This window comes from Pyrus communis, chromosome 8 (genome assembly GCF_963583255.1).
Source record: "Pyrus communis chromosome 8, drPyrComm1.1, whole genome shotgun sequence".
Lineage (NCBI taxonomy): Eukaryota > Viridiplantae > Streptophyta > Magnoliopsida > Rosales > Rosaceae > Pyrus > Pyrus communis.
In genome coordinates this window covers 9,176,475-9,320,653 of record NC_084810.1, presented here as the reverse complement: position 1 = coordinate 9,320,653, position 144,179 = coordinate 9,176,475, and the positions used below count along the sequence as shown (strand labels likewise).

General features: G+C 35.9%; 8 protein-coding genes across 9 annotated transcripts; 7 read left to right on the top strand and 1 right to left on the bottom strand.

Annotated features, from left to right (window-relative positions):
- Positions 1-8,632: 8,632 nt before the first annotated feature.
- Positions 8,633-9,112, top strand: LOC137742911 (secreted RxLR effector protein 161-like). The gene has a single exon (XM_068482850.1). It carries the CDS (start codon positions 8,633-8,635, stop codon positions 9,110-9,112), a length of 480 nt encoding a protein of 159 aa, XP_068338951.1.
- Positions 9,113-40,615: 31,503 nt separating this feature from the next.
- On the top strand, positions 40,616-50,965 carry LOC137742910 (TMV resistance protein N-like). Its single transcript, XM_068482849.1, has 8 exons — positions 40,616-41,112; positions 44,646-45,792; positions 45,949-46,221; positions 46,342-47,406; positions 47,516-48,190; positions 48,324-48,907; positions 49,599-50,588; positions 50,697-50,965. Exons 1-7 carry the CDS (start codon positions 40,616-40,618, stop codon positions 50,545-50,547), a joined length of 5,190 nt encoding a protein of 1,729 aa, XP_068338950.1. The 3' UTR covers positions 50,548-50,588; positions 50,697-50,965.
- Positions 50,966-65,153: 14,188 nt separating this feature from the next.
- On the top strand, positions 65,154-65,549 carry LOC137742909 (toll/interleukin-1 receptor-like protein). The gene has a single exon (XM_068482848.1). The coding sequence runs from the start codon at positions 65,154-65,156 to the stop codon at positions 65,547-65,549; it is 396 nt and encodes a 131-aa protein (XP_068338949.1).
- Positions 65,550-89,735: 24,186 nt separating this feature from the next.
- LOC137742908 (uncharacterized) lies at positions 89,736-92,031 on the bottom strand. Its single transcript, XM_068482847.1, has 3 exons — positions 91,928-92,031; positions 90,153-90,516; positions 89,736-90,053 (listed from the first exon to the last, which is right to left on the bottom strand). Exons 1-3 carry the CDS (start codon positions 92,029-92,031, stop codon positions 89,736-89,738), a joined length of 786 nt encoding a protein of 261 aa, XP_068338948.1.
- Positions 92,032-92,681: 650 nt separating this feature from the next.
- On the top strand, positions 92,682-94,428 carry LOC137743499 (long-chain-alcohol O-fatty-acyltransferase-like). Its single transcript, XM_068483402.1, has one exon. The coding sequence runs from the start codon at positions 92,919-92,921 to the stop codon at positions 94,020-94,022; it is 1,104 nt and encodes a 367-aa protein (XP_068339503.1). The 5' UTR covers positions 92,682-92,918; the 3' UTR covers positions 94,023-94,428.
- Positions 94,429-107,159: 12,731 nt separating this feature from the next.
- LOC137741390 (TMV resistance protein N-like) lies at positions 107,160-120,573 on the top strand. 2 transcript variants are annotated; one of them, XM_068481110.1, is made up of 9 exons: positions 107,160-107,505; positions 107,598-108,163; positions 111,379-112,525; positions 112,681-112,953; positions 113,076-114,146; positions 114,257-114,943; positions 115,034-115,620; positions 116,164-117,152; positions 117,261-117,580. In XM_068481110.1, exons 2-8 carry the CDS (start codon positions 107,637-107,639, stop codon positions 117,110-117,112), a joined length of 5,241 nt encoding a protein of 1,746 aa, XP_068337211.1. In that variant the 5' UTR covers positions 107,160-107,505; positions 107,598-107,636; the 3' UTR covers positions 117,113-117,152; positions 117,261-117,580. The 2 variants fall into 2 exon arrangements, with proteins under 2 accessions (XP_068337211.1, XP_068337213.1); XM_068481112.1 differs by lacking the exon at positions 117,261-117,580 and adding an exon at positions 120,458-120,573 and having other exon boundaries at positions 107,160-108,163.
- A 5,014-nt stretch (positions 120,574-125,587) lies between these two features.
- On the top strand, positions 125,588-127,767 carry LOC137742135 (V-type proton ATPase subunit e1-like). Its single transcript, XM_068481896.1, has 4 exons — positions 125,588-125,647; positions 125,776-125,922; positions 126,645-126,692; positions 127,443-127,767. Exons 2-4 carry the CDS (start codon positions 125,825-125,827, stop codon positions 127,507-127,509), a joined length of 213 nt encoding a protein of 70 aa, XP_068337997.1. The 5' UTR covers positions 125,588-125,647; positions 125,776-125,824; the 3' UTR covers positions 127,510-127,767.
- Positions 127,768-128,657: 890 nt separating this feature from the next.
- On the top strand, positions 128,658-131,837 carry LOC137742134 (cell division protein FtsZ homolog 1, chloroplastic-like). The gene is made up of 6 exons (XM_068481895.1): positions 128,658-129,001; positions 129,371-129,470; positions 129,688-129,917; positions 130,457-130,624; positions 130,892-131,125; positions 131,470-131,837. Exons 1-6 carry the CDS (start codon positions 128,738-128,740, stop codon positions 131,737-131,739), a joined length of 1,266 nt encoding a protein of 421 aa, XP_068337996.1. The 5' UTR covers positions 128,658-128,737; the 3' UTR covers positions 131,740-131,837.
- The last annotated feature ends 12,342 nt before the right edge of the window (positions 131,838-144,179 follow it).

The window sequence follows — 144,179 nt, the reverse complement described above, 5'->3', positions numbered from 1 at the left end:
TTAAGATCCCCTAGTCCTTCAAAAGTTCAATAACTTCAGAAAGGGGTCGTATGGACTTTTGTTGTTATGAGCCACGAGGCGGGCGATTTGCAGGGCAGTTGAATACAGAAAGTAGGCTCAACGAATAGACCTGATCTGAAAGTAAACGGGTGCGGAGTACAACTAATATACCAAAAAGATGCCGCAACGTTTGTGCACAATTTATCAGAATCTGCTAATGGACATCTGGATTTGAGTTTTAGTAGACATTGTAAGGGAATATTGGATTGGGCAATGAAGCTGAAAGCTCTGGTATGGTGACAGTACTACGATCTACGGGATCTAGGACCAACTTCAACTCTGAATCAAGGAAGCAGTAGGCAAAGTACTACTTACTCTAACATCGAGCAATCAAATGGGAAGTTAAGCCTAGTTTGGTAATGAGGTGGTTCTGAAAAAAATTAGTCTAAAAAAAAGTTGGAAGTTGTTTTTGTGTTTGGTAAACATTCAGCTTCATTTTTTTTTCATAGTTTTGGATGAAAAAAAGCCAAAAACAAGAAGCTGCAAAACCCAGCTTTGAAAAACCGGTTTTTTTTCACATTTGTTTTACATAAAAGTTTACCAAACACTATAATACTGTTTTTTTTTTTTTTTCTCAAAAACACATTTACAAAAAAGTTTACCCAACACTCTGCTGCTTTATTTCACAGCTGTTTATTCTTACAGCACATCAGAAGCAGTTTTTTTTCAAAGTACAACAATACCAGCACTGTATGAGGTCTCTCTCCCTCTCTCTCTCTCTAAATAATTTATTTGTATATGTACTGTGTAGGGATGCAATGGACTCGAGAAGAATTTTCATTTTATAATTTCAGGCTGGTTCTTCCATCACTATGCTGGAGACGTAGCACTTTGTCGCCTTCCTCGAGACTTATATCATGACAAGAGAAAGGTAGGATCCGAACTATTACCACAATCCTCTCCATTCTGCACTGCTCCATGTTGATTTTGGTGGAAGTCAAAAGAAAAATCAATGCCAATAGGAATAAATGCCAATAGTTGAAATTGTTGGCTGCACAACTTTATTTTATTGCTAGTATGTTTTTAATATTCCACAAGCTGTCTTGTTTGTTTTCAACAGCGGCAGCCATATAAGACTTTTGCATGGATAGCATTCAATGCTATGTTTAGAAAGTATTGTAAAATATCTACAAGAGAGATGTCTATGTACGTTTGAAGCCCATTCCACCAATAGAGTAGAAAACTCTTTAAGGGTATGTTTACTAATCCATAATTAAATTAAGAGTAATTGAATTGAGGAGGAAATGAAATGAGGCGAAATCAGAATCAAATTCATGTTGAATTGTTTACTAAAACTGTTTGAAATCGGAATAGAATTCCATAAAACTGTTTACTAATTCAGTAGAATCAGAATATAAATCACTATGATTACTAAAATGCTCTTATCATAAATCAAATATTTTATATACTTTTTTAATAAAAATTGATATAGTATATAATAGTAAGAAAAAATTAAATTGCTTTTTTTATCTCATAGACACACTAAAATGATTTTGTTTTTTTTTTTAATTTATAAATTTAAGTATTTACTTTAATATCTAAATTTTCTTGCTCAAGTTGTAGTTTCTTCTCTTCAGCATATGTATGGAGTTGTGCATAATGTGAGTCTAGGGTTAAGGATAATCTTGGAAATAATGAATATAAGTGAGGGCATAAAGGGAAAAAAATTATCCTTCCAATTGCTCGTGCAATCCGGAATCCAAATACCTTCTCTATGTTGGGAATCCAAATCAGCCAAATCTTGGATTTTTTGTATGGGCCCCACGCACTTTTGATTCCTCCCAATTTTAGTAAACACATGTATAATCCGTAATCGGAATCGGATTCCTTATTCTCATTCCGATTACGGGTTAGTAAACACACTATAAATATATCAAGTGCATGTTTTCCAAAAAGCTTGCTGCTTCTTTCTTTTCTTTTGTCCAGCTTCGTAAAGAGATAAACAGTTGAATATCAGAGTGCGCGACGAACAAGACTAAGAAGAATATTATTAAACAAACGAGAATGCCGAAACAGCTACAGAATCCCAAGAGACTACATCGTGACTAATTTGTTTCTCAAACTAAATTACAAGCAATATTTATAGAGAACTAAACCCAAGAAACACTAACTTGGATGGGCTAGGCCCAAATCCTAAACTAACAAGCAAAATCGAATTACTAAAATAAACCTAAATACTAATATTTTCCACCTCCCGTCAAACTCATGGCGGTAAACAACATGAGTTTGCCAACAAGCAGATGCGGATGTAAGCTCTATTATGCTAATTTCCGATACCAATTCCAATATGAAATTCCATCAATGCAAGTGCAAATTTCCAATGCAAGTGCTAGTGCAAGATTCCATGCCAGTGCAAGATTCCAATGCCAGTACCAGTGCAAGATTCCCATACCAGTGCCAGTGCAAGATTCCATGCCAGTGCCAGTGCATACAAATACCATTACGATACTTTGACTTAATTCTTGGGTTTGGGGTTGGTCAGACAGCAGGTTCGTGGGTTATGTTGCAGCAGTGGTGAGGCGGGCCAAGCTGCAGCTCAAGAGCAGATGCAAATGAAGGTAGTCCAAGAAGGAGATGAACTCTATCCTAGTTTGTGGTTCTCGGGTATGGGCTTTGTCAAAACCAGTGGTGAGTATGAGATTGTTAGGGATGCAGGTCAGAAGCCGGAGTACAGGATAATAACGAACGACAAACAATGAACAACGACAATTTGTTTTTTTGTTTTTTTTTTTACTTCAATGAATTTATCTAAACTGGAACAATCAAATAGCAAAAGACGACAAAAAACTGACATGGGACATACAAGAGCAGATTAAATCCCAAATGATCAAAAACTACTCTGATACCAAGTTGATTATCAGAGTGCACGACGAACAAGACTAAGAAGAATATTATTAAACAAACTAGAATGGCACGCCCCGATCCCGATGTCTGGGGGACATCGGGATAGCCACGTGCTAGCCAACACTCGAGGGTGACGCAAGCCATTTAATGAATGCATATGCTAAGAACACGTAAAACATGTGTATAAATTTCGCTGCAACTAACCAACAATGATAAAGATAGTGATAGTGCATGGCATGTTCAGAGCATACATCTAATTCATAATACAACGGAATGTGCTATTACAATGATGTCAAAGCAAAGATGATGGCACGATATCACTAGTAGGGGAATGCCTCGTAGCTCGAGTCATATGCCTAGTTCCTATGTCTTGAGGGGGCACAAAACAAACATGAGTGGACCAAGTTGATATATATATATATATATAATACTGAAACAGTTATCAACATACTAACCCCGAAAGTTTTATGAAAACTTGATAGCATAATATGTAATAGGTTTTTTTGAAAATCCTAGCATGCCATAAAACCTTCATAAAACATATATCGTATAGTGTGCTATGTAGTGGTATCATAGTGACTAACTTGTTTTTCAAACTAAATTACAAGCAATATTTATAGAGAACTAAACCTAAGAAACCCTAACTCGGATGGGCTAGGTTCAAATCCTAAACTAACAAGCAAAACCCAAATACTAAAATAAACCTAAATACTAATATTTTCCAACAGAAACAAGTGAATGGTGTGATAGAGTTAGAAAACCTATAACCCACGAGTTGGTATTGAGTTAGCAAACTTTGAATACCAACATATTTGTGTTCCCCTGGAAGTCGTATAATGCATAGGTGTATCAAAACACACAGTTGCCTTGGACAAAAGCAACTAGTTGTATTGCACATCCTATGTGCGTGTTTTTCACAACATGAGTTGAATCAATGTCAAGGTGTTAGCGTCTTGTTTAGAACCAGTACCCCAGACGTAGAAGTTGAAGTGTAGGAGCCGTCTGGTATACAAGCAAGACTAGGAAGAATTAATCAAAGCATTAGCAACTGAATGCAAACTCAAGCAACCACTATAAGTTTGTGAGTGTCAAGGAGAATGACTTCTTGTTCTTGACAAACTTGTAACTCAGTTTATGAGTTATCACGTTGAGAAAATCATGTTATTATTTGGCTAAGAATAAGAGTCCTAATAACATGCAATTATATTCAAGTAACCTTATTATGTTTTGACAAGAGTTCAATACCAAGTAGGACTATATAGAAACCCTAATTAATATGGAATATCCTAGGTATCAGTTGATAGGCCTGATATCAAGGATGATTGGCTATATATTAGGAGGTCATTGTACTCACAACACTTATCCCTTTTGAGCGTCACCCTATTCTAAGCTGGAACTTCTGGCTGTTGAGTGTAGAAGATCTCCTGTTCATTTTCTGCAGCAATGGCGAGTTCTTCTTCAGGTAAGCATATGCAAGTTGTAATATATATGTGGTTCTATGCATGCAGTGTCTTTAATGGCTTACATGTGGTATCAGAGCACACACTGTTGTGTTTAGAATCTTTATAAGCACAAGAATATAATTAACAAAGTTCATAATCCTAATAAAAGACTTCCGCATATTGAAATAGATATAATTGTTGCCTATTACCAATATACACCATGTTATTAAACTAACATCTTAATTCACTTATACATGCACATATATATTTATATATATATGTGTGTGTGTGTGTGTGTGTGTGTACATATATATACTTGTTCTGCAAAATTTTATTTGTAGGAAAGCGAAGGAGTATCTCCAGACCTTGGAGAACCAAAACCAAATGATTTGTTGTCACTAAATGACTTGACAGACAAATCTCTTTTGTGAATCAAGATCAATTCCAACTCAAAAGTGTTTGTATCATGTTTTCAATTTATCTGTTCAAAGTTGAACATAATGATTAAACTGATGGTGAATATATTTTGAGATAATCTAAAGAATTCTTATATTCAGTCATGTTTATTTTGGTGTATAAGTGAGATGCAAAAATTAATATTGATGCAATGTTATCTGCTCAAAAGTGTTAAAATTGTGTCACAAATATGAATTTTTGTATTTCAATTGTGCAAACCCTTATATAATCAATTTTTGATCTAAGGATGTGACTGGAATTATATGACTTTTGATACCATTAATTGTTCATATTTTGAACTTTCAATGACGAGCTTATGAGAATAAATAACGAACATTTATGGTTGATGCAGCTATGACTTCTCTTAACTTCTCCAACATTGAAACCCTAACTTGTTCCAACTATAAGAAGTGGAAAGAAGAAATGGAGATAGCCCTTGGCATGATGGACTTTGACTTGGCCTTGAGAGAAGACAAACCTGCTGCACTAACTGATACAAGCACAGTAGAACAAAGATTGAAGTTTGCTCAATCGGATGCTCAATCGGAGAAGGCAAATAGAATGGCTCTTATGATTATGAGGAGGACAAGCAGTGTGAAAGGTGGCATTCCAAAGAGTGATAGTCAAAAGAGTTTTTCGATGCAATGGGAAACAAGTTCAAGGAATTTGAGAAAGCTGAGACTGGGAATTTTCTCACAAAACTGACATCCATAAAGTTCGATGGTGTTAGTAGTGTGAAAGATCATATTATGAAAATCTCAGACATAGCACAGAAGCTGAAAGACCTCGAACATCCATTGACAGATCAGTTTTTAGTGTATATGGCATTAAACACCTTACCTGCACAGTATGGCAAGTTGAAAGTGTCATACAACACTCAGAAAGCAACCTGGCACATTGATGATTTAATTTCCATGTTTGCACAGGAAGAGTTGAGGCTATCAACTAATAAAGTGGAGGTTGTGAATCTTGTTCACACTGCAAAGGGCAAACATGTTGCAATTGATTAGTCATCTGTGGTTGCTGGTAAGCAAAAGAAAAACTCAAAAAAAATTTCTTTTAAAAAATGCTAACCCCCTTGAACGATCACAAAAGTTTAAAGTCACTCCTGAAGCACCAAAGCCTTGTTATTTCTATAAAGAAGTTGGTCATCTAAGGAAAGATTGCACTGGTTTAAAAAATTGGCTTGTTAAAAAAGGTAATGAAATCAATGTTTATGTTTGTTTCAAGTCAAATTTAATTTATGTTCCTCCTTTTAGTTGGTGGTTTGATACTGGTTGCTCAATTCACATTACAAATACCATGCAGGGCTTCTCAAAACTAAAGGAGAGAAATAATGAAGTTGACAATGTTTTTGTTGGAAATGGGAGCAAAGTAGCAGTCGAGTCCATTGGATGTGTTTCTTTAAAGCTTTCTTCTGGTTTCATTTTGTTTTTAAGTCCAATACTCTATGTACCTTCTATGAGAAGGAATTTGATTTCAACTTCTAAGTTAGTTAAATCAAGTTAATACTTTTATTGGAGACAATGAAAGTGTTAGACTTTTTCATTCGAATAAATTGGATACTTTGCTTGGTCATGCCTTCCTTAATGTTGATTTGTGGCAATTACAATGTGATTATTTAAATGAATGCTTTACAGTAGGTCATATCGGTTCCAAAAGACTATTTAAAAATGAAAATTCCCCTTCACTTTGGCATAAAAGACTCGGCCACATATCCAAGGAAAGACTTGTGATTTTAACAAAACAAAATCTCGTAGCAAATCTTGATTTTGAAAGACTCCGAACTTGTATCAATTGTTTCAAAGGAAAAATGACCAATACCGAAAATTAGGATCCATAAGAAGCAACCAACTTTTAGAAATAATAAACACAGATATGTGTGGCCCCTTCCCAAATAAAACAATCTGTGGTAATTCGTATTTTGTCACATTCATTGACGATTTTTTGAGATATTGTTATGTGTTTCTTATATCTGAAAAGTCTTATGTTCTTGATTGTTTTAAATTATAAAAAATTGAAGTTGAAAACCAACTCGAAAACAACATTAAAATAGTGAGACCTGATAGGGATGGTGAGTATTTTGGTAAGTTTACGGAGACTAGACAACATAAGGGAACCTTTGCATCTTACCTTGAAGCATTAGGATTGTTACTCAGTATACTACTCCAGGGACTCCACATCAAAATGGAGTGGCAGAAAGAAAAAATAGGACCTTGAAGGACATGATTCGATCCATGGTTTTGAGATCTAAACTTCCAATTTTTCTATGGGGAGAAGCACTCAAAACAGCCAACTATACACTCATAGGGTTCCAAGCAAGTCTATCAAAGTTATACCTTTTGAAGCTTGGATAGGTAGGAGGAAAGGTTTCAATCATTTCCATGTCTGGGGATGTAGGGCCGAGGCATGTTTTTACAACCCTCAAAAGAGAGAGTTAAATCCGAGAACTGTGAGTTGCAAGTTTATTAGATATGCTGACAAATCTAAGGGTTTTAAATTCTATTGTCCTAATTCTCACACTAGAATTCAGGAGACCAACAATGCAAAATTCATTGAAGATCTGGAAGAAGGAATAGTGTAACACAGCTCCTCATATTTTGAATAAATTGGAAACGATCTTGATTAGCATCCTGCAACAATTGATGCACTATTGCTTGTGAATTAAGAAAATTCATTTTCTCTCCCCATTGTTCTCCAAGATGCTCAGCCAGTGAATACTACATTTATTCCAGAAGCAGTGCAATCACTAGTTCATGATTACAACCCTGAATAACAAGTCCCTGAGCACCAAGTCCCTGAGCCTGTTGTTGCTAAGCCTTTTCAATAGGTGCACCTGCCTATTAGACAGTCAAACAGGCAAAGAAAACCCGTGATCCTACCTGATTTTGTGTATTTGCTAGATAATGAATACAATATTGGAGATGATGTTGATCCTTTCACTTTTAATCAAGCTATCACCAGCCCGATAACAGATTTATGTCATGCTGCAATGATTGAAGAGCTTGCAGCTATGGAAAAGAACAAAGTTTGGGCATTGTTGCCACTTCCATGTAATGCCAAACCCAATGGCTGCAAGTGGGTGTTCAAAACCAAAAGAAATACAGTGGAGAAGGTTGAAAGACATAAAGCTAGACTCATAGCTAAGTGTTTCACACAAAGAGAAGGCATTGACTATAAAGAAACCTTCTCACCAGTTTCATCCAAAGACTCCTTGAGGGTGATTATGGCTTTAATAGCCCATTTCAACTTGGAATTACATCAAATGGATGTCAAGTCAGCTTTCCTTAACGATGATTTGCTCAAAGAAATAGTAATGGTTTAGCCACCAGGTTTTGTGGAGAAAGGGAAGGAGTCTATGGTCTATAAACTTAATAAATGGGTTAAAACAATCATCCAGGCAGTGGTACATCAAATTTGACCAAGTTGTTTCTGTTTTTGGTTTTGAAGAAAACAAGATTGATGACTGTATATATCTCAAGGTCAATGGCACGAAATTCATATTTTTGGTATTATATGTGGATGATATTTTGTTAGCTAGCTTAGACTTAACTCTCTTGCACATAACTAAAAGTTTTTATATGAAAGACCTTGGTGAGGCGCATTTTGTTCTTGGCATTGAAATTGAGCGAGATAGATCCAAGAGAATGCTAAGATTGTCCCAAAAGACCTATATTGACAGAATCATGAAGAGATTCAACATGGAAAAATGTGCAAGTGGCGAGCTTCCCATTGCAAAAGGGTGACAAGCTAAGCACTGATCAATGCCTTAAAAATGATCTTGAGAAGAATGGAAAGATAAGCCTTATGCTTCACTTGTTGGTATAATCATGTATGCTAAAGTGTGCACAAGGCCTGATTTGGGGTTTACAGTTAGTGTTCTAGGGCATTTTCAGTCTAATATTGGGAATTCTCACTGGACTGCAGCAAAGAAAGTACTGAGGTACTTAAAAAGAACAAGAAATGTTGCAGTGGTATATCAACTTGAGAATTTGGAAATGGTGGCTTATTCTGATTCAGACTTAGCTGGCTATGTTGATGATAGAAAATATACAAGTGGATATGTTTTTCTTCTTGTTGATGGTGCAGTCTCATGGAAGAGTTCCAAGCAAAAAGTGATTGCTTCCTCAACTATGACGGTTGAATTTATTGGTTGTTACACTGCAACCAAACAAGCAATCTGGTTAGGAAATTTTATCATGGGATTGAAGGTTGTAGATTCAATTGAAATACCTATAACTATTTATTGTGACAATAAGGCTGCAATTTTCTTCTCCAAAACAACAAGAGGTCCATCACTTGCAAACTAATGAACATAAAGTATTTGCATGTGAGAGATGAAGTCAGAAAAGGGTTAATCAACATAGTTCATATAAGGCCTAATTCTATGACAACTGATCCAATAACTAAGGGCGTACCAATGGGAGTGTTCGAGAAACATGTCTACAATATGGGAATGTGAGGATTTTAATTCTGTTAATGAGTGGGAGTAGTACACCCATTTGTTGTTTTCTGTTATGTTTCATTTTGCTTAATTGAATGTTTTCATAATGTTTTGTTCTCATATTAACTTATTGAAATAATGTGAGCCATGCTTTTGCATGAGGCTTAATTCAATGCTCATGACTTAGATACTTGTGACAATAAAATGCACATGTAAGAGGAATTACATACAGCATCGAAGCTATAAGTGACAGGTTGTTAAAGGTTTAATTGCAACTTCTGGGGACTCAGTGATCACCTTAATCTTAACCAATGTAATGTCATTCTTCTTGGACACTCAAGTGGGAGAATGTAAGTTTGTGAGTGTCATGGAGAATGACTTCTTGTTCTCGACAAACTTGTAACTCAGTTTATGAGTTATCACGTTGAGAAAATCACGTTCTTATTTGGCTATAAGATTAAGAGTCCTAACATGCAATTATATTCAAGTAACCTTATTATGTTTTGATAAGAGTTCAATACCAAGTAGGACTATATAGAAACCCTAATTATATGGGATATCCTGGGTATCAGTTGATAAGCTTGATATTAAGGGTGATTGGCTATATATATTAGGAGGTCCCTGCACTCACAACATCTATCCCTTTTTTAGTGTAACCCTATTCTACGCTGGAACTTTTGGCTGTTGAGTGTAGAAGATCTCCTTTTCATTTTCTGCAGCAATGGCGAGTTCTTCTTCAGGTAAGCATACTTCCTTTACGTATGCATGCTGTAATATATATGTGGTTCTATGCATGCAGTGTCTTTAATGGCTTACAACCACTCTATCTACTTTATGTACAGGCACGAACATATGTTGAAAACATTGTGGAAGGTCCACTTCGTGAAGCTTTAACGGTTTAACGTGATGCACTAATACCTCAATCCAGGTTTATTCTTAAGAATTTTTTTATTTAAACACCACTCTTATCTTAGTTCACCCCACGCTTTAATTTCATATTTTCGTCTTTTCTCCCAAAATTGCTCCTATTTAATACTATCACATCCACACCCACACCACTTTTAACCAGAGAGAGAGAAAGAGAGAAACAAAGAAAAAGACCTTTTCCTCCTCATATTATTCGGCGCATTTGTCCATTTTCCATGGGTAGGAGTTTGGGGCCTAAAAAGCATGAGAGGAAACGGTTGGGACTGATTTGGGTTTGGATTGCATTCAGCAGACATGAGTATGAGTTTGGAGGTTCTTCTAGCTCCATGTCGTGTATAATGTTGTGAGTTTTTTTTTTTTTTTTTTTCGATTTTTTTTAATTTTAGAATTCCTCGGGAGTTTTAGTGAAGTGTTATATGTGAATTGCAATCTGAGATTGTGTTCTCAAGAAAAGCGGGAGATGGAATTTGGGGACTGGGGAGAGGATGAAAGAGAAAAGGGATTGGGTACGAGAGAGAAGTGCGAAGAAAGGGAAATATTTTTTGGCAAGTGATTTTCACACATTATTTTTGGCTTCTCAAACACCCTGTTTTATTTACAAACATTGGAAATAATAAATCAAATGGAATTAATGACAAGGATTAAACGGAGGAGTGTAAGAGGCTAAAAATGATGTGTGTTTATCATTTCTCTTCTTTTTTTTTTCCCCTATATTTACTTTTTGAAGTGTCAATGAGGATCGTAGAATTAAATACCACAATTTTAATTGTTTGCACAAGAACTCTGTGTGACTTCGGGCAAGTGAGCTCAAGAAGTCTTATGCAGTTAAAAAGTTTTAATAAAGAAAAGTGATGGGCGAACGCAGATAAGAGTGATGTTTAAATATAAAAGCCCCATACTTAATTTCATATGCTGACAATTTGTTATCATGCATGACAAAGTTAATTCTTTCAATCTAACAAATTTATATGGAATATTAATGCAGAGAAATCTGGGAAGTTTCAAAATTGTTCTGGCAAGATCTGCTTTTGAACACAGGTCCTAAAGCAGAGTACGCGGACAAGATTTCAATTCAAGATTGGACCACTACATGAGCCATCTCGAACAAAAGCAAGTTCTTATGGAACCACTTGACCATGTAATTGTCCATTCCAAACGCTGTCTTTTGGAAAATAGGGATTCCATCCAAGAGCATGATGCAGAAAGATATTCAGAATCGTTGGATAGACAGTTACACATCATGGCTGAGAATCTACTCGATGGAAGCTATAATTTAGTTGAGTGGAAAAAAAGTATTGTGGTGTTGCTTCAACTTTGGAAGGAGGCCATTATTAGTCTTAAAGGACATACAATATCTGTTTTGAAGCATTTCGATCCTTCCCTAGAATACAACTTTTGTTTCCCACAGAAGCAAATTCTAGAGTGGTTTTAAGACCAGAGTAGTAAGTCATCCAGGGTAGGAATGATACTACCTCAGAAGCTGTATGATGATGATAATTGGAGGGGACTTGTTATTTGTGCTGCTTTTTCAGTCCATGCGCTTCCAACTGCTACCCTTGAAAAATTGGGTTCAGAAATGACTTTCGAACTTATGTGTCACTTAAATACTGAGGAGTATTGCTTGCACCCTATTCTCATTTGTTATACAACTAAAAGAAATTCAAGTGGTTGCATCTCCGCGGATTTATTTGGATGACTTACACACCCCGCGTTTTACCGGCAGAGTTCAAGGACATATGTAGAAGCCAGAGATTATCATAGTTGCCCAGTCTTGCATGTCGAGGATAGCAGTGTCCATCTCCTGTACAAGCATGAAGTGGAGGAACTAGAGCAAGCAATAACCCAGTGCTGGACCTCCTTCTTAGACAATTCAAATCTCATCCGTGAATTCGTAGAAGAATGTTAAATTATACAGCCGAGTGGTTGATATCAAGGTAATGTAACTTTCTCTGTCTTTCTCTATGATATTCCCTTCTTTGTCTCCTCTCTCACGAACTCCAGAATAATTGTTCACCACTGACATGATAATTGTAATATGCAGGACCGTGGATCCATCGGGACTTTCATAAGCATTCCCTCAGGCTCATAGTACTACTGAATTTGTGGAATAAAGAGGTTAGGCTGTTGAAGAGAATTAATTAAATAAGTGCAAATAGTTTGCATGGGCTAGTGAGGTAGTGCTTCACTGTTTAATTTTCTTCTTCCTTTCTACCAGTTAGGACTCGGAAGACTTTGTCTTTATGAGCTCCTTCTAAATAAAGGGATGCGTGTCGTACGTTTTAATTACTATCCATATTCCAGACTGAGTTACTCAATTAATAAGAGTTGATAGTTCTCTCAAGTTTGATCCAACCAACTTCTTTATTTTTATATTTAATTTGGACGAGGGGTGAACCAAGGTGTGCTAAGTTTGTCGACTTATAAGCAAATTGGATGGAACAAATCCAAAGTTGCCATGTTGAAAATAGAAAATTATGAGAAATGTTTAATCCAATCATTTGTTAAAAATGACAAGTTTGTAACCAATTTATTACTACGGTGTATTAATACTCTTCTTTACTTATAAATGAAAAATCTTAGTTTAGAATATTTGAAATGGCAAGTCCATAAGCGTTTTGGTCTCACTACAGACCACTATAACATATAAGCTATTTAGCGAGGAAATAATTCCTCAGAAAAGGTGCTAACTTAGACGCTAAGTGGTTTCAGCAAGGAAATATAATTGTCATTAATTTAGTCATTAAACATTATATTGGTATGCGACGTAAATTATTAATATTTTATTGAGATTCATTCAAATATCCATGAATTAAAAATAAACATTCAACAATCAAGTCACCAAAATTCATTGTAGATTGAGCCCCACAAAGTGTCCCTCAAATAAACTTATTCAATGAATCTTTCAATGGAAGAGGTATAAATAAGGTAATGCTCGAGAAACTAACTATTAGACCAAAATTTGTAAATTATATGATGTGATTGTTAATGATTGGATTATTACTTAAGTGATGATTAACGTACTTATTTGTATTGGTGATACATCACTTGATTTGCAAATTTAGTCTAACAAGTTGGTTTACCTATTGGTTCAAAGGTGCTTGGTGGTTGTGAATAATTGTTAGGGTTTTTATCAGAAATAGTCCATAGAATTGACTTGCCAAATCAAAATGGTCCCTGAAATTGAAAATAAATCAATGTAGTCCCTTGATATGGATGCTACAAATCAATGTCGTCCTCCCGTTAAATTTCTGCCAAAACTTCTTTGCTCCACTCATGTGGCACACATGTGGTCCCGCATAGATTAAAAAATAATTAATTTTCAATTATGAAAATAATAACAAATAAATAAAAAGAGAATTAACATAAAAGAAAAGGTTTCATGGAGTATTTATCATTAATAACCAAAATTAACACCCAAATTCATAAATGTCATTTTTTATAAACTTTCAAATATATCAGAAAACTCACATGAATAGACCTAAATACCCTCAAAATTCAAAACCATTTACATAGAAGTGCTTCACAAGAATTCTTAGGACCTCAGAGAAGAATCACATTCTAATCCAATGGTGCTCTCAAAGCAAAGCTGATCAAATGTCAAGCACTATCCTACTACCGCAGTTTTAGTGCACCTCAACGTTATAACCTTCAATTGCGGAACTTCATAAACCTTAAGGTCATCGGTGACAATCCCCACAACCACAACAATCTTGTCGTCTTTTCCCTGCATATACTTAATCAACCTCGAGAGAGAAGGGGTGCCTTATTGACTCTGCTCATGAACAAACATTTAAGAATGACTGCATTCAACTTGCTTCTAGTCCTCTGGACAAGAAAACGGTACAGCTTGACGAGAAGCTCGAGATAGATATCATCAGACTTGGGCGTAGTGCGCTTTGTCTTCTTGCTTTTACCTTTTGCCACAAGATCGATCTTCATTGTTGTTGCTGGTGTTAAAGTTCGGTTGCTCGGGACGCCACTTCGAAAGCTTTGGGCCTTTATCTGGCCAATTGACTGATCAAATATGCCATCTCGTACTGCCATATGGTTGAGCCAACAATGAAGACAGTAGGAGAAAAAAAATGATACCCCCAGAGTCTTGTACCCAGTGGCGAAGCCACATGAGGGTGAGGAGTGGCGGCCACCACTCTCTTTGTCGAAAAAACACGACTAGAGCGCTAGTTCAGCCCCTCCCCTCACTGGAAAAATTGACTGGTTCTGCTGCTGCTGTTCTCCGGTTCTGGTTATGCTGCTGCGCCTCTTACCGGAAAAGAAGCCCAAGAGCGAGTAGGCGCCCCTCTGGTCGGTCGGAAAGCAAATGCCCCTGGTTGCTCTACTGCTGTGCAGCCTCAGTTGCGTGCATTGCCTTTTGAAAACCCCAGATATTATCAACGAATATTGAAGATTCAGTCGAAATATGAGCCTTTCCGATGCGAGCCGGAGCCGCAACTGTTGCAGAAGCAGAGGTTCAAATGAGTCGTGAGGAAGAAAAAGGTAGCTTCCTATTTAACTTGAAATGCATAGTTTTGATTTGTTGTGGCTACCAATGGAACTACAGCTGGAAGCCATTTTTTATTTTATTTTTCTTCATTTTTTTATTTTTGTCAATACTATCAAAAGATTTCAAAGTATTATTTTTTATTAATTAATCTATGGTTCGAGTTTTATAAAAATTCGAAAGTATCGCACACTTGTTAGAAATGTATAATCTATTCTAGCAATACCCTTCATCTCATACTGTCATATTCATTAAAATTGTGATATCCCGTCCCTAAAATTATTATTTTATTTTATTCTTGACGTATTTCGAAGATTTGATTGGAACTAGTTCTTTATTTCTCCAAATTTGAGAAAAACGAGTGAGGGTTACTTTAGTCATTTCCAATTTTCTCGACCTTTTCGGTCAACTCTTGAATTGGTTAGGTAGAGTTCGATTCCATGAGCGCGTAGGCGTAAACAGATCTTATTTTCGAGTCCGAACGGAGAAGTTAGAGTCGTTTAAAGTTGGTGGCATTTTGGTAATATTACCAAAATGCTATAAATGGGAGGGAAACCTCCAGAAAAGGGAGAGGGTTTTCAGAAAATGGAAAAAGGGGTGCTGCCTAACCCGTTTTAGGGGGAAATTTGACCCATAAACCCACCAAACTTGACCCGCTTGTATCTTTCTCATCTGAGCTCCGTTTTGGATGATCTTGGTGTCCATGGAAAGCTCTTGACGGACCCTACATCTCTGTGATGTTATATTTTTCCATTTCTTTTCCATATTTGCAGTTCGAGGTCGCAAAGTCCACGACTTTTCTGGCGGTTTTATCATTTTTTCGGCGATTCCGGCAACGATTTCCTTCGAGTGAGGTATGAAACTTCATCTACTCTTCATAATCTTCAAGTGGGTATGCTTAGTTTGTGCTTTCGTATTCATTTTAGAGTTGAGTGTTTAGAACCCTAGAAATACGGTTTTCTCCGGTGAAATTGGACGGTTTCCGGTTAGAATTTATCGTCGGCCTAGTTGTGAAAAGTGTTTCTCTTGTTGAGCTCTAGCTACCACGTAAATTTGAGCTCATCTAGTAAATGTTGAAATTCGGGGTTTGTAAACCCTCCATCTTGACTTCACCGCGTGTAGCGGTGTGTGGGATCGTTCACGAGTATTGTCTAGGTTTCAAATACCCTCTAGTGACCATGTGAACCTATGTCTAGCTTGGTTTCCAAAGATTCAATTGTTTGGTGTGGTGATCAATTTGGACCGCCACTTGTTTGTGTGATTGACGACTATTCGACCATTGGATCAAAATGAAACTTTGGTATGTTATCCTCGAAGCATAATGTGGAGTTTGAGAAGTTATGGATCATAAATCGGATTTGCGGATTGTTGTGGACCCCATCGTTGGCCGAGAATTGAATTATGGTCAACATGTTTCGGAATGTTCTAAATAATAAAATTAGTACTATGGGAGACTTAAGTGAAGTCTAATGGGCCTACATTGGTTAAAGAGTTACTTGAACATATGTGATATGGTTATTACCTTGATTTCTTACATTGGTATCATCTGTGAATTTGACTTGGTCTTATAATGTGATTCTATTGAAATATGATTATATATATATATATATATATATATATATATATTTAGCCATAAACCTATGTCTATCAAACATGATTTGGCTTGTGTACTAATGATGATCGTGGTATGTAAATTGACGTGCATATTCGAAAGGTGTTTGATTTACATAGATGGTATGTTATGATGAAATGTGAGTGACTTTAATATATGTGAATATGTAATGGTTTTATAATTATTTTTCCTATAAATTGTTAATTTTCATATTTAGCCAATGATATTGTTATATGAAGTGGGATTTGACGTGCATATTGGAAATATGGTTTGTTTTGTTTGATTGGCTTGATTTGATGAAGGTGAGGGCTAGTGGTGGACCGTTAACCCATTGTCATGGGGTTTGTTGCTTTGAAACATGTGTCAATGCTCGTTTCATTATTTCATTTCTTGTTTCATTGAGCCTTTATAACTTGAGCAACTTGATTCATGTGTTGTTTCATTGATTGGTGGTTATGCAATGTACTCCGCGATTCCGTTGAGTGATGGTCCGGAATCGTATCTTGGTTTGGATTTCGTTGAGTGATCGTCCAGAATCCTTCCTACTTCACTCTACAATTCCGTTGAGTGATGGTCAGGAATCGTATCTTGGTTTAGGTTTCGTTGAGTGATGGTCCGGAATCCCTCTTACTCCGCGATCCCGTTGAGTGATGGTCCGGGATTGTATCCACATTAGTTCATTGAGTTTAGTTTGAGATGGTTGCAAAGGTGTAGGCTTTGGATGAACAGTGTCGCCCTAATTCTACTTTCATTGTGTATGTGTGAATATGGGTGTGAGATGTTATGGTTGTTTGAAATGAACTTTTGGATGTCTGGGTAACTCCCTCGGAGTTTTCAAAAGTAGGGTATTGATTGCTTATGAAAGATTTATATTCAAGGTTTATAAATTATGATGATGGCTAATTTTATTATTGTATCACATGCTTATTTTATTGTCCCTCACCCGAGCCTCTCAGCTTGTCTGGGTACCTGATTTGCGAGTGCACCAATTCCATAATATTGGCATTGACTTTACATATGACAGGTATGGGTAGATTATGAGAAACCACTTGATATTTTGGTTCCGTTGAATGGTCCGGAACCCAATGTTGTTGGATTCCGTTGAGTGGTCCGGAATCCTTGCTCTTGTTCATTCCGTAAGGTGATCTTAGAATCCTAAATTCGAGTAAATGGGAATTACCCACAATAGATATTGTGAAAATAAATTAGAATTACCATGTTATTATTCTTAACCCAAATTGGGAATTATGTAGAGTTCTTTAATTAAATTCGTGAAATAATATGTTATCTCACTGATTGATTAACGTAATTAAATATTAATATTGTACTTCGTGATTCCTTGATATGTTACAAGCTATGTATTGGGATATAACGTTGGAAGTATAGTGATTAGTATGATGAAATGAATTGTGATTTGACTTGTGTATTGGAAATGGTTGTGACATGTGATTGAAACGCATATTGAATTGCTTGAGAGATGTGAGGTCTAGTAAATGACCGATGACCCATGGGGATGTGGATTTTGCTCAATATTGCTTCGTTTCGTTGAGTTTCGTGAATTGGGTAACTTGAATCATGTCTTGTTCCTTCGAGCCGTTGTTATGCTTCTTGGACTTCCGTTCAATTCGGTTGGGTGGTTTGGAACTGAGTTCTGTTTGGATTCCGTTAAGTGATGGTCCGGAATCCCCTTTGGAGCCTTGGTCCGTTGGGTGGTCCAAAATCCCCTTTTTTTCCAAAGATGTAGTTTGCAACTGAATTGTGTTGCTCTAGCCTTGCGTTTCGACTTGTTGTATGTGTTATTGATGATGTGATGGTTGACACTATTGATTGATGTGATTATGGAATGACGTTGGATATGAGTGTGGTTATCATGAGTATTTTAGTTGATTAATATTTCTAGAGAATTATGTGTACTTTGTTAATTCTTAACTATGTTGCACATTATGAAATGCGATTTTATGTGGAAAACGTGATGAATTACGTGATGGATGAAGTGGAAAGGGTAATCGTCATGTGGGATTGTTATGTTGGATACCATGGTTATTGTTATAATTAGACTTGTTGATAAATGTGGCTAGAGAATGGTATTGTGCTTCGTTGGTTCTTTGAAGTGATATATGTTGTGAATTGCGGTATCATGTTGCGACATAATGATTTATATATGGTTGGAGGGGAAATCATGTTTTTCAGATGGGTTTGTTATGTAACCATGAGTCTAGTATTTTCATGCTTGTCAAGTTCTAATGATTGATGAAGAAATGTTATACCTTTCGACTTAATCGGATTGTGTTATATGTCAATTATTGTGCATGACGAACTACGAATGGCTTGATCCCTATTTAGGGTACGTAGGCAGTCTAACGGGGAGGTTAGATGCAGCCATAAAGCATACGAAAAATAACTATGTGATTCGATTATTGAGTTGTGCTTGCCCATATCCCGGAGGTGGGGTATGATAGATATGGATTTTTGGTGACGTCACGTGTCAATTCTAGACGTATGTCGGGTTTGGGGTGTGGCAAAGATAGTAAAGCGAAATTTCTAATATTCTTGTATTTTATATGTTAAATAATAAATAGGAGAAAATAAATTTGAATCACCAATACAAGTATAGTCCTTTTAAGGTGTAAGTCACTTGTTTATATGGTATATAATGAATTTACTTAAATTCATTTAAACCTCTGTCTAAGCGCTAGGCCCCAATTCGTCTCCCGATTAGTGTCTAACGTTTGTTATAACCTTGATTATTAACTACATTAATATTGAGGACAAGGTCTAGTGGCAATGGCACTAGGGCCAAGGAAACTCCTACCTCAACCCAAGTTCAATTCCCCCCAAGGGCAATTCCCCCCTCCCCTAAATTAATGTCTGATGTCAAACAATAAAAAAATAAAATAAAAAAACTACATTAATATTATCTACTATCTACAATGATTTGGTCGTACTACATTTTTCTGTTTTAAATTCCGTCCCTGCCCTCGACTATTCCTAGCTTCGTCACTGCTTGTACCCATGAGAAAGGCTTTTAATGGTACCTTCATTGTTGGCAGCAATGTTTGCTGCTGGTGGTTACAACAAGGGAATTGGGAACGATGATGTGACTGAGGGATCTTATTGCTTATGGTCCTTAGTTCTTGGCTAACCCAGACTTTTTGCCTTTATGTTTATTTGGTTTTAATTCTAAGGGTATTTAAGTGGATTTTCTGTTATTTTTAAAAAAATTTATAAAAAAATAACATTTATGAAATTAAGCGTTAAATTTTGGCTATTAACTCGACTTCATGGCTGAGACCACCCAACCCAACCCAACCACCAAGCCACCATCTTCCCGACTTCCCCACTCCAGGCCACCATTCCCCACATAAATATGCGGCAGTCAAATTTTTTTTTTCAGGGATAATAACAGTTAAATTGCTAACAAATTTTGGAAAAAAGGCGAAAAACTGGAACCCAGCAGACGACCCTCCGTCTGCAACCCAGCAAATCGAACATATTTTGGATCCACTCGACTCTCTCACCACCCCCTTCTGCGTGCTCAAATCAAACATATTTTTTATCGTACTTAAGGCAAAGTGCTCAAATCGCCATAGACGACGTGGAGGCTCTGGTAAACCAGAGTCAGAATTGCCCTCCATGATTCTTTCTGGAACACCAGAAAACAAAAACTTGATCACAAAACTCAATTGGGTTTTCATCACTGTGAAGAAAAAGTACGAAATCAAACAAGATGGTATGAAATCACAAAACTCAAGCGACGAGTACAACAAGACGTGGCGGCGGCGTTGGTTCGTCCTGAAACATGGGAAGCTGTTCTGGGTGTGTAGAGATGGACTGGGAAGATGGTTTGGACGGATTGGGATGCGGCAGTACTGACTCGATCTCAAGCGACCCTAACGACCCCACGATTGGGCTCGTCATGGCAGCAGCTGAGTTGCAGACGAAGGGAGGAATCAGACCTTGCAGTGGTGGATGTGGTCTGCCGAGACCCAACAATGTGGTTCGGCGAGAACCAGCTGGAAGCCGGGGATATCTACAAATGTGTCACAACAGCTGTTAACATAAGTTTTGACGGAAATTTAAATGAAGGACGACATTGGTTTTCAGTATCTATATTCAAAAATTGCATTAATGGATTTTTAATTTCAATAACCATCTTAATTGGATAGGTCAATTTTAAGGATCATTTATGATAAAAACCCTAATTGTTATGCATGTGAATTTCACTGTCAAATCATGCATGCCTTGTTATTTTAACAAAGCTAAAATTACGACAAGACTCATTAGGAATCTTTACTAATATATTATTTGGAGAAATTAGGTTCTTATCCTTCTTTTTGTTATTCAATTGATTAAAATCCTATTCATTTTTAATTTTTGATCAAAGTCTTTGGGTATTAATAACATCATTAATTATTTCAATAATAAAATATTTTTTTATTTCTAAATATATTCATTTAATGTTTAAATGTTACAATTAGTATATTTACATTTATGACTAAATTTTTTATCATCTATTTTTAGTTTTAGTTTGTACCCATTTTTAATTTGTAATTCTTTTTTAATTTGTACCAATTTTCTTTTCAGTTTAATTTGTACCCATATTTTTTAAAGTTTATTTGTATTTGTACCCATATATTTTTTTTATTTGTACTTTTTATTTTTGCTAAATGTACCCATTCATGTAAAACCTTTTTATCTTAAAATGTACTCATTCTTAAATATACCCATTTGTTATATGTAAAATGTACAATTTTTTTATATAAAATCTATTTAATTTTTTTCTAATCCATTTTTAAACTTATATGGGTACATTTTTTTTCCTTGATTTTAAAATGTATCCATGTCAAGTTTAATCGAAAAAATTTACTAATGTTATTAAGCCTAATATCATTTTTTTTTCTTTTTTTCTTTTTTTTTTTTTTTTTTTTTTGTGATTTTGAAGAATGTACCCATGTTTTGATACAATTAATTTTTGTTAATTTTGATGAATGTACCCATGTTTATACACACACACGCACACAATAGTATATTTATATTTTAATATTTTTAATCCCACAAATTATTTTTTTTTTTTTAATTTAAAATCTCATTTATATAAACAACTAAAATTTCTAATTTTTAATTTAAAAAATATAGTAACATACATAGAAATAAATTATCACATTAATTTCAGGGACCTTGATCAAAAATTGAAAACCAACAAGGTTTCAATCAAAGAATATTCATAACTAAGGACCGCATCCAAAGTCTCCCATAATATTCCTAACACAAATGAATGGAATTATGTCATTGTTTTTCTTTTTTTGAGTAATGTTATACTAATATTTTTCATATTATCTTTGTAACATCTTTTTAATAGAGACAAAGTAATAAGAAAAATGTGAAAATAGTAGAATTTTTGGTTTTTAAGGAAAAAGGAATCAAAATTTAAAAAGTAAGAGTTATAATAATACCGTTCACAATTTTATACTTCGCAACTACAAATTTGGCCAACGTCACAAGATATGAGCTTATTAATGATTTCAAAGCAATTTTTTACAAATTTGTACTCATGAAAAGGTAAGCCGATCGATAAGTTGAGGAGCAGGTGAGAGCAACGTACGAGAAGATCTCACAAATTCAAAGACTATCGATCAATAAATCGAGATCATGAGTTCAATGGAGAAAAGAGCTTAATCAAGGTATGCCTGTCCACCTTGGCCTCTATTTGCTACACCTATTTCATTACTTCTAAAATCTTGAAAGGAAAACTCAGGCTTTTCCCTCTCCTCCCAAATTTCTACCTCTTCACCATGCTCTCTCTCTCTCTCTCTCTCTCTCTCTCTCTCTCTCTCTCTCTCTCTCTCCGCCGGAGTTTTTACCATGTTCATTACCTAGCTTGGTATCTTCAAGCTCCTCATCTTCTCCTTTGGTCTGCGCCCACTTTCATCTTCACTGTTTGCCTCCCAATCAAAACACCTCGTTGGCTATGTTGCCCGTAGGATATGACTTCCCGCGGTCTTCCCTTAGCTACAGGGACTTTACCTTCTTTATGTTGTGACGGTGATCGTTGTTGTTGCTGTCCTGGGAGGATGCTGCGACCTGTCTCATAATAAATATTGGGGTTTCTGCCTGTGTAATTGCAGGCAATCCGGGCGCCGGGGGGGTGGCACACAGATCGGGTTGCTCGTGGCGTGGAGCGAGAACTGTGCGGCAGCGACAATAGGTATTAGCCACAAGGACTATAGCTTCTTTACTGTTTGCCGTTTCCTATGTGCTGCGCTCCAAAGCTGTCTTTGTGCCCTTTGTGTTTTATGGTTCATCTTCCTTCTTTGCGTACTTGTATCCTTTGACCAAAAAAAAAGTCTTCTTGTTTGGCATATTTGTTGCCCTAACTGACTGCAAAAAATAATTGCACCCAAAATTTTTATGGGAAATACTCAGAAATAGGACAATTTTTTAATCTTGGATAGAAATAGGACATTTTGAATATGCACACAGTATACACAAAAATCAGATAGAAATAAATTTTTTCTTACACCTTAAAATGACTTAATTGCCCTTGTATATTAAATGGGTTATTTCCTCCTATTTTTTTATTTCCCTCTCTCTCCCTCCCTCTCTATTCTCTCACTTTCTCCCTCACGCACTCTTTCTCCCCTACTCGCTGTGTACACACAATGTACTGTCATCCCGACCAACACCATCCAAATCGAAGCCACCACCAATTTCATTTTGTCCTCACGAGTTCAAAACACCTAACCTTGTCACGAATCTCATCCCTCATCATTCGGATCAAAACTCAAGCAGGCCACGAATTTTCCGGCGATTTTTTGGCAACACGACAAACAACCAAGGCTCGAGACCACCACCACTAGACTCGCATCAGGGTGGGAACAAAGCCCAGTCATTAAATGCTGGTGTTTTGTTGGATAAATTTTTTTAAGGATTTGCTTATTGTATTTACACGATATGCTCATAGATCTGAGCCAACCCAAAAACCAAGAGCTCACAATTCTCTTTCCGAAATAAGAAAAATGACATCATCACCTATGACGTCACCACCATATATACTATATGCACATCATATGTACAGTACATGCACATGATATGCACATAACTGGAGATCAAGCAACAAGTTGCTTTTTTCATTAATAAGAAACTTTAATGGCAACCTATTGGTATAATGGATACAATTAAAACATAATTGTTACGTATATAAGGTTACAATGGCAGTTTGAAAAGTCTTGTTACATATATCAATCACCGCTTAACCATGCATGTGAAAAACATGATACTCGTTGTCATTATTTCATATACACGCATGATCCTTAACGTCCTCTAAGCTTTTTCTTAATTTTGTTTTTCACCAAGGCCAACTAGGTTGTGGTTATACTCACTAAATTCCGGGCGCACAATATACGTGCATCATAACTAGTGAACATTCTCGCTTCTTATATTAAGATGTAGCCATGCATACCACATCCACATTACGGAAAAAATTTCACAAATTTCTGCAATTGGACACTTGAACCAGAAAATTTTCCATCCCAGTTTTGTAGCACGTCTAAACTTGAAATTTAGGGGGGTGTAATCAAACTCGGATTTGAGAGTATTTTAAAATACTTCAAAATCATAGTGTAGTCAATTAAAAGATTTTAAAGGATTTTAGAATCCATTCAAATCTAGGTGTAATCAATTAAAAGATTTTAAAGGATTTTAAAATCCATCCAAATCTAAGTGCATTAAAAAAATTAAGATTTTGGAGGATTTCAATAAGTTGTGGATTTTGTGGGATTTGAGAGCAAGAAGCATAAATAACCAAGACTAAAAAGAATCCAACCTTACCCCTTAGGATTTCAAATCCTTTTCCATTTGGGCAGTCCTCAAATCTCTACCAACCCCAGCCACACACAGGTAACTACCATATACTTTGGTGGAATCTCTTATTATGACCCTTAGACCTTAATTAGGCATGTATGATCATCGAATGACATGATCGATCTAGGATTTTGGTTAATACTACTCTCTCATCATTTCGATTTTTTAATGTTTGTGGTACTACAAGCACTACTGAAGTACCACAGTGTACGTCTATGGCAAAAGGGTAGTTGGTGGTGATGGTTGTTGGTGGTGTAGTGCTCAAAAGCTCACCAAAGTTATGTTGATCCATCAATTGAGAAAGAGATTGAGCTGTGGTTGTGTGAAAGGGCACCCGAAAAAGGAGGGATAAAGTGGCTATTGAATACAGTAAGGCAAGGGGAAAGATTTTTCCTTTTTTTTTTTTAAATAAAAAAATTATATGAAAATCCACCACAATCCACCAAAATCTACAAACTAAATCCATTCAATTTTTTAAAAATCCATATGAATTTTGTAGGAGTCTTAAATCCTCATAAATCCTATCAAATCTATCACTTTTAAAATCCTTCAAAATCCTTTAAAATCTTAGTTTGACTACACATTCCAAAACTCATAGGCCCTAACATGAAACACAATTCTTAATTTAACTTTTACCAGACTGTCTAACAGGGGCGGCCAAATCGTCCAATAGGGGCGGCATATCCTTCGAGGATGTTGACTCGATGTCCGTTAGGTACATCTATTCTTGCAGGCATGTTTGCAACTGGTATATTATCTCGTCACTTTAGCTAGATTAGAGGAATGTGTCTGGAGCAACATTCTAAAAGCTAAAATAGACCTGATAAATAATACACTAGCATTTTCGATTCAGTATCCCATACCGAACCATCCCTAGAACCTATCTTTGGAGGTAGTCCGTGTGAAACGAGCGCTGGATACTTTCGACCCATCCCTCCCGTTTAATATGCTCCACACCTGATAAATAATACAACAAAAAAGATAGGGTAATTTTCTTTTTTCTTTACTACATCGATATTTTTACACTAAAGACAAGGACACACAATGAGCAACCTAATTTAATGTCGAATTCGTCATTTACGAAATTTGAACATAAGATCTCTCACTTCTAAGTGAAGAGGAATACTACAAAGCCGTAGTAGTGAGTGGCTACTAAGGATTAAAAGCGAACACCAAAAAAAGATGAGGTGAGGTCTTTCTAGTGTTTGATAAACATCCTAAAACGTTTTTGTTTCTTTCCACAGCTGAGGGTAAAAAGAATTAAAAACCCGAATCAGCAAAAGATTAGAAAATTGGCTTTTAATCCCAAACTTGTTTTCATTTATTTCCGCAAAAGTGCCCACTTGACCATCGCAGCCCATAGCTATTGCTCTGCCACCACACTGCGATCTGACCTGCCAACCAACAATCCAGCACACCTAACTGTACCCAGGGTCGGCTCTAAGAATTTGGGGCCCTAGGTGAATCTTTGAATTAGGGCCCTAGTATTTTATGATCTATGGTTCTTTATACATTGATATGTATAAAAGGAATTCACTAAATACATAAAAAATTATATTTCCATGTCAAATATCATTAAAATTGATATCAAAACTGAAAAGGAGATAAATATACAAATATTACATGTCTCATGTTTTTAGACGCAAATGTACTAAATGTTTGCAGCCAAGAGTCTAAGATTGAGAGTCAAGAATAATAAAACTTGATTGATGAGTATAATAACTTCAACAACGCCAATTGTTTCTCTTTGTTTTTTTTTTTTCTAAAATCAACATCACACTAACAAATCGAATATTAAAATAATCCATTGAATAAAAAATTATTGAAAAGCAACATATAAATTCATAGTTTTGATTACCTTAAAGTATAATCTTTAAGACCACGTGGTAGTTGATTTAAACATTCGATAGAAATGGAGAGTATGGAAAGTTGAAAGAAAAAAAGATTGCAAGGGGACTTGAGTAAATTGGGAGTTGGACAGATAGATTGAGAGTAAATTTGAAAAACAAGAAAAAACTAGTGAATAAAAAGGTAGTTCCATGTTTCGAACTCAAGGCCCAACAAAATAAAAAAACAGCCGAACATTTCCGCTACACCAACAAATAAATTATGATAGTTTTTACTTTTTCTGTATTTATATTTTAATTGCAGGGTATTAAAAAAAATTAGGGACCCTAAACTGGCGCCTACTTGGGCTACCCTTAAAGTCGGCCCTGACTGTACCTACTGATACAACGACCACGTATCATGACCCATGCATGCATGATCCCACTGAATCTTTTCAGTTTGGCCAAAGCCGCATTGTATTGTCCAGTAGCCCGTACCGCCACCTGCACCTATTGCATACTGGCCGTTTGCAGCCCCAGCCCAAACCCGTGAATCTATCACTACCAAATTTTTTTTCGATATGTTCATAAATCCAAAAACTTTTTGGTAGCATGAAAAAGAAAGAAAAAAAAAATAGAAATGAGAGAAAATGACGTAAAATGAAGAAAAGCTTAGATGTTATGGCCAATTTATCTAACAAGGGAGAGAGGGGGCGGGACAACAGAGAGAGTGGAGAAATATGTGATATTTTGAAGGGGTGTTATTACCCTACAAAGTGCCTTTATTTATAATAATAAGCAAGAGAAGAATCCTTGTCTTCAAGGAAAAACAATCCTAGTAGAGAAAGAATAACTAGTAATCAAATCTATTTAGGATTTATAATCACACTTTAATATAATATCTATAACACTCACCCTTTAGTGTCTAAATACTCAAGTAGATTCATCATCAGGTAGAAGATTGAAACGTAACTACTTAAAGTATCACAAAAACTAGGCTGCTGTTGCAATTGACTAGACATTGAAAATTAAATATTAGACTAACTTACACTTATATAAATTCAAAGAAATTTTATATGCAGACAGTTGACACATAGAGGTACATTCTCACAAATATATGAAATTTCTGGAGTTGATTTGCTATTTTAATTAAATAAAAAAATAGTGATAATCACTTTTTTGGTTCCCAATCGGGATGGAGATTCTGGTTCGGTGTAGGGGACACCTTATTCATGATCTAGGGGCGAATCCGACGAAGAATCCCTTGCTTGATAGGGCAAACAAAAATTAAATAACGAAAATAGATTTTAGTTCACAAATTAAAAAAACGAGTTAGGGGAAGGCTGTCCACCACCAATATCACGCAAATAAGTTATATTTCATTCAAATTCCTTTTATTTCTGGATGAAGATGCTCAAGTTGGGTCACTGCTAGCTAGAACTCAACTTATTACTCTCTCTTACTTAGTATGTTAAGAGAATGGTGTTTTCAACTTAACTTAGTTCCTAGCATGCAATCTAGAATGACATGTTCATAGATTTAACAAGTAGAAATCATTAAGAACAAAAAGAGTTTGAGTCGTCACAAGGCATCGTAAATACTGACATTGTCTTACTTATCCTAAAAATTGGTTCACAGGTTAATTGCAATTAACAAGTACTACTTTATTAGGTAAGGGCAAGCACACACATATTCATAGCATTAGGAATCGTAGATATGCTTGCTAAGTATGCATTCACAAAAAAAAAACACATAATGAATTCATCACTGACATAGGCAGTCAAGAAATTTTCATCCATTCATAAAGAAATCTAAACAAAATGTCATAACAAACTTGCAATCATATTTGGGGCTTCAAAACAACCCCTTACTTCTGGAAATTTTGTTACACATAATTCTTAAATTAAAACAAAAGAAAAACATGAGTTTGAGAAGATAAACCCAAAAGAAAAGAATGAGGTTTGAGAAGATAAAACCAAAAGAAAAGAATGAGGTCCTTGCTACTTCTTTTCTTCTCTCCACACGAAGCTTCTTCTTTTTTTCTTTTCGCAACCATCCAATTGTGTTATGGTTCCCACCATCATGACAATTCAATCCTAATTAAAGTCAATTAGTATTGTGACTTGTGGTTTTCTTGGCTGCATCAATTGTGGGTGATAGGATTTAATGTGTTTACTGCTTTCATTGCTTTCTTATAAGTTACAAACTACTCAGCTTATTGGGAACCTTTCAGTGTTAAAACAAACATAACTTCTTCTAGAAAAATGATATTAACAAGCCCTAAAATGCTCCAGAAAATAAACATCCGTAGATTTTCAAGCATATAAGGCTCATTCTCTGATTTATTATGAGTTGTTCGTAAATCTCTGCCAAAGTTAGCTAATATGCACAAGCAGTTTTGAGGAATTTGCTATTTAAAATCCCACTTGTGCTCTTTTTCTCTTCTCTGCATGAAAAATCTTACAAAACACAAAAACATAGCAAATAGTTTGAAAATAAAAGGAAGTAACTAAGAAAAGACAAGTGAATTTGATGTAAAATATATTTAAATACGAGCTTATCATAGATATGAAAATGTTTCGTTGATTGTGTGGGCACACAAGAAAGAACATGATTAAGAACAAGGATATCCGAGATAAAGTAGGAGAGACCCCAATTGAAGATAAGATGAGAGAAATCAATTAAGGTGAGTTGGACACGTGAACCGAAGACTTACAAATGCTTCGGTTAGAAGATGGGACAATGAGATGAAGGCTCAAAGCAAAAGCGGTAGAGGAAGACCAATAAAGACTTGAAAAGAGTTTTTAAGAAAAAAAATGTAGAACATTTGGAGCTAATGGAAGACATGGTGAAAAACTAATGCAGTGACTTTCTAGGATTCATACAGTTCATCCAATTAGTAGGATAAGGCTTGATTGTTGTTGTAGTATTTATTTATTTTTTTGTCAATAATTAGGTGAAATTTTAAGGAGAGAGCCTCGAATCAGGGTGACAAGATCCACAAGGTGCTTGATTTTAACTATAGAACTAGCTCCTCCATACATCAAACATTTGGAAGTAAAAATATATGAGACATAAATTATACAATTTTACTCGTTTAGAAATCTGAAAAGCAACTGAATACTATATTATAATGATATTCATTTTCATTAATAAATGAGATATCTTAAATTCGGATCTCGAGAATCACGAGTTTGTAAACAATTTATTTATCCACCCCAATATAATATACACTATGTTAAATAAATCTGTAAAAAAAACAAAATTCCAAGTATATTAGTTCTAAAGCTAAAATCCATATGGTGAAAAGGTGTTGTATCTTTGCATGACTGCATGGATTTGAACTTTATCAATTGCTAACCTAACATTTAACTTGCAAATACTATCGCATGATTAAAAAAAAAGACAAAAAGCCATATGCCTAAAAATAATAAAAATAAAATTCGTGTCTGGCACACCAATGTAAACGATAGAAGAGTAAAAGAGTCCCAAAAATGAAAAAAATGACAACTTTCCGGTGGAGCCAAACAAAATCAAACACAACAGTAGTCTTCCGACTGATGCATGGCAGATTCGTGTGTGAATTCCAAAACAAAAAGCCATATAAAACCAAGCAATCTTCCAGTTTGTAATTAGTATTTACATGCCACGTTAGGTGCCCCCACCTCGCACGGTATTCGATAAGTAACCTATGTTTAGTGAAACGAGCGCTGTATACTTTTGACCCGTCCATCCCGTTTAATACGCTCCACACCTGATAAATAATGCAACAAGAAAGCTAGTGTAATTTTTTTACTACATTGATATGTTTTTATATTAAAGGCAAGAACGCGCCATGAGTAACTTTATTCGATGTTGAATTTGTTATTTATGAGTTTGGAATTTAAAATTTTTCATTTTTAAATAAAAAAGATGAATATTACCAAATCGTAATACTGAATGATTATAAAAGATTATTTAGTACCTCCTTGGTAATGTTGACGTTTTTTGAAAAGCGGATACCAAAAGAAGATGAGATCTTTTAGTGTTTGATAAACATGCTAAAACCTTTTTTTTTTTTTTTCTTTCCACAACTAAGGATAATAAGAATTAAAAAACCGAAGCAATAAAAGATTGGAAACAAAAATTAAATAACGAAAATAGATTTTAGTTCACAAATTAAGAAAACAAGCTAGAGGAAGTGCTATCCCCCACCAATATCATGCAAATAAGTTATGTTTCATTCAAATTCCTTTTATTTATGGATGAATATGCTCAAGTTGGGTCACTGCTAGCTTGAACTCAACTTATTACTCTATCTTACGTAGTATGTTAAGAGAATGATGTTTTCAACTTAACTTAATTCCTAAAATGCAATCTTGAATGACGTGTTCATATATTAAACAAGTCGAAATCATTAAGAACAAAAAGAGCATGAGTCATCACAAGGCATCATAAGTACTGGCATTGTCATACTTATTCTAGAAATGGGTTCACATGTCATCGTAAGTACTAACATTGTCTTACTTATTTTAGAAATTGGTTCACATGTTAATCGCAATTAACAAGTACTACTCTATTGGGTAAGGGTAGACACACACATATTCATAGTATTAGAATCCTAGATGTGCTTACTAAGTATGCATCCACTAAAAACACATAAAGAATTCATCACTGACATAGGTAGTTAACCAATTTTCATCCATTCATAAAGAAATATAAACAAAATGTCATAACAAACTTGCAATCACATTTGGTGCTTCAAAACAACCTCTAACTTCTGAAAATTTAGTTACCTATAATTCTTAAATTAAAACAAAAGAAAGACATAAGTTTGAGAAGATAAAACCAAAAGAAAAGAGTGAGGTATCCTTGCTGCTGCTTTTCCTATCCCCCAACCTTCTTGCTGCCTTCCTTTCTCCTTTCCACACTAAGCTTATTATTATTATTATTATTTTTTATAACCTTCCAAATGTGTTGTGGTTCCCACCATCATGACAATTCAATCCTAACAAAAGCCAATTAGTATTGTGACTTGTGATTTTCTTGGTTGCATCAATTGTGGCTGCTCGGATATAATGTGTTATTTGCTTTCTTGTAAGTTACAAATTACTCAGCTTTTTGGGAGTCATTCAGTGTTAAAATGGGCACAATTTCTTCCAAAAAAATGATATTAACAAGGCATAAAATGCTGAAAATGACATCCATAGCTTTGCGAGCATATAATCCTCATTTTCTAATTCATCCTGAGTTGTTCGTAACTTGCTGCCAAAGTAAGTTGATCTGCACCATTAGTTTTGACGAATTTTCTATTTGAAATCCCACTTGTGCTCTTTTTCTCTTCTTTGCATGAAAAATCCTACAAAATACAAAAACAAAGCAAATAGCTCAGAAAATATAAGGAACTAACTAAGTGAATTTGATGTAAAATATATATAAATATGAGCTTATCACGGATATGAGAATGTTTCGTTGAATGTGTGGGCACACTAGAAAGAACATGATTAAGGATAAGGATATTCGAGGTAAAGTAGAAGAGACCTTAATTGAAGATAAAATATGACAAAATCGTTTAAGGTGTTTGGACAAATGAACTGAAGACTTGCAAGTGTTTCGTTAGATGATGGGACAATGAGACGAATGCTCAAGGCAAAAACGGTAAAGGAAGACTTGGAAAGAGTTTTTAAGAAAAAATGTGGAATTTTGGAGTTAACGGAAGACATGGCAAAAACTGAATGCAATGATGTTCTAAAATTCATACAGTTCACCCAATTAGTAGGATAAAGCTTGATTGTTGTTGTAGTAATACTTTTTTGTCAATAGTTAGGTAAAATTTTAAGGATAGAGCCTGGAATCAAAGTGACAAGGTCCACAAGGTGCTTGACTTTTCCTATAGAACTAGCCCTCCTCCATGCATCAAAATTTGGAAGTAAAAAGATGTGAGACAAAAATTATACAATTTTACCCGTTTTGAAATCTGAAAATTAACTTAATACTATATTATAGTGACATTCATTTTCATTAATAAGTTCGAATATCGAGAATCATAAAATTGTAACCAATTTATTTATCCACTCCAATATAATATACATTGTGTTAAATGGATCTGAAAAAAAAATATTCAAAGTATGTTAGTTTTAAAACTAAAATCCATATGCCTAAAAAATAATAAAAATAAAATTCGTTTGTATGGCACATCAATATGAACGACAAAAGAGTAAAAAAGTCCCAAAAAGGCAGAAAATGACAACTTTGTGGTTGAGCCACACAAGAACAACCCCAATAGTAGCCTTCCGACAGATGCATCGGCAGAAAATTCGTGTGTGAATTCCAAAACCTCGTTTGCTGCACCCACCTCGTCCTGTATTCAAGAATACAGAACCTACACCAATCTCAAAACAAAAAACCATATAAAACCAAGCAACTCTTCAAGTTTGTAATTGTAAATTACAGGCCTCGTTTGCTGCACCCGCCTCGTCCTGTATTCAATAATACAGAACCTACTTATAAATTACAGGCCACGTTCGGTGCACCCACCTCGTCCTGTATTCAATAATACAGAACGAATCTCAAAACAAAAAACCATATAAAACCAAGCACTTCAAGTTTGTAATTATAACTTACAGGCCTCGTTTGCTGCACCCACCTCGTCCTGTATTCAATTATAATACAGAACCTATGTTTGGAGGTGGACCGTGTGAAACGACTGCTGGATACTTTTGACCCGTGCTTGTCGTTAAATAACACCTGATAAATAATATAACAAAAAATTAGAATAATTTAGTATTATAATTCAGTAATATTTTTTTATTTTTAAATGAAAGATTTTAAGTTTGATTTTCGTTAAATACGAGTTTAAATCATATTATTGTTAACTCATTATGAATTATTGTTAGCTCATTGTGAGTCTAAGTCCACCCTTATTTCCATTAGTGTTGATAATATTATTTGTTCAAAAAAAAAAACTAAGGATTGTTTTTTCTTTAAGCATATCGATATATTTTTACACTAAGGAGAATGAGAGTTTGATTAAGCCACATAATGGGCAACCTAATTTAGTATTGAATCACCATCTATAAGATTTGAAACTAAGATCACTTAATTCTAAATAAAGAAAAATATCATTAGATTGTACTATTAAATGATTGCTAATTATTGTTCACTACCACTTTGGTACTTTTGACGTTTTTTAAAAAGCGGATACCAAAAAACGTTGAGGTCTTTCTAATGTTTGATAAAGATATTAAAACTTGTGGTTTTTTTTTTTTTTTTCCTTTTTTTTTTTCCCACAACTGAGGGAAAACCGAAGCAGCAAAAGATTGGAAAACTGGCTTTTTATCCCAAACTTGTTTTTTGGGAATTTTAACAAAAAATTCTCAGTACTATTCATTTTAACGAAAAATCATACTTTTATACTAAAAAAGTCAATCTTTGTATTATTCACTTTACCTTTTATTTTATTCTTATTGTTAAAACTCAAAGTTTTCAAATATTTTACCATTAGTTTTCCTTTGTTTTTTTTTTTCCTGCACCAGTGCCTACTTGACCACCTCGACCTGCCTCTATTGCTTAACCAAACCTGCCACCACACTGCGATCTGACTCGCCAACCATCTAGCACACCTGACAGTATCTACTGTTGCAATAACAACCATATCATGGAGAGATTTTTCAGTGTAAACGATACATAAGATGGTAAATCACGTGTCATTATATAAATTTTCACTATTTATATAAAAACACGTGATATACTACTAGTATGAACGATCTCATCGATTCTTTTCAGTATTTCTAAATCCGTCTTGTGTCGTTCGGTAGCCTGCACCTATTGCATACCGTCCATTTGCAACCCTAGCACATACCTATGATTCTATCACTACCGCTCTTTCTTTTTGATACCTAAACTACATTTAATAAAGTTTCTTTTTGTCGAACAAAAAAAGGTAAAAAGATAATTTTTTTTTTTATCATAACTAAAAGGTTAAAGACAATAACGTAATTTTACAGAATAAAATTTTACTTTTTTTTTTTAAACCTCACGACTTTATCATTTCTATTTAAAAAATAAAATAAAAACCTCTCTCTTCTCTCTTTACGCTCACGTTCTATCTCATTCTATTCCTATCTCCTTCAATTTAAAAAAAAAAATAAAAAATTCACACACTTTGTGTGTGAGTATATAATAGTGTTCATAAATCTAGAAATCTTTTGACAGCATGAAAAAGAAAGAAAAAAAAAAAAGAAGAGAAAATGACGAAAGATGACGAAAAGCTTTAGAAACTTTTTGACATAAATAAAAAAAATAAAAAAAAAGAAAAAAAAATGAAAAAAGAAGAAAAGGATAGGATTAAAGAAAAAGAAAATCTAAGATTTGGCAAGCGGTCATCTACAGAGTGGAGTGTTGCCATTGTATCACGACTTGAGTTTGAACTTCGCCTACTTCCTAATCTAATATTCAAAGGAAAACTAATGAAAATAGCATGAAAAGTTTAAGTTCTAACCAAAAAGATAAAAATGTATTATAAGTGAATAATATCATGAATGATTTTTTAGAGTAAAAATATTCTTAAAATTAAAAGTAAGCAATACCAATAATATTTAGTTAAGACTCTCAATATTTAATCCAAAAAATATATCGTTCGACAAAAAAAAAAAAAAAAAAAAGCTTTTGTCTTGTCATAGATTTGCAGCTATTTTACGTAAAATTTATTAAACACGATAAGGCTATTTTTTCTTCTTGTAATACTTTACAGCTTTATTTCAGAGCTATTTTACGATTGCAGTTTATCAAATACTTTATTGTTTCACAGCTAGTTCCGCAGTTTTAGTAATACCAAACTATCAAGCATCACCTCGCCTATTCTTTCCTCATCTCAACTGAAGCCATCAAGTATCAATTTCTCTTTTCTCGTAACTCAAGATCCAGATTTTTTCCAGCCCCTTTGTTTCCTCTTCCCTTCAGATCTCCACCATCAAGCACCATGATTCTTCAACCCTACCAACAAATCACCATGAGAGCTAGCTGCTGAAGAAATATAAGAAGAAGATGAAACATCGATTGCGATGGCATGTCTAGAAGTAGAAGACTCCAAAAGTTTAATCCGAAACCCAGATCTGATAAAGGGATTGCGGTGTTAAGGATTTGTCAGGATAAATAATTGAAGCATTCGGTTTTGCTTTTCAAATATTATTGGACGATATAATTGAATCCCAAACCCAAAAAGAACCATGTAAAACTTAACCCTAACAATATACTGCCGGCGCGTATCGGACCTGTGATATGCGTCCAAATTTTCTGATAAGCTGGCATGTCTGTGGTTGTCAGACATGGCTTTTGTTTTATCTTTCAAATACTCGTGTCCTCGGTGTTGCTTTCCACTAATTACGGTACTTTTATTTTCCCAATAAGATTCCCTCGATTCTTTTGGTAAAGATTTTAAGGATCCATCAATAATGTCGGTTTATCATTATCATCATTTTTTATCAAGTATTATTTATATTTAATTTTAAATAAAAATATTTAAAATAATTTCTAACTGTATAATGTATAATAAACCGACACGATTCATAGATCCCTAGATTCGGTGAGAATCTGAATTCTTTATTTTCAACTGCTACTTTCCGTTAATTATATTTTTTGACAACTGTTAATTATTCTTTTGGTTGCCACTTACAATCTATTATGTATTATTATTCTTTTTTACTTGTAAATAAGAAATATTAAAATTTAATTCTCGTTAAAAATAAATTTGAATTATAACCTATTACGAAGCTTAACACATTTCTCTCTCCTTCATTTGTTAAAAAAAAAATAATAATAATAATAATAATAATATTTTTTTGGTTTGTAATTCCATTGAGCAGTGCTTTCACATCCACTATAAATATATAGCTCCATGTCCATCTCTCAACCCCAAGATTGAGTATCATCTCCCTCGTCTCAATGTGCTCTCTCTCCCACTCTATCTGCTTCTCTCCAACATCCTCCTCTCATACGAACTCCAATATCGACGCTGCCCACCCCTCTCGACCTGGAGGACGTAGATCTGCAAACCCAGTTCATCCCATCACATTATCCAACGCATGTGCAAGCGCCCAGATCGGCAATTCCCAGCTCTACAAACTTACAGATCTACAATCCAGGCATGTTCTTGTGTTATTTTGTTCTGTGCAGTTCTTGTGTTATTGTTCGTTTTCTTTACTGATATCTGAACTGGCAACAGCTCCTATAAAAGAGATGAAAAAACAGGTGAAAACACAAAATTGATCCCAAAACAAAAGAAAGTTGCACCAAGAATGTGAAACCCACATTGGAGAGGGTCTTCATTTGGGATCAAGAGAGTCGATTTTCTATAGAAACAACATACCTATTCTAATTGGACTCTCATGTTAAATTTTACACCCTTAAATCCATAAAAAAAATCCGGGTTTGACTATCCTTTTGCCGACAGATTCCGTAAAGGAGACTGACCCAACATTAGTAACTGCCTGACTGCTGTTGCTATTTGAGTTGAGAGATGGGGGACCCGACAATTTTTACACATAGTATAAGGCTCACTTTGTATGTATTTTTAACAATTTTTTAAAGGGAATTTTAATGAAAAGGATTTGAGCCAATAAATATTTAACCAAAAACTATCTTAAAATGTTATTCAACCAAAAGAGCTCAAAGTTTAATAAAAAATCATCCAAAACTATAATCCACAGGTCAAACTTACAAGCCTGACCCACTACAAATCTATAGTTATGTGAATACCCCTAAATGATTTCATATTATCTTGACTCTTCACCAACCTCAACCCAACACGAAATTCCCATAATAACTCTGTCTTCCTATCAAATCGAATTCTTCCATTCAAAAACAACCAAATCAAAGTTTAATGGCAGAAACCAGCAAAAAAGTGTCTGGAAAAAAAAAAAAAAGAACCAAAGCATAAAACTGTTTTTGGATAACCCAAAACATAACACTGCTTCTGAAAAAAAAAAAAAAAAAAAAACAGATAGAACGTTTGTTTTTTCTGTGCACAAACAAACACTGTATCTGGAAATAAAAGAATCAAAATCTAGAAACAGTGACTTAAATTTCAAAAACAGTGACTTAGATTTCAGAAACAATGATTTAATTTCAGAAACAGTCTATGTTTTAACCTTTGACTATTTCTTTTCTTTCATGTACCAGTTGATTATATTTAAGAAACATGATGCTTATTTTGCTTTGAATCCAAATGAAGTGAATTTCACTATTTATTTTCTAGCTTACATTTAAAAAACAGCGTGTTTATTTCATTTAGATCCAGAAACAGTAACTTATATTCCAGAAATAGTAACTTAGATTCCAGAAACAGTGACTTAGATTCCAGAAACAGTGTTACTTAAAATCCAGAAACAATTTATTTTTACAGTCCAGAAACATTGACCCGTCGTTACTATTGAATAGTATGTAGATCTCAAATTTATTTTCTGAAGAAACAAACGATGAAAATTGAAAACCAGTATCTCGAATACACTATAAATAATAACGACGATCACATTTCAACGAAATAATACAAAATATAAATTAAATAGCATGAGGATCTATATTTTTGTTTCAAAGAGAAATAAGGTCTACAAAACAACGATGAACTCCATTAATAAGGAAAATGATTAATGTGGGCTTTGTACTAATCATTAAATAAAACTTATAATCATTAAATAAAACTTATAACATGATTTTTTTATTAAAATTAAAACTTTTCAAGTCATTTTCATTAATTTTTTTTTAAATGAGATTTATAAAAAAAAGTTATTCGCATTCTAAAATTTTTATTACGCATTACAAACATTTTATATTTAGAAAGAAAAATATATTTATTAAAATAGTATAATAAAACTTTTAGATTGTCAATAGGCTTTTTTTATTAGCATTCCACAATATGTTGATTACACCTTTCATTAAAATTTAATATTAAATAACTTACATACCTAATATCTAATGACAGTTTCGACCTTATAAAGTTAAAAAAAAAAAAATCCAAATTACTTTTCACATGTATATCCTAAGTTTATTTATCTTATTCAACTCTTAAAACCACTCTCATCCTCCATTGTATAATTAATGAAACTACAAACATGTTAATTGAAAAAATTATTCTTGACGAATGAAATGTGAAATCAACGTTTTCGGAAACTTTACATAAGGTAAGACTTCATATTTTCATTGTTTTAGTGATTTCAACGACATCGGCATGCGTATAGCAAATATGATTGATGATGAGAATCACACACCTAATAAACCTTAACCACATTAGATCACAAAGATCCCTTGATTTTAAAAGCAGCATAACAACCTAATCTCTTCCTCTAATTAAATGATTCAATAAATACATCTATTCCCATGATTCGATCAAAGGAAAAGAAGAGGAATAATCATCAACCCTAATATTTATTTAATGCCCATTACCCAGTGTCACTGCTCCTACTCTATACAAAGCTCAACACTTCTATAGCTGCCTTTTTTTTTGGATTTTTATCTTCCTCATCCCTTGTTGCGAAAATCATCTTCTTCATCTATTGGTACGGAATACCCACAACCTTCCACCTCTTTCCATGGAAGGGATAGAGAAACATGATGGGATAAACACATGCAAATAATCAAACAATTGTTGGCACCACTCCAATATAAAAATTAAAAAAATTTCGAAATCACACCAGCTTCAGCTTTACACCGAAGGTACTTTTGGATGACCTTATGTATTTGCACTTAAAATTTGAAAAGTGGGGTATACGTAGAAAATGTAAGTTATATGGTGAGAGTGTGCGGTGTGAGGGTATATAGGAAAGTAAATGGGGTGTATTAAGATAAGTTTAAATTAAAAAAGCAAATGTGGGGTGTATTAAATATGTGAGTTGTATTCAACAATATGTAGGGTTTCAATATAATAAGCCTTGTCAATAACATTTTTATATTTTTATGTTATTTCATTATCTCTGTTTTATTATAAAAATTTGACTTGATATTTTGTTATTAAAAAAAATTTGACTTGATACTTTGTTTTATCATTTTATCTAAATTACCTATAAACAAAATCGCTTTGTCAACTAAAGGAAAGTAAAAATATAAAGTTAACTTTGTCAATGAAGTAAAAAAATTATCAAATTCACTCACAGCCAGGTAATCATATTAGTTGTTATTATTTTTTTCTTTCACGTTTTTCTCTCAAATAAAATAAACTTTTAGTGACAAAATGGTTATCCAAAAACAGTGGCAAAATACATGGAACATCCTTTTCAACGACAAAACAATAGTTTGAAGGTCGTCACCAAAAGATTTTAGCGATCATTTTATATTCTATCTTTGTAAATTTTATTTTTAAAATTATATAAGCACATGCATAACATTGTACAATTGCTAATTCTTATTAATTAGAGCAGGGCAAATTTTTGTATATTTAAGTATTTACAAATTCTGCAGATGGAGCTTTATTGCAAGTGACAAAAAGGAATTATGCATGTGCACTATGGTATGAGTTCAATTGTCACTTATTTTGTTCTCCTAACAGTTAACTATTAACCAATTAACTTTTTCGTTTGTCAAAAACACACACACACACACACACATATATATATATATATATATATATATTTGTTATCAACTGTGTCTTTCTCCCTATAATATAATAGCACCTCTACCTATTGACTCTTGTTTGTTTGTCTTTATCTTATGTTGATTATTTTATTCTTTATTTAAATAAATTAATTTATAAGTTATTTAAAATAATTAAGGAAAAGATGAATTCAGTGGTGTTGATTTTTGTTATTTTATTTTTTACAGCGACATCAACTACTTTGAACGTGGTTTTTTTTTCCCAATTAAACTGACTTATTCAAAGAATTCTGAGTTGGGAGAGGTATTTTATGGTATTTTGAAAGCTTCACCTATTTAGTATTCTCACATGATATACATGAACTAATTTAAGCGTCGTTTCGCAGTAATACTAAGAGAACTGCCGTAGTCCAGCAAACTCTCCTAAAGAAGAAAAGAAAGATAGTTCAGCAAAACCTCTCTTCTCTTAATTATACAAATTAATATTCGTATCACTATCGACCTAGCTAGCCTGTAAGTTACTTTAATTTACTCCAAGTCTTCCAGCGCGTTCATAATTTTATATCTTATTTATCCTCTTTCTTCTTCCTTCTCTTCTTCTTAGCCTTATGGATATTCTTCGTCTCCTTCAACCTAAACACCAATGGAGCTATTGGAAGTTGTCTAATGTACTTTAGGGTTCGGGTTACATGCATGGCTGAGTTTGATTTCTTAGTGACATGTTGTCAACTCCTTAATTCATGGAGTGGACATTTAGCTTTCCAAAGTATTTTGTAAGGATCTCAAGGATCTCAAGTATGGGTTGTCATCCTCACTTTAGCTAAGTTATAGGCTAAAGTGATGGTCTTAACCCTACTCTTTTGTCTTCCATACCTTGTCTTGTCCCTTACCTTCTTTCCTTATTTTATTTTTCTTTTGCATCTCACGGAACTAGGGCAGGTCCTTAGGGATGGTGTTTGCTTCTCACTTGTAACTTCTTTTTGTGTTTCTCTATAAGAGTGTTCTCACTCTCTTGTAATAAGATAATGAATATACAACTCAATCTTTGAAAAGCAACAGGAGCATGGGGAAGTTCTAGCAGATTGCATGGGAACCCAAAAGGCACATTCATCTCCTCCAACCCCTGAATGCGTACATGAGGTCTTCCTGAGTTTTAGGGGCGAGGACACCCGCGATGGGTTTACGAAATATTTGTACACTGCTTTGAAAAGGAAAGGAATCAATACATTTCGGGATGACGATAAACTTGAGAGGGGAAAGACCATTAAACCAGAACTCTTGAAAGCAATTGAGGAATCGAGGTTGGCAGTCGTCATTCTTTCAGATGACTTTGCTTCTTCAACCTGGTGTTTGGATGAGCTTGCGCATATTGTAAAGTGCATTGAAGACAAGGGGCTTCAAATTTTTCCAGTTTTCTATTACGTTGATCCATCTGAGGTAAGAAAGCAAACAACAGGAAATTTTGGCAAGGCCCTTGCTAAGCATCATGAAGATTTCAAGAACGAAATCGGGAAGGTGGAAAGGTGGAGAGAAGCTTTAAAGTATGTATCGAATGTCGCTGGATGGCATATTCAGAAAGAAAGGTACGCACTTCTCTTCTCAATGGAGTAATCGTATATCTGAACTGTTTTGATAACAATATATGCCGTGAATTATGTTAGACATTTAATTTTGAAATAACAAATTAAATGCTTGTATCACATTCCATAAACTTTACTATATAGATTTCCAGATTTGTAAGTGATAAGGAAAAACTTTTTATATGAAGCCATGATGAAATACACCAACTGATCTTCTCCTTCTGTATTCCAAAGTGCCCAGGCAATCGATCGGTCAAGCATTCAGAACAGAAAACAAGTCATGATGAAATAAACCAATTGATCTTATATATAATAATCCTCCTATCAAAGAGTAATTGTGGGCAATATGGAGAGAGTGGGTTATAACCTCTGTGTGTTGGTTATTCCAATATGTCGTTTCCAAATAAAAGTCCTAATATATCTTCCTAATTTAAATGTAACTCTATTTTCCGTCAAAGAAAATATAACTCTGTTTATTTTTTGAAAGGCTTAAATGTTAAAATGGTCCCTGTGTTTTAGTCATTGGGTCAATTTAGTCCATATGTTTTCAATTTGACCAATTTGGTCCTTGTGTTCATCTCTGTTAGCCAATTACAGATATTTTCACCTAATTTCTATAAAGGAATTTATAAATTATTATAAACTTTTTTCATTTAAAATATTTAAAAAATGAAATAAAATTAAAAATTGAAATAAAAATTATTCTCCTCCCAACTCCCTGACTTCCTCCCTAACTTTACCCCCTCTCTTTTCTATGTCGCAACCTTAATCATTTTCAGATTAGAAGTTTTATCTCTTATATGTGTTATTTATCATTGATTTGCATTTTTTTGTACAGAGAAAAGGTAATTATATCTTATATAATTTTTCTTACGAATTTTTTAAAAGTGATTGAATGAAATGTTCTTAATTGGCTAATAGACACAAACACGATGACTAAATTAGCCAAATCGAAAACAAGGGGACTAAATTGGCCATATTGCTATCACACAGGGACCATTTTGACATTTAAGCCTATTTAAAATGGCAAACTCACATAAGTAATAAGTATAAAATACTTTCATTCTTCCACATAAGTGTAGCCAATTTATCAAGCACAATTATAGTCTGACGTGTTATCCAATAGACAAATTAATCTGATACAACACCAAACACCCGACTAATTTAGTTATTATTATCCGAAGACTATTTATTCGATTCAATTGAAATAATTAGTACAGTCCGAGTTGCAAAACGAAGCCTTAGAGAGTAAAGTGACCGCTACCACCTACCACCACAATTGTTGCCACCACCATCGCCATAACCATAACCTTCACCATAGTCACCACTTTCATTACAGCTATTGCCGCCATAGCTACCACCACCACCAAAACCGCAACTGCCATCATTACCACCACAACCACAACTATCACCACTGCCTTTACCACCATTGTTACCTTTGCACCCCAACCACCACATCCCACTATTAGCACCACCACCATACCTCCACCATTACTGCTACCATCACCACCACTGCAATCACCACTACAACCAACATTGTCCTAGCCACTGTTGTCCTCGTTCATACTCCTACTACGTACCATGTCCATTTTGTCATTGTATACAATTACAACATTTCACATTAAAATTTACCAAAATACTTTTACACTACTTTTCATACTCACAACACTTTTAAAATACAATTAACCAAATGCTCGATCTGCTTTACTTTACAACTGATTATTCCAAATTGGCCCTTAGGGTTCAGCCAAATAAATTCTAAAACATCACTGGGCTTGGTTTTGTACCAATTCATTTGTTTGCTTCAAGTACTCTATATCTTTTCTTATAGTCTCTTTCAAAGCCTTCCTATTTCTTCCTCTACCCCTTTTGCCCTATGCCTTCGTCTTATAGTCGCATCTTCTAACCGGAGCATCTGTAGGTCTTTGGCTCATGCGTTCAAATCATCTTAACGGATTTGCTCTCATTTTATCTTCAATTGCGGCCACTCATACTTTTCCTCGGATATCCTCATTCTTAATCTTATCCTTTCTCGTGTGCTCACATCCAAAGAAGCATTCTCATCTCTGCTACACTTATTTTTTGCACATGCTGCTTTTTGACCACCCAACATTCTGTTCCATAAAGTATCGCTGGCCTTATTGCCATCTTATAAAAAATTTCCTTTAGCTATAGTAGCATATGCACAACACACCCCATGCATTATTCCACTTCATCCACTAGCTTGTATTCTTTGATTGAGATCTCCATCTAATTTTTCGTTATTTGCAAGATAGATCCAAGATAACCAAAACGTCCACTGTTTGATACTTCTTGATCTCCAATTCCCACCCCTATCTAATTTGGGCTCCCATTCCCACTATACTGGCACTTCATATACTCTGTCTTGAACTCCCACATAGTGTAGCCAATTTATCAAGCAAAGTTGTTAAAGAAAGTTGAGGTTCCACCATAAAACCAATTGGCTATATGGGAAGTAACCCAACTTATAAGTCCATGCAAGATCTCTCGTCCCATCAATATGGGATACATTATCAACTGTTATATCATACCAAATAATGTATAGTGGTCACTGAGTTATAGATAAATTGCAGATGATATTTAAGCTGATAATTATGATACATATAGTTGAACTTTCGAAAGCTTGACACAAATATTTTGTACCAACACTCAAATCACAAACTAATCAGATCATAACATAATGTTGCAACATGGAATAACAGAAGAGAGTTTGGGTACCATGAAACTCCCACATATCAATGGTCCTATGATGTAGTGAGCATCGTGTTATTCCGTGCGGCTTTTGCCAAGCTAAATAAACCTGCATCAGAATCAAAAAGAAATTTCACTTCATAAGCAAACTATCCTGATTTCACTTATCAGATAGTAAACTATTCTTTTTCATAAGCAAACTATCTTGATATGATTGGTTAGATAGATTCACACTATTTTTTTGTTTCTCACCATTATTTGTTTTTAACATCTTATTTATAGGTATATTATCCGTTTATGTATTTGCTCCTTTAGTTAGGTCGGATGATATGCAAGTGGGTTTATGTTTGTATGTTAGCAATATGTTTGTAATGCTCACATGCTGCGTTTCTAATCACTTCAATCAAACTTTATGTGATTCACTTTTTCATTACTTATGCCTAAATCCCTTGGAATTTGGAAGTTCCTCGCCCCAAACACACCATGAGAAATGCATAACATTACAACAGGCGAGGAATTTGCAAATGACTACTTGGAAGGCATCATTTACAAATCTCTACCACATACCTTTGTAATGCCCATGAGATGCGTTTTCTAATTCCTCATATCTACCTTTGTAGGGGACGTTGTTGGTTTCTTTAAGAGTGAAATTGGATTTCAGAAAATAAAAAGATAAAAAATTGTGGGGTGAACTTGGATAATTGCAGGGTTTAGATAGAAAAAAAACCTATTCTTTCGGACTAATCACACTTTATTCCTTTTCTATTTTTGTATTGATGGCTGATGGGGACTTCTTACTAAAAATGCTTTATTATTTTTTGTAGGTCTTATGAGTCAGAAATTATTCAGGACATTGCTCAAAAGATTTTAGATCTGTTGAAACCGTTACGTGCAAACAGGGATTTGATTGGAATAGATTCTCGGCTAAAGAAAGTGATGCAGTTGTGCTTTGATCCAGCGCCATTATCCAATGATGATGTTCGCACAATAGGGATATGGGGAGTTGGGGGCATAGGAAAGACAATTCTGGCACGACAAGCTTTTGAAAAGATCGTGTTAGAGAGGAGTGAGGAATTTAAACACATATGCTTTCTTGACCGTGTAAGAGAGGAATGCGGAAAACATGGCCGAGGTCTAGTTTACTTGCAAAATTATCTTTTTAAGACTCTGCCAGACAGCAATAAAGATGATCGCATACAAGACATCCCTAAAGGGAAAGAGCTGTTAAGTGCAAGACTCCGTTTCCATAAGGTGCTCATCGTACTGGACGATGTTGATGATTTTGAACAGATCAAAGCTTTAGCAGATTGTTCTTGGTTGAGTCCAGGAAGTCGAGTCATTGTAACAACCAGAGACAAGACGACGTTAAAGAAGTGTCAAGTAAATGATGATAAAATATACGAGGTTGAGAAACTGACTCCTGGAGAAGCTTTTCAGCTCTTCTGTCGGAAAGCCTTTAAGAAAAGTCATGCTCCAGATGATCATTATAAAGACCTGTCTGACAAATTTGTCGAGTATGCCAGTGGCCTCCCATTGGCTCTTCAAGTGCTAGGTTCATATTTGAATGAGGAAAAAGATTGGGCAGAAGTGTTGGATAAACTTAAAGAGTATCCTGAAAAAGGCATTGATGGTGTGCTTGAAATAAGTTGTCGTGGATTAGAGCACACACAAAGGGAAATCTTTTTAGACATTGCGTGCTTCTTCAATGGAGAGGATGAAGTTCGTGTTAAAAAGATACTAGAAAGTTGTGGCTTCTATCCAAACAATGGTATACTTGACCTCGTTGATAAGTCTCTAATTACAATTGAGCACAATAAACTGTGGATGCATGATTTACTACAACAAACGGGTCAACAAATTGCTGTCAAAGAATTTCCTAAAGAGCCGGGAAAACGTAGCAGGTTGTGGGTTAATAACAAGGCTTACAAAGACAAAGAGTCGTGGCATAATGAAGTACTCACAGAAAATACTGTAAGTGTTAATACTAGTTTGTGAGTTAATTATTCAATTAAGGGGTTATATAATTGATCCAACATACCTTTATAGGTGTTTATAAGACTTTGTTAATTTTTTGTCTTACCAGGTTGCTTATATATCTAACTTTTGAACCTTATCTTTTTGGCATAGGGAACAAATCTTGTTGAAGGCATGTTCCTATGCTTGCCTGAGATGAGACAAATAAAGTTGGATGCTGACCCATTCTCAAAAATGTACAACCTAAGATTGTTGAAGATTTGTAATGCGAACTTTTCTAAATGCCCTGAATATTTCTCTAACAAGTTACGGCTTTTGGAATGGCATGAATATCCGTTAGAATGTCTGCCATCGAGTTTTGGACCACATCAGCTCGTTGAACTCAAGATGCCTAACAGCCGCATTAAGCAGCTATGGAATGAAAGGGTAAGACACTCTTTACTATACCTATTTTTTATGGCAGTGAAATTATGCGCAGAATTAGTGGAGGAAGATGTTCAGGCTAAAATATATTTTTTTTTGTCCTTTCCTAATATCTCATAACAGCTTCCGCTGATGGAAAATTTGGTGCAAATCGATCTTTCCAACTCTCAAAGCTTGACAAAGACTCTGGACTTCAGTATGGTCCCAAATCTAGAGGAGCTGATCCTTGAAGGCTGTGTGAAATTATTAGAGCTTCACCCGTCAATTGGGAACCTCCAACACCTTCGTTCATTGAATTTAAAGGGTTGTGAAAGTCTAGAGAGCCTTCCCCCTATCAGCATGGGATCTCTCAAAACTCTTATTCTTTCGGGGTGTTCAAAACTCACTAAGTTCCCAGAGATTGTGGGAAGTATGGAAAAGTTGTCACGACTTTATTTAGATGGAACAGCTATAAGAGAGCTGCCGGTAACATTTGAGAAGTTGAGAGGTCTTATTTTGTTAAATCTGAAAGGCTGCAAGAACCTTCATTTGAGTCGTTCAAGCATCCTTGGTAGTTTGACATCTCTGAAAGATCTCAATTTGTCTGGCTGCTCGCATGTTGAACTGCCTGAAAACATAGGGAACTTGCAACATTTGGAGGAGCTTGATGCCTGTGACAGCGGCATAAGAAAAGTTCCCTCCTCCATTTCACGTCTGAATAAGCTTAAACTATTATGTTTAAATAGATGTAAAGATGAGCAAATGGGTTTGCAGTTGCCTAACTCTTTCTCAGGTTTGACCTCATTGTATAGATTAAATCTAGGTCAATGCGGTCTTGAGGAAAGAGCCATCCCTGATGATATTGACTGCTTATCTTCATTGTTGTATTTGGATTTGAGTGAAAACAATTTTGTGAGCTTACCAGCAGGCATCTCTCAACTTCCTGAGCTTAAACAACTTTCCTTGTTTAGGTGCAGAAATCTAGAGTTGTTACCAAAAACTCTTCCATCCAAGCTAACACATGTATCTGCTCGTGAGTGCCCAATGTTGAAAAATTATTCAAGTAATTTGACAATACGGGCTGATGGCGGTTTCTGTCACATAGATTGTGGAAACCCTTGCGAAAATGAAGAGAACGAAGACTATAACCATTTTCCACTTCCAATTCCAGAAGACCATGCTGAAACACACTTTCCTAACTACATTGAGGTACTCACTCACCACATTGATCTTTCAATCTAGCAAGCTTCCTCATTTTATATCATATAGCCACACTGACGTCATTATTTCGTCTGATTTTTCTTTTTCAAATTTGCAGGAGCGAATAAAAAGTGAAGAGTCGTTTGAATTGCGTTTTCCTCACAGTGCTATAATTCCCGACTGGTGTAGTGAACATTCAAGTCGGGATTCTGTAACCATCCAACTATCTGATAGCACGTGGATAGGGTTTGCCCTGTTTGTTGTTTTTGAACTTCTCGTGAAGGAAGATTTTGATAACAGTTGGGAAATGAAAGACACTTTTTGCCATTTTAGCACCTCGGAAGATCCTCTAGTCCTTCATAAGTTTAATAATTTCAGAAAGGGGTCGTATGGACTTTGTTGCTATCAGCCACGAGGCAGGCAATTTGCACGGCAATTGAGTACAGAAAGTAGGCTACTTAAAGCTTCAGTTTCAACAAATAGACCTGATCTGAAAGTAAAAGGGTGCGCATTACAACTAATATACCAAAAAGATGCTGCAGCGTTTGTTCGCGATTTATCAGAATCTGCTAATGGACATCTGAATTTGAATTTTGGTCGACATTGTAAGGGAATATTGGATCGGGCAAGGGAACTGAGCAACTCTGGTGAGGTGACCGTAATTGGCTCTAATCTACAAGAGCTAGGATCAAATTCAACTTCAAATCAAGGCAGCAGTAGCCAAAGTACTACTTACTCTAACATCGAGCAGTCAAATGGGGAGTTACAGCTGTTGCTTTCAGCACTGTATGAGGTCTCTCTTTCTCTCTCTCTCTCTCTCTCTCTCTCTCTCTCTCTCTCTCTCTTTCTCTCTCTCTATATCTCCCTCCCTCCCTCTCTCCCCCTCCCCCTCTCACTAAAAGTTTAATTATATATGTACTGTGTAGGGATGCAATGGACGCGAGAAGAATTTTCATTTTATTTTTTCTCATCCTATAATTTCACGCTGGTTCATCCATCACTATGCTGGAGGCGTAGCACTTTGTCACCTTCCTCAACACTTATATGATGACAGGAGATGGGTAGGATTCGAACTATATGTTGTCCTTACCTGGTCTTCATCTGATTACAACAATCCTCCCCATTCTGCACGGCTCCATGTTGATTTGTGTTCCCCTGAAGGTCGTATAATGCATAGGTGCATCAAAATACACAACCTTGGACAAAAGCAACTAGTTGTTCTGCACATCCCACGTGTTTGTTTTTCACAACACGAGTTGGATCAATGTCAAGGTGTTTGCGCTTTGTTTGGAACCAGTACCCTAGACGTGGAAGTCGAAGTGTGCGGGAGCCGTCTGGTATATGAGCAAGACTTGAAAGAGTTAATCAAAGCATTAGCAACTGAATGCACATTCAAGGGACCACTGGACCTACTTTATGTGCAGGCACGAACATATGTTGAAAACATGGTGGAAAGTCCACTTCGTGAAGCTTTAACGGTTCAACGTGAAGCACTAGTACCTCAATTCAGGTTAGAATTTTTTTTATTTTTTTATTTAAACACCACCTCAATTCAGATTAGAATTTTTTATATTTAAACACCACTCGTATCTTAGTTCACCCCACACTTTACTTGATATTTTCGTCTTTTCTCCCAAAATTGCTCCTATTCTAATACTATCACATCCACACCCACATATCATTCTGCGCATTTGTCCATGTTCCATGGGTATGAGTTTGGGGCCTAAAAAGCATGAGAGGAAACAATTGGGGCTGATTTGGGTTTGGATTGCACTCAGCAGACATGAGTATGGGTTTGGGGGTTCTGCTAGCTCCATGTGATCATGCATCATGTTTGTGAGTTTTTTTTCTTTCGTTCTTTTGAGATTTGTAAGAGGCTAAAAATGGTGTGTGTTTGTTATTTCTCTTTTTTTTTTCTTTCTTTCCTGTATTTACTTTTTGAAGCCTCAATGAGGATCGTAGGATTAAATACCACAATTTTAGTTGTTTGCACAAGAAGTCTGTGTGTGACTTCGGGCAAGAAAGCACAAGAAGTCTTAATCAGTTAAAAAGTTTTAATAAAGAAAAGTGATGGGTGAACGCCGACAGTGATGTTTAAATATAAAATCCCTATACTTAATTTCATGCGCTGACAATTTGTCATCATGCATCACAAAGTTAATTTTCAATCTAACAAATATTTCTGTGGAATATTAATGCAGAGAAATCTGGGAAGTTTCTAAATTGTTCTGGCAAGATCTGCTTCTGAACTCAGGTCCTAAAGAACAAGTACATGAACAAGATTTCACTTCAAGATTGGACTACTACATGTGCTATCTCGAACAAAAGCAAGTCCTTATGGAACCACTTGGCCATCTACTTGTCCATTCCAAACACTATCTTTTGGAAAATAGGGATTCCATCCAACAACATGATGCGGAAAGATATTCAGAATCATTGGATAGACAGTTATACATCATGGCTGAGAATCAACTCTCTGGAAGCTATAATATAGCTGAGTGGAAAAAAAGTATTGTGGTGTTGCTTCAAATTTGGAAGGAGGCCATTCTCAGTCTCAAAGGACATACAATCTCTGTTTTGAAGCATTTCGATCCTTCCGCACCATACAACTTTTGTTTCCCTCAGAAGCAAATTCTAGAGTGGTTTAAAAATCAGAGTAGTAAGTCATCCAAGATCGGAATGGAACTACCTCAGAATCTGTACGATGATGATAATTGGAGGGGACTTGTGATATGTGCTGCATTTTCAGTCCATGAGCTTCCAACTGCTACCCTTGAAAAACTGGGTTCAGAAATGACTGTCGAACTTATGTGTCACTTAAGTACTGAGGAGTATTGCTTGAACCCTATTCCCATTTGTTCCACAACTAAAGAGAAATTCAAGTGGTTGCATCTCCGCGGATTTATCTGGCTGACTTACATACCCCGAAATTTCCTGGCAGAATTCAAGGACATAACACTTGTACTAGCCAGAATTTATCATGATTGCCCAGGCTTGACTGTCGAGGATACCGGTATTCGTCTCTTATACAAGCACGAAGTGGAGGAGCTAAAGCAAGCAATGACCCAGTGCTGGACCTCCTTCTTTGACAATTCAGACCTCATCCGTCAATTCGTAGAAGAAGATGAAATTATTCAGTCGAGCGGTTGATGAATTTTGAACAAGGAACGATGTTCGGAGGACATATCAAGGTCTGATCGCTTTCTCCATCACTCCATGATATTCCCTTCTTCGTCTTCTCTCTCACATCAAACTCCAGCATAATTATTAATTAGTGACATGATATTTGTAATATGCAGGACCACGGATCCATCGGGACTTTCATAAGCATTCCCCCAGGCTCATAGTACTTCTGAATTTATGGAATAAATTTTCTACGATTGGCTGTTGAAGAGAACCAATTAAATAAGTGCAAATAGTTTGCATGGTTAGTGAAGTAGTGCCTCACTGTTTAATTTTCGTCTTCCTTTTTGCCAGTTAGTACTACGACTTTGTCTTCATGAGCTCCTTATGAATAAAGGGATGCGCGTTGTACGTTTTATTTAATATATCCATATTCCAGACTGAGTTATTCAATTAATAAGAGTTGATAGTTCTCTCAAGTTGTCTAACTTCTTTGCTTTTATCTTTGATTTGGACGAGTGGTGAACAAAGGTGCGATAAGTTTGTCAACTTATAACCAAATTGGATGGAGCAAGTCCAAAGTTGCAATGTTGAAAATAGAAAATCATGAGTAATTTTTAAGGAAAACTAATAAAAAGTACAAAAAAATTTCTCTTTTAATGAAAAACTTTTTTTAAAGGTATAGTGAATAGTACCGAGGAAAAAGTATAAATGTGGTTTTTTTGTTAAAAGTGAACAGTACCGGAGGCGTTTTGTTAAACCTTCCTAGTTTTTAATCCAATTGAAATGACTCGTTTGAATAACTTGTTTGAAAATGCTTTTAAAATACTAAAAATCATTTTTAGTGAAATTGTTTTTGGGTTTTAAAAGCACTTGATCAGTGCTTTCTACAATGCAAAAAGCGCCAGTTATTTGTTTTTTGCAGGAAACACTTCAAGTATTTTTTAGTATTCACTTGCATTTTACTAAGGATTGGTTTTAAGAACACTTTCATTGGAAGTGCTTTCAGTCATTTTAAAAATATTTCCAAACCAGCGGAAAATCATTCGTTGAAAATCACAAGTTTGTAACTGATGCTAACTAATTAAGCACACAAATTAAAACCCTCTTGTGACAATTGTAGTAAAGATGCAAGTAGGGATCGTTCTAAACCGGGGATTAGGAGGGATACTAAATCACTTGGAAACTGACTCAAAAATGTAAAACAAACGTTAAAACACTAAACTAGACTCAAAGAATGTAAAACTAAACAATAAAATACTAAAACAAATCAAAAGACTCAAAGAATACAAAACACTTATAAACACAAACTAAGACACTTTCTAACTAAATTAGACACTAAGGTAAAGGGGGATTGGTTTTGGACGAGATTAAACTAAATACACAGATTGTAATTTAAAGGCAGAATATAAATATGAATGTGATGAAAATATGGATGAATGTTAGCTAGAAGGTTATTCTCCACACATGTCACACTTGCATACAATTTGATTTTCAGTTGGTCTTTCGATGAATTATGAAACTCAACACCCCGGGTTAATTAGGTCCGCTTAAATTAACCGTCAAGTTTTCCTTAAGTTAATGAATTGGATAGGTTAGCGCAACGCAATTCAAAACATTCTCCAAAAGTCCTTTACGTGAAAAGCACAATAAAGATACAATCAAAGATCATTAAACATCATGAAAACTATAAGTGTTGACGAGGCATTCGTTACTATGATGAGCATGAAACTAGTGCCAAGAATTCATTTAACGCGATTGTTTATAAGCAACCTCCACTACTTGTGAATATAAGTTCATAACTATTAGGTGAAACTCACTTATATTCTAGCGTCATATTCATGCATGAAAATTAAGCGTGCACTCTCAATAAACATACATAAATAAGTTATCGATCAAGCAGTTAAACAAATTGAATTCACCATTCATGAAATTCCAACCAAAAGTAATCAATTCATATTGCAAGCATAAACATGGTTTCGAATCACCCCCTAGCTAAATAGGGGTTTAGCCTCTCATGTTCACAACAAGAAAAATAAAATTGAATTTAAACGTAAAGAACAAAGGATGGATTACACCTAGAACGCACAACGAATCCACTTGAATTTCTGCGCGTCGAAGCTCCTCTTTCCTCTTCTCCTTGCTGCGGCAGTGAGGTTTTTGGGAATTTCTGGATGTTGTTTTGGGTTGGGGATGGATTTAGGGCGGTTGGGTGGTGCGGCAAGGTTATGGGGTGGTGTAGGAAGGTGGAGGAAGGCTGCGGCAAGATGGGGGAAAGCTGGAATCACAGGGGGAAGGCACGGCAATCCATGGGAATTTGCTGCAATCACTAGGGAAGGCACGGCCTCTAGAGAAAAAGGTATGGCTGAGAAGAATAATGGGATATGGTTGTCACGGCTGTTAAGAATTATGGTGGAAAAAAAATGGGGGAGTTATTGCGGCTTAGGGAGGAAAAAGGAATGGAATGGTGGGCTGCACAGCTGGAAAGTGGAGGGAGAACAAAGTGCGGCTGTTGGCAGGGAGAACCAAGTGCGGCTGGAATGGAAATCTTAGATTAGGTGCCACGGCTTTGATTTATTTTTGGTTTTTTAGGGTTAATGGTCAATGGGGGGGCCACGGCAGAGAAGAAAACTGGGAGATTGGCTTATGGTGGCTGAATGGATGGGAGAAAGTCACGGCTAGAAAGGCAAAAAAGATAGGTTTTGTGGCTGTTTTGTTTTATTAAATATTGTTGCTGAAAAATATGAAAAGAAAAATAATAAGAGGTCCCTAAGGTGCGGCTAAATGGTGGAAACCCTAGGGTTTTAGAAATTTAAACCCTAGTTTATTTTTATTAACTAAAATTCACCTAAAGGCTGCTAGAATTTAGGAAATAAAATCAGAAATTAAAAAGGGAATAATTAAAGGGTGCGGCTAGGGTTAGGTTAGGAGAGGGAAATAGGGTTTAAGTGAATGACAATGGACTTAAATACCCCCCTTGCACGGCAAGGGAAGGAAAAGAAAGTGCAAGGGCACGGCTTGGGCTTTAAAGTGGGCTAGGGCCATGGTTTTGTGTCCTAAAATGCATACAAGGCCGTCGAAGTGGCTAGAAAATACGGACGTTTAAGTTTAGGAAAGGTTACCAAAATGGGAAACTTAGGGTTAACTTTCCTACTTCAAGTAGGAAACCTTGTTTGAGTAGGATTCCTCGTTTTGGTAAGAATTCATCGTTGGAGTAGGAATTCGTCGTTTCTTCAAGTCTTCAACTCATTCATTCCTCTTTCGCTCCAAAATACTCCAATTTGCATCTTCTTGCACCCTTTGGCCTTATAATCTGAAAATACACAAAAGTGGCCTTAAACACTAAAATAGCTAAGTAAACACAACATAAATGCATGAGAACAAGCTAATTAAGTCGCATGAATATGCTCCTATCAGTAACCAATTTAGCGTTACGGTCTAGTGATATTCCTCTTATTTGCAAGTGAAAAGTCTTATGTTCGAATTTTGAAAATAACAAGTCTATAAGCATGTTGGTTACACTACAGACCATTACTACGTACATGGGAATGGCAAGTTCATAATAATTAAGCATGTTGGCCACACTACAGACCACTACAACATATAAGCTATTTAGCGAGGAAATGATCCCTCAGTAAAGGTGCTAACTTGGACGCTAAGTGGTTTCAACGAGGAAATATAGTTGTCACTAATTTAGTCATTAAACATTATACTGTGCTGCGGCGTAAATTATTAATATTTTACCAAAATTTATTCAAATATCTATGAATTAAAATATGAATATTCAATAATTAGATCATCAAAACTCATTGCAGATTGAGCCCCACAAGGTATCCCTCACAATAAGTTTATTCGATGAATCCTTCAATGGAAGAGATATATATATAGGTAATGCTTAGGAGATTAACTATTAGACCAAATTTTATAAATCATAGAATGTTGTTGATGATTGAATTATTACTTAAATGTTAGTTAATGTACATATTTTCTATTGACCCACCAAATCAAAATGGTCCATGAAATTAAAAATCAATCAATGTATACTAGTACAAAAAACAGTTTGCGCGATGCATGTCCTTCGTCATGCAAAGTAAAAAAATGTTGCTTGAAAATTAGCGCAACGAAACCTTCGTCACGCACCAACCATTACGCCAAGGCAGTGAAAGTAGGGTTTGTGCGACAAAGAAGTAACATGTGTCGCGCAAAACTACTTTACATGACGCACACCCTTTGTTGTGCAAAGTGTCTTTGCGCGACGCAAGACCATCTGTCGCACAAATACTACTTTGCACGACATAGGTTACCTGTACAAGAATACTCATTTGCTCGCCCTAAGCCCTCATCTACTTGCCTTGGGTTGCAAGCTGACCTTTTAGGGTTATCACTTCCTTCTTCTGGGCATTGACCTCTCATGTGGTCGATCTGGAAGAAGAGGCACCCGTCTCACCAACCCCGCGCCTTCCCCATACACCGAACAACCTTGCCATGACGACGACCGAACTTCTGATCTAGGACCTCAGTCAAGATCTGAAAACGTGCATCCTCGGGAACAGTGATGCCCTCGATCGGGGTCTCCAGGGTAGGCCTGGCAATTTCTGACACGACCCAATAACCTGACACGACACGACACGAAATTAACAGGTGTTTGGGTCGACACGATAACGAATCGGATCGTTATCGGGTAACCCGATAAGCACCTGTTAAGATAACGGGTTGATTCGGGTATACACGTGGGTAACACGATACACGATAAGCAGAATATTATTTTTATAATTTTATAACCCTAAAAAAATACTGTAATAATTATATACATTAATTTTACAATTTTATACCCCTAAAAATTATAATAAATATATATATATATTAAATTAACTATAAAGTTTATAATAATTATAATAATTATATATACTATAATAATTATACCCCCAAAATATTAACTATCCATAATAATTATATATATATATATATTAAATTTTATAAAAACTATAATAATTATTAATTAATAATTTAATATGCATGATGCATTGCATGATTTTGCATCCATTGATGTGATTTCTTTCCATTCAATTTCTTGCCATTGCCGCCCTTTTTGAAAAAAAAAATGGAGGGAAAATGAAAATGTTAAGAAAAGTTGAAAATGAAACAAAAAAGTGAGGGAATTAGGGAAAGATGTTGGAGGGAAAAGTGAAAATGATAAGAAAAAGTTGAAAAGGAAACAAAAAAAAAGAGGGAAAAATGAAAAATTAATAGAAGTGGTGAGAAATATTTTTTTTTTTTTTTAAGTTATTAACTTTTTATCACACACATGACATATCTCACTATTTTTATAATGACACAAGTGATGTATGTACTATTCCATGTACCAGTCAATTATAATTTATACATACAAAATAAATAGATTTAAATCTACTTAATAAATATATATATATATATATACACACACACACACATGGAACTTGATTGATGGCATATGAATTCTCCAAAACTAATTTCAACGATCCTAACCGTCAAACTTGTTTGTATATGCTTTGAGATCACATCAACAAAAAATCGTAAAAAATAAACATTCAGAGATCAAGTAACAGGACAAAGCTTTTCGACGGTTATAAACGAAAAATCAAGATTTAACGGTTATTTTAACTCCGATTTTGATGATTTTTTATAGCTACACTCCTTGACCCTATATGAATACAATGAATGAATTCGATCTTCAATTTAAAATATTTACACAAGTGGATACCACAAAATGTTATGTTATACTTGATGAAAGTATAAATAAACTCTAAGAAGTATTAGTTAATCTATTGTTTTTATGGGATACGAATTCTCTTAAACTAATTTCAACGATCCAAACCGTCAAACTTGTTTGTATATGCTTTGAGATCACATCAGCAAAAAATCACAAAAAACAAACATTCAGAGATCAAGTAACGGGACAAAGCTTTTCAACGGTTATAAACGAAAAATCACGATTTAACGGTTATTTTAACTCCGATTTTGATGATTTTTTATAACTACACTCCTTGACCCTATATGAATACAATGAATAAATTCGATCTTCAATTTAAAATATTTACACAAGTGGATACCACAAAATCTTATGTTATACTTAATGAAAGTATAAATAAACTCTAAGTGTTAGTCAATCTATCGTTTTGATGGGATACGAATTCTCCAAAACTAATTTCAACGATCCAAACCGTCAAACTTGTTTGTATATTCTTGGAGATCACATCAGCAAAAAATCACAAAAAACAAACATTCAAAGATCAAGTAACGGGACAAAACTTTTCAACAGTTATAAACGAAAAATCAAGATTTAACGGTTATTTTAACTCCGATTTTGATGATTTTTTATAGCTACACTCCTTGACCCTATATGAATACAATGAATGAATTCGATCTTCAATTTAAATATTTACACAAGTGGATACCACAAAATCTTATGTTATACTTGATGAAAGTATAAATAAACTCTAAGAAGTGTTAGTTAATCTATTGTTTTTATGGGATACGAATTCTCTTAAACTAATTTCAACGATCCAAACCGTCAAACTTGTTTGTATATGCTTTGAGATCACATCAGCAAAAAATCACAAAAAACAAACATTCAGAGATCAAGTAACAGGACAAAACTTTTCAACGGTTATAAACGAAAAATCACGATTTAACGGTTATTTTAACTCCGATTTTGATGATTTTTTACAGCTACACTCCTTAACCCTATATGAATATAATGAATGAATTAAATCTTCAATTTAAAATATTTACACAAGTGTATACCACAAAATCTTATGTTATACTTAATGAAAATATAAATAAACTCTTAAGTGTTAGTCAATCTATCATTTTGAAGGATACGAATTCTCCAAAACTAATTTCAACGATCCAAACCGTCAGACTTGTTTGTATATGCTTGGAGATCACATCAGCAAAAAATCACAAAAAACAAACATTCAGCGATCAAGTAACGGGACAAAACTTTTCAACGGTTATAAACGAAAAATCACGATTTTACGGTTATTTTAACTCCGATTTTGATGATTTTTTATAACTACACTCCTTGACCCTATATGAATACAATGAATGAATTCTATCTTCAATTTAAAATATTTACACAAGTGGATACCACAAAATCTTATGTTATACTTAATGAAGTATAATAAAACTCTAAGTGTTAGTCAATCTATCGTTTTGATGGGATATGAATTCTCCAAAACTAATTTCAACGATCCAAACCGTCAAACTTGTTTGTATATTCTTGGAGATCACATCAGCAAAAAATCACAAAAAACAAACATTCAGAGATCAAGTAACGGGACAAAGCTTTTCAACGGTTATAAACGAAAAATCAAGATTTAACGGTTATTTTAACTTCGATTTTGATGATTTTTTACAGCTACACTCCTTAACCCTCTATTAATACAATGAATGAATTCGATCTTCAATTTAAAATATTTACACAAGTGGATACCACAAAATCTTATGTTATACTTAATGAAAGTATAAATAAACTCTAAGTGTTAGTCAATCTATCGTTTTGATGGGATACGAATTCTCCAAAACTAATTTCAACGATCCAAACCGTCAAAATTGTTTGTATATGCTTGGAGATCACATCAGCAAAAAATCACATAAAAAAAAACATTCAGAGATCAATTAACGGGACAAAGCTTTTCAACGGTTATAAACGAAAAATCAAGATTAAACAGTTATTTTAACTCTGATTTTGATGAATTTTTACAGCTACACTCCTTGACCCTATATGAATACAAAGAATGAATTTGATCTTCAATTTAAAATATTTACACTAGTGGATGTGGATATCACAAAATCTTATGTTATAATTTATATACTTAATAAAAGTATGAATCAACTATAATATTAATAATTATATACATTAATTTAACAATTTTATATCCCTAAAAAGTAAAAACTATAATAATTATATATATTAAATTAAATTTTAAAATTGATGACCATTGGATCGGCTGAGATTAAATCTCAGCCGTCCATTTCATAATTATATATATATATATATATTGAAGATTTTGTAAATGGAGGTGTAAACTTTTGAGAAAGACTTACAATCTTAAAAACAAAAACTCTTTATCCTTGCACATTTAATATTTGTAATAGATTAGTAGTGTATGTATTATTTTTTTTATTAGGCTTTTATTTTCGAGTGTAGATATAGTACTTGAACGAGAAATGTTTTAATGTTTTGAAGTAATATTTATGTGGCAATGTGTGGTATGTGCAAATTTTTAAAAAATATATTTTTTTCTTAACGGGTCATAACGGGTCGGGTCACTTTACCCGTTGGGTAAAGTGACACGACTTGTTAAGGACCCGTTAAGATAACGGGTGTGACACGACACGACCCGTTAAGATAACAGGTGTTACACGAAAACGACACGAACACGATAGATACGACCCGTTTGCCAGGCCTACTCCAACGGAAGCTGCGATGTTGCTTCTTGGAGAGGCTTAAAAAAAAAAAAATTATTCGGGTTTAATTTACTATTTTGTCGATTGCTTTTATTTTGGTCATTTTTCTATAATTTTGTTGATAAAGTTAATTTTGTCTTTTCACATCTTTTGGTTAACAAAGAAAATTTCGTTAATAGGTAGGTGAGGTTTATATTTTTATTTTTCTAAAGTTAGTGATATGTTATGATGACAAGTGGGTGAGGAAAGAAAAATAACAACATAATTTGGTTTATGCGAAAGTTTATTACTGCTCATAATTTCATTTTGTGATGCAAAATTAAATTGTCTTTTGACCCTCTTGTAGTTGACAAAGACGGTTTTCTACTCGTTTTGATGTGCTTTTAAAATGACTGAAAGCGCTTTTAGTGAAATTGTTTTTGAAACCAATCCTTAGTAAAAATCCAAGTGGATCCTGAAAAAGCACTTTAAGTGCTTCTTGCGAGAAGCACATATCTGGTGCTTCTTCCAAAAAGCAAAAAGCGCTTAAAGTGCTTTTGGAACTCAAAATCAGTTTAACTAAAAACGATTTCAAATATTTTAAAGCACATCCAAACGAGCCATTTGTTAATAGAAAATGCCGACTCCGTATGTGGGTGTTTTGTTTAAAATTTGTAAGTGATACTCTGATCCAGATCAAAAAAGTTGGTGTTATTGAATTTATTTCAGTTTTCTTCTCTTTCAATTTTAGTTGAATTTTATCATATTTCATTTTCTTAGTTTTATTAAAGAAAAACTGATTTAGTATTTTGTTATTAATTAAGAATAGAAAGTTAACTACCGACTACGAATGTGGGTGCTTTGTTTAAAATTTGTAAGTGATACTTTGATCCAGATCAAAAATTTGTAGTGTTATTGAATTTAGTCCGGTTTTCTTCTTTTTCAATTTTAGTTAAAATTTTTAATTTATGCATCTATACTCAAAATTTTAATTTGAATGTTTAAATATAAAAATTTACTAGTTTATGTCATTATATATGATACCTATGTCATATAATTTTGGGTTGCCTATCACTTATTCACCAATCATTTTAGTCCCTATATTCTTGAGCCAATCAAATTTAGATTGTTTTGTTTTCCTTGGGCCAACTAGAACCTAACTCTCTCTCTCTCTTCCTCACGGCAAGCCAATCAGGGCTTGTGATCTTTTTCTTCGGACCAATCCCATGCACACACACACATACACCCACACAGGTACCCTTTTTCTCTCTCATTCTCGAGACTTCCTCTTTCTTCTTCTTGCACCCAAGACATCCCCAGCTCACTTACACCTCAAACTCTTACGGATTGAACTTGTGAAGTTTACCATCAGACTCCCCTCGACCTCACAATCACTGTTCTACCATTAATTCTTTGATTTGGTGAACTTTAAGTCGGTGACTCGTGAGCTCCGATGCGGTGGAGCTTAGGTCGACGTGATCGCGGATGAATTACATGGTTTTGAGACTTAGGGAAACCTCCACGTAACTCCCTAAGGACTCTAGAGTAAGTTTAGGAAGGAGTTGACATCGGAACAAGTGAGTTCAAGAAGTTTCAGTTTTGGCCGGTTCTTTCGAGGGATTTTCAGGCCCGTTCCTGTTTGATTTTTGACACTCAAGAGGTATGAACTTGTTCTATTCCTCAAGAGCTTCAAATCCATATAAATTTCGTGGATTTTGGTTGAAAAATGAGTTAGATATAAAAGTTTTAAAATTTTCTAGAAACCAGCGAGCACAGACGGCGGTCGGTGGCGGATTCCGGTGAGTCAACGGAAAAGAAGAGGAATATTCCGTTAACTTTGACCGAATATATTGACGATGTCAGGTAACTCCGTTAGGATTTAACAAAATATTCTACTATTTTAACGGAATATTCTCTAATGTCGTTAGGGACTTTGTCAGTGTGCAAGGTACGTGCTTGTGCGTGGCCGTGCCTTGGCCGGATCATGAGGGTACGTGTGACATCCAAAAATTATTCTAAAAATATGAGGGTGTTCGTGTTGTTGAGTAGATCAATTTGGTATATTCAAATTTGAGCAACGTATGAGAAGTTATTCCTCGGATTTATCTATGTGCTTTAAAATTAACGAAAAATTAGTTATTTTGCATATAGGTGAAACATACCCTGAGAACGAGCGTGAACGAGCGTGGACAAGCAAGATTTGGGGGAGGGGGGGACCGATCCTGCTACTTATTAGTGAGTGGGCATTTGCTCTCTCTCTCTCTCTCTCTATATATATATATAAATATATATATAAATATACATATATATATAAATATATATACACACACACACACACACACACACGCACGCATATATCATGGTTTCTAGAGCATTTTTTTTCAAAAAGATTTATGCTTTAAATGCCATGTCAAATATGAGTTACAATTTAAGTATTTCATTATTATCAATCATGAATTATATTGTTTAATGTTGTGGAGGCTTGGTTGAGCTTCATGTGAGTATATTGTGATGGTATTGGTTGCATTGCACATCATTATGCATAGATGCATTTAGAGTTCATCATTCTTGCACCCCGGTGTTAGTGCTCCCGCTCGAGGTTAGGGCACAATCCTTCACGTGATGTTCACCTCCTACACTACACGCTTACCTTGGATCCAAATTTGGTGCCAGCCCTATTGTACAGACCACAATAGGTGGTTCCGACTCGTAGGTGACTTGCAATTATTCGCACAGCTTTCACGTGATCGTAGCACTTAAGTGTACATATTTACACCCAGCCCTGTCGTATAGACCAAAATAGGTGGTTTCGACTTGTGTGCTAGCATATACTGATGAGCTATGGGTCCAATCATATAGGTTATATTAGGTGACTTCGGTTGTCATATTACTTTATATTGATTTCACCTGGCTTACATCTTTTAGTGCGAAAACGTTATGACATGGCATATTTCAGCTTTTACTGGCCTTATGCATTGGTATTCGTATGTGTATATGTAGTATTATTTTCTAGAAACTATACGGGTTTTACAGTGAGGGGTTATTATGTTAAAAAAAGATAAATATGTTTTCAAACATTCTGTTTTTGCCCATTCACCCTTTTGTTTTGTGCCCCTCCAGGTCCTAGGTAGTTGTACATTTTGGTGGCTCAAGAGGACTTCTCGGTGGTTCTGATGATCTACTAAATAAGTGTAGAGATCTTCTCCCTATTTTGTGTAATTTGCACTTAGTTGGTTTGACTACACTGTTGGATTGCCTACGCTCTGAATACTTGTATTTGGTACTTGATCACCTTCACGCACTTATTTATTATCACTAGTTAAATTAGCTTAGCTTGGTTTTTATTTACTCGCATTTACCTATTACTATCATCACTTCTATTGCGCACTTGGCTACGTCACCTCACGTGACGGCCAGCACGTCTCGACTTCGGTCGGGTGTGTCAAGCAATGATTGTAATTTTGTAAATATTTGGGAGTATATATACTTGCCATTTGAAATTTTCACTAAATGGGCGCTGAATACTATGCTTTGAAGAAAAGAAAAAACACTTGTTTTAGAAGCATGGTATATCCTGCTTCAGTTTTTCTATGCTTTTCTACTGTCATTGGGCAACACTTTTTTAATTTTTTTTAAACGCATTTGATATTCCAAATTTTTTAATAAACTGCTTTTCATAAAAACACCATAATCTCAAACCAGTCCTAAAAGATGATTTTATACGTAACGCGAGATTCATCACAATTTAATGAAAAGATAGTAAAAAGAAAATGATGTGGATAATTGGATTTTATCTAGCAAAGTGGACTATATCCCATAATGACTCACAAGATTGGACTTATATCAAGTTTAGTCAATTTGAAATCAAAGAATTATTTCTTTATCATATAAGCGACTTATTAACAAAACTCTCATTGTCAACCAAAGGATGGTGAAAAAACAATTTGATCTTATATCACAAAATAAAATTGAAGACAATAATGTAATTTTGCACAAACCAAATTTTTATATTTTTTCTTTTCTGACCCACATGTTATCATAGAATATTTCTAATTCTAAAAATTAAAATATAAATCTCTATCCACTCCCATGTTTTCTCTCTCTCTCTCTCTCACTCTCTTATTCCCTCTATCTTTCACATTTCTAACTTTTCTCTTTCCCATATATTTTTCACAAAAAAAAAAAAGAAAAAAAAAGAAAGCAAAATGACTGTTTTGCACACAAAGTGTGTAGGCTTAAGCTAGTTTTATATAAATCTCTACTAATTAATAAAACACTCATTGTCAACCAAAACCCTATGAAATTACCAGTTTAACTCTCTAATTAAAATAGAACATAAATAAGAAATATGGGGCATAAATGTAATTTCAAAAAACCAAATTTTGCTGTTTTTTTTTCAAATCCTCACCCTACATGTAATCCTAACATATCTCTAATTAAAAAAAAATAAAAAATAAAAAACTTCCCACTCCCTCATTCTCTATCACTCTCTTCATCTCTCTTTCTATTTCAAAAACAAAAAAAAAAAAATTTCACATACACTTTGTGTGTGCCCATATGCTAGTATTCTATTAAGAGAAGAGCCCTTGTCAACTTTTTCCCCCATTTTTTTTCAATTTTGCCCTTACTTTTCAATACACAATATTGACATGAGGAGGGCAAAATAGTAATTTTGTACCTTTTGACAAAATGACAATCATATCCCTATTTTTTCTATTTTACCCTCCTTTTTTTTTTTTTTTGAGATAATGACAATCATATTTTTCTAATTTTACCTTCATTTTTGATACACAATATTTACATAAGGAGGACAAAACAGTAATTATGTAATATTAAAAAAATATGCACTTATTAAGAGAAATTGTTCACACACATACAAAGTGTGTGCTCGCTCTTTGCTAGTTACTTATTAAAAAACCTTCTTTATTAACCGAAAAAGAGTGAATAGACAATTTGGTCTTCTACCCAAAATAAAACCACAAGCAATAATACAATTTCACACAAACCAAATTGTGCTCTTTTTTTTTTTTTTTTTTTTTCAAATCTCACTCACATATCATCATAGCATCTCAAATTTAAAAAATTAAAATAAAAAACTATATTTTCTCAATCGCTCTTTCTCTCAAAGTTGCAACTTCTCTCTTTTTCATCTTATATATATTTGTTTAAACCTTTTTTATATTTACACACATATTCAACTAGTTCCTAATATGGGAGGGGGACATAATTTAGTGTATTTGAATATTTTTCCAATTGTGCATATGGCTACAACAAGTTGCGAAAAGCAATTCATGCCTATGCTATGCACTATTGGACGGACTCGATTGTCACTGATTTTCCTCCCCCAACAAATAACGATTAAAACAACTAACTCTATCGTTTAAAAAAAAAAAAAAAGTTTATTTACTAACGGTGTCTTTCTCGCTATATTAGCCTAACGTGTGTGTCAATTAATTCTTAATTGTCTTAGTCTTTACTTTTTGTTAGATATATTATCTTTATTTAAAAAAAAATTTACAATTTATTTAAAAGAATTAAGAAAAAAATGAATGCAGTAGGTTGATTTTTGGCATTTAATTTTATTTACAGCCAACATCAGCTAATTTGAACGTGGGTTTTTATACTGTTTTGCTCTTTTTTCAATTATATAGACATTTTCAAAAATTCTAAATTAGGAGGGTATTTAATGATATTTTGAAAGCCTTACTTATTTGGCCTTCTCACTTTATATGCGGAGATATAGATGAACTAATCCAAGCGTTGTTTTGCATAAATACCAAAAGAACTTGCATCACTAGTCCAGCAAAAGTCTCCTAAAGAAGAAAAGAAAGATAGTTCAGCAAAACCCCTCTTCTCTTAAGAGAAAATTTTCATTGTGACGGAAAGACGAATAGTACATCAAGTGTTTTTTATGTAAGTGATGAGAAATTTAATTTTTTAAGTTATTAACTTTTTAATAAACATATCCCACGATTTATATAATGACACGTAGTGTACCATCCCATGTGCCGGTCACATTGAAAAACTTCTCCTCTTTTTATTATACAAATATTCGTCTCACTATCGCCCAAGCTAGTAAGTTACTTTAATTTACTCCAATATCTTCCACCACGTTCATAGTTTTATTCCTTATTTATCCTCTTTTTTCTTCCTTTTCTTCTTCGCCTTATGAATATTCTTCGTCTCCTTCAACCTAAACACCAATGGAGCATGGGGAAGTTCTAGCAGATTGCATGGGAACCCAAGAGGCACATTCATCTCCTTCAACCCCTGAATGCGTACACGAGGTCTTCCTGAATTTTAGGGGCGAGGACACCCGCGATGGGTTTACGAAATGTTTTTACACTGCTTTGAAAAAGAAAGGAATCAATACATTTCTGGATGACGATAAACTCGAGAGGGGAAAGGCCATTAAACCAGAACTCTTAAAAGCAATTGAGGAATCTAGGTTGGCAGTCGTCATTCTTTCATGTGACTATGCTTCTTCAGCGTGGTGTTTGGATGAGCTTGCCCATATTGGAAAGTGCAATAAAGACAAGCGGCTTCAAATTTATCCGGTTTTCTATTACGTTGAACCATCTGAGGTAAGAAAGCAATAGACAGGAAATTTTTGCAAGGCCCTTGAGAAGCATGAAGCAGAGAACGACAATGGGAAGGTGAAAAGGTGAAGGGAAGCTTTAAACCATGTATAGAATATCGCCGGATGGCATATTCAGAAAGAATGGTACGTACTTCTCTTCTCAATTAAGTAATCGTATATCTGAATTGTTTTGATAACAATATATGCCGTGACTTATGTCACATTTAATTTTGAAATAACAAGTTAAATGCTTAAATCACATTCCATAAACTTTACCATATAGCTTTCCAGATTTGTAAGTGATAAGGAAAAACTTTCTATATGAAGCCATGTTGAAATAAACCAATTTATCTTCTCCTTCTGTATTCCAAAGTGCCCAGGCAATCGATCGGTCAAGCATTCAGAACAGAAAAAATAAGCCATGATGAAATTAACCAATTCGTCTTCTTATATATAATTTGCCCAACAACTAATCCTCCTATCAAAGAGTACTTGTCGGCCAATATATGGACAGATCGTGAGTTATAACCTGTCCTGTGTTGGTTATTCCAATAAGTCGTTTCCAAATAAAAGTCCCAATATATCTTCCTAATTTAAATATAACTCTATTTTCCATAAATATATAAAAAAATCTCTATTTATTATTTATCTTATTATCTTTTTCTTCCACTAGTATATGCCCAAACGTAAAATTTGTGTGAAATTTTTACTTTTGTTTTTCAAATTGAAGGAGAGAGGAAGAGAGTGAGAGAGAGTGGGAGTAGAGAGAGGGGTTTATTTTTTATTTTTTTTAATTGATGATGATAAAATCACTTGTAAGTGAGGTTCAAATTAAAAAAAAAAAAAAAAAAATTTATTTTGGGAAATTACGTTACTGTCCTTAACTTTTTTAGTGTCCTTAACAAACTGCCCTTCTCTCATTAAAATCTCAACAAAAAAAAAAAAGAAAAAGAAAAAGTCACAAAAAATAACCAGGTAGGGTGATTAGTAAGTTCATTATTTTTCAAAATATAATTGAATAAAAAACAATAATATCTAAAATAATAAGGTTAAAACAAAACAACATAAAAAAGTCAATTACCATGGCAAGAGGCTAGTGCTAAATGAAGCCTAGATAAAAAAACAATAATATCTAAAATAATAAAGTTAAAACAAAACAATATAAAAAAGTCAATTGCCATGGCAAGAGGCTAGTACTCCTCCATCTCTTCATGGTACTTATCGATGATGTTTCCATCGTCATAGCGCTCAAGGATGGCCATCCATTTTCTTTTCTCAAGTTGAATCTCCCGGGTGCAATGAGGTCTAATGGCATGACAAAAGGCCTGGGAACCTAAGAACTCTTGCATAGCGGCTTCCCTCTTAGTTGGGATACTCCCCTTCAGCTCAGAAACCTCGGCCAAGGCACTATCCAACTCCTCTCTGACCTTGGATGCCTCAAGGATAGTCACCTCCAACTGTTTCTTGAGCCTTAAGTTCTCACCATTCCGCCCCTTCAACCTCTCCAAGGTTTGGTCCTTGAGCTAGACGGCCTCAGTCAAAGATTTGCTCTTTTTCCTAGCGTCATCCACAAGTTGCTTGTTCTCTTTAAATTTCTCCTTGTATCGCTCAACCTCTCGTAGTCTGTTGTCATACTTAATCATGACCTACATGACAAGATGATCGTCACTACCAAAAAAAAAAAAAAAAAAAAAAAAAAAAAAAAAACGGGGGAGAGGATATAAAAAGGAAACGACAAAGTAACACTTACATAAGAAGATAGCCTCATCATCCGGTCATGATCCGATTCATTCTCAGCTAGTGTCTTTCCAAGCTCGTCAACAGTGGATCGCTACCCTGCCAGGCAATTGTTCACATACCTAAAGCTATTTGGCTGTATGGCAACCTTCAAGTCCTTCTAAGAGATGTTGCCAGCCTCTTCCTTGTACTTCCTCTTATGATTGGAGCTAGGGTCACCTTCATGGCCAGTGTACTCCATGGCTAGAGGAAAGATGGGATCGATGGCAGGAACAGTCGCCTTTCCTCCTCTATAACTATGGCAGCAACACATCTGAAGGTATCAGCTTTAGCCTTCTTCGAGGCAGCAATCCTGAGGACCTCATCTTGAGACTTAGGTCTAATGACTGGTTTCACCCGGTGCTTGCGAGCTCCCTTATGAAATAGAATGTCGTCTACATGAATTAACATGGGTGCTTTCCTTTTCTTGGTGATAGTCTCCCCTTTATTGCTCACCTTCTCCACTGAACAAGGAAAATCAAAGTAAGGAATACAACTTTATAAAAAAAAAAAGGGAGGGGTTAAATGAAGGATACGACTTACTCGCTTATCTCTGGCACTCGAAAACTAGGGGTGGGAAACCATACTTTCGATACAAAGGTCATAGCTTGCCCAAGTGTCTGTTCTCTTTTGGCACCCTCAACACTTTCTTTACATCGACTAGTTCTCGACCGGACAGTTTGATGGTGCCTCATGTCACTGCATGAAGTAAAATGTTAAAAGCAAATAGAAATCACAGTAAATAGCAAACAATGCAAACAATGGATACATTATAACCTGTGGCCTGGAAGTGAGTAGGAACACGTTGCTCAGGGGTGACACCCTTAGCATGCTCCTAATCCTTATAAAGAAAGCACCAACGGTTTTTCCAAGTGTAGTACGCATTTTTGTTACCAAAGACAATATGCTCCCTCTCACTTAAACATGCACACTCAGCATAACTAGTGCATGACTTCACTGGATGCATCTTATAGCAGTAGCCCCATTAATGGAAGGAAGGCTCATCTAATCCACATTTCATCCAAATAATGTAAAACTCAATCAAGGTATCCCAAAAACCTGGGTTAAGTTGCCCAGGCGCATATTTAATGAGAGATAGCATCTGTTGCAACCATGGGTGCAAAGGTAGCTTCAACCCTAAGGTCATTAGTATCTACGTGTAAAACATATCGTGACCCTTGGGCGGGTCAGTGAGCAATTCTTCATAATGCACCAAGCGCATTCCTACACTACGGAGTATGCTACATGACTACCTTAGGGCCTTAAGCTGCTCTTCACTATCTAAAAAGTTTTTATCTAAATGGTCCGCTATGAACTCAAAGCGAAATATGGGTATGGCGTCAAGAGCAACCCCCTCAACCACCAACATGAAGAAGGAAGAACCAATATGGGCTAAGGTTACATCCTTAGACCTACACTTCTCACTTATCCCTTCATCGGAAGCCTCGGGAGAAAAACGTGTAACGCATGTTTGACGATTGTGAAGATCATCCAACGTTTCTCCCATACAAGACTCTAACAAAGGCCTTAAAGACTCAGGCATCACTAGGACCTCCAAGCTCTAACATCTACAATAAATAGAAACAAACTCTATCACTACATGAAGGATTGAAACCTAAGAAGTTCCTAGAGCATGAGGAAAAGCTCAACCAGTTCATCATGTTTTTAGCCAAGTGCATGAATATTCAAATAATTCAACAAGAATGAAAGCATTTGATTTTGTGGAGAAGACTACCAACCTGAAGATGGTGCCAAGCATTGCCGGAATCCCTCTCAACTAGAGAGCACTCTATCTTCAAAAAATCACTACAAAAGGAACAATTGGAAACAATGTAAAGATTGGAAACTTATCCTTCTTATATAGTTCAACATGACCAAATAAATTCAAATTCAAGCCATGAGAAAGCCCTTCATAGAAAGCCTTCAGACTTCCACAAAAACTAGGAAATTTCAAATTTCAAATTTCCAGTTTCCAAAAAAAAAAAAAAAAAAAGGAAAGGAAACCCAGAAGCTTCAACAAATGGAGGCCAACTACAAATGTCAAAAGCTTCACACATTATCAAGATAGTGTGAAGCAAAATCTATTCATGGTGGCCAACAAAAGATTCAACAAATGGAGGCTAACTACGAATGTCAAAAGCTTCACACACTCTTGATCAAGATAGTGTGAATCAAAACCAATTCATGGTGCCCAACAAAAGCTTCAACAAATGGAGGCCAACTACAAATGTCAAAATCTTCACACACTCTTGATCAAGATAGTGTGAAGCAAAATCAATTCATGGTGCCTAACAAAAGCTTCAACAAATTGAGGCCAACTACAAATGTCAAAAGCTTCACACACTCTTGATCAAGATAGTGTGAAGCAAAATCATTTCATGGTGCCTAACAAAAGCTTCAACAAATGGAGGCCAACTACAAATGTCAAAAGCTTCACACACTCTTGATCAAGATAGTGTGAAGCAAAACCAATTTATGGTGCCCAATTAAAAGCTTCACCTACAAAGCTTCAACATAAAAGCTTCACCTAAAAAGCTTCAACCACAAAGCTTCACCTACAAAGCTTCAACATAAAAGCTACACCTACAAAGCTTCAACATAAAAGCTTCACCTACAAAGCTTCAACATAAAAGCTTCACCTAAAAAGCTTCAACCACAAAGCTTCACCTACAAAGCTTCAACATAAAAACTTCACCTACAAAGCTTCAACATAAAAGCTACACCTACAAAGCTTCACCTATAAAGCTTTAACTAAAAAAGCTTCAACACTAAAACATGTAAAAGCTTCACACATTCTTAATCAAGATAGTATGAAGCGAAATCAATTTATGATGTCCTAAGAATAGCTTTAATTGTCCAAGCTATCTGTCCAACCACAATCATATGAACAAAAAATGTAAACATAAGTTATCTTATCCTTGCTCTCCATTCACGAGGTCCCTGTTACATATTGTATGACTATTTATATACAACTCAAGTATATTATAAATAAAAACACAATCAATTGCCTGTATAGCATAAGCTTGGAAGATGTACTCCTCCACATACAAATTTACAACAAACACAGCTAGGAAGCATCGAATATTATGCTAAGGATTAATGGCAACATTCAGAGATCATTCCCTACATTTTATGGTGACTTTATCAGCTCTAGCAACTCAACTCATGAATTTCCCTTGCTGCAAAGACCCAACAGTTCACCACCTTGGTTGTGCAGTGAATATTGTTGAGAAGCAATCAAGAACAGATGATGAGGCTAAATTTGAGGAATTTTCAAAAAAAAAAAAAAAGTATAAATATAGGAAGGAAAGGCTGAAGGAACGCTCAGGATGAGGAGAATGGAAGCTGTGTAGAAGAGGTGGACAAGCCAAGGAGGAAGCACAAGGTGACTTGATGTGGTACCATTTGGTATGTGGGACGGGATGGAACGAAGTGAGACGAGGCGTTCCGTCCCACGTTTGGGGCGCCTAAAACGGGTGGAACGTGCTGTTCCATAGGATGAGTTTTGGGTGAATTTTCGTTCCGCTTTCCCCCTGGAACGACTTGTTCCACATCCATGGAACACAAATTTATAACATTTTAAGACAAAAATACCCCTTGTTCTTTTCAATATTTACACCATCTAAAACAAACCCTAACCCATTCTCTGCCCCTGCCTTTCTTTTTCCGTAGCCTTCTTCCTCATCCTTCATCGTCATCCTCATGTCTCTCGCCCTCCTTCCCCTCTGTTTCCTTCTCTCTCCCCTAGCTTCCTCTCTCTACAGGTTAGGGTTTTCTGATTTTTGTGTCCGATTCTGCAATTCTGGGTTCGGCTTCACCAGATCACGATTCTCGCATCTATAAGATCTCGATTGATCTCCCTTTTGCTTTAACTCATACTAATTTTGGTTCTTGCTATAGTTTCTTGAATTTGGAGTTTCTATCATCTTGGCTGCCCTATTTATGGTATTCAAAATTCTTCTAATTTTTCCTGGGTGTAGTTATTTTATAGTCAAATTTGTTTTCTTGTAATATCTTCATGAAATGATTTGGAATATAATGTATGTGCAAGGTTTACTTTGAATTTCATTTTAATGTTTATGGACTGTTTGGTTGCTGAGAAATGGTAGGAAATGAAGAAAACTAGATTATAGATTTAAACTGTATATTCCAGTTTTTGAGTCTTTTACAATGGATGTTAAATAAATGAATAACCTTATAGTTCCTGGTTTGAGTTTTATTTTCTGATTGATTTTACTTTCTATCTAAGCTCATTATAGTCATCGTCGATTCGTCTTGTTCATCCTCAGACTCTCACACCCTTTCTTTCATCGCCCCTTCCAATTCAACGGCTCTGTGAATTAGGGTTTTCTGAGCTGCCCCAATCCTTGATTTCGTCTCTTATGGTGTCGATAGTTGTCTCCTCCAAATCGTAGAGTAAAAGCAAATTCATTACAAAATTCGTATTTTCCAGGTAAAATTCTACGTTCTTTTTTCATACAAATTTGCCAAGAAATTCATAAAATTTGAATTATATTCATAAAATTACATAAAGAAGCAAACTTGCTACAGTTTCTAGAAGCATAAGCTAAGGATTTAAAAAAGGCCTTTTTTTCCTTTTAATTTTGTCTATATTTTCAGCCTTATATTATGGTTGAATCAGATTTATAAAAAAGGTGTAATATAGTTAGTCAAATATGTGATTTATCAGTTGGGAATATTTTGCAGGAAGGATGAACAACCTTAAAGATTGGATTTCTTCACAGTTAGTATCCATGCATCTGGTTTCGCCTCGGCCATTGTCCGGTAGTGATAGTTTCTTTAGGGAGGAACCCTCCAATGAAGAATTTGTTGCATTCATAGAGAATATAGTGAAAGTTCCATTTGCCTTTTGAGAGCTTAGAAGCTTTAACTATTTGACTGTTTCTGGGAATGACTATTAGGCTGACATGGTACTAGAATTCTTGCAGAAGATTTCTAATCATGTTAACAACTCAACAACTTAAGAGTTGTTGCATCATTAGATAACACATGGTGCATTGCTATTTTATTTGCTCGAAAGATAGGAATTGTATTCTTTAGCATTACATAGTGGGTTTAGTATGGATGTTGCAGCACATTAGGTATGTTGGGATTGTAGGCATATAAGTTAGTTGGTTAGTAGCTTATGAGTGAAGCAAAGAATACTTGTATAAATAACAAACACCTCTCTCTCTCTGTGTAATTGATTCATTGTTCAAGGAATACAATCTTTAGTCATTCACTTTCTCTCTCTAAATTCTCTGCCATTGTTTTTCGTTTTGCTTCTTTTGCAATCTCCAAAAGAAAATCATGGTATTGTTATATGTGTTCAAATATGAACAAGTTCAAAAAAAAAAAAAAAAAAAGTCCCATTCCATCCCACGCTTAACATTGTACCAAACGACAGACAGAATATAGGTAAATTAGTCATTCAATCCTTTTGTTCCGTTCTGTCCAGTGTGTACCAAACGCAGAACAGAACAACCGTCCCTTTCTGTCCTGCATGCACCAAACATAACACGGAACCTTTGTTCCATCCCGTCTTGTCCCGTCCCATCCCATTCTGTTTTGTTCCGTCCCGTCTGCGTACCAAACGGTACCTATTACGGAACCATATTTTATTTATTTTCTCTTTTTTCTTTCGTAAAAAAAAATTACCAAATTTGAGCGACATGAATTGCAACAGCAGTTATACTTTGAAATCTAATAAGATTAATTATTAAAGAACATAAAGAAAACATCCACCTTATTGAAATTTTATTTTATTTTAAAGAAAATTACATTTTATACTCTTGGGTCGCAATTGCAACCTCATACAATATTTTTAAAATATTTTAATTTCATACATTTACTATTATTTCATTTCCATTTAATACATCCGTTAAAAAATTTGTTTATTCAACCGTTAAGTGATGACGTCTTAAATATGAGATTCACATTTGTGCTAACATGGCTACCAAACTAGTGTAACGTGGCCAAACAACTAATTAAAAAACTAGTTTTTTTTATAAATATTTTTCATCATCGCCTTCTCCACTAGGGCCCTGGAGCCCAACCCTATCTTCCTTCGCTCATTCCTTTCCTTCTTCGGCCACCTTGTTGAGCTAGAACGCATCCTCAAATCCACCTCCTTCTTCTCCATATCCTAGTCGTCATCTACCATGGTGGTCAATAATTTGAGGACCTTCATGCAAATCATTGATGCCGCTTCAATTACGGGGTTGGAAAACGACATCTCAAACCACACTGTTGGAAGTTGGAACCAAATCTGCGCACCTCCGTGAGCAATGGTTGAACACAAATTCATGTAGTCTGGAACAACATGCAAAACAGTGAAACAACCGTAAGAAAACCTTAGGCCTAGAAGGGGTACCGGCCAAAGGTTATCTAACGGTCAAGTTAGTGAATCATTTTAGACTCAAGCAGTTGGCAAGAGAATTCAAGTGTACAAATTGTGTTACAGTAAATGAACCCTAGATGGGTGTATTTATACGGTGGGAGATAGACCTTTTTATGAAAGAATCCTTGTTCTAAGCTGAAAGAATCCTAGAGGATATTTAGTAAGTAGATATTGCATTATTTTACGAGTGTGATTACTTGCGGCGCATGCCTATCCCTAGATTGTAAGGACTCCAAGGCTTATAAGATTTGATTAAGTCCATATCTAGATCAAATCGCGTGTCTTGCGGAACAAGCATGGTCATCCAGCAGAGTCGCTTGGACTCCGCCTAATACCTGGAGCAGAATGATGGCGGCACCCTGCTCCGTCTGATCCAGCTTTGCCTAGAGCTGGTGAGTCCATGACTAGAGTTATGAGGTAACATTATTTAGATCAGCCTTACCCTGACCTTGGAAAATCATGGTCCCATACACGCGTTTTAGCTCTTCAAGGACTACTCCACCACTTGCTTGTGGAATAATAGCATTGAAGCTCTCTCACCACTGTTGCCCTAGTCCACACTATCGAAGAAGCTTAAGAATCCAGCATCTTCCAGGTAGTTTCACTTACCAATGCTAATTGGGTTTATAATGGATGTGTTTTGAGTTGATTTTTTTATTAAAAATATGGAATTTGATGATCAGGTTTCGTGTATCATGGTTGTTTTGGGTTATAGAGGTTGTTGTGAATTAGCATTTGGTTTCTGTATTGTAGGAACTCTCAATTGTAGCAAATCTGCAGAAGAAAATTAACAGTAAGGAAGTGTGAGAAGGCTAGAGGAAAGGAACAACAAGGGTTTTGGAATTTAAGCCAATTAGGATTGCACACGTTATTTCTGGAATACAATATATTTCAGTTCACCAAAAGAGAACAATATTTAGTACGATTTATGAATGATTATATTCCTAATCCCAATTCGCGTACTAAAAAAAAAAAACTTGGACAAGCATTGCATCCTAGTCAGCCCATCAATAGGCCCGCCCCCAGGCCCAGTGCCACCAGGGCGATTATCTAGGGCCCAAAATTGAAAAGGGCACCCAAAAAAATGCAAATAATTAGGTATAAAAGAAAATGTCAAAAACCCAAAATAGAGGCTGGAGGGCAAGAGCTCAAGTTTGACAATAGATGGAATGACCCAGGTTTTGGGCATTAAAAAAAATAACGTAAGGGTCGTTCCAACTGCAAGTTGCTGCGCTGCCCTCCAAGTTTGACAATAGATGGAATCGGGAAGCTGCAACCCAAGTTTAACAATAGATGGAACGACCCAGGTTTTGAGCCCAAAATTCATTGTTTCCTGATGCCCAACTGCAAGTTGCTGCGCTGCAGCTTCCAAGCCCGACAGGTCATTCTCAGCGCCATTCACCATTTAGTGCATTCATCAACCGTTTTGAGTTTTGAGGTAAACTAATTTTTAAAATTTGAATTATTAATTCATAATTTAATATAAAATTTTGCAAGTGACATAGAATGATAATTTTGATAGGAACCTTTTGTAATGATAGAATGATATAACACATATTTGTTGGAATGATAATTTTGATAGGAACCTTTTGTTATATCATGTGTAGGTAATTTTTGCAAACAAATTATCGAAGCCATGTCTTTTAGGAAACAACTCTCTAGTACTATGAAAAGGAAAAAAAGGCAAAGGATAACGAAATTGGCGCAAGTTTAAGAGGATCTCTTAATAAAACAATTTCTACAAAGAATGAATCGGTTGAAAATTTGAGAGAAAATGATGTTAGTGAAAAGTCACAAAATGTTGTTGAGGAGTCTCATGATCATGAAATTGGTGGTTATGTAGAGAAAGATGTTAATGACGAGTCTCATGACCATGAAAATGGTGGTGATTTAGAGGAAAATGTTGGTGATGAGTCTCAAGACCATGACAATGGTGGTGATGTGGATTTAAATGTTGATGATGATCATATTAGTGTAGAGGAAAATGTTGAATCTCCTGAACCTATTTTCCATTTAAACATTTATAATCCAAGAGTTTGGGATGGTCTTAATGCAGAAATGAGAGACTTCCTTGTAGAAAAGGGACCAATTTGATAAACTAATCTCACTTATCCTAAGGACAAACTCTCTAGAAAATTTTCCTCACATTACCATGATCAAAAATTACAAACGGGTGAAATTTATGATAGGAAATGGCTCGTGTACTCAAAAGAGTTGGATAAAGTCTTTTGCTTTTGTTGTAAATTGTTTAAAAACAATTGCCCCAAAAAGTGAGTTAGCAAAAGATGGAATTAGTGATGGAGACATCTTGGTGAGAAGATTGACCAACATGAAAAGAGTTAAGAGCATCTCACTAATTCGAGAACTTGGGTTGGGTTGAAAAGTAGATTGACAAAAAATCAGACAATTGACAAAGAATTTCAAATGCGAATCAAGAAAGAGACAAATCATTGGAAACAAGTGATGCTTAGAATTATTGTTGTTGTGAATGTGTTCCTATACGTAATTTAGCATTTTGTGGAACAAAAGAAAGACCTTATGAAGACTCTAATGGCAAATTCTTAGGTTTACTTGAAATGATTGCGGGGTTTGATCTAATAATGCAAAAACATTTTCGACTCATTGAGCATAAAGAGATCATCATTATTTGAGCCATAAAATCCAAAATGAGTTGATAGCTACTGTAGCTTCAAAAGTCAAAACCACAATCATTAAAAAAGTAAAAGAAGCTAATTTTTTTTCTGTCATTCTTGATTGTACTCCTGATGCAAGTCATGTGGACCAGATAACTTTAATTTTAAGAAGTGTTGACTTGTCAAGTAGGTCAATAAATATAAGGGAGTATTGCATGGGTTTAGGGACTATGTGCCCCCCATTGTATATTTTCTCAAGTAATATAATCTGGGTGTGAGGCCTAGCCCCCTAACTTCGACTGGGTTCCATCCCTCGTTAAATATTTTTTTAAACATATGTTTCTGTATTAACAAGGGCAAATTTTGAGCTTTTGCACTAGGCACCAAAAAACTCAGGACCAGCCCTGCCCATCAATAACAATATGATATCGGTTCATTTTCCATGGTTGAGAAATTGAAGTCTTGGGAGGAGGTGGATGAGCAAGAGGAGGTCTTGACCGGAGAGGGTTAGATTCGAGATGGAGTGGTGGCGAAGATTCTGTGTCGGAGCAAGATTGGTGCTACAAAAAGGAAAGAGTCGTTAGGAGGTGGTCAATAGAAACGCGAAACAAAAAAACTCAAAAGAAAACATGGCAAAAGGAAAGTTGTTTAGCAGCAAAAATGGAGTCGTACAGAGTGGAAAATGGAGATGCAGAGAGAGAAAGGTTGCTGGAGAAGAAGATGGGGTGAATAATTTTTTAAATTTGTTTTTTTTGTTCACAAGCTGGAAAGTTGAATCCATGTCAACATAAATGTGACCCTCATATTTGCCACATCATCATTTAATTGTTAACTTAAAAGATTTTTTATCGGAGGTATGAAATTGAAATGAAATAGTAAATGTATAAGATTGAAATGTTTTAATGATATTGTATGAGAATGCATATGCACCCAAACCTGAGAGAATAAAATGTAATTTACCCTTTATTTTCTCAAAAGATCGGACTATTATTTATTTAAATTATTGAGTAAATTATATTTACTTACTCATATTTTTTTTCAGTTTCAAATTCATGCAATGTTTTCAATTGGTACCAATATAATACAACCATCTCTTTTTCCATCAATTTCGTGGTCGTAGAAGGCCTCAATTTGTACCATGAACTGATTTGACTTTTTTTGGCTTTGTTTCATGCCAAATGATTCACTCGCACCCACCTTCACCTTCTTCTTTCATGTTCCTCTAGCCTGCAAAAATCTTAGGCACTAAATTCTCTATGTTTTCATTCAATTAGTTTAAGAGGCTAAGTGCACCCAGAGTTTAATGTTAAAATAAAACAAGATGATGCATGGCTCCCATAATTGAAATCAATTGCGAGTTTGTGAGGCAAAGGCAAAGAAAAAACCAATGGGGAAGGGTCCCCCTGGAATTCTTTCCAGGGCCTGTTGAATAATTTTTACAGATTCTATCATTTCACCAATTCAAACTAGATAACGAGCTAATGAATCTCCTTCTTTTTGCCACAATACTTCCCAATCAAATTCATCGTAACATTCATAATGTTCAAGACGCGGATGGAGATGACGATGATGATAGGGATGTGGATGAAGTGGGGGTGGTTCATATTGGGCTAGTAGGTGTAGTGCCGCCAGACCCAGGGCATACATCCCAACACCACCACCCACACTATACCACATGATGAGTCCATATTATACCAGATATTTTACCCTAATCTTAGTTATAATGTACTGGTTATTTTGGTAGAAATTTGATACTTTGTATTATATTTTCAATGTAGGACATTCGACTTCCTCTGAAGCAAAAAGTGATCAAATGGATGAATTTTGGAGTGATTCCAATTGGAGGATGTTCATATGTCTTTCAAGATTATTTTATCAAAATTCCATATTTTTCTACCAAGTCGTTTGACCGTGGCATTGAAATAAACGCCCAGCGCGCAGCTTTCCCAGATTGACATTTCTGGACGTTTTGGGTATTTTGAAAGTCAAGATGGTGTATTTTGAGGAAGATTCCTTCTGAGGATTTGTAGGGGACGTCTTCAGATTTAAAAAGAGACCTTTTGGGACCAAATCAGAGTTGATTTGATCAGTCAAAAGTGTGATTTTTGGAGAACTCCGAATTCTAATTCAAATAGGAAACTTTTTATTTTCTGTTTTATCATTTAATTATGCTTCCTAGTTTTCTTCTAAGACCTTTTCAAGGTAGGATTTTATTTTGTAGTAGTATTAATAAGGCTTTTTAGCCGTTAGGTTAGAAGGGGGGAGAACACAATACATTGGCTTTAGAGAGCCTTGATGATTCAAGTTTATTTTCAAGGTGTTTTCTATCCATGTTTTTAATAATATTTTGTTTTATGATTATTCGTAACTAGTTTCGTTTGCTAGGGCAAGGCCACGAGCCTTAGCAAGAATATGTAGTTTCTTTTGAATTTGCTTCTGATATTATGCATGCAAGTTTTGCATTATTAATCACTGTGCTTTAAACTATCTATTTGTCTTGATGATTGGCCACCATTAGGATATTTAGAAAAGTAATTTGATGCAATTTTGGCGGAGGGTTGTCCCTGAAATTGGCGCTGGCTTCTTGTGGTTAATATTTGTAACTTCTTAGGATGTAAGACATTGCTTAAGGGTTGTCTGGTTTTTCAAAAGGTTTTCACAAAACTTAATGAGTCTAACATGTTCACATTCGATCTGGATGTTCTATGTTGGAGGTTCCAAGTGGGGCATACTTTAGGAAAGCCTAACCTTCGAAATATGCATGTGAATTGAAAGAACTATGTAGAATTGTTAAGGTGACAGCGGAACCTTAGTGCTCAAATTTATTTTCAAAACTATTTTCTTTTGTTTTATTTACTTTCTTAATTTATTTAATTGTTTTTTAATTAAATTCGTTTTTAATATTTTAGGTCGTAAAATCAACATCTTCCAAACTTTGTTTTCAAATAGTTAATTAAGATTTGGTTTTAACATAAATTATTCATTCAATCCCTGTGGAAAACTACCTTACTTGAGCTGCTATATTATGACAACCTTGTACTCTTACAAGTATTTTTAACACACGCCACTGACATCGCGTTTGGATTGCCACACGAGTCACTAAAAGGCAGTCAACTAAAGTCAACAATCTTGCCTCTAGGGTATTTTTGTCAAATCACTCTTTTAAAATTTATAAAATCGTAAAATTAGCGATGGGTTGTCACAATCTACCCACCTTAAAAAAAATTTCGTCCCCGGAATTTGAAATCAATTGTTAATAAAAAATAGTGAAAAGATAGCAAAAAAATAAATTTGTACTAAAGATATCAAGTTAGAGTGGTTGCATAAAGGAGAATGCCATTCCGTCGCGATCGGAGAGCAATAATTCCTCATTCATGCCCCCAAACTCATACCTTCCTTCTCCTTCAATACAATAGTATAATATAAGACTTTTTATAAAAACAATAAGTCAGTAGTATTTGTATATGTATAATAACCTCTCATCAAAATACATATATATAATAATGTAAAGTTAAAATAATTGTACTGAAATTAAAACTGAATATAGAATATTTTTCACTTACGCCCTTGTTGCGTCACATACTTCGAAGGTAAGTGTATAGTATCTTTGGATCAAGCCCAAACAACTATTAAATAAATAAATAAATAAAAATGCTAATTTAGACGGGCCTACTTGTTCACTTGCTTAACAATTCCAACAAATAAGTTATCGATATTACGGCCTGCAGCCCGCGATATTGACAGCTCACTATTGTCTCGATAAGCAAGCAACAAATTCCTGAGGATGCAATATTACCATCTTGCCCCTTATTAGGAAATACATATAAATTGTCTTATTAGCGCCTAGACTGCTCTCACGTACTACTCTCTTGGGCGACATCGCAATAGCTCACAATTTGCTACATCTTAAACTCGATCATTCAAATACCTGTTTGCAATACTCGTCTGTCAATCATATGTTGTGCATGAAATCTTTATGCCACGTCTCAAATGGTGTCATACTCAAGAACCGAAAGTGTAACTGCAGTTACACGCAACTCTAACAAAGATAAGTGTATACTACAATCATGCTAAAACTATAGAACAGATAAACGCAATATGTCACGAAGGTCTGGATAATTCGTTCAAACTAGCCATTAATCTGAGGATGAAGTGTGGTATCAGACAATTTTGTACTCACAGCCTTCAAGAAGACTTCCCAAAACTTGGAAGTGAAACACGTACCACGATAAAGTACGATAGTGACATGGACACCATGTAATCCACAACGCCTTAACAAGCAGATTCATAGTGAATTTCTCTTGAATTTAATGAAAAACTATGTTGGGAAGGCTAAAAAAACACTCAAGAATTTGAGGATCAAAACAAGTCCATCAATTCTAAAATACAAGGTAACTGGAATTAATGCATGACATCTCGTTACAACAATAGCTTCTAGAGTATTCAATCACCAACAGTAAATATTCGTTTAGCAAAGTATTTGTTGGGTGATTGAGAAATTAATGGTCACAACTGCAATTCCATTGTTAATGGTTCTTCTAGACAGTTTATCGGCTTCAAAATAATACGAAGTGCAATAGGGTAGACATGTACCCAAAGTTGACTGGAATGCGTTCTGGCATAGAAGGGTGAATATGGAATCCTAGTAAGAGTAGATACCGATCAAAGCGTCAGAAAATTTGATAAATTCAAGAATGAGTAACTTTTACCAAGTGGTAAAAAATGCAGTCCCTCTGGACTAATGGGAAGTGGGTTGATTTTATCAAGTCGATCTATAATCATTGAAACATCATAATAATCTCCATATGTACAAGATAGCTTGTACAGGGAGCTTATAATGATATTTTCCCATCTCTATTTGGATACAAGAAGTGATTATAACACTTGAACGATTTCTGAATGATTGTAAGTAATGCCATATCAATACTCGTGAATTCCAGTTGAAATGAGATAGCACAGTCTAAAAGTGTGCAAGGGTATATATGTCTTTTGTTGATGTAACAGTAATAACGTTTGTACAACCAAGGTAATACACAATAATGCAAGCGTAGACATTGATCTGGTTTTTCCATCATCGCTGTCAGAAATTTGGCTTATTACAAATGAAGATGTATTTGAAAAGTCTAAGGTTAGTAAAGATTTTTGACACGTTTCTCCACAAAAAAAATGTCATCCGGTTTTCAAATGAAGATGATAACTGTTGATTTTAGGTCTTGAATATGATGGTTCATTTCGAATGGAAATAACCGTTGGAAAATATAAGTGATACTCCATCATGCTACCTTTACACAGTTGAAACATCCAAAGAACACATCATCATGGATTTTGAAATGATCAATGTCATCGAAAGGTGTAAAACAAAGGTGAGGTGAGACAATAGTTTGGTTGTTAGAAACTTTATTCATAAACAGCATTACAACTAACCTAACTTTCCTTGGTCAACTTGGAAGGAAAATGCTACAGTTGAAAACTCGCTAACAGACTGGTGATATAATCGATAAGGTTAAAGATATCTTGCATTTCACAACACTTTGTGAGAATTTCAACCTTCTTCCACTAAAACCTTTTTGGGAAAAAGAAAATAATATTTTTTACTGAGATCACGTCTCCCGAGAAAAATACCATATCTAAACAAAGCTAACATTTGAAGAATTTTGTATAAAGCTGACTGTCGAAAATTAGAGAATTTAATCTCGTTGTTGGGATAGGCAAGAAAGTCGCCTGTAAGACTACAACGAATTCGTTAGGCTACGAAAGAAAGTTTAATCCAAAAGTTGGTCGGGTAGACCATCATCAATTCAAGCTATGGATTAACGGTTTTAATCTTCACATAGATGAGTTGCTAAAATCTAGGTACAATCCTAAGTTTAAGTCTTTCGCCTTCGCGGACAGGTTTGAAGTTCTCTAGATAAAGTGTTTGGTTGGGTAAATTCCTAATCTGGAAGCTTTAGTAACTAAGTTCTCTCAAAGATGTGGGACTTGTTCGAAAAGATGCAAGGAAAGTTGGTGTAGTACGAGAAAGTGGATCAATGGTGCACTTCACTTCACCATTTGGTGTTATCCCAATTAAAATTTTAAGAAATGATGCTAGAGATATACGTCCTTGAACTTAATGCTTTATCTATTAAATAAAAAATGAAATTTAATATATTTATCCATTATCGTGGGCGGATAGCGGGAATCGAACCCGCGTCTTCTCCTTGGCAAAGAGAAATTTTACCATACTACTTTCTTTCTTTACGCCACGTGCTACTAGGTCTTCACAATTTTCTCAATGCTCATTTCACTCTTACTGTGGGAAAATAACTCGTGCTTCAAATTGATATTTGCTTGTGGAAGTAATCAGAAGGATGGTTCGTTGAAGTGGTTTTGGTTACCTAAGTGGAAAATATGGTTAAAACAACTACAAGTTTACTATCCTCTTACAAGGCTTGCCATTAAGTTTCCATGATTTTAATTTTTTCAGTTCAGATAGCCATTGTTAATCAGTCTATCAGTTGTGCCGCTAATTAACATATTTATGACATTTTGATATTGTTCGTTACCTTGAAATTATAAACCAGCATTTTGGCATAAAGTAGCACTCCCAGATACTGTTACCTGTGTCCGGTATCAGAAATCATACCGCTTGAATACTGGTTGACAGTTCCTAGATATTGGACAGTATTGTCAATTAGTAGCGTCACTGTAGGCTGATTACAGATTATAGCCTACTTCGGTGGATGGTTTCAGATAGATGGTAAGGAATTGGTCATTTGAGGTGGTTTCATTAATTCTAGAGAAAATACTTACTACTTGGAGGATTTCTACTGACCGTAGGTATAACAACTCGTACGCCTGTGCCTATGCTTATTCAATTGAAGAGTACAACATTGAAAGGAAATCTGAGATTAGTGTTGGTTGGAATGTCCTAAAGCCGAAAAAAGAAATTTGCTAATAATCTACTTTAGAACGGACTTAAACGGAATTTGATCTTCTTCCTGAAGATCCGGAATGATCACTAGTGCGTTAGAAAAGATTAGTGTTATCGGAAACCAAAAGTGACTATCCCCCAGATGTTCTTCTGTCGAGTGCTACCCCTTTAGCACCACATTGTCACTAAAGATGTTTCTGGAAATTTTGACGAAAGTACAACTTTGTAGGAATTCCGATAAATGGTATACTAATAGATATCGCCAAGGAATCAAAACTATTCTTGGTTTCCTAACTCGAAAGGATTGGTAATGATAATGAGATAAATGTAGTGGAATTGATTGGTAAATCTCTGGTGGCACACAAGTATCAATACATTAGCCCTACTTCAGGGCCACAAACTCGTCTATGAATCAAGATTTTCCTTGGCAGTAAGATTCTTTGTTTAAAGTCTAAAGGTGGCCGCCAAAATGTTCTTCTAGAACGTCGATAAGTCGTCTAAAATGTCCAAAACTTAGGGAAAAGCTAACACATTTTTCATATTCGACGAGGTGGCAAGATTCGACACTTAGGTTCAGGAACTAAGAATGCTTACATCACGCATGTGATGAACGCAATACTGCCCGAACTTATGCTCTGATACCAAACTGACACACCCTGACCCGAAATGTCCACTTGGACTCCGAATAGAGCTATGCTAGACAAAACTAGGAGGATGACGAAGCCATAAAGTACAGTGATGTGGAAAGTGTGGATATATTTAAACTTAAAAGTGCCAAAATAAAAGAGTGCGCATATGAGTGGGAATGTACCCATTTCACACGTGATGCCAGAGCATAAGTAAAGTACAGTAGGGTAAAATGAGAATTATACAATTGAAGGTAATCTCCAATATTAAGATTTGCCAAGAATCCTTGTCGACTTGAAAGCTCAGCACTAAAACCTTTTAAAAAGCATAATAACCCCTCGCCGTACAAGTTTAGTTTCCAAAATATACATACTATATATAGTAAGAAAATACTTACTGTAGTCTACAAAATCTCAAGAATTCAATACGACACAATATTTTGTAAGTAAGCACATGATGTCCGTAATCATATAATCTTGCATAAGCAAACATATCATATCGAGTGCTCATCAACATATGCTGACACACAAGTTCATGCAGAGTTATTTTGACATAAACAAGATTGGGTGTAACAATGATATACACTCTAGTACTACAATCTTGTGAAGATTGGCGTTATGCGCAGCACATACAAGTTCTAATTGCCTATAGCAATCTAGGACAGGACTGGCGCCTACAATGAATCCAAAGTGAACATACAGTGCGATATGCATATACACGTGAAAGAATGTCCCTGGCCCGGGCGAGTACTAACATCGGTGCAACAACGATAATCAGATAACATAAACACAGTCGTGCCATAGTGATTTGATAATTCTAGTCAACATAATATTATTCATAGCCGTGAACTTAATTAAGGCATCCCGTAAAAGTTACAGTGATTTCCTAATTCTCATCATTACGTCATTTCCTATAAATGTTAATTTAATTACGGCAATATATAGAAATTTTCATTATTAGATGTATATATGGAAACTAAATAAATATATGTATATATCAACAAAAAGACCCACTCACAGATCATGTTGTCGAGTCGAACCCACCTCGTAGCATTGAAAGTCATTGCGATGCGTTTCGCCTAGAAACGAAACCATTTATGCAAAATACGTAACGTACTAAAGTATAAACGTGTTTTTGTACAAAGTATGGCTAATAAAGAAACTATTTTAAAACGGTTAAATTTCCGAAAACAGAGGGCAGATTCGGGTCCGGCACGTCGAGAAACCTAAGGAAGGACCGCAAGTTCCTCCATGTGCTGCCACAAGGTGGCTGCCCTCGCAACCACGCACCACCATGTTATGGCTTCTCACACACGCCCACGCGCCTGCGAGTTCCATAGTACTCGCTTTCTTCGTTTTGCCTAAAAAATGGTTAATGCAGTCCTGTTTTCCAAAGCTATTTTCTAGCTCAAATATCCAACAAATGCAATGATCCAAAAGCCAACTAAAAGCTAGGAATGTGGGGACAGGTTTTTACTCTTTTGAAGTCGAATAATGGCCAGAATTGGCTGAGGGAATGGGCTAAATGTGGTCCATTAGTCACGGTTTCCTCTGCCAAAAAACTGGGGAATTTCTTCCCACGCGTCCAAACCGCATCCACACCTTACCAAAGCAAGTTTTAAACCCTAAGATCATTCACAGACCACAGAAAGGAATGAGGGCATGAGTTCCTAAGACTTACCAAGGCTGTGTATGACATAGTTTTGTAGAGAAAGTTTCTAAGTTCGTACAGAGGTCGAGAGTCCTCGAGTTTGGGGTTCCTGCACATTTATGTCCTTATTTCAAGGCCTGAAAATGTGTGATGGTGGTCAGAGAACTTGTGAGTAACGATGATGGTGTGTGTAGTTTCTCTGAGCTTGTAGGGATAGATGGTCGAGAAGAGGTAAATGGTGGTGGATTAAGTGGCAGAAAGGAAAAATATGGTGAAGGTTTCGCCTTGCCGTCATGCTAAGTGATGGCTTACCTCCTGGCCGTTCAATTATGTAGACGGAAGAGAGAGCTGAGGGAGAAAGAAGAGTTTGGAGATGAGAGAAAGCTGAGGGGGTTAAAGGGAAATGTGAGGTGGTAGTCATCGAGTAAAGGAAGTGTATGAAAGATAAGTTGTTGTAGACATGTAATCGAGCCAAGTTGTAAATTACTTCTGAATTCCTACCTGAAAACCGAGTGAAACGAACGAATAACTTAACTGTAAAGACTTTATAACAATTAGATAGTCATCGGCTAGTGAGGTAGGTTGACCTGCTTAAGTCTTCGCGTCTTGATATAGTAAAAGGTCACGCATGGTACTTCCTCAAGTTGTAGACATTCCATTGCTTCTCAATCTCTTTGTTGTTCATGGTGGCAAGGGTGTAATTACCTTTACCGCCTACTTTGCTGATCTTGTACAGACCTTCGCAGACGGGATTAATCTTTTTGAAGCCTTCTCTACGGGAAGTGATGAAGGTTTTTCTTAGGACTAGATCACCGGGTTGGAATTGCCAGATCTTGGCCCTTTTATTGTAGCTGGAGAATACCTGTTGCTGGTAGGCTGGGATGTGAGTGATGGTATGCTCGCATTTCTCCTCTGCCAAATCTAAACTTGTGGCCATCTCCTTACTATTCTGTTAAATGCTTGGGACTAGAGTACTGATGCTTGGCAGGATAATGTTGGGATGAATGATTGCTTCCGAACCAAATGCCAAAGAGAAAAGAGTCTCACCAATTGCTCGTCTTTTGGTGGTGCGATATGCCCATAGACATCCGGGGATTTCATCTGGCCATTTTCTCTTCTTGTTAGTGAGGGATTTCTTGAGGCAGTCGAGGATCGTCCTGTTGGATGCTTCAGCCTGCCCATTGCCTTGAGGATATCTCAAAGTGAACATATGTTGCTTGATGCCACATTTTTGGAAGAACTTCACCAAATCTTTGCCCACAAATTACGGGCTGTTATTGGTAACGATGGACTGAAGGATGCCAAATTGGCAAATGATGTTCCTCCATATGAAGCGCTCTATGTCCCTTTGAGTCATGGTCATCATGGGCTCTGCTTCTACCTATTTGGTAAAGTAGTCAGTTGCCACGATCATCATGCCTCTACCCCTAGTAGCAGGCGGCATAGGTCCTACCAGGTCGATTATCCATTGCATGAACGACCAAGGTCTCATCTGCGGGTGTAGCTCGCTAGCAAGCAGTGCTGGTATTGGCTTGTAGCATTGGTAGTGATCGTATTTTTGTACTAACTTCTTAGCATCTTGGTGCATGGTAGGCCAGTAGTAGCTTGCGTTAAAAGCCTTTTGTGCTAAGGATCGGCCTTCAGAGTGGTTTCCACAAACGCCTTCATGGATTAAGCTTATAACCTTTAAGTCATTGGGAGGCGTTAGACAACGGAGATATGGTCCGGTGTAAGATCTTCGGATGAGAGTGTAAGTCTGAAATGTCTTAAGCTGCTTGTGTACCTTTTCTAGGTATTGCGCCATCCTAGGATGTTTTGCCCTGTATTCCCCAGTAGTCTGGTTGGTGATTAGCTGGGAATTGGAATGAATTACGAGCTTCTTCACCACCAAGTCTTTTGCCATTCGAAGGCCTACTAGTAGGGCCTCGTACTCTGCTTCGTTGTTGGAGGCTTTGAAGCTTAGAGTGATCTCCTGCTCGAGTACTGAATCGTCTGGGGTGACGAGGACCACGCCTGCTCCCGAGCCTTTGTAATTGGATGCGCTATCGACATGCAAATGCCAGAAGTCACCGTCGGATGGAGCAGGCGTGGCTAAGGTATGCTTAGCTACTTTCGGGGTGTCATTGGGCCACTCTGTTACGTCGCCTAGGCTAGGTGTGAATTTCGCTATGAAGTCCGCCAAGGCTTAGGCTCTTATCGCCGTGCAGGGTCAAAAAACTAAACCGTATTGGCCAAGTTCCAACGTCCACTTCATTACTCGTTGAGAAGCGTCCAACCATGTAGGATTGATTGTAGAGGATACTAAGTTATGACAATGACTATATGAGCTTGAAAGTATGGTCTGAGCTTCCGAGCCTTAACAACTAGTGCCAAAATTATTTTTTCGATCTTTGGATATCTTGTTTCTGCATCGAGAAGAACTTTAGAAGTGTAGAATACTGGCAGTTGGGCCCCCAGCTCTTCTCGTATTAGGGCAGAGCTCACTGCTACTTTGGAGATTACCAGGTAAATGTATAAGTCTTGCGCTGCTTCCGGCTTGGATAGTAAGGGAAGTGATGTAAGATACTTCTTCATGTTTTGGAAAGCTCTTTCGCACTCTTCATCCCATTTGTTTCATTATGCCCTCTTGATGGCCTTGAAAAAGGGTTTGCATTGATCAGTGAACCATGAAAAAAAATGATTGAATGTAGTTTCTCGTCCAGTCAAGCTTGGATCTCCTTCAAGGTAATGGGAGCTTTCATCTCTAGGATCACTCAAATTTTCTTGGGATGTGCTTTGATTCCTCGTTGGGTTACTAGATACCCTAAAAATCTACCTAAAGATACTCCGAATGTGCATTTGGTGGGGTTGAGTTTCATCTTGTACTTTCTGAGGATGTTGAAAGTTTCCGACAGGTTGTCGATGTGGTATGGCCGCTGCTTGCCTTTCACCATGATGTCATCGACATAGACTTCCATGGTTACCTTAATTTGCTTCTTGAACATCATGTTTACTAACCTTTGGTATGTGGCTCCCGCAGTCTTGAGGCCAAAGGGCATGGCTTTGTAGCAGTAGGTGCCTCGCTCGATCACGAACGCGGTTTTCTCCTCATCGGGCTCATACATGGCTATTTGGTTGTAACCGGAATATGCATCCAAAAAGCTAAGCAGCTGGTTCCCTGAAGTTGAATCTACTAGTAGATCAATTCGGGGAAGCGGATAAGGATCTTTTGGGCATGCTTTGTTGAGGTCGGTGTAGTTTATGCAAACCCTCTATTTACCCTTCTCTTTCTTCACGACTAGCACGACGTTGGCAAGCCATGCTGAGTGTGCTACATTTTTTTATGAATCTGACCTCTAGTAGCTTGTCAATTTCCACCTCAATGATTGCTACTCTCTCGGGTATGAAATGTTTTCTCTTTTAGATCACTAGTTTGGTAGTGAAGTTGGAAGGTGACCATGCAAAAACATCTCAATTTTCCCTAAGGAAAGTCATGAGATCTTCCTTCTCGGCTGGGCTTAGACGTGAGTCGATTCTAGCCTTCTTTTCCGACTGATAGGGGTCAAGAATGATGTCTTCAGCATCCTTATCGGGTTTCCATCCTATCTCACTTGCTTGGGTGCTATCTTTTTAACCCGATTGCTATAATTACTATTTGATAGCTTCTTTATCCCCTTGGACCTCGGTAGCCTCTATGGGGATAAAGGTGTTCTTCTTTGATTCTTTCAACACTTGCACAGTGCATCATCAAGATGCAGCCTAGTCAAATTTGATCTCTCCAACTCCTCATCTCGGGATGCGAAAATCAAATATTTTGATACTTGACGGAAGTGACGGCATCCAGCTTGATCAACCAAGGTCTCCCAAGAATCCCATTATAGGGAGATGGGTTGCTTACGATCATTAACTTCTACTTTGAGACAATTGGTGGTGTTTCCACGTCAAGTGTGATGGGACCAATGGCAGTTGAGGTGTGCCCGTTGAATCTAGTAAGTACCTCCACTCGGCGGATGATTGTGCTTTGCAGGCCCATTTTTTGAATGATTGAAAGTTGAAGTAGGTTGACTACACTTCCATTGTTAACCATCATTCTGTCAACTATGGTATGGGCCAGTTGGACATATACTACTAGTGCATCGTTATGTGGAAAATCAACACATTCTGCATCCTACTCGATGAAGCCACTGATGGATTCGGGTTGGGTGTTGACTGCTTGGACTTGTGAGACTAGTAAACCTGCTGGATCTTCATCTTTTTGGAGTAGTTGGTGGCCCCCAAGTGCTCGGATTCGATGATGCCATTGATTTGAATCGTCTTTGTTGACGGCTCCTCATCATCGTTTGCATTCCTTCTAGGCTGCACAGCTCGCTTATCCAAGTATCTATCGGCCTTGCCTTCTTTCACGAGTTTCTCTAGGTAGTTCTTCCAAGTGTAGTAGTTGTCGATTGTGTGACCTAGGCCTCGGTGGAATGCGTAGTATTTGGTGTGATCCAACTTGGAAGTATCTTCCTTTGATTGTTTCGATAGCTTGAACCATGACTCATTCTTGATGTTGCGAAGGATTTAGTGGAACGGAATTGAGAACTTAAAGTTGTTCTTGGTTGTCATGCCTTCTTTGGTCGTGGGTCGGTCCCTACGTTTGACTTTCTGCCTGTTTTTGCTGGACTGCTTCATATCCTTCTTCTTTTGAGCCATTGCCGACTCTTTTTTAGGTTGCTTGGGTGCCTTATCTACTCGTCGAGCCTTATCCCAAAGTGCATGCTTCTCTGCCAGAGCGAAAGAGTCCGCTAGAGTTAGATCTTCTTTCATAATCATTTCTCCGAACAGTGGGTGATTTGCTGGAAGTCGTTTTTGGAAGGCTGTGCTTGTTATCGAGTCATCGCATCCAATGATCTTGACCTTTTCTGCTTTGAACCTCTTCACGTAATCTCGAAGCGACTCCTTTGGGTTCTTCTTCACGTTGACAAGTGGTTGGACTTTTTCTTGATCGAGCGGTAAGATGAGTATTCTTTGGTGAAAACCAAGGAAAAATCATCAAAATTCCGAATGGATCGTGGTAGCAAGATGTGAAACCAATCTTGTGCTTCTCATTGTAAGATGATGGCGCAGATTTTGCACATACGGGCATCGTTGCTCCAATAAAGGATCATTGTGCTTCGGTAGTGCTTCAAGTGCTTCTTCGGATCTTCATCTCCTTTAAAAGATGTGAAGTGTGGCGTACTAAACTGGCGTGGAGGCTCTGCCTGCTTGATCTTGTCCGTGAAGGGTTACCTGCGCATGTTAGTCATGTTTTGTCGTAGTGCTTCATCGGCCCTTTCGTTGCATTAGAGATCACGCAATCACTTGTTGAGGTGCCTCTTTACCTCTTCCTTAATTTGTCTTTATTGAGGTAGCAAAGCTCTTAGTTGCCTCTGATCTTGACCTACCGATCTAAGTTGCTTTTCTATGTTGTTAGTCGGTCTATGCCGTGACGGCGGTGCATGTGGTCCATTCCTGGTAGGCGAGGAAATTCTTCGCAGGCTGCTGGTTGAACTTGAGTCGGACTAAGTGACTGCATCTCTCCGTCCGTCGTGCTACCTACTTTGATGTGATGTGGATAATGCTTCATGTGGGCCTAGCCGCGAATGAATGCTTTGCCTAGAAGGTTGCTCATGTTGATTATCAAAGTGTGGCCCTAACCGTGTATGTATGCTTATCCGTTGGCCTAGTCCAGAGTGCATGCTAATTCCCGCGCTAAGACGAGAGTATACGCTATCTCGGGGGTCTAATCTGGAGTGTACGCTGCCCAAACGCTAGGTTCGTTATTGGTTGAGTGGCTGCTTAACAGGACGTTGCTGGAGAGGTTCTTCGTCTGCCCTTGTCCTCCTTTGGGACACCTCGTATGGGGCCCGTTGGATCTCAATGTGTTGCAAGAGTAAATTCACCAAGGTTGTCTATTGTGCAAGGGCGCTCGTCAACTCTGTGACTTGTTGGGGCAAATGTTGTTCGCCATTTAGATTGGAAGAGCTTGGAAGGAATGCACCTCTTTGAGCAGTGGAAGGGTAGTAGACTCTGGGCGCGAGATTTGAGTTGGCAATGTCAAATCTGCAAAGAAATGTGGTGAAAATGCCCTCAACTCGATGGTATGTCAGGATGGTTGAGATAATCTTGGGCTGACTTGGGGCTGCTTTGGAAACCACGGGAGCAGGCTAGGTCGTATGAGTAGGCTGGGCCACGGGAGTGGGCTACTCGGAGTGTGGTGCATACAGGTGCGAGGCTTGGGCTTGACTCGGCAATGCATTGGGCTCGTGTTGGATTTGGAAGGCACGGGCTAATTTACCTTGGGCTTGGAATGACACGGCTTGGGCCGTGGGCTTTGGATGGCACATCAAGCTTGGATTACACGGCTTGGGCCGTGGTGGTGGCACCATGGACCTCACCGTAGGTGGCTACCCCGGTGGCCACCACAGTGGTTGCCATGGTGGAGCCTTGTGGTGGTGGTGCCGCTCCACTTATTGTCATGTTTAGCCTCGTGGATCGCCATGATCCCATCTCTTGAACATTGGAATTTTCGTTCGTTGAAGTTTCCAAATTTCTTTTCATTGTACTTTTCTTTTAGGTTTTACCAAAGAATTTTTGCAAATAAAAAAATTCTAAAAATAAGAACGTACGAAAAATCTACAAATGGACAAGAAAATAGAAAACCTTGGATGCGAGAGTCTTCTAAGATTATGGGACTCAACTCTCAATAAAAGCACCAATTTGTGGGTTAGGTTCTTGATTTTGTGATTAATTAGCTAATTGATGGGATGATTAATTGGCTAATTAATATAATAAAAGAGAAAGGATTTGGGGGTTACCTTGTGGAGAAAATATGATAAGGATGAATGATATAAGTTGTAAATAAATACCTATTTGGACACTTTTGACTTGATTGAGGGATGATTGTCCACTGCTTGTGTGTAAGAACTCCGGTGTGCCTCAAGGGTAATTTTATCATTTTTTATCCAAAAATTCACGTGTCGCCTCTTAATTATTTTTGGCTTTACAATATTCTCAGTTGGTACTACGATTTTTGTCATAGGTTTCGGTTTTCATCTTCTTTTTGGTTACACAGTCCATACAGGAAGAATTAGAACTGGGACCTCGAGCGCTAGGAAGAAGAGTACTCACTTAACCAACTTATCATGAACGCACGAAATACATACAATTCAGATCCAACAACCAATAAACTAGCAAGGGCAGTAAATACAAGCACAGGGCCAATGTGTGGTGCAAATAAGGCCCAACAGAAGTTTTAACTTCCACCTGACCTATTCATTTACCATAATCCCCAAACTCAAACACAACTTCAATACTCCTCCCTTCCCTATATCTCTGTAGAGAGAGGATACAAATCTAGAGAGAGAAAGAGACCAGACCAAACCAGAAATGGAGGATGAAATCTACAACTTCATCAAGGTATGTTTCCTAGCCAACATATCTCTGTGTTATTGTTTCTACATATCATCCAGAATCCCAAAGGGCATCCTCAGGCTCATCTCTCTCCTCCCCATCCTCTACCTCTTCATCCTCCTCCCCTTAAACCTCCATTCCTTCCACCTTGGTGGGCCCACCACCTTCTTCCTCGTCTGGCTTGCCACCTTCAAGCTCCTCCTCTTCTCCTTTGATCATGGCCCTCTATCTTCTCCACCCCCACTAACCCTCTTCCAATTTATCTCCCTAGCTATCCTCCCAATCAAAATCAAGCAAAACCCACCTCAAAAATCACCGCCGAATCAAAACCCAGATCACATAATCCCCCCAAATCCCACAAAATCTGAGAACCCAAGTTATCCAATTGGTAAAAAGTCAATTCTGTTTGCTGTAAAAGCCTTGCTTTTGGCTTTGGTAGTTGGATCATATGACTATAGGCAACATTTACACCCATATGTTATATTGGTTTTGTACTGCTGCCACCTGTACCTGGGGCTAGAAATTTTGCTACCCCTGTTTGCGACCCCGGCTCGAGCCGTTTTTGGATTTGAGCTCGAGCCGCATTCCAACGAGCCTTACCTTTCCACTTCGCTTCAAGACTTTTGGGGCTGTAGATGGAACCTCATGGTCACAAACATTTTACGACCCACTACGTACTACCCGGTACGCAATATTTTCACGCGTGTAGTTGGGTCTCGATTGGCCCGATTTCTCGCTATGATGTCCACTTTTGCAGTCTCAGGTCTAATGCACGAAGTGATTTATTACTATCTGGCACGTGTGTCTCCGACGTGGGAGGTGACATGGTTCTTTGTGCTGCATGGGGTGAGTGTGGCAATCGAAGTGGAGGTCAAGAAGGCAGTGGCCGACAGGTGTCGGTTAAAACCGGTGATTTCGGGGCCGTTGACGTTGTTGTTCTTGGCTGTGACGGCCAATTGGCTGTTCTTCCCTCAGCTGCTTAGAAATGGCGTGGATGTGAAAGCTATAAATGAGTATCCAGTTATGGTGGATTTTGTCAAGTCCCACCTGCCCTTAAACTTTTATTGGTGGAAAAGTTAGTTGATACACGAATAATTTGTTGGTTACTTTGATGAAAGACCCATTGCTTCAACTTGTTTGTGTTTTTTAACGAAAGTACGATCATAAATCTTCTCTCTTTTAATTTGTCGTATGAGATATGAATTCAGAAGTTCCTTTGAAAAAGCAAGTTCAAGTGTACGAAATAACACTATAAATCTACTGTTGTATACAACAATCGCTTCATAGTTTTGAGCCAAGCTCGTATTGATGGACAAATTTGTTGTTTTATTTATATTCTATTGTGAACCTTGTGCTTAATTATGATTAAATGAATATGGTGTTTGAACTAATGACCATTTGAAAGTATAATCACCCGATTCACCCCAGATGCATATCCGTTGCACATTGCAACATAAACTCTTCCAACCGAGGCCCATTAAAGCATCACAAGGGCCAAGGCAATGGAGACAGAAATCATATGAGAAGAGCCAAAGAAAAGTTGAGAGAGAGAGAGAGAGAGAGAGAGAGAGAGAGAGAGTTGAAACGGTGATGAAAAAGAACGGAGGTCAGGTCTTCTTCCAAGGCGAAATTCGACGACGAATTGTAGTTGGTTCTCCTTAATGGATATTTCTTTTTATGCAATGAAGCCTTCTCTCTTTATTATTTTACGAGAAACGATATAACGATATTTATCATCAAGATACAAATAAGTATAGCAGTGTCAATTGGGTACATAGCTTCAATGACTAACAAATTGAACTTGAGTGAATTTACACAATTAAATAATTAAGAGAATCCCTATACGACTGTCACAAGCACATACACACATCACCAGTGTAATTATGTAGCAAAATAACGATAGATGCAACATATCTTTACCGGCAACCACATAGTCATTGTTAACAAGCGAGATCATAAAAAGTCATTACAGAGGAGTGAGATCACATAAATTCATTGCAGAAGAGCGATACCACATAAAATCATCGCTGAAAGACAAGACCATATAACTCATCTCCCAATGATAACGACAGCATACAGCCATCGCAGAAACGCGACCACAATACGACAACTATGCTACTCTGAGAAGGGAATCATTAGCATCTAAGTGGAGGATAACGACATTTTATCCAACGCAATATATAGCTTCACCGCACTACTTAGATCCAAAGTTTCTATGAGTCACCAGATCAAGTCACACTGTCACACAAGCGGGCGGATCAGCCACCATCTCTGAGCATAGAAGGCGGCAAAGCCACCAAATCTGAACGCACAAAGCGGTGGAGCTGCCAGATCTTGGCACATAAGACGGTACAACCACATAATCGGCCAATGAGAGCATCACCACCCTAGAATCACGTAGACGAAAATAGATCCAGCTCTCCAACAGCTACAAATCCAACTCTCATTCTCACTCTCTCTCTCTCTCTCTCTTTCATTTCTCCCTCACTTTGCAGTCTCTTTCCCTCAAACTCTCCTCCCTCTACTCTCTAACTCTCTATTCTCTATGAAAACACAGAGAAAACCCGCAGAAACCACCACCACTCCTCCTCGTTTCTTTGTTCTTCCGAAAACCCAAAAACAAATAGTACGAGTTTGAAACCAAGCCCGAGGCGTTACATCGCACAGTGGCTTCTGCCACTGTTCACTGTCTTCCCCCAACGAAATCTCGGCGAGTTCTCGATGATTCCGACTAAGGTAAACCTCAAAAACCGATGTCAATCGTCTTATATCGTTGTTCTGTGTATGATTATAGTCTTATATGTGAGAAATGATGGTGTTTTGGTGTAGATCGAGTTAAGGGAGAACCCTCTCCTGTTTTCCGGTGTTTCACCATGTATTCCAGGCCATTTTCAGGTCGTCTCCGGCCACTATTCGACCCTGTTTTGTTACTTCTCCTCATTCCCAGCTTTAAATCCATATATTGCATGTTAAATATAGTTGTGAATTGAGCTTGGGACGAGTTTCGGAAATATGCCCAGAAAGTGGCCGATTCACACAGGCCTCGCCAAGCGAGTATGCCTTTCGTTTTAACTTGAATGCTACAAGTAGAATCTATATTAAGAAAACCTAACTATCAAGTTGCATGTATAATTCATAAGTAATTAGTAAACTACATATGATTGTTAAAGTGACAGCGGAACACTAATGTCCTTTTTATCATTGTTTTCTAAAATTGCTTTCTTAATTTCAAATTGGTTTCTTTAATTATTTTCTTTAAGTTCTTTTATTAAAATTCGTTTTTATTATTTCAAAATTCAAAATAAATCTTTTCCAAACTTTATTTTCAAATAATTAATTAAGATTTGGTTTTTACATAAATTATTAATTCAATTCTTGTCGATGACGACCTTGCTAGAACCAACTATACTACGATTACCTTGTACTATTGCAAGTATTTTTAAGTGTTTGTTATCTCTACTTTTATAGGTGGTAAACTTTCTATCAGTAAGACACCCAAAGACCTTCAAGTGGCCATAAGAGGGGAGTTTACAATACAATTTTTCGAAAGGGGTTTTCTTTGAAAGAAGAAAAGTAGGTAAACGTTTAATCAAGTAAATTACTGTGTAGAAACATTCTTCCCAGAAATGAAGAGGAAGATGTGCTTGAAATCGCAAAGCCTGAGTGACTTCAAGGATATGGCAACGTTTGCACTCGACTACCCCATTTTGTTAGAGAGTATAGACATTAGTGAATGGCCCCTTGTGCTAGGAAAAAATCTTTCAACGAAATGAACTCTCACCCATTATCCACACGGATGTTTTGGATGGTAGTATTAAAATGCGTACAGACCAAAGAAGAAAAGAATTTGAGTAGGAAAACCCAAGTGAAATTGGAATAATCATACCCTATAGTAAAGAAATAGCGTGCCCCGGAAATGGTAGGAATTTTATGAGGACCTAAAATGTCACAATGAATAAACGAAAATGATCTTGAAGTTGAGATTGAACTAATGTTAAGGGAAGTCTGTTTAGCCAAATGACAAGCATCACACACTATCATCGTGCGTAGAACAATTTAACAATGATCCTTAACGATGACTTGGCTAAAAATTGAAGAGATGTGTTCTAAGTCACGGCGCCACAAAATCAATTGGAGAAATAGCTAGGTGACAGGTTGGGCGGGGGATGGAAGGTGCTTTGTTAGATGCTAACGCCACGAGATAATAAAGTCCATTACGTTCTTTACCCAACCCAACCGTCGCCCTCGTAGCCAAGTCCTCCAAAATACACCAACGAGGAAAAAAAAAAGTCACTGAACATTGTAATCCTTTAGTAGCCGATTTACCCTATTCTTAGTATTAATTTATTAGTTATTTAGGTGAGGTTTTGATACTTTTTTATTTATATTTCTAATGTAGGACATGACGTCCTCTTGAGCAAAAAGTGATCAAATGGATAAATTTTAAAGTGATTTCAATTGGAAGATGTTCATGAGTCTCTCAGCTTGTTCGTATCAAAGTTTCAGATTTTTCTACCAAGCTGATAATTTATGGCAATGAAATAAAGGAGCAGCGCGTAGTGTTGTCAAACTGACGTTTTGGGCTTATTTGGAGTCCAATATGATGTCTTTTGGGTTCGAGACCTTCTGAAATTATGATCGAGGGTACATCTCACACTTTCAATCAAGTTTTTTTGAACTTGATTTGGAGCCCTAAAGGTTCAGAAACATGGCTAATATGTGGCTGGGCAGATTTCCCATATCTAATTAGGATTAGGTTTCTTGGTTTCTCTTAAGTTATTTTGTTTCCTACTTTTTGGAAGACCTTTTCTAGGGTGATAGTAGGTAAGGAGAGACATATGAAGCATTTAAATTCAGTGGTTGAATCTTTCATGTCCACCTTTCTGTGTGAATGAATCTTTGTAATCAAATAAGGCTATTTCTAGCAAGGCTTATGTCTTCGTCGAGCTCACTTCCACTTTGTATTTAACACCCACAACTTTTGCACTTGCGGAATTCCTCTATGAAGAATTTGGCTGCAATTAAGCTTTTTCTTCCTCTCCTTGTAGATTTTAGCCTTCATGTAGGGCTCCATATGAATTTCCTCATGTGTAAATGCATAGTTCAATTCAGCAACCAAAATTTTGTTCTCTGTAGCTATCTGCCTTGTATCCAAATTCGTCAGTGTGTTTGAGGGCTGACCTTGTGACATATTAGATGCTAAATTTGTGTGAAACTCCCCTAACACATTAACTTTCAAGTCTTCCCGCAACCTTTCTGGGAAAGATTCTTATAGCACATAAACTTGGGTAGCCATAGATTTTGGGAAGATTTCACGATCAGCATGTGGTGTTTATTCCCTTGGGTGTGAATAACTAGTAGATTCTCCTCAGTTCCTACGCCAATCTCTCTTGATCATCATAGCTTGTACCACAGTTTAATGCTTGAATTTGGAGTCCTTGATTGGTTGCTTCAATGTACAACTCAATTGATTCCAACAATTTAGAGAGTTTTTCATTCACCGAAAGCTCTTGTGGCTTATTAGGCTGCTCAAAATACTGCTCAAGATGCTTTTTCAAACTTGGAGTGTACGACTCTGAATTGGGATTGTTCCAATGCCTTTTTGAGTTAGTTCTCGTATTGACATGCTCCTGGACATAGTTTGGAAAATATTCTCTAAGGACACTGCAAAATATTATGGTTATTCAAACAACAAATGGGACAAATTCTAGGTTTAAATCCATAAAAACCTCAATCCACAGATCTGACCCATAAAGGCGGTCCTCCTGATGGTATATTGAATCCAGGAGAAGGTACAAATCCCATCATTGCACTGCTCCCAAAATCAATGCCCAAATTTTACCATTGTGCAAGAAAAACGAAAAAAAAAATTACATACAAATACTCAACTAAGAATATGATAAACACAAATTATTTAAATACAATCTCCGGTAGTGGGACCAATTTCTTGATAGGATATTTACCATCTACAAAAGTAGGGATAAAAATACTTGCAAGAGAACAAGATAGTTGTAGTAAGAGTGCTCATGCAAAGTCATTCCTACAAAGATTATTTAAAACAATTTATGCAAACCCAAATCTTAATTAATTATTCAAAGAAAAAGTTTGGGAAATGGTTGATTTTGTAACTTAAAATATTAAAAACGAATTTAAATAAAAATAATTAAATAAATTGGCAAAGTAAAATTAACTAAAAGGGAAAATCAATTTAAGCACTAGGGTTCAGCCGTCATCTTAACAATCCTACATAGTTCTCCCAATTACGTAGGACTTATACATGCAAATTTTGAAGGTTAGGTTTTCCTAAAATATGTTCTACTTGGACCCTCAATTTAGAACGTATATCAAACATTAAATCCATTTGTGGTATTCAGATCATATCTAAACATACAAGATTCATTAAGTTTTGTGAAAACCCTTGGAGAAACCATGCAACCCTTGTTCTAATCACAACTATTAATCACAAGAAGAGTTCACCAATTTTAGGGATAACCATCGATCAAAATTGCATTAAATTACTTTTCTAAATATCCTAATGGTGATCAAGCATTAAGACAAATAGATAGTTTAAACATGGTGATTAATAATTCAAAATCATAAATCAATTGAAAAGAAACTACATATTCTTGTTAAGGCTCGTCGCCTCGCCCTAAAAAAATGAGAATTAGTTACGAATAATTATAAAACAAAAGGAATTTTATTGAAATAGAAAAAGGATAGAAAACACCTTGAAAGAAGAATACAAATAGTCAAAGCCTAGCCAAGTTCTCCAAATTGATGCATAGAATGGCTAACCAGCCTTCTTTATACTAATACAAAATAAAATCCTTCCTAGAAAATGTCTTCTAAGAAGTAAGAAACAAAATAAGTTTAGAGAAACTAGGAAACATAATCCTAATCAAACAGGGAACCTACCCAGCCACAAATCAATCACGTTTCTGGACCTTCAAGGGTCCAAATCAGGCCCAAAATGACTTGAATTAAAGCTTGAGATGTCTCAAATATAATTGCAGAAGACCTCGAACTCAAAATACATAATCTCGGATGCCAAAAAGCCCAAATAAGCCCAAAATGTTAGTTTGACAGTAGTGCACACTGCTCCTTTATTTCATCGCCATAAATTATCAGCTTGGTAGAAAAATCTAAAACCTTAACAGTAACAAGCTGAGAGACTTACGGACATCCTTTAATTGCAATCACTTCAAGATTCATCCATTTGGTCACTTTTGCTCAAGAGGATGTCGCATGTCCTACATTTGATCATTTTTTGTGTTACCAGGTTTGCTTATATATCTAACTTTTGAACCTTATCGTTTTGTCATAGGGAACAAATCCTGTTGAAGGCATGTTCCTGTGCTTGCCTGAGACGAGCCAAATAAAGTTGGATGCTGACCCATTCTCAAAAATGCACAACCTAAGATTGTTGAAGATTTGTCATGCAAACTTTTCTGAATGTCCTGAATATTTCTCTAAAAAGTTACCGCTTTTGGAATGGCATGAATATCCGTTAGAATCTGCCGTCAAGTTTTGGACCACATTAGCTTGTTGAACTCTAGACGCCTAACAGCCGCATTAAGTAGCTATGGAATGAAAGGGTAAAAATGTTTTTTTAACTTTCCTAATATCTCATAACAGCTTCTGCTGATGGAAAATTTGTTGCAAATATATCTTTCCAACTCTCAAAGCTTGGCAAAGACTCTTGACTTCAGTATGGTGACCAATGGTCCCAAATCTTGAGGAGTTTATCCTTGAAGGCTGTGTGAAATTATTAGAGCTTCACCCGACAATTGGGAGTCTCCAACACCTTGGTTTATTTTGTTTTGTTTTTTATTTTATTTTTTATTTTAAGGGAAACGATAGCATTTTATTGAGATATCATAAATTAAACAACATCATAGAGGGCCTCCACAATTTCATCTGGAGGCTCCTCAAACCAACAATAATTAAGAGAAGAAGAAATAGCCAACTTGGCCATACCATGGGTCGCAACATTCCACAAAGGCCCACAAAAGAGCATGGATATCATCCACCAGCACTCTTCACAGAGAACAAACCCTTCGCATCATAGTTCCATATTAACTTATCAAACAGAAGCCTGCAACTCAATGGAATAGCTAGAATCAGTGCATCCTCATCATGAGGAAATAAGGCAATGACCAAGTTGATGTTCCAAGACACTGTATCCGCAATAATCAAATCTTTTACATATTCCACTCCAGCAATCGGAGAAGAAGGCATGAGAGGTCGAAAGAGATGGGGATGATCAAGTCATCGATCATGCCATATTCTAATCAGGCTGCCATTACCCACCTACTAGCGAAACCCATTTTCGAATTGATCCTGCTTCCATAATGCCCCTCCAACACATAGATGGGGAAGATCCAAGTGTTGTGATAGGGATTTTTACCACCTGCAAAAGTAGGGAAAAAAACATTTAAAAAATACTTGCAAGAGTACAAGGTTGTCGTAGTATAGCGGCTCAAGCAAAGTCTTTTTCCATAGGGATTGAATGAATAATTTGTGCTTAAAACCAACTCTTAATTAATTATTTAAAGCAAAGTTTGGAAAAATGTTGATTTTAGAATTTTATATAATAAAAACGAATTTTAAAATAAAACAATTAAATAAATTAACTAGAGAACAATTTAAAGAAAATCAATTTGTAAAAGCCTAGAGTTCCGCCGTCATCATAACAATCATATGCAAATTTACCAATTACTTATGAATTTCTACATACATGCTTTGAAGGTTAAGTTTTCCTAATACATATTTTCCTCATGATATTCAAGCAAAAACGTATATCTAACATGCAACCCATTTGTGATATTCAGATCAAATATAAACATACAATACTCATTAAGCTTTGTGAAAACCTTTTGAAAAACCATGCAACCCTTAAGAGAGTGATGTTCGCCTCAAGTGAACTTACAATTACTAATCACAAGAAGCCCTCCTCAATTTCAGAGTGATGTTCTAACAAAAATTCAAATTACTTGTCTAAAAACCCTAATGGTCGCGAATCACTAAGACAATTACATAGTTTAATCGCAGTGATTAATAATTCAAAGCAAGCATGCATCCATTCATAAGCAAATTAATAAAATCACATATTCATACTAAGGCTCAAGGCATCACCCTAGCAAAAGAAACTAGCTACGAACAATTATAAAACAAAATATTATTGAGAATAAGGATAAAAAATGGCTCCAGGTCTTGATTTCGAATACAAGTGAGCCCCTTCCTTTTTCTTCTTTTCTTTTTGTTTTATTATTTTATTATTTTAATTTATTTGCTTCTTTTATGTTTTTCCTTTCTTTTAGTTTCTTTGTCTTAGGCGTTCGTTTTTATTAAAGTAGGACATAAAATTAATTATGTCAAATTTCTGTTTTACAATAATTAAATACAATTTGGTTTGCTTCGCATTATTTAATAATATATGTGGAGAACGACCTTATAAGGATCTGTTTATACTACAATAACCTTGTCATTCTTGCAAGTATTATAGAAGTTTTTAACACCTTTGCGTGTGTGGTAAAATTCCTATCAGTAGTTCCCTAGAGCCTAGGGGGAGTTCTAAAAATGTTGAAGTAAGAGAACTTCATGAAGAAGATTTTATATCATATGAGGACACGGAAGAAGAAGGAGATGATGAAGAAGTTAAGTTTGAGTCCGACACGGAGAGAGTCTTGGAGGGATATGGTGAAGAGGAGTTTGATGCCTAACTTTGTAACTTTGCAAGTATCTTACATTATTATATTTCCTTATTTTCCTCCTATTTTGCATTTTATGTGGTTTTAAATTGTGAACTTGTTGTACATGTGTCATCTTGCAATACTCCTTACTATGGTTATATGGCATATATGCTTTATGTGTTTTTAAATTTTGGACTTGTGGGATACTCTTTTTGCATTTTATCATTCTTTTATTATCTTATCCATGGATTTCATATTAGTATAATTTTTTGTAAGTGTCAATATGCACTTATTTACAAGATATATAAGAAATTTACTTAAATCAGCCTAGGCCGCCTAGGCGCCCACCTAGACCCCGCCTAGCCGTCTAGGTGCTAGGCTCCAACCCACCGCCTGACTAGTGCCTAGCGTTTTTTAGAACCTTGGTTTATTTAAGTGTTCAATAAGTCTCTTACAATTTATTGGAAACAATAAAATGCAAAATGAAGGTTATCTATTTTCTATATAAGTGAGTTGTAACCTAGGCATGTGTCTAGAAGGGTTTAGGCGAGCTAGGCGGGTGCCTAGGGGATCTAGGCTGGCACCTCAGCAGGTCTAGGTGTCATTTCTTAATTTTTAAACGTTTAGGGATTAATCGAGGTGGTGGCTAGCCGCCTATCATCTTCCAACAAATGCAATTCAAGACGAATCCGCCAATTTATGGAACAATTGTCACTTCATCAAACGGACGAGAATTAGAATAGTAGTTTAGAAGTTTAATTGTAGAGAGGTCAGTTGTTTACGCATTAATACACGAATACATAGTCTTTTACTGCTTGTGAAATTATATACCTTAACGATCTATATTTACCCAATTAAAAATACCAGCTCTTCAATCGATGGACAATTTGTCGTAATACACAAATGATAGAACAAATGATCGTAGCTTTCGGCAACGAGAATTATAAATGTATTTTAAAAGTTGAGTTGTGATAGGTTTAATCGGTTACAAGTCCGCAATTTTTCATCTTCCATGCAAGTGAGGTTTGCAGTACATTGATGGTCTGAATTCACTTATATTGTTTTTACTTATGCTTATGTGGACCACTGAAATTACAATTTTTTTTTTGTAAAATTCAATACATGACAAATACGTATTTATGCCACTTCCTTTTTGTATGAATACGATTGATGTTACATATGTAAAACAAGATTCTTAGTGAAATATTAGTTACCATATGAAAAAGATCCGAGCAAATTTCAACAACAAAAGAAGAAAAAAGTATGAAATTGGTCAGCATATTAAAAGCGTAAAATTAAAGTGGAATTTTACATGGCGTAGGAATTCCGAAGTATTGATTCTTTACTAGATAAGGAAGAATCAAAAGTGGAATTTTGCAAGTAAAAGAATCAATACCCAAATGGTGATCCCTTTGTTTGTGTATTTGCTGCAGGCGTGTTCAAGTCAAGTTTTTTAAGGAATATTTCTTCAGATAAATTAGATCTAATTTCATAGATGCCTTTAAAACGAAAAACAACTTACATGAAACAAATTTATTATATTCATAATGTTTTTAAAAATGCATTGTCATGTGGAGAAATTTAAATTTATACATGACAATGAATTATTGTACTTGAAGATGTCACCCAACTTTAAACTCATATCTAGAACCACAAAACTTGTGGCTGGGAGGAATTTAGTCCAATTCCACCGACTTGGTAAGTCGGTTCATCACGGTTATAAATATGAGAGATTGTGTTGCTATGCAAACTAAGAGAGCAAGTAGTAAGAAGTGAAGGCGCCAAGTGAGAAGTAAGAAGAAGCAACAAAGCTTCTAAAAATGTTTGAGTGTTTCTTTTTTTTTTGGTAGGTTTCTGGGAAGTTTAAAATTAGGAAGTGGGATCCCTCCCCGCTATCGTCAATCCGTCTCTCTCACTTACAGCCGGCGTTCTCTCTTTTTAGTACAAACATCATTATGACCCATTTTATCTTTTTAACAACAATCATCGCACCTTTTCTCTCTCACACGCTACCCCCTCCCTTTTTCCCATTTTCAGCCGAACTACACACACACTCTACCTATCCACTCAACCAATATAATATTCTTCCTTACTCCCCTTTCCCACTGACTTCCACTCAACTCTCCCCCTTCTTTTTATATTTTCTGCCATCCCACTTCGTCTCTCTAATTTACATCTCTCTTTCCCTCAAACTCTCTCATTCTTCTGTGTGCACAGAGAGCTCCGAGAGCCCCAAAAACAAAGAGCTGCTACTCCATTTGGTTAGTATTCATCCAGGAACATCCGTTAAAATTAGAGGTTTGATGTGTGGAGATTGGTAGTAGGGTTATCTTGTCAAAGCTCGGAATATCAAGGTGAGCGGTTTATGGAATGTGTTGCAAATTATACTTATTTTCAAATATCTCTATTTCAAGTCAAGCATGTTGGATTTGTAAAAATACTTTTGAAATTATTAATATAGTAATATGTGGATCTTTGGAAGTTATGGATCAAAAATCCAAGATGCAGATCTTCTGGATTGAGTTATATAGAGTTATAGATTTTACCGTTGACTTTTGACCGAAGGTTTACTTTTGGTCAATGGATTTCAAATCATTCTAGAACGTCCTTGGGGATGTGTTTTATGTAAGTTACGTGTTCTATCGATTAGAATTCTGAGACGTGATTCGATAATTGTTTTAGGAGCCGATCGTTTGAGACACCTCAATATTTGTGCTAAAGAGTTGTAGCACAGACTTCAGGTGAGTGAGTTTTTTCCTTTTTATAGTGTGTGTGTGATTGATAATTTCCATAAATGCTTTTGAATTGATTCATGCACTTCATGCCATGATTAAATTATGTTATGAGAAATGTTGCACTGTTGTGAAATACCAAGATGATTTTACGCGATGCGCAGGTAAGTTCATGTAAATTTATTATGTTGATTGGAATTATTGCATCATTATGGCATGCTCATATTCATATAGTTCGCTCATCATTGATGCACTGGTGTTAGTGCTCATCCTGGGCCAGGACCAATTCTTCACATGATGTTCACCTCGCACCTCATGCTCGCCTTGGATCCAAGTAAGTGCTAGTCCTGTTGTACAGGTCGCATTAGGCGACTTCGACTCGTAGATGACGCGCATAGCTCTAGTCTTCACGTGATCGTAGCACTAGAGCGTATATTATTACACTTAGTTTGGTCGTACAGGTCATATTAGGTGACTCCAACTAGTGTGTTAGCATAGATGGATGAGTAATATGTGCAGTTGTACAGGTCACATTAGGTGACTCCGACTACGTGCTAATATAGATTGTTGAGCATATGATTTATTCATATTGCCGTTGAGATATTTTATTGTGGCATATTTCTGGATTTATTGTCGGCATGCATTTGATTTCATACTTATACTTAGTATGATTTTTAGGAAACTATATTTGTTTTACATCGAGGGGTTAGTATGTTTAGAAAACAAATGGATTTTATGAACTTTATTTTTAGGCCCACTCACCCTTGTTTTTCGCCCCTCCAAGTTTTAGTATCTGAGCTTTCGTATCGACGAGGATTCTTGGCAAATATTGATATAGGTAGTTACCTTCAATGGTATAATTCTCATTCCACTTAACTGTACTTTATTTATACCCTGTCATCATGTGTGAAATTGATTCATTCCCGCTCACAGCGCACTCTTCAAATTAGGCACTTTTATGTTTAAATTTATTCACATTTTCCACTACACTATACTTTATGGCTTTGTCACCTTCCAAATATCGATCAGCACAACTCGATTCGAAGTTCAAATGGGCATTCCGAATCGGGGTGTATCAATTTTTATATTATTTCATTTTCTCTGTTTTATTATAAAAATTTGACTTGATATTTTGTTATTAAAAAAATTTGACTTGATACTTTGTTTTATCATTTTATCCAAATTACCTATTAACAATTGCTTTGTCAACTTAAGGAAAGTAAAAATATCAAACTAACTCTGTCAATGAACTAAAAAAAATAATTAGATTAACACACATCTAGGTAATCATATCAGTTGTTATTATTTTTCTTTCACGTTTTTCTCTCAAATAAAATAAATTTTTAGTGATAAAATAGTTATTCAAAAACAGTGGCTAAATATATGGACCTCTTCAGCGATAAAAAAAAATCATTTGAAGGTCGTCACCGAAAGGTTTTAGCGATCATTTTATATTCTATCTTTGTAAATTTTATTTTCAAAATTGTATAAGCACATGCATAACATTGTACAATTGCTAGTTCTTATTAATTAGAGCAGGGCATATTTTTGTATATTTCAGTATTTTACTAATTGTGCAGATGGAGCTTTATTGCAAGTGACATAAAGGAATTATGCATGTGAACTAGAGTGAGTTCAATTCTCCCTATACTAGCACCTCTACTGACTCTTGTTTGTTTTAGTCTTTATCTTATGTTGATTATTTTATTCTTTATTTAAATAAATTAATCTACAAGTTATTTAAAATAATTAAAACAAAAAATGAAGTTAGTGGTGTTGGTTTTTGTTATTTTATTTTAATTTTATTTTTTACAGCGACATCAACTACTTTGAACATGGGGTTTTTTGTATTTTTAAAACCGTTTTGCCGTTTTTCAATGAAACTGACTTATTCAAGAATTCTGAGTTGGGAGAGGTATTTTATGGTACTTTGAAAGCTTCACCTATTTAGCATTCTCACGTGAAGATATACATGAACTAATTTAAGCGTCGTTTTGCAATAATACTAAGAGAACTTGATGTACCAGTAGTACAGCAAACTCTCCTAAACAAGAAAAGAAAGATAGTTCAGCAAAACCCCTCTTCTCTTAATTATACAAATTATACAAATATTCGTATCACTATCGGCCTAGCTAGCTAGTAAGTTCCTTTAATTTACTCCATTGTCTTCCAGCGCGTTCATAATTTTGTATCTTGTATATCCTCTTTCTTCTTCCTTCTATTCTTCTTAGCCTTATGGATACTCTTCGTCTCCTTCAACCTAAACACCAATGAAGCATGGGGAAGTTCTAGGAGATTGCATGGGAACCGAAAAGGCACATGCATCTCCTGCAACCCCTGTATGCGTACATGAGGTCTTCCTGAGTTTTAGGGGCGAGGACACCCGCGATGGGTTTACGAAATATTTGTACACTGCTTTGAAAAGGAAAGGAATCAATACATTTCGGGATGACGATAAACTTGAGAGGGGAAAGACCATTAAACCAGAACTCTTGAAGGCAATTGAGGAATCGAGGTTGGCAGTCGTCATTCTTTCAGATGACTTTGCTTCTTCAACGTGGTGTTTAGATGAGCTTGCGCATATTGTAAAGTGCAATGAAGACAAGGGGCTTCAAATTTTTCCAGTTTTCTATTACGTTGATCCATCTGAGGTAAGAAAGCAAAGAACAGGAAATTTTGGCAAGGCCCTTGCTAAGCATGAAGAAGATTTCAAGAACGAAATCGGGAAGGTGGAAAGGTGGAGGGAAGCTTTAAAGCATGTGTCGAATATCTCCGGATGGCATATTCAGAAAGAAAGGTACGCACTTCTCTTCTCAATGAAGTAATCGTATATCTGAACTGTTTTGATAACAATATATGCCGTGAATTATGTTAGACATTTAATTTTGAAATAACAAGTTAAATGCTTAAATCACATTCCATATACTTTACTATATAGATTTCCAGATTTGTAAGGGATAAGGAAAAACCTTTTGTATGAAGCCACGATGAAATACACCAACAGATCTTCTCCTTCTGTATTCCAAAGTGCCCAGGCAATCTATCGGTCAAGCATTCAGAACAGAAAACACGCCATGATGAAATAAACCAATTGATCTTCTTATGTATAATTTGCCCAACAACTAATCCTCCTATCAAAGAGTAATTGTGGGCCAATATGGAGAGAGTGGGTTATAACCTCTCTGTGTTGGTTATTCCAATAAGTCGTTTCCAAATAAGAGTCCTAATATATCTTCCTAATTTAAATATAACTCTATTTATTGTTTGAAACGGCAAACTCACATAAGTAATAAGTATAAAATACTTACAGTCTCCCACATAAGTATAGCCAATTTATCAAGCAAAGTTGCGTACAATAACAACCAAGCCTTATCCTACTAAGGTCTCATTAGGTATTTTTTTTTTATTCACCAAAAACTGCTTTACTTTTAAGTTAAGCAGTAAAAAAAGGTTTGGTAAAAGTAAAATATCTTGTTTATCTTAAAAGCAATGACATCCAGATAACAGTTTTTAAAAGTAGCATGTAGGTTGCTTGTAGAAGTTGCTTTAATAAAAAGCAGAGTTGAACCTTTGATGAATATTCTCAATTGTTGTAACACCTTCATTAATTTTTAAAAATATTATTATTTAGCCTTCTACATACATTTTATCCCATAGAGAATAAGGTGATCTGTTACCACCTACCATCACCATTGTTGCCACCACCATCACCATAACCAAAACCTCCACCATTGTCGCCATCATCATTACAGCTACCGCCGCCATCACTACCACCACCACAAAAACTGCAATCGCAACCGCTACCACCACAACCACAACCGTTACCACCGCCCCTACTACCATTGTTACCTTTGCACCTCAACCACCACATCCCACTATTAGCACCACCACCTTACCTCCACCATTACTACTACCATCACCACTACTGCAACCACCACCATTACTACCATTGTCCCAGCCACTGCTGTCATCGCCCATACTCTTACTACGTACTATGTCCATTTTTTCATCGTATACAATTATATCATTGTACATTAAAATTTACCACACGCTTTTACACTATTTTTTAAACTCACAACACTTTTAAAATACAATGAACCAAACGCCCATACTCCTACTACGTACTATGATCACCCAACATTCTGTTCCAAAAAGTATTGCCGGCCTTATTGTCGTCTAATAAAAAAATTTCCTTCAACTATAGTAGCATATGATGATCGCACAACACACCCCCCATACACTATTCCACTTCATCCACCAACATGTATTCTTTGGTTGAGATCTCCATCTAATTTTTCGTTATTTGCAAGATAGATCCAAGATAACCAAAACGTTCACTGTTTGGTACTTCCTAATCTCCAACCCCCACCCAAATCTAATTTGGGCCCCCATTCCCACTATACAAGCACTTCATATACTTTGTCTTGAACTCCCACATAGTGTAGCCAATTTATCAAGCAAAGTTGTTGAAGAAAGTTGAGGTTCCACCATAAAACCAATTGGTAATATGAGGAGCAACCCAACTTATAAGCCCATCCAAGGTCCCTCTTTTCATCAATGTGGGATTCATTCTCAACACGCCCCTTCACGTGTGGCGAATTTTCAAACCTAACATATGGCCAACACAACGGGATGACGTGGGGCGCGTGTGGCCGTTCGACTTCACAAGTGGGACAACCTGCTCTGATATCATGAAGAAAGTTGAGTTTCCATCATAAAACCAATTGGTAATATGAGAGTAGCCCAACTTACTTATAAGCCTATGCAAGATCTCTCCTCCCATCATTGTGGAATTGATTCATAACAATTGTGTCAGACTAAATAATCAATAGTGGTCACTGAGTTATACATAAATAGCGGATGACATTTAACAGTTGATAATTATGATACATATAATTGAACTTTAGAAAACTTGACACAGATATTTTGTACCAACACTAAAATCGCAAACTAATCATATCATAACATAATGTTGCAAACAAGGAATAACAGAAGAGAGTTTAGGTACCATGAAACTCCCACATTTCTATGGTCCTATGATGTCGTGAGCATCGTGTTATTCTGTGCAGCTTTTGCCAAGCTAATTAAACCTGCATCAGAATCAAAAAGCAATTTCACTTCATAAGCAAACTATCCTGATATGATTTCACTTGTCAGATAGAAAACTATTTTTTTCATAAGCAAACTATCATGATATGATTGGTTAGATAGATTCACACTATTCTTTTGCTAACCATTATTTATTTTTAACATCTTATTTATAAGTGTATTATCCGTTTATGTATTTGCTCCTTTAGTTAGGTCGAATGATCTGCAAGTGGGTTTATGTTTGTTTGTTAACGTATGTTGTAATGCTCATGTGCTGCATTTTTAATCACTTCTATCAAACTTTATGGATTCATTTTTTCAGTACTTATGCCTCCTTTGGAATTTGGAAGTTTCCTCGCCCCAAACATACCATGAGAAACGCATAACATTACAACAAGCGAGAAATTTGCAAATGACTACTTGGAAGGCATCATTTACAAATCTCTTCACAAATCTTTGTAATGCTCATGAGAAGCGTTTTCTAATTCCTCGTAACCAACTTTTTTGTGAACTTTTTTTTTTTTTTTTTTTTTTTTTTTTTTTGCCTAAATGTCTTGAAATTTGAAAGTCCCTCACCTAAACATAACCTAAAGGACTTACAAATGAATTTTAACTGAAGGGAAGTCTTTTTTCTTGATTTTTTGTTGGTGGGATTTTCTAATTTCATATTGCGAGAGAGAGGACACATGGAGAGAGGACGACGGTGAGGCTCGTAGCGGAGTTGTTGGTTTCAGAAAATAAAAAAATAAAAAATTGGATTTCAGAAAATAAAAAAATAAAAAATTGTGGGGTGAACTTGGATGATTGCAGGGTCTAGATAGAAAAAACTCTTCTTTTGGACTCGTCACACATTATCCCTTTTCTATTTTTGTATTGATGGCTGATGGAGAATTCTTACTAAAAATGCTTTATTATTTTTTGTAGGTCTTATGAGTCAGAAATTATTCAGGAGATAGCTCAAAAGATTTTAGATCTGCTGAAACCGTTACGTGCAAACAAGGATTTGATTGGAATAGATTCTCGGCTAAAGAAAGTGATGCAGTTGTGCTTTGATCCAGCGCCATTATCCAATGATGATGTTCGCACAATAGGGATATGGGGAGTTGGGGGCATAGGAAAGACAACTCTGGCACGACAAGCTTTTGAAAAGATCGTGTTAGAGAGGAATGAGGAATTTAAACACAGATGCTTTCTTGACCGTGTAAGAGAGGAATGCGGAAAACATGGCCGAGGTCTAGTGTACTTGCAAAATTATCTTTATAAGACTCTGCCGGACAGCAATCAAGATGATCAGATACAAGACATCAGTAAAGGGAAAAAGCTGTTAAGTGCAAGACTCCGTTTCCATAAGGTGCTCATCGTCCTGGACGATGTTGATGATTTTGAACAGATCAAAGCTTTAGCAGATTGTTCTTGGTTGGGTCCAGGAAGTCGAGTCATTGTAACAACCAGAGACAAGACGACCTTAAAGAAGTGTCAAGTAAATGATGACAAAATATACGAGGTTGAGAAACTGACTCCTGGAGAAGCTTTTCAGCTCTTCTGTCGGAAAGCCTTTAAGAAAAGTCATGCTCCAGATGATCATTATAAAGACCTGTCCGACAAAATTGTCGAGTATGCCAGTGGCCTCCCATTGGCTCTTCAAGTGCTAGGTTCATACTTGAATGAGGAAAAAGATTGGGCAGAAGTGTTGGATAAACTTAAAGAGTATCCTGAAAAAGGCATTGATGGTGTGCTTGAACTAAGTTGTCGTGGATTAGAGAACACACAAAGGGAAATATTTTTAGACATTGCGTGCTTCTTCAATGGAGAGGATGAAGTTCGTGTTAAAAAGATACTAGAAAGTTGTGGCTTCTATCCTAACAATGGTATACTTGACCTCGTTGATAAGTCTCTAATTACAATTGAGCACAATAAACTGTGGATGCATGATTTACTACAACAAACGGGTCGACAAATTGTTGTCAAAGAATTTCCTAAAGAGCCGGGAAGACGTAGTAGGTTGTGGGTTAATAACAAGGCTTACAAAGACACAGAGTCGTGGCATAATGAAGTACTCACAGAAAATACTGTAAGTATTAATACTAGTTTGTGAGTTAATTATTCAATTAAGGGGTTATATAATTGACCCAACATACCTTTATAGGTGTTTATAAGAATTTGTTAATTTTCTGTCTTACCAGATTGCTTATATATCTAACTTTTGAACTTATCTTTTTGGCATAGGGAACAAATCTTGTTGAAGGCATGTTCCTATGCTTGCCTGAGACGAGACAAATAAAGTTGGATGCTGACCCATTCTCAAAAATGTACAACCTAAGATTGTTGAAGATTTGTAATGCAAACTTTTCTGAATGCCCTGAATATTTCTCTAAGAAGTTACGGCTTTTGGAATGGCATGACTATCCGTCAGAATCCCTGCCATTGAGTTTTGGACCGCATCAGCTTGTTGAACTCAAGATGCCTAACAGCCGCATTAAGCAGCTGTGGAATGAAAGGGTAAGACACTCTTAACTATACCTTTTTTTTTCTGGCGGCGAAATTATACGCAGAATTAGTGGAGGAAGATGTTCAGGCTAAAATGGTTTTTTTTTTTTTGCTTTACAAATATCACATAACAGCTTCCGCTGATGGAAAATTTGGTGCAAATCGATCTTGCCAACTCTCAAAGCTTGACAAAGACTCTGGACTTCAGTATGGTCCCAAATCTAGAGGAGCTGATGCTTGAAGGCTGTGTGAAATTATTAGAGCTTCATCCGACAATTGGGAACCTCCAACACCTTCGTTCATTGAATTTAAAGGGTTGTGAAAGTCTAGAGAGCCTTCCCCCTATCAGCTTGGGATCTCTCAAAACTCTTATTCTTTCGGGCTGTTCAAAACTCACTAAGTTCCCAGAGATTGTGGGAAGTATGGAAAAGTTGTCACGACTTTATTTAGATGGAACAGCTATAAGAGAGCTGCCGGTAACATTCGAGAAGTTGAGAGGTCTTATTTTGTTAAATCTAAAAGGCTGCAAGAACCTTCATTTGAGTCGTTCAAGCATCCTTGGTAGTTTGACATCTCTGAAAGATCTCAATTTGTCAGGCTGCTCACATGTTGAACTGCCTGAAAACATAGGGAACTTGCAACATTTGGAGGAGCTTGATGCCTGTGACAGCGGCATAAGAAAAGTTCCCTCCTCCATTTCACGTCTGAATAAGCTTAAACTATTATGTTTAAATAGATGTAAAGATGAGCAAATGGGTTTGCAGTTGCCTAACTCTTTCTCAGGTTTGACCTCATTGTATAGATTAAATCTAGGTCAATGCGGTCTTGAGGAAGGAGCCATCCCTGATGATATTCACTGCTTATCGTCATTGCTGTATTTGGAATTGAGAGAAAACAATTTTGTGAGCTTACCGGCAGGCATCTCTCAACTTCCTGAGCTTAAACAACTTGCCTTGGCTAGGTGCAGAAATCTAGAGTCGTTACCAAAAACTCTTCCATCCAAACTAACACACATAGAAGCTCGTGAGTGCCCAATGTTGAAAAATTATTCAAATAATTTGACAATACGGGCTGATGGCGGTTTCTGTCACATAGATTGTGGAAACCCTTGCGAGAATGAAGAGAACGAAGACTATTGGGCGAACCATTTTCCACTTCCAATTCCAGAAGACCATGCTGAAACACACCTTCCTAAGTACATAGAGGTACTCACACCACATTGATTTTTCAAACTACCAAGCTTCCTCACACTTCTATATCATATAGCCTCACTCACGTCTTAATTTCGTCTAATTTTTCTTTTTCAAATTTGCAGGAGGGAATAAAAGATGAAGAGCCATTTCAATTTCGTTTTCCTCACAGTGCTATAATTCCCGACTGGTGTGGTGAACATTCAAGTCGGCATTCTGTAACTGTCCAACTATCTGATAGCACGTGGATAGGGTTTGCCCTGTTTGTTGTTTTTGAACTTCTCGTGAAGGAAGATTTTGATAACAGTTGGGAAATGGAAGACACTTTTTGCCATTTTAGCACCCCGGAAGGTCGACTTAAAGATCCTCTAGTCCTTGAAAAGTTTAATAATTTCAGAAAGGGGTCGTATGGACTTTGTTGCTATGAGCCACGAGGCGGGCAATTTGCAGGGCAATTGAATAAGGAAAGTAGGCTACTTAAAGCTTCAGTTTCAACGAATAGACCTGATCTGAAAGTAAAAGGGTGCGCATTACAATTAATATACCAAAAAGATGCTGCAGCGTTTGCTCACAATTTATCAGAATCTGTTAATGGACATCTGAATTTGGATTTTGGTCGACATTGTAAGAGAATATTGGATCAGGCAAGGGAACTGAAAAACTCTGGTGAGGTGACAGTAATTGGCTCTAATCTACAAGAGCTAGGATCAACTTCAACTTCAAATCAAGGCAGCAGTAGCCAGAGTACTACTTACTCTAACATCGAGCAGTCAAATGGGGAGTTAGAGCTGTTGGTTTCAGCACTGTATGAGGTCTCTCTTTCTTTCTCTCCCCTCTCCCTCTCCCTCTCCCTCTCCCTCTCCCTCTCTCACTAAAAGTTTAATTATATATGTACTGTGTAGGGATGCAATGGACGCGAGAAGAATTTTCATTTTATTTTTTCTCATCCTATAATTTCACGCTGGTTCATCCATCACTATGCCGGAGGCGTAGCACTTTATCGCCTTCCTCAACACTTATATGATGACAAGAGATGGGTAGGATTCGAACTATATGTTGTCCTTACCTGGTCTTCATCTGATTACAACAATCCTCCCCATTCTGCACGGCTCCATGTTGATTTGTGTTCCCCTGAAAGTCGTATAATGCATAGGTGCATCAAAACACACAGTTGCCTTGGACAAAAGCAACTAGTTGTTTTGCACATCCCACGTGCGTGTTTTTCACAACATGAGTTGGATCAATGTCAAGGTGTTGGCGCTTTGTGTAGAACCAGTACCCCAGACGTGGAAGTCGAAGTGTGCGGGAGCCGTCTGGTATATGAGCAAGACTTGAAAGAGTTGATCAAAGCATTAGCAACTGAATGCACATTCAAGGAACCACTCCACCTACTTTATGTGCAGGCACGAACATATGTTGAAAACATGGTGGAAAGTCCACTTCGTGAAGCTTTAACGGTTCAACGTGAAGCACTAGTACCTCAATCCAGGTTAGAATTTTTTTTTTTATTTAAACACCCCAAGGTTTGTAAGAGGCTAAAAACTCATACTCATGAAATAATAAAAACACCAGTTTTAGCCTCTTACAAATCCCAAACATGAGAATGAGTTTGGGGGTTCTGCTAGCTCCATGTGATCATGCATCATGTTTATGAGTTTTTTTTTTATTTTTTTATTTTTTTTAATTTTGTTCTTTTCAGATTTGTAAGAGGCTAAAAATGGTGTGTTTGTTATTTCTCATTTTTTTTTCTTTTCTGTATTTACTTTTTGAAGCTTCAATGAGGATCGTAGGATTAAATACCACAATTTTAATTGTTTGCACAAGAAGTCTGTGAGTGACTTCGGGCAAGAGAGCACAAGAAGTATTAATCAGTTAAAAGGTTTTAATAAAGAAAAGTGATGGGTGAACGCAGATACGAGTGATGTTTAAATATAAAGGCCCTATACTTAATTTCATACGCTGACAATTTGTCATCATGCATTACAAAGTTAATTTACAATCTAACAAATATTTCTGTGGAATATTAATGCAGAGAGATCTGGGAAGTTTCTAAATTGTTCTGGCAAGATCTGCTTCTGAACTCAGGTCCTGAAGAACAAGTACATGAACAAGATTTCACTTCAAGATTGCACTACTACAAGTGCTATCTCGAACAAAAGCAAGTCCTTGTGGAACCACGTGACCATCTACTTGTCCATTCCAAACGCTATCTTTTGGACAACTGGGATTCCATCCAACAACATGATGCGGAAAGATATTCAGAATCATTGGATAGACGGTTATACATCATGGCTGAGAATCAACTCTATGGAAGCTGTAAAATAGCTGCGTGGAAAAAAAGTATTGTGGAGTTGCTTCAAATTTGGAAGGAGGCCATTCTAAGTCTCAAAGGACATACAATATCTGTTTTGAAGCTTTTCAATCCTTCCGCACCATACAACTTTTGTTTCCCTCAGAAGCAAATTCTAGAATGGTTTAAAAATCAGACTAGTAAGTCATCCGAGATCGGAATGGAACTACCTCAGAGTCTGTATGATGATGATAATTGGAGGGGACTTGTGATATGTGCTGCTTTTTCAGTCCATGAGCTTCCAACTGCTGCCCTTGAAAAACGGGGTTCAGAAATGACTGTCGAATTTATGTGTCACTTAAGTAATGAGGAGTATTGCTTGAACCCTATTCCCATTTGTTCCACAACTAAAGAGAAATTCAAGTGGTTGCATCTCCGTGGATTTATCTGGCTGACTTACATACCCCGAATTTTCCTGGCAGAATTCAAGGACATAACACTTGTACTAGCGAGAATTTATCATACTTGCCCAGGCTTGACTGTCGAGGATACCGGTATTCGTCTCTTATACAAGCACGAAGTGGAGGAGCTAAAGCAATCAATGACCCAGTGCTGGACCTCCTTCTTTGACAATTCAGACCTCATCCGTCAATTCGTAGAAGAAGATGAAATTATTCAGTCGAGTGGTTGATGAATTTGAACAAGGAACGACGTTCGGAGGACATATCAAGGTCTGGTCGCTTTCTCTGTCACTCTATGATATTCCCTTCTTCGTCTTCTCTCTCACATCAAACTCCAGCATAATTATTAATTACTGACATGATATTTGTAATATGCAGGACCATGGATCCATCGGGACTTTCATAAGCATTCCCCCAGGCTCATAGTACTACTGAATTTATGAAATAAATTTTCTATGATTGGCTGTTGAAGAGAACCAATTAAATAAGTGCAAATAGTTTGCATGGTTAGTGAAGCAGTGCTTCACTGTTTAATTTTTGTCTTCGTTTTGCCAGTTAGTACTACGAAGACTTTTGGCTTTATGAGCTCCTTATAAATAAAGGGATGCGTGTTGTACGTTTTATTTAATATATCCATATTCCAGACTGAGTTATGCAATTAATAAGAGTTGATAGTTCTCTCAAGGAGACCTTGCATTTCAAACCCGACCCGACCTGACCTGTTAAAATAGGTATTCGGATGAGTGTTTAACGGGTCGGGTGGTTAACGAGTCAACCCGTTAAACATCCGTTAAATAACGAATTATTTTGAGTGAACTGTGAAACCCGTTAACCGCCCGTTATTGAGGGCTTTTTTGTAATTTCAGTAGTCAATTATAAGCATTGCAAACTTGCAGTTTACCCGCATTGCAGACTTTCAGTTTTGTGCACTCTGTCTCGCATTGCAGTTTTGTGCACGCTGCTTCTGGTTCTGGCTCCTAGCCTCCCGTTCTCTCCCCCATCTTCTTCCTCATAAATTACCACTCTCCAGTAAGCTCCGATTCCCTTCCACCTCTTCTTCCATGGCGTTAGATTCGGTGCTATTTCTAGTTTACTGATTGCTAGCTCATAATTAGTTTACTGATTATTTTCAATTCTTAATTCTCAATGTTACGGTTAGCATTACTTTTAATCCTTCAATTCTTGCTGGAATGCAGATTGGAATCAGATTGGAATTAGTTTACTAATTGTAAGCATTACTTTTGTTATGCATTGAGGATTAGCTGCCATTGGTTTCACAATTTGTTTTTTAATAAATAAAATGGGGCTGTAATTGATTTGGATGAAATATTAAAATATAAAAAATAAAAAATAATGTTAACGGATGAAATGGGTGACCTATTAGCTTAACAGATTGGGTTCGGATGATCTGTTAGCTTAATGGGTTGGGTTCAGGTGACCTATTAAATTAACGGGTCAGGTTGAACTTGATCCAAACCCAATAAACCCGACCCGTTTACAGGTCTACTCTCAAGTTATCTAACTTCTTTACTTTTATCTTTGATTTGGACGAGTGGTGCACAAAGGTGTGATAAGTTTGTCAACTTATAACCAAATTGGATGGAACAAATCCAAAGTTCCAATGTTGAAAACAGAAAACCATGAGTAGTTTTTAATCCAATTGAAATGACTCGTTTGAAAGTGGTTTTAGAATTCTTAAAATCATTTTTAGTGAAATTCTTTTTAGGTTCTAAAAGCACTTAATCAGTGCTTTCTACAATGCAAGAAGCACCAGTTATTTGCTTTTTGCAGGAGACACTTCAAATGGTTTTTTAGTATTCATTTGTATTTTACTTCAAGTGGTTTCAATCATTTTAAAAGTATTTCCCAACCAACAGAAAATTATTTGTTGTAAATTGCAAGTTTGTAACCAATTTAGTACTACAGTCTAATAGTATTCTTTTTATTTGCAAATAAAAAGTCTAGGTTCGAATCTTAAAAATAACAAGTTTATAAGCATATTGGTTATACTACAGACCACTGCTCCGTACATATAAGCAAATCTAGGAAATGGCAGGTTCATAATTAAGCATGTTGGTCACACTACAGACCACTACAACATATAAGCTATTTAGCAAGGAAATGATCCCTCAGCAAAGGTGCTAACTTGGACGCTAAGTGGTTTCAGCGTGGAAATATAGTTGTCATTAATTTAGTCACTATACATTAGTCTGTGCTGCGACGTAAATTATTAATATTTTATCGAAATTTATTCACATATCTATGAATTAAAAAATAAATATTCAACAATTAGATCATCGAAACTCATTGTAGATTGAGCCCCATAAGGTGTCCCTCACAATAAGTTTATTCGAAGAATCCTTCAAGAGGTATATATAGAACTATTAGATTAAAATTTATAAATCATATAATGTAGTTGATGATTAGATTATTATTTAGATGTTGATTAACGTACTTATTTTCTATTGACCCACCAAATCAAAATGGTCATTGAAATTGAAGATCAATCAATGTAATCCCTCAATATGGATGCTGCAAATCAATGTCTTCATTCTTTTATATTTTTGTAAAAACTTCTGTTATTGCACTGATGTGGCACACACGTGAGTCCACATAAATTAAAAAATTATTAATTCTAAATTATAAAAATAATAACAAATAAATGAAAAGAGAATTAACATGAAAAAAAGGCTTCATGGCTGAGAACACCAACCCAACCACCAAGCCACCATCTTCCCGACTTCCCCACTGCCAGCCACTGTTCCCAACTTGTTAGAGTAAAATGGGCGATTCCTAAACAAAACGCATGAGTCTGTAAAGTTAGACCAATGCATATTTCAGTTGTAATTATTTTAGTCTAAGTTTGTCTTTCATGCTCTTGATCACAAAATGGTAAATTTAGGTAAGTTTGTCATGCATATGCATTCATATAGTTAGGCTCAACTACAATATATTAGATCAATCAATTTGGTTTGATTATTGCTGCCGTGAGAGACCTACAGAGAAAAGAGTATACTTGGGTTTATTTACATCATGAGCTAGGTTTTAATCAAAGCCCATGACTCTAAGTGTGAACAAAACCCTAGCATATACATCCGGATCAGTCACTTGATAATTTAGTTTTATGCCTTATCTCGACACCTTCAAATGTTTTTGTTTTTTATTTTTATCTCATCTAATTAGAGTTTTAAGTCATGTTGAAGTCTCCTACTACAGCTTATATATATGAGATTACATTAGGGTTTCTCTGTGGCTTCCGCTTAAAAAATACCCAGATCATTAATCCTCGTGGTGACTGCCATATTAGAGAAAGTGCACCGAGAATAGTCATTTTGTTTTTTGAGTATTACTGATGCATTAGTTTTTGAGAAGTCATGATCATATCATAATCGTAGAAGAAGATGAAATTATTCAGTCGAGTGGTTGATGAATTTGAACAAGGAACGACGTTCGGAGGACATATCAAGGTCTTGTCGCTTTCTCTGTTACTCTATGATATTCCATTCTTCCTCTTCTCTCTCACATCAAACTCCAGCATTATTATTACTTACTGACATGATACTTGTAATATGCAGGACCATGGATCCGTCGGGATTTTCTTAAGCATTGCCCCAGGTTTAGGGCAAGTTTGGTGATTGTTGTAAAATAAAACTGTTGTAAATAAGGAGTGAGAATAAAAGGTTGTAAAATAAAACTAAATCAAATATAAGAATAAATAGCTGTAAAATAAAACTGTTGTAATATAAAACTGTCGTGAGTATGTTAAATAACTAAAAAATGTAGGATGTGAATGTAATATAATATAATATTTCATTGTGTTTTTATTTATAATATTTCCTTCTTTTTGGACTCACTCTCTCCTCTCCCTCATTTTCTTCGTCTTATTTTTTTCCGTCTAACCTCTCATCTCCTTCATTTTCTCCACAAAAAAGAAACCTGACAAGTCGAAACCCAATATTCCCCATTACGTCCGTTCCTCCGCCAAAGGCTTTGGAAAAAAATAGTAATTTACTATATTGACCATAACTTTTGTTTTAATTATTTTCAATAGTTTTATTGACAAAGTTAATTTGGTCTTTTCAATATTCTTTTGTTGACAAAGAAAGTTTTGTTAATAGATAGTTTAAGTAGTTCTACTGAAATAAAATAAAAATGAGTCCGTCCAATAAATTTGCCATTTTTATTAATTGTATGTAATGGCAACATGGAAATTTCATGGGATAAAAAAGCTAAGTAGGCTAGAAAGGAGAACTAATGGGTTTAAATAAAATTTCTCTTAACATTATTATGCCTGGTAGAAAATATAAAGGAGAGACCATGTAGTATCCCACATCGCCCGTGAGGGCTTGGTCTTTGGGCCTTATATATCCATTGTCAACCTTAAGTTTCAACTAGGCCTTTTGTGGACTCCCTGAGGGGAGAGCAGGCGTTGGCTATGGCTGAGTACCGATCCTCAGAAACAAAACCGTGCGGTAGCTCTGTCTTCGGGCAGGGAATGCCAAAGCGGACAATATAGTTGGAGCTGAGGGTTGGGATGTGACAATTTGGTATCAGAGCCAGACTCACGGTCGTGATGTGCCGACGAGGACGTCGGGCTCTCTAAGGGGGGTGGATTGTAGTATCCCACATCGCCCGTGAGGGCTTGGTCTTTGGGCCTTATATATCCATTGCCAACCTTAAGTTTCAACTAGGCCTTTTGTGGACTCCCTGAGGGGAGAGCAGGCGCTGGCTACGGCTGAGTACCGGTCCTCAGAAACAAAACCGTGCGGTAGCTCTGTCTTCGGGCAGGGAATGCCAAAGCAGACAATATAGTTGGAGCTGAGGGTTGGGATGTGACAGACCACGTATATTTAGATATTTTATTTTTAAGTTTTAGTATTTTTGTTTTCGTTGCAACAACAAAAACACCTTTTCCATATGAAAGTACTTTGCCCAACAACAATTCGCCAGACTAAAATAAAAAATTGTCAAGCAAAAGTACTTTGCCAAACTAATTTTCAAACGATACTTTCGTCGAGCAAAAATTCATTGATCAACTTTGCTCAACAAACCTAACATGTCCAGCCAAACTCTTTAATCGGGCAAAGTTTAATTTTACGAAAAAAAAAAATATTTAAGCCAACGAAATTTTTGATGGGTAAACTTTAAAAAGAAAAAATATATATATATATGGGAAATTTTATTTAAACCCATGCAACCTCTTTTTACACCCAACTTAAAATTTTGAATGTTAATTGTTTATTTATTTTACCCTATTGCATAATTACTATCAAGTACAAAATAAAATTAATAATAAATCTCATATTTATCAATAAACCCAAACATTATAATTAAACCCTACGATCATTCTTTGTTTATCCTACGTGAATTGCCTTGCGATTAGTATCAACACATCACTTTTGGGATTATCCCAGTCTGTTGCTTCATCTTTGGCATTTAAGTATCAAAGTTGTGTTCGAATGGAGATGGTAAAGTTGAGTTCTTTCAAGAAATTTTAAATGGTGTCAGAATTCGCGTTCTATTGGGGCCATCATGGGATTTGCTGTTGCAGTAGTTTTCACATGGAGGCTGCTTAGATCACCCAGTGGACTACAAAGAAGGCAACCAAAGCGGCAGGCACCTGCATGTTGTGAAAATTTCGTGGTGAAGTTATGGAACCTCTGGGTTTTACTTTTAGATGTTTCTGTACTTCACGATTAAAACTGCTAAGCTTCAAATGTTCAATAATGACTAATAATTGCTATATGATACCCTGTGAAATAATTTAATGTCCCGAGAATTTGTTTGATTTTTATGGGGGTGACAATTTGAATCAACAAATTCACCCTTTTAAGCTTATATGTAGGTAACTCGTCGTTTACTCGGAGTAGTCCTTGAGGAAAGTACCCCAGAGGAACTTCAGGTGGTCTACTTTTCTTTCCAGCAACATCTTTCCGTAATTAAATTTGGTGATAGAAATTGTTACTGAAAAAGGATTAACATTGCCTTTTAACATTGTTCCTGGCAGAAACAAGTAACTGTGAGTTACTCAGTGCTGGAAGTACTCTTGGAGATCACAAAATTTTGTGATTTGTATCTCATGAAAAGAGTTCTCAATGATGAAAGTGAAGTTCGTGCAAGCCCCTGTCTCAATCATTTTCTTGTTCTCTATAAATTTGTACGAGTACATTTGAATTCAATCATTTTACAATTGAAAGCTTTTTGGAAAATAAAGGACTAAGGGCTGGCTTGATATTGCTGTGCTTTGAAAAAAAGCTGCTTCTGCTGTGCTGTGAGAATAAGCAGCTGTGAAATAAAGCAGCAGAGTGTTTGGTAAACTTTTTTGTAAAAGTGCTTTTGAAGAAAAAAAAGGCAGTATTATAGTGTTTAGTAAACTTTTATGTAAAACAGATATGAAAAAAAGCCAGTTTTTCAAAGCTAGGTTTTGCAGTTTCTTGTTTTTGGCTTTTTTTCATCTAAAACTGTGAAAAAAAACTGAAGCTGAATGTTTACCAAACACAAAAACAGCTCCCAGCTTTTTTTTATACCAACTTTTTTCAGAATCACCTCAGTACCAAACCAGGCATAAGAGTGCTACATGGCATGATATGATTCTCTGAGTCGAGGAATATGTGAATTGCCTTGATATATATATATATATATATATATATATATATATATATATATATTTGTCATCTATTTTGCTTGAATAAAAGAAATGAGAATAAAACCATTACATTTTTCATTCTTCGAAAAAAAAAAAAAAAAAAACTTTGAAGCAATTGTTGAAGAAATGGGTATAAAAATAAATCCACATATTGAATTAGGTTTATGGGTGTATATTATGTATTAAATTTGGGTTTGAAGAGATATTAATAATTTAGTTAAAAGTCAAATGGATGCAAATAGTAAGTTGGGTGTAGAAATAGGGTAGATGAGTTTAAATAAAATTTCCCTATATGTATATATAAATATAAATCTTGCCCGCAAAAGTATTTAATATTTAAAAAAAAGGGTCTTTTGATATGGGTCCAATTTTATAAGCCTCTTTTGAATGGAATCCATTTATATTACATAAGCATAAGTGGGGGCTAGTAAGTACAACAATCATTCATGTCAGCAATTAAAATGCACATAATTTACCAACAAAATTACAACAAGTGCCATTAGAGCCCTTTATCAGGTCTCTTGCAGATTTGTCTCTCTGTTTATTCAAAAACCTTATCCTCCCATCTTTCAAATTGGTTTGCGTCCGTATCCAGCGGAAACCTTGAAACAAATCTCCTAAATCCGTATGAAGCTATGAAAGCTATAAAATTTCTCCCAGTATATGATGAAAACAGAATAGGCGAAGATCTGGTTCTGGCCTCCCGGTATACTTGGAGAACAGGTACTTTAAAATTTTTCGAAGTATGCATTGGATCAGTTTTCTTTGATACCTGTTTTCCCCCTGAAGTATACCTATAGAGCACATCTCACTTAAGGTTGTTAAGTGGAATTTGTCAGAATTGTATGCAAAGATGGAAATTATGAAGATCCATGAGTTGGAGGTATGTTTATCCTACCCATCGATTTGGTTTACCTGTAAAACAGGTATTGTGTTCTATAGGTATACCTGTAGAACAGGTATTGTAGAACAATCAAATCTATAGGTATACCCGTGAAACAGGTATTGTGCCTATTTGTTGGTTTCATGGTGATAGAATGTAATATTTAAGTTCATACCCTTTTTTTTTTGTTAAACAGTTATGACTGTGGAGTTGCTGTGATGTATATTGCACAACAAAAAGCTGATGGAGAATTAGTCAATGGTGTCTTTTCGGCAGAGGCGATGAAGAATATGAGAGCACATGTCCTTTGTAGATTCATAAATGAGGGAGATGGTAGGGAGATGGTAGCTGGGAAAAGGAAGACTAGGATAAAGAAGTTATGCGAAATTTGAGTTTTTGTTTCATTTAAGTGTTTCAATTCAATAAAATGATGGGACTCCAATCCATCCGAATTCATTGTCTACTAGATAAGTTTAAGCCTTCCTTAAAAATAGATTGATAAGAAATTCAAATTCAAAAATTGTTATCAAGAAATCTGGGAGAAAGATGAAAGACCACTAAACAATGAATTTGAATTCTGATAAAAATTTAAAACGTGGGTAATATATGGAGAACGTGCCAAATCTATAAGAGGGTAAAATAGTAATAACAATGCAAAAAAATCACCCTAATCAGAAAAATTGCTGACATGGAATCCTAATCATTGGAGCTAAGTCAAAAATAACTAAAAATTGGACTAATCCTAATATTGGGCTATAAAATTGGACCTATTTCAAGTTTCCCCTTAAAAAAAATATAGCAAAAATATTTTATTATTAAAATTACATTAATTAGAATAGAGTAAAAAAATTACTTTAAAATTTTATATTCACAAATTGTATTTAGTTTCAAATTTAGTTACATCTGGTTTCTAACAGTAATTGTGTAATAGAGTAAAACATTTATACTATTTGTTTTTTTTTTAATTTTTGTAACAATTTACTCAAAAATTTTAAGTTGACTATAAATATACAAAACATGAGTTCGAATAAAAATTTTGAGACCATTTTGACATAAAAACAAAAAACTTGGGAGAATCGGAGGGTTCACAAAGCCCTATTCAACAATGCACTGTTTGCACTTTAGAGGTTTCCTCTAAACGACAGCGTCCAGAGTAATCAAGATAGAATATAAGATCCCAAATATTTTCTCTCTCTAATTTTTTTTTTCCACATTTTCTCGGTAGCCAAACAGCCGGTAGGTTTCCATTTTCATTTTTTTAAGCTGAAACATTTGGCCTTCATTTTTTTTCTTATTTATCAAAATTAAGTTCTTAAACCCTAAATCACGTTCGAATTCCTTCTTGTTTCAATCTTGTATTGCAGAAATTGAACTTTTGTGGTTGTGTGGATCAAGATCGAAGAGAAATCCAACATGGGGTTCTTAGTTACGACCCTAATTTTCGCTGTGATTGGAATCATTGCGTCCTTATGTACCAGAATTTGCTGCAACAGAGGACCCTCTGCTAATTTGTAAGTTTCCCCATCATCTGATTTCACTTTTTTGCTCTCTAAATCCCTCAAATTTTTGTTTTGTATTTTATTTTTACTTTGTTTACCAAAACGTATCTAGCTTCTGAATTTGTTGATCAAGCGGATCCCAAAAATGTTTTGTATTTGGGAGCTGATGAATTTTTACTCATGTAAACTTGCTTGCAAGTACTATTTTCCAAGTAAATTGGTTATGTCACTGCTCATTTATGTTGATATCTGATGTTGGAGAGTTATGCACTTCTCATAATGTAAAGAGCCAAGCTTTCCGTTACTCACGAACTTGTGTGCAAACTGGTTAAACTTGTTTAGTTAGTTATTTGCTAATTTTTAAGTATCATTGGGTAGTCTAGTCTCAATGGTTTCTAAGTGTTCACTGAGACTTTCTGTCGTTGAACTAACCGATTTATATGTAATTGTAAATGTGACTCAGAACCTTCATTCCACCAGGGATCATCTTTAGAGCTAATCCACTGACGTGGGGGCCTCCAAGACCCTTGGGCTCGGATTGTCCAATGTTGTTTAAAGTGATAGCATTTTTAAGGATAAGTAGTCTTACGAATATGATATCGTCATTCAAGATAACAGTCTAGAAAGTTTATCATTCAGTATGTAAGAGTGGTTTGAGAAAATGCCCTGCAGTTTCTTTTAAGATACAATCATGCTTGTTTGTGCAAAATACTGAATGCTATATTCTTACGCAGGTTCCATCTAACATTGGTTATTACAGCAACGATCTGCTGTTGGATGATGTAAGTTCTTCTGTAATATATATATCGTATATCTTTTTCTTCGTCATCAGTAACCAGGTTTTTGATAATTAATAGTTGGTGGAACATAAGATTTTTGGTCCAGACTCTAGATCCAGAACACCCAGTTATGCTCGATGAGAGAATTATTTCCAATTTATTGTCAAAATAAACTTCACAAAGTCGTCGTCTGGATTGTGGGAAAAGTGAGAATATTATTGTGTAGCTCATTGATTGGATGCCTCATACAGAAAATCCTCCTTAGAGGGCCTTAGAACTTAGCCTGTATAGTCATTCCCTCATTGTAACAGCCAATCCACCCACGCCAGTGACAACGTGTCACATCATGGTAATGTACTTGTGCTGGCTATCATCTTTCCAAGTGAAATGAACAAAAAACCCCTCCATTATTCCTTTTGTTAGTTGGACTGCACAATGGTGACAGTTATGTGGTGCAGTGATTGCTAGAGTTTGTCATTGACTCATCATGATAAGTTAATGCTTATTCGAGTCAGCCTTCTTGCGCTCCTGCCTTGCTATAAAGATATAAAGACTAGATGAATTGGTGCCTCTTGAGTTTACGCATTTTCTAAACTTTGATATGATTTCTCTGTGTAATTCTCGTGGGATGAAGTTTCTTCGATGAATATCAATCAATTTTTTTTCTGGCTTAAGTGTGTAGCTCGAGAGATTGCATTCAGTTGTTTAATTGCCTACCTGACATCATATTTGTGTAATCTTTGGTTTTGGTAGGTGGGCAATTGTATATCTTGCACAAATGAAACCGCTCATAGTCCCTATTCTAAATGAAGGAGAGTGAAGTTGCATTTCGAAAAGCATATATATCGCCTCATTTGGTTACTTCCCGGTGGGATGATGGATTGTCTCCGGAGAACATCAAGTTTTAGTCCAATTGACTGTTTTTAGTATCTTATGATGTTGGATTAGTATGTAAATGTCGGAGTTTAAACGTCGAATTTGTTTGGAATTGTTATATGTACCCTCATTCATTTTAGAATTCACTGTCAGACATTCAAAAGCAGATAAATATGAGTTAAATGGAATAAGTTATAGCCAAGTCTCAGTTGTTATGAATTTTGAACTATCTTCAGCACTGGGTTCTTTACAAGTGATACATTGATACCTTCAAGTTGATACCCATTATTCACATTTGAATAGTCAAGGTTCTTTTATCTTTGCCTTTAACAAAAAGAATTTCGTTTCAATGTCATGCTTCTAGTTACAAGTCTACGCTATAAAGTTTAACAAAAAGAATCTCGTTTTAACAAAAAAAATCTCCATACATCGAACTATATCGACTGTTTATGTATTTGCTTTTGTATTATTTTCTTTTACATGTGTTAATGTTGCTTAGCCAAGAGTTGTAAATATGTTGGTTACTAAGCTTTGAAGTTTAGACGATGCCCACCTTTTTTCTTCCCTTAAAATTGCTTACCAATTGGAGGGCTCATCACGGGAGGTCACTCTTCTGGGGGCCTTGAGAAAGATAAATGTGATAACTTTTTTTTATTAATGTTGTTTATGTTATAAATATAGAAAAGTGAGAGAGAGATAACTTTTGCTAGAGATAAAAGTGGAATTTATCTTCGTAATTGTATCTCACAAATGATGCAGGTAAAGAGAGGAGGGATATTGTTATTACTTTCACTCATGTGTGTTGCAATGAGGTTACAAACATTCTTCTTCATATAAACGTTTTGATGCGACACAACCTCACATGCATAAAGAAAAATCTTACAATTCACCTAAAACTTTTAAAGATTGTTACCGAAGTCTAATTTAATTTACTTCATCGTATAATTACATATGAGGTATTCACGTTAAGTTTCACAGTTTAAGTTCATCTTTACTTTGAATTTTGGATAATTATATGTTTTGGATGCGGTTGTCTTGGGATGGGATTTTTCTTTACTTTTTGCTAACATAAACGGTTCAATTTCTAATTTTGTAATACCCTAAAAAAGCCGAAAACCCCCATTTGTATATCTGTGAAAGTGCGACACTGAGAAGCAAACACGAAAACGACGATGGCTGCATGGACGAACCCGAACGAGCTAATCTCGACGACGTCGTCCTCAATTCCCGCAGCATTTCACCACCACAACAAGCCACTGCCTTCCCTCAGAACGTGCATTCCTCTGAACAGCAAAAGAAGAAGCGCATGGAAGCGTCACCGTTTCGGGGTTGTCAGCTGTTCCTTTGCTCCCATGGAATCGGCCAAGATTAAGGTAGTTGGGGTCGGTGGAGGCGGCAACAATGCCGTTAATCGCATGATTGGCAGCGGTTTACATGTGGGTTTTCCCTGTACTCTCTCTCTCTCTCTCTCTGTTTGTGTAATTGAGACTGGAATTATGCATAAATATGTTTGAATCCCATTGGTAAATATGAATAAATATGTTCAGTAAAGTAGTGTGTTGTTGTAATTGTGTTTACTTTACAAACCCAATTGTGTTTTTAGTTGTTAAGAACCTGAGAATTTAAATTTCTTTACTGGTTGCTGGTACTGGATTGACTTTTCTGAGTAACCGACTGTAGTATGGCGTCGAGAATTGGCAATTTAGGCTTAAAGAGGAATTTTTCTGAACGTGTTACTAGCAATTCTTTGGCAAGTACTCGGAATTAATTGGTTCCTGAAGCTTTGCTGCTTCTTTTGACATTAGGGTGTTGATTTCTATGCCATAAACACGGATTCTCAAGCACTCTTGCAGTCTGCTGCCGAGTACCCGCTGCAGATTGGGGAGCTTTTGACTCGTGGGCTAGGTCAGGCACTCTGCTTTCGATTTGGGAAAATCTTTCATGGGGGTGTGCATATATGTTGGGGCATGATTTATGCATTCATATACTATAGTGTAGTACCATATTTTGTATCTACACCTGAAGTGTTGGTGTTTATGGTATCACTGGTGGTATCACTGGTGATGATTTGTTGTATTTTCTATGAGGCCTTTTGACTTTAATGGATTTGATAGAGATGCAGGTACTGGTGGGAATCCACTTTTGGGGGAGCAAGCGGCTGAAGAGTCAAAGGAGGCTATTTCTAATGCTCTAAAGGGCTCAGATCTTGTCTTTATAACAGCTGGGATGGGCGGTGGAACAGGGTCTGGAGCTGCTCCTGTTGTTGCCCAGATATCCAAAGAGGCGGGTTATTTGACTGTTGGTGTGGTTACCTACCCTTTCAGCTTTGAAGGGCGTAAAAGATCATTGCAGGCAGGTGTCGGTTTGGTCCTCATCTGTATCTTGAATTTTTGTAGCTGCACAAATGGATCTCTGCTGATAATTGCTTTATGCACTTTGCCAGAATTGTATAAAAACAAATGTTTCCTTCCCAAGTATGCTTTGACATTTGAATGATACCATGATCTTATAGTTACTACTTCGCGTTCACATCTTGTTAGTTAACTGTTCTGTGGTGTGGCATGTTGTATTTTTTAATCCTGCTTTATGAGACTGCATTTTACATTGGTTAAAGTCATTTATTTAGGACAGCAAATGAAAAAAATCAAAAGATCATCGTAACATTTGACCAATTAAAATTTAACCGAAATTGGAACTGACCCTAGTACTTCTGTTACTGGTAGTTGTCCAACTACAATAATATCCAAGTTCCCTAGATCTGAACATAATTGAAAGTTTTTTAGTTTACATAATCGAAAGTAAACTAAAATTTATTATCATTGGATTTCCCCACCATTATGCAGTCTCTGGATTGGGGAGTAATCTTACATGCATTCATTGGCTTCTTCCAGGCATTCGAGGCCATTGAAAAGCTGCAGAAAAATGTTGACACTCTAATAGTGATACCGAACGATCGCCTCCTTGATATTGCTGATGAGCAGACACCCCTTCAAGATGCTTTCCTTCTTGCTGACGATGTTTTACGTCAGGGAGTGCAAGGAATTTCTGACATAATCACTGTAAGTACTATCTTGAGATGCTGAAACATGTCAGAGTTCAAATATATGGAGAACTATTTTGATTTATAGCCTTGCCCTATTATAAATTGTATTATCTTTGGTGAACTACATGATAATTTGCAAATACAAAAGGACAAAGATGCTGAAACTAATCCAGTTCTCAGAATAATCTTATTTTCATCTCTTTGTACTGAATTAAATTATAGTACCACAATTTTTTTTCTGATTATCTCAGGCAAATTAAACTGCTGTCTCCTTTTTATGTAGATACCCGGACTGGTAAATGTGGATTTTGCAGATGTAAGGGCAGTCATGAAAGACTCAGGAACTGCAATGCTCGGAGTAGGTGTTTCCTCCAGTAAAAACCGTGCAGAAGAAGCAGCTGAACAGGCAACTTTAGCTCCTCTGATTGGATCTTCAATTCAATCAGCTACTGGTGTTGTGTATAATATCACAGGAGGAAAGGACATAACCCTGCAGGAAGTCAACAGAGTTTCTCAGGTAACATCGAGTTTTATGCTTTAATCTTTACGGAAGAAAGGGACCCTGAAAATTTTCTGCTTCCATTTTAATCTAATGAGAGCTTTGACTAATATTGAAAAGTGCTCTCTTCAGTTTTATAGAATGAGGGAAAAAGTAATTTGTGAGCTCAAAACAGCTCCTCAGGATTCTCATCATACATTCCCCATATTGAGGAATGAATTGTCCTACCTTTACATTTACATTTTCAGAAACGAGCAGAAAGTCATAAATTACTGCTTGTGGATGGTGCTGGTAGCCCTTTTTTTTATCTTTCTCATTTCCTTAGTCTAATATAGTCTGCAAACTACTGTAAATTATTTCAGGTCGTGACGAGTTTGGCAGATCCTTCTGCAAACATAATATTTGGGGCTGTTGTGGATGACCGCTACACCGGAGAGATTCATGTGACTATTATTGCAACAGGGTTTTCAGAGTCATTTCAGAAGACTCTACTAACAGACCCCAAGGCGGCAAGGCTGCTTGACAAGGTTGCAGGGGGTCAAGAAAGCAGGGGGATTCCGCTTCCCCTCAAGTCCTCAAAATCGTCCTCTACCATTTCATCAAAACCGTCTCCGAGAAAGCTTTTCTTTTAATTCAGTTTGGTGTTTTTCTTGTCTCATGCATTTTGCCTTGTAATGATACTGAAACTCCAATCTATGAGATGTCACTATTTTCAGTCCAATATATGACATCGCAATGTTTAAAACATGATGTATGAGATTGTGGTGCGACCCATAGTTGAGGTAGTTTTGCGTAATTTACTCAAAATTTTAAAAGATGATCTTTTAAAAACTGGGTGAACTTAGATCCATTAGATCCATTCTAATTTTGATTCTCACTGCACGTACTGAAAGATTCTTCATGCTGAAGATGCACGAAGATTCTTTTTGTTGCAACTTATTTATTGTTTTTGTTAGTATATGAGAATCCTAATGGGTTAGGTTTTGTAAATCTCCGTGAGATTAGAATTACTTGTATCTTAATACAGTTAACTCGTCTATATATTTGTAATATTGTGACATCAATACAGTCAAGGAACTATATGGTATCACTTGTTTTAGGTTTCCCCTTCCTAAGCCCTAGCCTAATTTCTCCTCTAACTTTCTGCCGTCCCTCCCTAGCCATATACTTTTCCAACCTTTATTTTTCCAAAGGGTCTTTACCTTTACATATAAGGGTTTTTATCATAAATGGTTCATGAAATTGACCCTGACCATCAAGATGGTTTCTAAAATTAAAAATCAATCAATGTAGTTCCTGAAAATAGGTGTCACAAAATCAATGTGGTCATTCCGTTACAATTCTGTTAAAAAATCTGTTAAGTGCTAATGTGGCATATAAATGGGCCCCATGAGTCATTTTTCTCACAAATGGTCATTGAAATTAAAAACTAATTAGAATGGTCCCTTAAATTAAAAACTAATCAATGTAATCCGGCAAGTAAGTGTCTCAAATTAATGTAATCATTCCGTTATAATTCTATCAAAAATTCTGTTATGTGTTGATGTAACACATAAATGGCTCACACAAGTCTAATTAAAGAAAAAATTGTCAACCCAAAAACCTAGTCCTGCAATCATCTCTCATCCCAGTCCACATTTCTATACCTCCTTTGCTCTCTATTCTCAAAAAAAAAAAAAAATAAAATAAAATAAAATAAAATCTCAATACACCCATCTTTACACACTTCGACACCCTTCACTGAATTGAACCTGGACCGAGATCACATTTTTTCCACACCCCCTCTTAGGCCTTAGTTAAGCCTTATGCCTTCTCTTTGAAGTAGGCCCTACTATAAGAAAAAAAAAATTCATTGTGCAAAAAGGTATTTAGACAACTTTTTTAATTAATTATTAAACCCACATAGCACATAACAATTTTTTTTACAGAATTATGGCGGAATGATCATATTTATTTGTGACACCTATTTTCAAGGACTACATTGATTGATTTTCAATTTCAGGGACCATATTGATGGTGTGGGTCAATTTCAAAGACCATCTTGATCGTGTGGGTCAATTTCAGGGACCATTTGTGATAAAAATCCGTAAATCTTGTGGGGCCCATTTTATGTGCCACATCATCATTTAACGGAATTTTTAACAGAATTATGACGGAAGGACCACGTTGATTTGCGGCACATATTTTCAGAGACTACATTGATTGATTTTTAATTTTAGAAATCATTTTGATGATGAAGATCAATTTCAGAAACTATTTGCAATAAAAACCCGTACATATAATAGATATATTTTTGTCAGTAAGCTATATACATCATTTGAAGCATACACACACATGATAGTGATTAGTGAAGCACATAATGACTTATTTAATATTTAATAGATCATGGGATTAGAATATTGAGTGAGTCCATGACCTCGCATCTAAGACAACAAAACCCATAGGTGTCAATTATACAAGAAGCAAAACAATAAGGCATATTGTAAAAGGTTTGGAAGGTAATGGCCTCTAAGGCCAAGGAATCAAAAAATTCCTTCAAAACTACATTCCAAAGTGAAAAATTATTAGAGTCCGCTATGACTAAAATTAAGTTGCTTAACAGTTGTCTGGTTTGTAAATGGCGTTTTCCCGTAGTTGCGGAAAACAATCATGTCTATGCACCTTGATATGAGTTTGATCTTCACCGATTTCCCTCCCCCTAACGATTAACAATTTAACTCATTAACGCTTTGTTTAATTGTCAAAAAAAAAAAAAAAAAAAAATCTATCAGGTTAAGTATCTTCCTTTCCAAGGTTTTTTTATTAGAATTTCCCCAAATTCTTCTAGAAAATGATTTCCACACTCCACTTCTCCTACTATGCACCTCTTTATATTCTCTGATGGTTGGCTATGGACAAACACATATTTTCCAATGGATTTCAAGTCCTCGTGCACTTGAGGCATAAAAAAAATTTAACCGAACTAACGTCTCATTCGATGTACAATCGTTTTGGTTAATAAGTCAAACCTGAGGGCAAATGACCTATAAATTACACGCACACAGCCTCCAACAGTGGAACCCATATTCTTTTTTTCCCTCGAGCCATTTCGTGCCGTTGAGACTTAAAGCAACACTCGAGGCAAATCGCGTGTCTATCCGAATCTTTACTGCGCACCTGCTGCTTCTTCCACGCAACAAACAACAATCATGTCTTCTAATTCCGCCCAGCCTTTTCTCTCTTCACCCTCAACTCTTCGACGAACCTACTTCTCTTCTCTTTCCATTATTAATCAATCACCGTGTAAGTCCCCAGCGTTACCTTTCAGTTATTTTTTACTATTTATCTACATCCATGGCACACTTTGCACCATTCCAAGATCGTGGATCTTGCTTTTCTTTTCATTTTCTTTCCCGTTTCTTTTCCTAGAAGAAGCCTTGTTCAGGTTTTTTTCTTTCTGTCGTGGATCGCTGTCGACAGAAACTACTGAAGATGTAAAAATTTCCACATCCAAACATTGACACTTACGATCATAATTTTCAGCGTGGCAAGAAAGTTGCATGCGGATAAATATATCTTCTTAATTTTGGTAATCTATTTAGCTTGATTTGGTTTAAGCGAGATTCTCTCATGTGTGAAAAAGCCTTTTAGCTTTCCCCGTTTCGTGTGTTCACCACGCATACAACTGCGACCCAGCTAGGCTCTGCCATTAACCAGCATTATTTCTTGTGTTGAAAATTTTAAGTAGAAATTTCATTGTCTTATATTGGTCACTACCAAAAGATTCTTTCACTTCATAAGGCTTTATCCCTTATAGAAAATGATTGGAGTGTTGGACCATGAAGAATAAAATTGGGCTCAACCTTGACGTTGAGCTTTAGGATGTATTAATTAACTATAATTAATATATAATTAATTATCAAAGGATATGGCTCTTGGGCTCAAGCTCTAATAATTAAATTTTTTAGTTAATTATTTTTAATTAATTAATTATTTTTTATCAACAGACTCATCTTTTCAGATGAAGTATGAGGTGATGAAAGAATGCAGAGGGCAAAGCACCCCTCTGAGAAGATGTCTCCTAACAGACACATCTCATTCTCATACATGTTGCAAATAGGCATACATCTATTATATATACATCCATCTGCATGACATTTAGAACATAAAAAAATATAAGGGTCTATTTGGTACTCTACTTGAATCCAACTTTTTAAACTCAAAAATAATTTTCAAGTTTTAAGCCTTAAAAACTCGTTGGGTAAGACTATTTTAAAAAATTGAACTAAAAAATATAGTCTATTCTCTAAAAATATAAAAAGTAAGTTTTTAGAGTTTTTAAACTTAAACACATTCATTTCTTTTGTCTCCCTCCTCCCCTCTCACTTCAAATCTATCTATCTCTCATTGTCTTTCCTCTTTTTTTTAATTTTTTTAATTTTTTTTTTACCTTTTACGTCTCTCCTCCAATCCACTCTCTTCATTCTCTCAGTTCTTTCTCTCACTTTTCTTCCTCTCTATCTCGTCTAATCACCTCCATTCTTTCTCTTTCTTTCAATTATCTCTTACTTTATTTCATCCTCTCTCCTCTTTCTCCCTCTCCTGCTACCCCCTCTTTTTAGATCTCTTTGTCTAGTTTAAGTCGTAAGATTTAAAAATTTTAAATCGCAAACCCATCAAGTTTTTGAGTCTTAAAAAAATGCTTCCAAGAAATGTTTTGAGAAATGATAAAAAATTTCAAATAGGATACCAAATAGGCCCTACGATTCTTCTTCTATAATCCAAACATTCTTACTGAGAAACCACAAATAAATTCGCCAGAAGTCAAGTTTTCTGGTGCTGGAATTTTGACTTAGATCGTTGAATCCTGGTAAAGCAGACGTCCATAAAACTACAATCATTGAGTAGGGACGAAATTATGTTTCAAAGACATTGCGGTACACAAGCCTTGATCTTCAATTTGTTTGTTTAATATTATTTTGTTGTTCATACTCCGTTAAATTATTTGTTCACATTTATTATTTATTAACATATATAAATTTATCATTGATTATTGATACATATCCAACAATCTTGAAATAGAAATCATGGATCAATAATCAATGAATGTGAATGGCACTGTGCCGAAATATTCTGAAAAGCTTGAGAAATTCAAAAGGCTAGATTTTGAGAGATGGCAACAGAAGATGTTGTTTTTCTTGACAACTATGAATCTAGCTCATGTTGGCAAGGAAGAAGCTCCGAAGTCTAATGAGAATCCAATGACAAAAGAGACTGTGATGGCAATTGAAGCTTGGAATCATTTTGAGTTTTGTTGCAGGAATTATATTCTGAATAGTTTGGATGACAATCTCTATGACATTTATTCTTTGTGCAAGACTGCAAAGGAGCTGTGGGAATCCTTGGAGAAAAAGTGTAAGATTGATGATTTCGGCTCAAAGAAATTTGTTATCGGTAAATTTCTAAAATATACGATGGTGGATTCGAAATCTGTTGTCTCTCAGGTCAAAGAAATCCAGAATTGATCTATGAACTGCACTTTGAGGGATGCGATATCAATGAGCATTTCCAAGTTGGGGCGATAATCCAGAAATTGCCAACTTCTTGTAATGACTTCAAAATTTATCTCAAGCACAAGTGTCGTGAGATGAATATGAAGGATTTGATTATGAGGCTACGAGTGGAAGAAGACCACAGAAAAGTAGACCATTATTGTGGGTTTGTTGCCATTGAAGCCAATGCGAATTATGTTGAGGGAGGAAACTCCAAGGCCAAGCCGAAGAAGAATAGGGCTCTGAAAACCAAGCAGTTTGTACAATCTGCCTTTGCTCCTAAAGGCAAGAATGTGAAGAAGATTAAGGGCTCTTACTATATGTGTGGGAAATTTGGTGATAAGGCACAAGATGGTTATCATCGCAAGGATGAAAATCATGCCAACGGAAACAACAACAACCATGCTAATATGGCAATCACTGATGAAAAGTTGGCTGCTGTTGTGTTCAAGGTTAACATGCTCTCGAATGTGAGTGCATGGCTGATGAATACTGGTGCTACCAAGCATATCTGCACAGACAGAAATATGTTCATTGAATATCATCTTGTTGCCCCTAGAGAAAAGCTGTATATGGGCAATTTTGCTTCATCTGCGGTGGAGGGCAAAGGTAAAGTGGTACTCAAATTCACATATGGGAAGAGTTTGACCTTGCTGAATATGCTACATGTTCCTGAAATAAGGAGGAACTTGGTTTCTAGACCTATTATGATTGCTAAGGGCTTTAAAATTGTATTTGAACCGACAAATTTGTACTTACCAAGGGTAGGATGTTTGTTGGAAAGGGATATATGGCTAATGGCCACGTGAAACTCAATGTAATTGCCATTGATGATGCTAATAAAATAAATGCTTCTACTTATATTGTTGAGTCTTGTAATATTTGGCATGCTAGATTAGGCCACGTTAATTCGTTCCATGCAAAGAATGGTTAAATTAGAGTTATTACCTAAATTCGAAATTGATTTTAATCATAAATGTGAGACATGTACTAAATCCAAATTTGCTACGCAAACTAGAAAGCCAATTGGAAAGATCAAATGAATTACCTGGATTAATTCATAGTGATCTTTGTGACTTTAAATCCACACCAACTCGTGGAGGAAAGAGTTATTATGTCACTTTTATTGATGATTGCAGTAAGTATTGCTATGTTTATTTAATTCATAGCAATGACGAAGCTTTGAATATATCCAAGACATATAAAGCTGAAGTTGAAAATCAACTTGAGAGAAAAATCAAAGCACTTAGATCCGATAGAGGAGGAGAGTATGAGTTTAATGCCTTCTTAGATTTTTGTGAACAACATGGAATTATACATCAAACAACGGCTCCATACACACTACAACAAAATGGTGTTGTGGAAAGAAAAAAATAGAACATTCAAGGATATGATTAATTCCATGTTAAATAGTTTTGGGCTTCCACATAGTTTGTGGGGTGAAGCTTTACTTACTGCAAATACCATATTGAATAAGGTTCCTCAAAAGAAGATTGACGAGTCACCTTATTTTGGAACTTGTGAAATTGTGAGGGACTTTTAGTCCCACATCGTCCATTCCACTTTTGCAACTCCTCTTTATAAGTGAGTTCCTTCACTTATGGTTTGAAAGAAATTGGGCCAAAGCCATGGACCTTAGGCCTTGGACTTGGAGGGTTTGGGTATATATATTAAATGTCAAAGATGGGCTCTTGGGCTCTGATGGACGAAAAACACAAGTTCAATTTTTACGTTTTTTTTATTTTAAGGATTCAGTTTTTCCGAAAGGATAAAAACAGTTACGTCCTTTCTGAAAGGATAAGTTTGAACAGCCATAACTGTTCAGGAATGCCATTATATATATGGCTGTGATATCAGAAACGTTTACATCAATTCCATCGCTTTCTTTTCATCCTTCACATAGAAACGCATAATAAATTCTCCAAGAATCCAAGTTCGAGTGCAAGAACTTGGGTTAGATAGTTGTATCCTGCAAGATAGACATCCGTGAACTACTGCATTGCTGTATGGGCAAATTTTTATCTTAGGAGATTGCTACTGCAAGCCTCTATCTATATTCCATATACAAGTCAGTGTCTATTGTTGTGATTTTATGTGCAAGTTTATTATTTGTTCATATTTTGGCATATTGTATACATAGTGAAATTGTTATTCAAAATAAACTATGCAATTATTATTATTTGATATTTGATTCGTCTTCACAATCTAAGACATAAATTATTCCATGGATCAATCAAATGTTGGTGTTGTCAAGTAATACGTTGAGAAACTTGAGAAATTCAAGGGAGTTGATTTTAAATGTTGGCAACAGAAGATGTTGTTCTACTTAACAATTATGAACTTGAGTCACGTCATTACTTCTGAGGCCCTTGAAGCACCAGAAGAAGGAGATATTCCTGCCGAAATTTTGTAGGCTATAGAAGCCTGGACTCACAGTGAATTTCTATGCAGGAACTACATTCTGAATGCTTTAGATGACTCTATGTATGATGTTTATTCATCATATAAGACAAAAAAAAGATATGTGGGAGTCTATAGACAAAAAGTATAAGTCTGAAGTGGCTAGTTCCAAGAAGTTTGTGATTGGAAAATTTCTAAATTACAAGATAAGTGACACCAAGTCTGTTGTCAAGCAAGTTGAAGAACTCCAAGTGATTGTTCATGAGTTAGATGAAGAAAATCTTGGTCTGAAAGAAGGTTTTGTGGTTGGCCCTATTATAGAAAATCTGCATTCGAATTGGAAGGACTTTAAGATTTATCTGAAACATCTAACTGAAGACAAGAGCATGGATTAATTGATTCTCAAACAGCATGTGGAAGAGGATCATCACAAAAATGAGAAGTATGATGTCTCATCTCTAGAGGCAAAAACCAATGTTGTGGAAGGAGAAGACTCACACAAGGCAAAGCACCATCAGAAAAACAAAGGCAAGAATGCTGCAAAGAAAGCACTGATTGCTGCGAAAGGGAAAACCTTCAAGAAAATCAAAAGAGGTTGCTGGGTTTGTGGAAAGACAAGTCATTGGGCAAAGGATTGCCACCATAAGAAAGACTAGAATACTGAGAATTCCAATCAAACAAACATCGCAAAAGACAAGTTTGTTGCTATTGTATCTGAAGTTAATTTATTGACTAATTCCAATGATTGGTCGGTGGCTAAGGAGCAACAAGGCATGTTTGTGCTGATCGGAATTTATTTAGTTTTTACTAATCAGTTGATGGTGGAGAAAATTTGTACATGGGAAATGCAACTGCATTTGTTGTTGTAAGGAAGGGAAAAGTGACGCTTAAACTCACTTCTGGAAAAAAGCTTTCACTCACCAATGTTCTACATGTTCTTGATATTCGCAAGAGTCTGATTTCTGGATCGCTTCTGAGTAACAAAGGTTTCAAATTAGTCTTTGAATTTGATAAGTTTGTAATCACCAAGGATGGGGTGTATGTGGGAAAGGGCTACCTGGCTGAGAGGTTCTTCAAATCGAATGTATTTTCTATTGATACCATTAATAATAATAACAAGCTTAGTGCTTCTTCTACTTACTTGAATGACTCCTCTACATTATCGCATTCAAGATTAGGACATGTTAATTTTCGTTCTCTTCAAATAATGGTTAACTTAGGCCTATTGTCCAAATGTTCCATGAACAAAGTATCTAAATGTGAGATATGCACAAAATCCAAATATGCAAGGCATTCCCCATGAAATACTTGGTTTAATCCATAGTGATCTTTGTGATTTCAAGTCCACACCAACTCGTGGAGGAAAGAACTACTATACTTCTTTCATTGATGATTGCCGCAAGTACTGTTACGTCTATTTGATTCAAAACAAAGATGAAGCTTTAAACAAGTTTAAGACATTTAAAGCCGAAGTCGAAAATCAACTAGACAAAAGAATAAAAGTCTTAAGGTCGGATATAGTGGTGAATATGAATCTAATGACTTTGCAGAATTTTGTTTGAAACATGGAATAATACATCAAACAATAGCACCATATACCCTCAACAAAACGGAGTGGCTAAACGAAAAAATCGAACATTGAAAGATATGATTAATTCCATGTTAAACAGTTATGGTGCACCACATAATTTATGGGGTGAGGCACTTCTTGCTGCCAACACAATATTGAACCGAATTCCACATAAGAAGACTAACCAATCTCCTTATGAAATCTTGAAAGGTAGGTTACCTACATATAAAACCTTGAAAGTGTGGGGTTGTCTTGCGAAAGTTCAAGTGCCTCTTCCGAAGAGACAAAAACTTGGACCAAAAACAGTGGATTGCATATTTATTGGTCACGCCAATAATAGTTCAGCATACAGATTTTTGGTTCATAAATCTGAAATTACAGACATTCTTGTAAATACAATACTTGAATCTGCAGAAGCTGAATTCTTTGAGGAAAATTTTCCTTATAAAGATAGGTCATATGGTTTGAATAAAAGAGTACATGATGATACTGCGAGAAATGATGACGATAATCATGCTTTAACTTCTAGAGTCCAAAGCTAAGATTTGGAACTGCATAAGAGTAAAAGAGAAAAATTTGCAAAGGATTTTGGTCCTGATTTCCTCACTAATCTAGCCAAAGAAGAGCCTCAAACTTATAAGGCTGCATTAGAATCTTCTGAAGCACCTTATTGGAAAGAAGCTATTCAAAGTGAAATGGAATCCATCATGCAAAATAATACATGGGAATTAGTTAATTTGCCTCCTGGAAATAAACCAATAGGACACAAAGGGATTTTCAAGAAGAAATTGAGACCGGATGGTACCATAGACAAGTATAAAGTTTGTCTACTTGCCAAAGGGTATTGTAAAAAACAAGGACTTGACTACTTTGACACTTATTCACCAGTAGCTACATCTATAAGGTTGTTAATAGCTATAGCGTCTGTTTACAATCTCGAGATACATCAAATGGATATCAAGACTGTATTTTTAAATGGTGAATTAGATGAAGAAATATATATGGAACAACCTGAAGGTTTCATTGTCAAAGGTCAAGAAAAGAAAGTTTGCAAATTGATTAAGTCAATATATGACTTAAACAAGCTCCTAAGCAATGGCATGAAAATTTTGATCATAATATGATCACAAATGGATTTGTAATCAATGAAAATGCATTTATGTTAAGCAAACGAAAAATTCTTGTGTTATTGTATGTCTATATGTTGATGACATGCTTATAATGGGAACAAACAAAGATGTGATTAACTCCACAAAGAAAATGCTAAATTCTAGCTTTGATATGAAAGATATGGGAATAGTTGATGTGATTCTTGGAGTTTGAATTCTAAGGAATTCAGATGGATATGTTCTAACTCAATCACATTATGTTGAAAAGGTTCTAAGAAGGTATGGACATTATGATTGTAAACTTGCAGTAACTCCATCTGATCCCATTCATAAACTTACTAAAAACGAAGAAGAGAGTGTATCTCAATTGGAATATACCTAAGTTATAGGTTGCTTGATGTACATTATGAATTGTACAAGACCTGATCTTGCTTATTCAATAAGCCGATTAAGCAGGTATTCAAGTAATCCTGGAAAAGGTCATTGGAATGCTTTAATAAAGGTATTAAGATACTTAAAGCATACAATGAACTATGGTTTGCATTACACTCAATAGCCCCCAGTATTAGAAGGATATAGTGATGCAAATTGGATTTCAGGGAGTACAGACAGTAAATCCACAAGTGGATATGTATTTATACTTGGTGGAGCAGCTGTGTCATGGAAATCGTCTAAGCAAACATGTATAGCACGTTCGATAATGAAATCAGAGTTTATAGCTTTAGATGCAGTTGTTGATGAAGCTTAATGGCTTAAATATTTTCTAGAAGATATTACATTATGGCTTGTGACTATAGTATGTATACATTGTGACAGCATGGCTGCACAAGGTCAAGCCAAAAATGCTGAATATAATGGGAAGTCGAGACATATAAGGCGACAACATAGAACCATTAGACAGCTACTCAAGAATAGAACTATTTCCATTGACTATATTAAATCTAAGGAAAACACTGTTAATCCTTTGACTAAAGGCCTATCCAAGGATCAAGTGGCATTTACATCGAGGGGAATGGGTTTAAAGCCAACTCAATGAGTTATAACTTGACAGAAACCTAATCTAGCTAATTGGAGATCCCATGGTCTAGGTTCAATAGGCAAACTAGTTGAGGAAAACTCAAGGTAAGAAACACACAATCCTTACTCATTCTTATGATGGAAAACAGTGTGTTGCCTATAAGACGAAGATGGTGAATCGTTATTCTTAATAATGCTAATATCTTATGGTTAAGATGAATAGAAGATGATATTCTTGATTAGCATTATCTATATGAGATTAATGTGGGGTCGCATCCTTGACAATTGATATGGCTACAATTCTCTAAGGGTCTCATGAAATCAGGATATGTTTAGGACCAAAATGAACACAACCGTATGAATTGAAGTGTGTCAAGATGTGATATGTGTGATACTTATTGTTTCGATTTACTACAAAGAATGATTAGTTCAAGATATTAAATTCACTGCTTCTTTAGGTAAATCTGATAAGTACTCACTAGAGAAGGTTCAAGTTCAAAAGACACGTATCCCAATGCGTATCATACCTAAGTTTTTTGGAAAGACGTGACTAATTTAGTTAGTATCTTATTTTTTATTCAAATGTGGGGTATTGCTAGAGTTTGAATAGAAAATGTGGGGTATTGTTGTAACTTGTGAGGGACTTTAGTCCCACATTGCCCATACACCTTTTGTAATTCCCCTTTATAAGTGAGTTCACTCATTTATTGCTTGAAAGGAATTGGGCCAAAGCCATAGACCTTGGACCTTGGACTTGGAATGTATGGGTGTATATATTAAAACACAAGTACAATTTTTACGTTTTTGGTTTTAGGTTTCAGTTTTTTTCCAAAAGGATAAGACTGTTTACAAAACAGTTAGATCTTTTTTGAAAAGATAAGAATGAACAGCCATAAATGTTCAAAAACACCATTATATATATGGCTGTGATATCAGAAACGTATATACAATTCCATCGCTCTCTCTTTAATCATTCACAGAGAAACACATAGAAAATTTGTCAAGAATCCAAGTTCGAGTGCAAGAACTTGGGTTAGATAATTGTATCTTGCAAGATAGACGTCCGTTGAACTACTGCACTGGTGTAGGGGAGAATTTCTATCTTAGGAGATTGCTACTGCAAGCCTCTATCTTTCATAAACAAGTCAATGATTTGTGATTTTAAATGCAATTTTATTAATTGTTTATATTTTGGTATGTTATATCTATAGTGAAATTGTAACTCGAAATAAACTGTGCAAATTGTTATGTATTGGATAATTGACATTTGATTGGTTCTAACATTATCGAGTTGTTCCGACCTAGGATAATGGATGGTACATTTTACACTTTCCCTTCAAAGTGTACCCTAACATTATTTCTAAGAAACCCCAACATTGGTCATAAACAACAATGTTTTTCTATCATTTTGTATGCAAAAACTGTTGTCCCATCACCTAAAGTTT

Bases quoted from the DNA above. Each gene is read 5' to 3' on its own strand.
- LOC137742135 (XM_068481896.1), top strand. From the start codon at position 125,825: ATGGGGTTCTTAGTTACGACCCTAATTTTCGCTGTGATTGGAATCATT. The intron at 125,923-126,644 runs GTAAGTTTCCCC...ATTCTTACGCAG, and splicing joins AGAGGACCCTCTGCTAATTT to GTTCCATCTAACATTGGTTA. The intron at 126,693-127,442 runs GTAAGTTCTTCT...TGGTTTTGGTAG, and splicing joins ACGATCTGCTGTTGGATGAT to GTGGGCAATTGTATATCTTG.
- LOC137743499 (XM_068483402.1), top strand. From the start codon at position 92,919: ATGGAGGATGAAATCTACAACTTCATCAAGGTATGTTTCCTAGCCAAC.
- LOC137742910 (XM_068482849.1), top strand. From the start codon at position 40,616: ATGGGAACCCAAAAGGCACATTCATCTCCTCCAACCCCTGAATGCGTA. The intron at 46,222-46,341 runs GTAAGACACTCT...ATCTCATAACAG, and splicing joins AGCAGCTATGGAATGAAAGG to CTTCCGCTGATGGAAAATTT. The intron at 47,407-47,515 runs GTACTCACTCAC...TCAAATTTGCAG, and splicing joins ACTTTCCTAACTACATTGAG to GAGCGAATAAAAAGTGAAGA.
- LOC137742911 (XM_068482850.1), top strand. From the start codon at position 8,633: ATGTATGCTAAAGTGTGCACAAGGCCTGATTTGGGGTTTACAGTTAGT.
- LOC137742134 (XM_068481895.1), top strand. From the start codon at position 128,738: ATGGCTGCATGGACGAACCCGAACGAGCTAATCTCGACGACGTCGTCC. The intron at 129,002-129,370 runs GTGGGTTTTCCC...TTTTGACATTAG, and splicing joins TGATTGGCAGCGGTTTACAT to GGTGTTGATTTCTATGCCAT. The intron at 129,471-129,687 runs GTCAGGCACTCT...ATAGAGATGCAG, and splicing joins GCTTTTGACTCGTGGGCTAG to GTACTGGTGGGAATCCACTT.
- LOC137742909 (XM_068482848.1), top strand. From the start codon at position 65,154: ATGGAGCATGGGGAAGTTCTAGCAGATTGCATGGGAACCCAAGAGGCA.
- LOC137742908 (XM_068482847.1), bottom strand. From the start codon at position 92,031: ATGGCGATCCACGAGGCTAAACATGACAATAAGTGGAGCGGCACCACC. The intron at 90,517-91,927 runs GTGAGGTCCATG...TTTTCACCAAAG, and splicing joins CACCGGGGTAGCCACCTACG to AATACTCATCTTACCGCTCG. The intron at 90,054-90,152 runs GTCAAACGTAGG...CGCAACATCAAG, and splicing joins CCAGCAAAAACAGGCAGAAA to AATGAGTCATGGTTCAAGCT.
- LOC137741390 (XM_068481112.1), top strand. From the start codon at position 107,637: ATGAAGCATGGGGAAGTTCTAGGAGATTGCATGGGAACCGAAAAGGCA. The intron at 112,526-112,680 runs GTAAGTATTAAT...TTTTTGGCATAG, and splicing joins AAGTACTCACAGAAAATACT to GGAACAAATCTTGTTGAAGG. The intron at 112,954-113,075 runs GTAAGACACTCT...ATCACATAACAG, and splicing joins AGCAGCTGTGGAATGAAAGG to CTTCCGCTGATGGAAAATTT.